A 132,203-nucleotide genomic window follows, 5' to 3' on the forward strand; every position below is an offset into this window, starting at 1 on the left:
ATTCCCATATAGATGACAATAACCAGAAATTTTGGGAAGTTTTCTGCCTATTGCTTCTATCAAAACTGCTACTCTGTAGTGCTCAGCTATTGCTTTTGATCACAGAAGTTCTCTCTGAAGGCTACTTAAGTTTGCCCCAGTTCACACATTCAGTGTTAGGGACAAGCAATAAGGGATTAGACTATGTCTATCAAAGAGCACAGAGATATTTTCAAGGAGTAAGAAATAGCCCCTGGGGTTAAGATCAGGCATCCACAAGGTACTAAGCTTGCTAGATTGTGTTTATCTACCCAGCAGTACTGGAGGTGGGTGGCTAGATGTTGAGAGATCTCAGTTCTGCAAGATAGCAGCCCCAGATCACAGGAGAATGACATTCAGCCTCTTCTGAAGTCTGGTGTGCCTGTGACTGAGCCAAGCCTGCTCTGGCCCTCAGCCCTGACTCAGGGGACTCAGACCCCTTAAGGAGGCTCACTCCCTGTGAGAGACCATCATCACCCAGGGCCTTTCCCTGGGCTGCTCAGCTCTGCCTGGGATAACAGAGATGGGTTAACTCCTGTGCTGCTACCCCAAGCACTGAAGTTTTTCTGGGATAACAGAGATGGGTTAACTCCTGTGCTGCTACCCCAAGCACTGAAGTTTTGGAGCATCACACTGTAAAATGAGGTCAGTGAAAATCTCTGGGTAACAGAAAGCCTAGGAGGCTATGGGGTGTCTTCAGGTGATGATTTGGCTGGTATCTTCAGCCTTGGGAGAAATGATGCTCATACTGGTTAGTCCCTTGAGTCAAGTGATGCAGCCCAGCCTTGATGCCCTTTTTTATATGTATTAATATCTGACACACACAATACCCAAATATCCCCAGCATCCTCCTCTCACACCTGAGTCCTCCCAGGGAGCAAGGGCAGCTTCTGGAAGACTCCTCATTAGGTCACCGGCCTCGGGAGCTGAAATCTCCCCTCCCCCCACCTCTGCACACAACTGTTCCTCATTTACATAAATTATCTCTATGCAATTATCTGTCCAGATGTCCGAATTGTGCCACCAATGGTTTGTGAATGAATTAAAAATGGAATATAATTTAATAATAACCGATTAGAAGGAGATTAGTTGTTACATAAAAAGGAAAAACCAAGAGATAGCTAGTTGCCCTTAATCCGAGCCAATCCACAGTAATTATAGAAATACAGTCTCGCTTGCTTGCCCTCCCCATTTCTCTTCTTGCTGCCCTCCCCCCTCCTTTTCTCTCTTTCTCCATTTCCCTTTTCTCTATGTCCTTTCTTTCCTCTCTCTCTCTCTTCCCTCCCTTCTTGCTTTTTCGTTTCTTGGTCTCTATCCCTCCTGTGCCTTCTCTCCACTTTCTCCTCCTGATTACACCTACCTACGTCAGCAGCGTGGAAGTGCCTCTGGCTGCTGCTGTGCACCCATGTTGCTGGGGATGTCCTTGCAGGTCCGACTAGCAAGAGCATTCGTCTGCATTAACGTCCTGTCTTTCAAGCCATCTTACTGATGGTGTCTTCATACTCTCACTTTTTGGTTAAACGTTTCTGGAATCACTGCCTCTTCCCTGGGTCCATAAGCCATACTCTTGTCAGGTTTTCCTCTCCGTGTCTTTTGGAGTCACACAGAGGAATTTCTGCTTTCTGCTGGATGTAATAGAATCATAGGCAGCACAGGGGCTCTGGCTTCTCCTCTTGCACCAGGAAGAACCAGCAGCAAGTCCCTGAGCCCCCACAGTGTCTCTCCCTGGAGAACTGTGCCTAGACTCCTCCAGGAAATTGACCATAGATTTATTTTTTCAGTGGTATTTTCCTCTCTCCCAAGCATACTTGAACTTAAGGAGAAATTCCTTTACTTTGAGGGTGATGGAGCACTGGGGCAGGCTGCCCAGAGAGGCTGTGGAGTCTTCTCTGGAGGCTTTCAAAACCTGCCTGGACACATTCCTGTGCAGCCTTCCCTAGGAATACCTGCATTAGGGTCTTCAGAGATGTCTTCCAATCCTTAACACTCTATGATGCAGACGCAATGTACCAGAGGCAGGCTGAAAGAGAAAGTGCATCATTTGTCTAGGTATTGAAGGCAAAAAAAAAACTAGAGAGGAAAACACAGCACCCTGCTACCTGAGCTGTCTGTAGGAGACCCTCACCTTGTCTAGCAGAGCTCTCTCCTTCTGCCCCAGCCATAACCCTCTTGTATCAGCTAGAACCCCTGGTACAAACCTCCACCACTCACCATGCTTTGCAGTGGCATGAAGGTGAATAACTAAAACCCATTACTAGTTTATTTTTACTCCTCTAATAAATTAGAACGAGGGAAAACACCATCATTTGCTGAGCTGCAGTGGGCTGTTTATTTCAGGTAATCTCATAACGTGATTTGGAAGCTATCAGTTAACAACCTAAGTCAGATTTACCCCTTAGTTAAACATAGAGCTTGTCAGATGTGGGCAATGAATCATCTGCAGCCCATATCCCTCCCTCCAAAATTAGTCCATAGGTGGCTGCTCCATCTCTCAGGAACAACTTCAATGTTTGGAAAGTCAACTGAATCAGCCCCTGTATTCCTCCAGCATCAATTTAAACCCAGGCCCCCAAAGATGCACTTGTGCTGAGATCTGTCCTGCTATTGACATTGTTGAGGTCAGATCAGGCTCAGCACTTGCACAGGAATTTGTGGCTGAAATCTTGGCTTTCCTGCAGAGATGTCTGAGTTAACAGAGAAGGGAGAAGGACCAAGCATGTCTCAGGCTCCAAAAGTTTCAGATGCAGTAGTGTTATCTATGGAAGTATTTGCATATAATGTTATTCACAATCATCTATTTGAAGTATCTAATCTAGACTTCTATGCTTTACTGATTGCTATCTGAGCATCCTATAACTGCAATTCAGTAGAAATCTTTTGATAGAAATAACTCTTTGTGTCTTGGTGCTTTTGTTATCTTCTACACTGCTTAATCAAAGAAGGAGTTTCAAAGGAGGAGTTTCTTCTAGTTCTATGGGAATCAATTCTCTGCCTTCTTAATTATTGCAGACTTCCAAGGCTCTACTGCCAGCTTTACAGGGACTGCTGGATTTTGAGGTATCCAGCCTGGCTCTGTGCAGCTGGAGAGCATAACCCTTGTTGACTATACCAAGGAGGAGCTGAAATCAGAACAACCAAAGGTCTAAAGCCCAAGCAAAAATAAACCCCCAACATTATGTAATGGGCTGCAAATAATTCTTTTGAAGTCACTGATGACACTGTGATGTCACTTGGTGATTTTTCTGCCTTTTAATGCTCCTTTTATTTCTTTGAAATAGAAAGGTATTTCTAGACATTAAAGGAGTTTTACATTAGACTTTAGATAATGCTACAGCTGCACCACCACCAAGCAAATGTTTCAGAAATCAAGTTTCAAGAATGCCAGCAACAAGAAACCTCTGTCTTTTAAAAAGGAATTAATTAATCACCATGAAATGTGTGAAGTTTTGATTACCCTGTCATTCATCCCCTTCCATTGGCACAAATGTAAATGTGGGGATTGTCATTCCAGTAACATGCAGCCTGGGTCAATTATCTTGTTTTTCCTGTGGAGATCCTGCTCTACCCTTCAGAAATATTTATGAAGGCTTCTTCTGGTGAGCTAGTCTGTGTAAGTGCTGGAAACACGAGGTCCATATTTATTCCCTGTTTAGTCAGTAACTCCAGGGTGGACTGTTAGTTCCAAAGGAAGCTGATTAAGATCCTGTTGAGGATCAGGTCACTGCAAGCAAAATAATTCACTAATTGCAATTTCTATATCGTTGCCAGCTTTTATGATGTTGCCTTGCATCTCACTCTGTGGCTTTCACAAAGACCTCCAAGAGCCAAGAGATTACAGGAAAATTTCAGCTTTTATTAAAAGGTTTCTCCAACGCCACTGCTGCAAAAGGTTTGACAACACCAACTGCAGCCATTCTAAAACTCCATTAAAAAAAAAACAAACCCTCGATACATTATTTGAAGCCTTCCTTAATTTTCAGCATATTTTTTTAATGGGCTTAATTCACAAACTTGGGACCCTTGGGCTTTTGCAGAGTACATGTTTATATTCTGCTAATGTTAGCCCTCTGTGGCTGGAAGCAGACTTTGAAGGGTGTTATTTACATGTGATTTGACTTTGATAGTCTTGCCTTTTTTTGAGTAACATTTTACTCACAGATAGTTCCTTTGGCTTCTATGAGTAGTGTTCAATATGGTAATAGGAGGAGAGGTAGCATATCTGCCCCTTAGGTTAATGCAAGACAAGCCACAGCTACTGAAGGTATATTAATGCTTTATGTTTTGAAAACAAAAGTGGTTTGTTCTCTTCTATAAAGCCATCTCTGAAGCTCACATGAAAGCAGCATCCACCTTGGTATTTCTGTTGCAGACATTCAAAGTTAAAGAGATTACTGAAATGTTTCTCTACCATTAATTCTCCCAGGTTTAGATTTACTATAGAGGATGTGTGAACTGGAAGCATAATCAAACCCTTAACACACATTACTTTTTCATTCCACTATTTTTTTTTGTTGTTGGTGTTGGTGTTGCTTCCATCAGAGTTTTGCTATCTGCATTTCTAATGGCTGTTAACCTCTGGAGGAACCTCACTTTAAGAATGTTTTTGCTGGTGGCTGTCATGGAGGTTTTGGGGAAAGGATGTTAATTTACAATAAACCTAAGAACATATTGCAGTGCCCTGAGTAACATTTCACTTTATTTTTCAGCACAGATTTTATTTGGAGTCTGAAGACAAAGGGTGGTGTCATGGCATGAGCAGAGGTATGAGGAATCACAGAATCAAACAGGCTGGAAGAGATATCCAAGATCATCCAGTCCAACCTATCACCCAGCTCTATCCAGTCAACTTGACCATGGCACTAAGTGCCTCAGACAGGCTTTTCTTGAACACCTCCAGGGACAGTGACTCCACCACCTCCCTGGGCAGCCCATTCCAATGGCAAATCACTCTCTCTGGGAAGAACTTCCTCCTAACATCCAGCCTATACTTTCCCCAGCACAACTTGAGACTGTGTCCTCTTGTTCTGTTGCTGGTTGTCTGGGAGAAGAGACCAACCCCCACCTGGCTACAACTTCCCTTCAGGAGCACTGCAGTTCAGTCTTATCCTAGCTTTGGCAGAAGACAGTAGCTTTTAGCATGCTGAAACCAAGTGACATCTCCACGCCACTCCATGTGCAGGGCCATCTCCATCTGAGACTCCTGTATACCATCCAGGAAAGACAGCAGGGCCATCTTGCACCGCTGGCTTCACTCAGCCTCAGCAGCAAGCACCACTTCCCTTCTAGGGCTTCCAAACACTCTAATTCAGTTCAATATACTTCCTTGTCTCTTTAACCCATTCCCATCTAACAAAAATGCCTACATCCTGGCTCATTTCCTTCAGCTCCACCTCTGCCTTGCAAACCAAACTTCTGGCAGGGGGTGTGAACCAGCTTTGCCCATGCTCTTCCACACCATAGCAGCAGTACTGGCAGAGGCTTCCCCCGTCTGTCAAAATGCCCTTTAAAGTTGGGTTGCAAAAGGTCTTGAAAGCCAGAGCGTGGTGTTTGCAGAAATAGGTGTTGACTTGAAGGTGGACTATCATACAGTGCTCCTGCAGTGGTGCTGCTTGGCTACTTTCAAGGATAAAGGCAGGAATGTGCTGCTAAGGAGAGGCTATTTTCCATCTGAACAGGACATGTTTTCCAGGAGAATACGATGTACATTAGAAGATACTATGCAAGGATGTAAGATGAGAAAGATATCTGGGAATGTTCATAAATCATGGACCTATCCCAAGCAACCTGGAGTTGGGATAGACATGGGATATCCCAACTGCTAATGGAAAACCTGAGAAAATATAAGGGTGCCCTGGGCTCATTTTGCCATCTCTGTCCTTTGGGCCACCAAGGGACAAACAGAGGCCTAATAGGATGCCAGTGATTCAAATCAAAGTGGTGTCAGTGCTAGATGCCTGGGCAGATGGAGCACAACCTTCTTCTCTGCTGTAGCAGCAAGGGTATCATGAGGTCACAGCAAATTTCCATGCAGCCCTGGTTTAAAACTATCACTTGTTCACAGCCTCCTGGGGTTACCCAGATAAGGGATCTTGGGGCTCCACCACTCCATCCTAACTCTCTGTATCCATGCTCTCTGTTGGCTCCTTGGCCTCAGTTACACATTTCATGGCTCTCTCTGTCCTAAAGATTATTAATTCATTAGAGGGGGCTGGGAGGCACTGTTGGTGCTGAAGACCTGGCACTTCCACTGCAGATGCTGGAGCAATTTCTTTCAATTAGCTCTTCTCTGCTGCCATGGATGGAATGCCTACTGGCAGCTGGAGGGTGCTGTGAAGGGGAGCCCATACCACATCATCCTCCCACCCTGCTTCACCTGCAAGGACACCAGGTTGCATCTCCTACGGAAATGCAAAGCTCAGCAGTGGATGTGATCGGGATCTTTGCATCCAGAGTGCATTCTGGATCCAAAATCTATGTTCAATGTAGATAGACTCATTACTTGCCAAGTCAAACCTGTGCCAAGGCTGTAAGCTTTATATATGCTGGAGCACATGTTTTAGAGGGTCTGAGTGGAAAGACTGTTCCTCAGGTAAACAGTTTTAACGCTTGAATATTAGAGGTGGTTATAAATCAGCTTTCCTCAAACTGGGGGGAATTCCAACGTTTTGAGGTATCTTCTTTCCATGGAAAATTAATGTTGTCATTTTAAAATACTGGCTTGTAACTTTATTTGTTTCAGGTTTGGGTCTTTTTTTCTGCTGGTCTTATAGGTCAGCAGGAATGACTGGCAGCGAGTCCTGCCTGCAGTATACACACACCTACTGCTGGCAACACACCATGACTGACAATGGAGAAAGTGATTCCAGCTTTCTAGTCTCAAATCATTAAGGCTGTCAGAAATTTGATGGCGCACAAAATATGTCACACTCTTGGCAGAACAAAGGTTCTCCGCTCTGTTATAATGAAATAATTTCCCATCAATTTAGTATTCATTCAGTACTGTGTGGCAAAGGTACTGAACAGTTTGAAAATTAAAATGGGAACAGATTTCAATGACTTTTCCTGCTATGATGTTGTAATAATATAAAATGAAAATGCATAAATTAGCATGAGAAAATACACTTCAGAACTATTTTCGAAACCAAACCACTTCAAAATACAGTGCTGCAGGAATTTCTGTGAGCAGTTATCTCTTTTGCTGCCAAAACATCAAATATTTCTATCAAAACAGGTTTCTTCCCAATGAGAAGCTCTTAAAAAAAAAAAGTCTTGCCTGCTCCACTAATTATCCTCGCTGCAAAAAATCCAGGCCTTATGTAATTAAATAAAAGTATTACTATTAATTAATTTAATTATGAAACAGTTATTTTGACCTTCCAGTGCTAAATCCTGTTATTCCTTTATCTAACAAATGTAAGGGCCTTCCACTCTGCAAAAGTGTCTTTCCAGGCTACTAACAGAGGGCGACCAAGCCACCTCCTAATTTTCTCCCTAACAAGCTGAATAGATTGAGCTTCTTAATTCTCGCTGTAGGGCAAGATTTCCAGCTCATGGGTTCTTCCTGAAGCTTTTGTTTGAATAGTTTGCAGTTCTTTGGTATTATTTGTGAAATTGCAGGCGCCAGAAGTGGATACAAAATGAATCTGTTATGGTCTTGTGATGTCAAGACCATTCTTACCCTGCTAGGTAATATATTCTTGCTGATACATCAAAATATCGTGTTGCTCTGAGCAGATTACACCAAAAGTCCAGTTTAGATTGCTGGGTATAACTGACCTACTCCCATCGTTATTTATCACTCCAGCAATTTTTACGTCAAGTAGAAATCATTACCAGCATTGATTTTGCCCAAGTCACCTCCAAGATATCATCCAGTATGGACTGAGAAGTGAACTCTAGGCAACCCGTCTTCAAAACTTCTCTGCCAGTGGACTATTCCCCGCTGAATATTTAAGAACCTCTAATTACTCGGCTCTTAATTAATTTAATGTGTGTAATTTCGATTTCACCTCAGGCTAATTTTTTACCAACAAGGTCACCAGGTGACTCACCAAAGTGCAAATCCATAGGCGTGTCAGCGGGCACCGCCACACGGCTTTATTTCTCCCTCTCCTGGAAAACAAGTTGCACTCCAAGTAATGCTCCCGTTTGGACACTCATCCCCCGGGATTATTGGGATTGTGAATCTGGGCACCTTCATCCGCCCCCTTGCAAAGTGGTACCGCACCAGTCTGGAGCTGGTCTGGCTCCTCCGGGGCTCGCCCCGGGGCACAGGGGGAAGCTGCGGGCGCCCAGTTCTGAGGGTGAATGCTGCTGGCAGCACCCTGCCCCGGGGAAACCGGGGGTCCCCGTGCCTGGGATCCCTTCTCGGACGACGTCGGAGCTGCCGCCGGTAATTAGCGGCATTAGCGGAAGGAAAGTTGCCTGCTCTGATCCCCCGTCCCGAGGCCACAAGGTCCCCGAGTGCCTCCGTCCCTCCCCAGCCCTGCCCTTCCCTCACTGCTCTATTGCACGCCGGGGCGACCGGCCGCCCCCTCCCCTCTCCTCTCCCGCTCCGTGGCCACCCCTCCTCAGCAGCGGGGGAGCCTCCCGCTTGTATTTACCAGCAAATGATTAATTGTAGCTCGGCGCTGGCTGCTAATGCTGCTAATCCGGGCGGCTGCGTGTTCGGCCGCTCGCCCGGTGCCAGGCCCCGCGGGCGGAGGGGCGGCAGCGGCGGGCAGGGGCAGGGGCAGGGGGCGGGCTGCGGCCCCGCCTGTAATTACTCCCCAGACAAATCTCTGCAAGCAGAGGAGCGGGGAAATCTCTGCCCATATTGCAAGGGGCTGCGGCCCCCACCCGCGGGATAATTTTGAGACTCAAATCCCAGCAAAGACCTGCTACAAATTGCTGCAAATTAAGCTGATTTTGCCCCGAATGAGGGATTTTCTGCTGCAGATCAGCCCTTCCCGGAGCTGATGAGGTGGGGATTAGAGAAGGGACTGAAATCAAAGGGACAGGATGGTGCGGGAGGGGCGAACCCGAGAGGGGAGCCCAGCAGTGAAAGTCCTGGAGCATTAACACTTATTGATTTCTACTTTGCTGACATTTTATTCTATTACCAAGTTTCCGATTAGCCTAAACTAGGATCTGTGACAGCCAAGGCAGGGTGCCGAGTCCCGAGGGGTGAAGGACTCCCGCTCTTTGGGTCTGCACCCGCCTATCCCCGCAAGCATCTGCTCTGCGCAAATGCCACCTTGCAGAGGCTACTTGGTTCCTGGCACTGGCTACGAGGGGAGCTGGGTTTGCAGACCTGGGAGGGCTGTGAACTCTGTAACCTTGTTCACGGGAGATGCTGGTGACTTTGAGGGAAGGAACTCTTCCCAAATCCTTTCTTTGTAGAACCCAAATCTTTAAAATGGAATGTGATTGGGATAGCCAGTTTACTCGTTTTCAACATCCGTCTGTCTGCCCATCTCTCCATCCCTTCCTCTCTCCTTCCTTCATTCTTCTGAATCCTCATTTCCATCTGTTTAAACGGGAACAGCAGTGTGTGTTGCAGGTATTTCAAACTGCACCATTAAAGATTTTATGTTGTGGATGTTAAAATTAAAAAGATATATGTGCAAATAGTCACTACGAATTTAATCAACTTGATTTAATACTAATAGGAAACAGCAAATGGAATTTATGACTCAAAAAGAAGTGAATTTTTAAAAATAAATACAAGTACTTTGTGCAAAACAGGGGGAAAAAAAAAATCCCAATCTGAAGAGTTTATTAGAGTCTAATCCCCCAACAACAACCGAACCCGGGGCTGCCCACCCAATAATCCTGGCTGCCATTAAAATATTAAAGATAAATCTAATCGTCTCTTTATCCAAAATAAGCGACTTTTATGTGGAGAGAAAATGTCTAACCCTTTGGGAAGAGAATTACTCCTAATGCATCAAATGGAATTCAGTCAGGATGGCAAAAACTAGGTTTAAAAGCAAATGAGATGGTAATAGAGATAAAGGCCAGTATAACAAATTAAAAACACTCATTTACACGAATTAAAATCCCTCCTAAAAGGGTTTCGAGTAAGGAGGCCACTGGATGGTCTTGGTTCTTCGTGCTACGCAGGAGCTTACGCAGCCTCTTTGGACAGAGGGGAAAGCAGCATGTGGTGGTGCTGAGTAGCTGTGGGGAAGAAGATGCCTCTAAAGGTGTGCCGAGCCTGACTCCATTTCCCTGATGTGGTTTTGAACCAAGCCCTAACATGGTCCTGTACTGGGTGCACATCTGAGGTTATAACAGCCCATGTCTTCCAAATAATTGCCTCTGGCCCTAGCATCCCTGCCCCAGCTGATGCCATGTACCCTGCCTATTCAACCAACAGTCTTCAGATGGGGTGCTGGATTCCACTGTATCCTAGGGCTTGTAACACATCATGACAGCTGTCACCCTGAGCTCATTCTGGGCATAGCAGGGTGCTTAATTTGGGACCTGGGCCATGTCTGTGTTTGGGAGCACCCTGTTGTAGAGGAGGGTCTCCAATGAGATCACCTAGCCTCATTGGGAAAAATCACCTCTGGGACCTGCTGCATGCTGGAAGGAATAGCTGCACCCATAGTGGTTATGCTGAGCACAGAAGGCCAGAGCAGAAGTCTGGGAGGTGTGAGTTTTCTCTCTTTTCCTCCTGCCTGAGCAGCTCAGAAGCACTGGGGTAATGCAGGGATGCTGCATCCCCACTGCTGGGGCATGCTGCCTTCCCAAGCCCCTGACCTGAGCAACCCAATGTCCTGGCCACTTGTCCCTGGTCATGACTTCACAGCCTGCACAGGCATGACCTGTGCTCTGGACCTGCAGGAGGAGGCAGAATGCCATAGCAAGTGTATGGGTGTGGGCAAGAGTGGCGCAGCTTCTGGTGGGTGCAATAATGTGTCTCGTCACATCTGCTCTCCACAGGCACTGAGTGCTGGGAGTCAGGTTACAGCTGATCCAATCAACTTGTTAGATCATTTTGAGATTGTCTGTGTGCCCCAGCTTTGGAAACATCAACCTCTTTGTGGGTGCACTAGAGAGGAAAAATCCCACCAGAGTACTTCTCCCCGGTGCTATAGCTACAAGTTAAATCCAGCCCACAGAATACTCCCGGGCAAGGTGACCTTTGTGGCCAAACATACTTGCCAAAGCTGAGAAGATGTTGAGTTCCCTCATAATCAATACCTTGTATCTTTTAGCTGCTCAGACCTCTTCTTCCAGTATGAAACACCAATTTGCTTCTGAAGTGAGAAAATAACACAGTGAAATTTGAACTGTCCCCACTAGCAGTATGTGACATAATGTACAGTTCTAGAGCTTCAGGCTCAGATTCCCCAGCATCCTTTCATGTTCTCTTTGTAATTTTAAGTTTATTGATGCAATTTTATACTCAAGATAATTTTTATCTAGCTAATGCTTAGAGTCTGAAAAAACAATACTGCTTCCTCTGGAAAAAAATCCTAATTGTTCTCATTAAACTTTACCCTTCTTTCTTCTGAATGGCAGTGGAAAAGTGAGTTTTTATTCATAAAAGCACAGACCTTACAGCCCACAAGAGCCTTGGAAGATCCAGCTGTAAGCAAGATCCACTCTACAAAACTAATAATTTGAGATGTTTATGCAATATAACCTTGTCTACTCCATGAAATTTCTCCAAGATAGGCATCCTTTCCTAATGCCTGTCCTGCAGAGGATGGGTGTTCACTCCTAACACTCACCTAACACTCATCTTACTGTTAGAGAGTTTCTCCTATTGTCTTGCTACAGACTAAGACATTTCCTGCAGTTGTCCATGGTATCTAGTACCCTCAGTAGTAGATAGACAGAATTTTTGGTAAATGTATTTGAAGACTTGATGGTATCTCACTTCAGTCATCTCTCCAGACCAAAGAAATCTAAGCTTTCTGGGCATCTCATTATTTTTATCTGGTCCCTCACCAATTAGTCCAGATCTGTCCTGAATCTCAGTGTCCAGAATGGATAGAGCAAGCTATGACATAGACCATGGGCTGGCTGGAAAGTTGCTTTAGATATTTACCTTTATCTCATATACTGTCTCCAGTATGGATACATCTATGGAAAGAAACTGGGTCTAGTAATATTTTCCTATGTGTTTATTTTCCATTAAAGGCTCCATGCACTGGAACAAAACTTGATCTCTCTGGATTTTCCCCCCAAACCCACACACATGCTTCTCTTCAAACAAGGCAGGCTATTTTGTCACCTGAAGAGGGAAGAGACATCAAATTATTTCTCAAATTTCCTCTTCCTCACAAACTGAGATCAGGGAACACTCAACACAGTTAAAGGACAATGCATCAGAGAGAATCATTCAGCACAGTGTGTATTTTACCTGTGGTACTGAAACGACAAGACATTGTTTAGAACTGAGCAGGATATCCTGCCCCAAAATTTAGTATTAGAATTAAGTGGCTAATGAGATGTCCAACACTCATGGTGGAGCAAATGAATATACACATCCATGGCAGGTTTGTTTTGGTTGTCCAGGTCAAGCATCCCTACTTTCCTATGCCACATTTTAGCTGTCTTTAGAATGACCTCTGCTGAATAGGTTTTACTCCACTTGCTTGTATCCTGATACAAGCCCACGTCTGGCTGCTTCGTTAATTTCTAATTAATACATCCAGAAGCACTTGAAACTGGTCAAACAAAAATAATCTTGCTTGCTCCAGAACAGTTAAAATTCTGTCTGAATTATGAGTCTAGCTTGGTATGAGTTACTTTTAGTATCTCAAAGCCACTAGGATAATTCAGGGCGGGCAGAAACAGAGAGGTCTGCTCAGGGCTGCAGTAACTCAGCCAGCAGCTGCCAGCTGAGAGCATTTAGCAATGGGCATGGCAGGTGCCATAATCTCCTTGTCATCCTGTGTTTTGTATCTCCAGTGATTATTTACAAATCAATACAATGACATGTAAAGAAAAAGATGTTTTCAACAGGATGCTAGAGCAGATATCAGAAGCTTCTTAAATCTGAAAGCTTTTTGGGTCTGTTTGTTTTTGGGACTGACCATGTCTAACACACAATGTAAGCTCCATGGAGTCCAAGACTTTAAGACCTGAAGGGAGCATTACAACTTGACCTTCAACACGCACCAAGTAATTTCTGCTTCAGGCCAATAGTTTCATTTCTTAGAACAAATTTTCAGCCTTGATTTGAAGACTTCAAATGTGACAGAGAATCTACAGTGTCTGTGGGTAAGTAGCTCTAGTCACTCCTCGTGTCTCAGCAGTTTTTATTAATACAGCAAGTATTTGTTCTTGTCATATTAGCATTATCATGTCCTGTATCCATCTACAGTGCAACATATGGTGGAAGGATAATGTGGAAATGCCTGGAGCCTGCAACTTTAGTAGATCACCAATGCTCCCCAAAGTTAGAGAATAGAACCAAAATAAAAATGTACTGGGAGAGGCTTATATTCAAAGTCATTTCTCCCACACAGGGCTTGAAAAGAGATAGGAAGGAGCTGCATGGTCACTTCCATTCAGAGGACATGCAGAGGAGACCAAGACCAGTCACAATATACTGAAAGGACCCAAAAGCCATTGTGAAGGAGATGGAAGAGCACAGTGAGATCAAGACTGTGACTTAAATCATAGAATCATAGAATGAACCAGGTTGGAAGTTTGTCTAGAGAAAGAGTGAGGTAGATTTGAAGCAGGTGCTGAAAGAAATTACTCACAACACTTAGGTGATAGAAATGGAGGAGAAGTGACACTTCTTTGCAGACTAAGGGCCTGATGATAAACATTGCTTCTAGTGGGATTCAAGATGTCCACAGACACAGAATGAGACTGTGAGGAAGTCGAGACTGGATGAAGAACTGAGTCAGCCCATTATGTGTGCCTTGGATGAAGGATAGTTTTTCAAGAAGAAAAAGGAGAAGTGGGGAAGTTTAGCATCAAGGATAATGCAGCAGAATAATGGAAGAAGGTAAAGGATGAGCTGAACCAGGAAAATGTGAGAGGATCTGAGGTTGCTGAGGCTCCTTTCTGCAGGAGATCATCTGAGCTGTTTAGCTGAGGAAAGTTCAAAAGCAACTTTTTTTTTCTGGTCAAGGCAGGTTGAAAATATTGCCAGAAATTAGTCACAGAGGTGCTGATTTATAAGTATTGAAATATAAGTTCAGTTGCCTAATCACAACAGCTTCCAGCGAGGCAAAGAGAGAAACAAGAAAAGGCATACTGAAAAGCAGACAGTCAAGCACTGGGCTTTGCAGCTCAGCAACCAGAAGCTCACAAGTAACTTGGCAGGGGGGAACAAAGCTGTCCTCAGAGCTTTGGAGGTATGATCAGGAGAACAGAGGGCCTTCTACCACTGCTGGGAGAAATGGAAGTGAGGACATGCAGGGTACCACTGGGTGACATTCCACTGCAAAGCCAGCAAGACACTCCAATGGGCAGGTGATGAAGTGTTTGGAGCAAAGCAATGGAAGCACCAAGAAACTTCAATACGTATCAGCCACAGCCTGTTTCTATACCTCTACAGCCTGGCAGTGCTCAGAGCATTGACTTCATCTTATGAACTACAGTGTTTGCTTCAAATCTCCAGTCAAGGAGGCACAAAATGGTAAAGGTGACAGATGCTCTATAGCAGACCTCTGGCTGATGAGCTCTGATGGGCTTGTCAAGTTGGGCTCTGTGGTAGTACCACTTGAGCTAGAACATGTTGTCATAGTTGAATAACCCACACCTCTGTAGCTGTCCTTAGACAGGGATGCAGCCCTAGGTCTGAAGGAAAAGGAAGGGTGGTGCACAAAGAGCATTGAGAACATGGACTCAAGTCAAGAAGCAGATCCTGTGCATCTCTACACTCTGCATGAGCCCTGGGCAGTTCTTTAGGCAGAGCTATGGCATGCACCTCCTCACACCAATGCTGATACCAGAGGTAGCTGCAACATTTCAGAGGGTTTCAGACTTGGTGATCTTGGTTCTGCAGCAAACTGCAGCCTGGGGTCTTGTAAGCCAAATAATGGAGAGATGAATGAGAGATGCTTGAGAAGGAGCTGTTTCTGGAGAAATTGAGAATTAAAGGAATATTTTTTTCTAAATAATTTCTTAGCAACCTAATAGCTTCAATTTGTACTTTAATAGACCAAATCCTGCTGAGGTAGGGCTTACATAACTCCAGGCTGAATTCCAGGAAAGGAAATTGTGTACCATATCTGGGAAGCCCCAATTGGGTGGGACAGAGGACAAATCATGCATTAGCTAACACGGGTGAGACACAGACAAGGTTTCAAGTGGTAGAATGGCTTCTTGCAACCCTGTAAGGACATGTAGGAGATCCTCTCCATCTTCTAGGAGATCAGCTCACTGGTACAGGCTTTTGGTAGGAAAGATAGAGATGGAGCCTCAGCAGCAGTTCCCCCTCCTTCACTTGGCACTTTTAGGCTGAGGCTCTATTTCCTAGCTTGAGCCACATTGCATCTACATTGGTACCTGGCTGGGGGCTTGTCTTCCTGTCTTGAACTAGGATCTCCCTCATCCCAGCAACTTGTCTGGTGATTTGAACTGATGGCTGATCCTGGCTACAGTCCCTGCCTGCCTTGCTCAGGTATGATGGAATGGGGCAGAGGGGTGACCTGCCTTGATGGCTGTGTTATCATGCTTGTCTCTCAGCTCCCTGTCCCTTTGGGAACAGCTGGCCCCTGAAGCTCCCTGGCAGTCTTCATTTGACTCTGGTGAACCATTTCCATCACTGTGGACACACAAGCTGCTTTACAATCTCTGTAGGGAGTATGTGTAAAACCAAGTTGACACATGATTCTCCCACAGCTCTGACAGGAGATGGCCTCAGTCATGCTGCCATCACAGCAGAGGTGCCCTCAGTTAGCTCAGGGAAGGTGTGATAGCCAGCATCTGTAGCAGCCCCGATCCACTGGCAAACCAAGACTCTAAATCAGAGCTCACAGAGCAGGTAGGACATGGCCTATGGGCAATCAAAAAAAAAAACACAAAAAATATGGTCATTCTGGATGGATGTCTCAAATTTTGGAGACAACCAACTTCAGGAACCATGCTGTGGACCATTAGGACAGTCAAGGTACGCGCTGTGGTGGAGCTGTTGCCCCAGTTAGAGTGAGACAGAAAATGCCCTGGGCTTTCTCTTAGTTTAATGTCTTTGGTTGGGATAAGGCTGGCAAAGATGTGTGTGGCATCTTGCCCTCGGGTAGTGAAAGATGCTTTCAGTTCCTGTAGAACTGTGTGGCTAGACTCAGGGTCAGGGTTGTCTGGAGTCCAAGCAGCTAGTCCACCATCTCTGATGGCATCAAGATGGATGTTTCTCCAAACTACAGTGCTTCCATCTCTACTCTACACTTTCATGGAAGACAGCTCATCTTTAACCTCTAGGCTTCCCCTGTGCACCCTTGTTTCCCTGCTGACCCATATGTATTTCAGGATGTGAAAGGAGCGAGAAAGCCGGGAACGCCGGTATTTGCCTGCACGGTTTCTCTGCGCATCTCTCCTCAGCGGCCTTTGCCCTAGTCGGGATGGAGCCGTGTTTATGAAAGCGCGGATGCTTCAATCCTTTCTCAGCTCCACTGCCCCAGAACGGTTGGAGGCAAAACGGGCCCGGGGCCTGCCCGCTGGGGCGGCCCTTCTAGGTGCAGGGGCAGGTGGCGGCCCCAGCCCGCCGGCGGGCACCGGCCTCTGCCCGCCGAGCAGCGGCCCCACCGCCGCCGGTGCCGGCTTTTTGGCATCCCTAATCGCAGCTGGCCCCTGTGATTGGCTGCGCGGCTCTGACCCCGCTCGGGCTCCCGGCTGGGCGGATAAAAGGGGCCTGAGCCGGGGGCTCCCAGGCATTCCCGGAGCGGGCACCAGGGACCGCCGGCCGCAGCATGACGGGCAAAGCGGGCGCGGCACTGGCCCCCAGCCTGCCCGGTAAGCCCAAGCCCGACGGCGCGGCCGCCACCCCCGCCGCCCCGCCACCGCCTCCGCCGCCCCCCGCGGCGGGGGCCAAGCCCAGCTCCGGGCCCACCCCTCCCCGCTGCACCGGCTTCGGCATCCAGGAGATACTGGGCTTAAACAAGGAGCCGCCGTCGCACCCTCGGGCCGCCTTGGACTCGCTGCCCGCCGGGCACCTGCTGGCGGCCCGCTCCGTGCTCAGCCCAGCTGGGGTGGGCGGCGTGGGCATGGGGCTGCTGGGGGCCAGCGGCATCCCTGGCTTCTACACGCAGCCCACCTTCCTGGAGGTGCTCTCCGACCCCCAGAACGTCCACCTGCAGCCCCTGGCCCGGGCTCCCGGGCAGCTGGACAGCAGCCAGACGGCCAGCTCAGGTAGGCACGTCCTCGGCCCCTGGGGACTCGCTGCTCCCTACCAGCGCCGCCATCCGCCCCCAGCACCCGCCGACACCCGGCTCACTAGCGGGAGGCCCCATGCCCGGTGGCGGGAAGGCGATTTCGTTTCGGTCCCGAGGAGGAGAAGGGCAGGCGGGCGGTACTGTATTCCCTGCTCGTCTGGGGCTGCGGCCGCGGTATGATGGCGCAGACAGAGACACCCAGCCTGGAGATGCACGGAGACCCAGAGGAGCGCTCCCCCGCGGTTCCGGCGGCCCCAACTCGTTGCCGGGAAATTAGGGGCTACTGGGCATCCCTTTCTTAGACGGCAGCAGCCGCTCGCAATTCTGCTCTCGGGGCCCGCTCCCAGGCCGCCTCTAGTTCTCCCGGAGCGGCAGGTAGCAGCGCCCTTTCCCAGCCCCCAGGACGACCCCCAGCCTCCACCCAGGAGCAGCCGGAGCCCTCCGACGCTGTGTCCGGCCCAGGCGGTGCCTGCCGCTCCCGCCCACAGAACAGCAAGCCGGACAGCCCGGGGCCGGTGCCGGGCGAGTCACGGAGCGCCAGGGCCTGAGCGCGGGGCCAGCCCTAGTGCGACACAGCGGCACGCATCGAATTGAGGGTCCCGCTTCTGCCCCCACGGCTGCTCCTTCGGGGCAAAGGCAGCATCTCGCTCCCCTTAATATCCTCCGACACAGGTGCCCCTGAGGAGCAGAGGGCCGCGGGCAGACACCAGCTCTTCCCAGGTTTATTTTTCCCCTCCTTGTGGCTCCATAAACCTCTTTCCCCACCCCCCCTCCTCCGCCTGCTCCCGGGCTTCTGCGGGCAAGTCCAGCATCCCCGGGCCGGAGCAGGTGGTCGTGAGTGCCCAGCAGCGGGAAGGGGCATACAGCTCCCCCTTTCTCCTACGATTTTGTTGTGCTTGTCGGGCTCTGCATTTTAGCAGCGCGACAACAGCAGCCCCAGCAAACGACTCCGGGGGATATGGGAGAAAGCAAGACCACGATCCCGGCTCGGAGCCTTCCCTGGCTGGGGCGAATCGCCCCAAACCTCCCGAACCGGGAGCAGCATCGGCGGCGGCACTGGGAGCAGAGCTGAGCCCGGGGCTGAGGCCGCTCTGGGCTGGAGGGAGCGGCCGGCGACGGGCCCCATCTGCCGCGCGATCACAACGAAACCTTCGGCCGGAGCCGCCGGAGGCAGCGGAGCCGCCGTGCCCTGCCCTGGCCGGGGTTCCCCGGCGGGGAGGGAGCCCCAAGCCCACGGCCGCTGCCTGTGTCTCCGCAGATTCCGAGGATGTCTCTTCTAGCGACCGGAAAATGTCCAAATCCTCCCTAAACCAGAGCAAGAAACGAAAGAAAAGGCGGCACAGGTAAGCGAGAGTCCGCCACCCCTCCGGCTCCCCATACGCCTCTCCCCAGGGTACCTGGCAGCGGCAGTGCCGAGCCCCGGCCGGCCCGACCCGCTCCCGACCCGCTCCAGCGCGGAGTGAAATACCCCTCCTGAAACCGGCTGCTTCTTCGTTTTTCTTTTCTCCCCATCGAACATAAACCGGATTCGGGGACGTGCCTTTAGGGAGCAAAGGGGATCGGCCACAGGTGTGATTTTATTTAATTCTGCTGGCTGCAGATCCCGGTATCCCCACCCGCAAACCCGTGCAGCCCATGAGCATCTGGGCAGGGTACAGATCACTGCTGTCGGGGGGGAAAATCGTCAGCTTGTCCGAAATAATCAAACTCATCCTTTGGGCTGCATGTAGCAATCTTAATAGTGGCTGTCAGCAAGAGAGAATTTTTGTGATTGATTTACTTATTTTATTGCTTAGAAATAAATGGGGGAAGTTTGCAATAGATTAAATAGTTGAAAATCAGACATAACCTACAGAGAAGGTGAAAAAGGCTGGAAAATTGGTTAACGAAAGGGTGATCCACTTTGAAAGCTCCAGAGAGAGCTTTCCCCTCGGGAGCTTTCAGGATGATAGACTTTTGCCTGATTTCTCCCACAGTTAAAATGGATTTGGGTTGCCTACGCCTTAAAAACAGAAACGAAAAATCTCGTGCTGGCATTGAAGTGGCCGCAGAGTCAGGACAAAGGAAGGCCAGACACCATCACCAATTTGGGAATAATTAAATCAATCCTGCCACGATGCAGGAAGGTTCGATTAAAAGATGCCCCAGTGAAAGCTTAGCAGGACGCGTGGTGGAAGGAGAGCAACTACCCCAGGACACGTCCTGCTAATGTATGCAACGGGAGACTTGCTCTGGATGGCTCATCCCAAACCCAGAGTCTTCTCTCCAGGCAAATGCTCCCAGTTTGGGTGCTGCGTAGTAAATACGGGTTCGTTTTCTTTGTGGTCTTGACTGGGCTGTGTGAAAACGTAGTGGGTGCTAGTGTACAGGGTATGGTCTGGACGGGACGCAGTAAACGAAATTAAGATTCGTTTTATTTTAAATTACGGACAGAAGCAGACCTGCAACCCTGAGCTGTAGTTGTGTATTCTGTACTAAGTGGTTACGAGCTCTAGTTGTACCAAGAAAGGGATGGGAGTTATCAGACCGACAGTCTGCAAATAGCTGTAGGACAGAAACACCAAAAGGAACGAGGGGTGACCCAGACATTCGAACTAAAAGGGAAGACTTCAGCTGCATGCCGGGCAAACCCCTCCTGCCAGTAAGCCTTGATGGGCTTCTATGCTCATGTCGGAGAAGGGTCGAAAGGAATGCTTGAGATCTACACTGGATGAAAGCTGGAATATTTTCTCTTGTATCTCAGAGAGAAAATACACAAGCTTATGTGCCTCTGCTGTCCCTAGAGTTCACAGACCCGAAGGAAAACTGTTTGAAATGAGAATGATAGGTTTAAGAGTGAAAGTAAAGAAGGGTCTGTTTGCAGGCAGGTCCTTTGCATTTGCATGCTGCTTTTGTTAGTAATGTTATCGATCTGGTGGAATCCTTTTGATTCTGAATAGCAGAGGATATTTCTGGGATTTTCTGTTTATGCTCTCTGGAATTGTAGGGCTTTTCTGAAATCCAGGTGTATTTTAGAAAGACTCTTCCCACTCCTTTCCTCCCCCCTTCTGGGAGCGATGAGTATCTTCGTTTGATAATCCATTTATGCATTTACTTTGAACAAAGGCTGCAGTTCGTTGTTGGTTTGCTTGCCATTGGAGTGTTGTCATTTTTTTTAATCAAAAATTAGGGTTTTTTAACCAGGAGGGTTAGAGGGTGGAAGTTTTAACTGTTGGGGAGTGGAAGTGGTCCAAAACATCTCATCTATCCCCTAGAGAAGGGCTCTCATCTGTCTCAGCTTTCCAGCTACTGATTTTTCAATCTGGTTGTCCCAAGCTGAGAACAGGCTGTGCAGAGGCAGGTTGGGCTGCTGCCTGCAGAGGGTGGACCAGAAGGATTTCCAGAGGATAATGGAGTAATGTAAATTGGCAGGGAAAAGCTAATGGGATATTGGAGTGGAAGCAACCAGGCTAAGGGCAGAGGAAGGGAGCTGGCACTATTTCTTGTGGGGTAGGACTGGTGACAAGCAGTGGGGAGCAGACTGGATAAAACCTCTGGAAGATTCAGTCAAGATCTGAGGCTTCAGTGAGGAATTATTCATGCAGACTGATGAGGCTAAGGACCAACAGCTGAGGAAGAGCTCAACACCTCTGAAGGCAAGGTTATGAAACCTCTGGATACAAGGGGAGGAGTGGGATAGTTTTAAGCCAGGCTGGGGATGAGTGTGTTTTCCTGTCAGAGGAGGGGTGAGGGATAGGGACACCTCCAGGATCCTCACAAGAAGCAGTAGGGTATGAGATGGACTGGATGAACCTGGAGATCTCTTCCAACCTTCTTGATTGTATGTAAGAGCAGCTGCCATCGCTGCTGGTTGCGGAAGCTTGATGCCGGGGAAGGACTGTCTCCAGAAGGAAGTCCCTAAAGGGAAGGTGATTTGAAACTGTTTAAAATGCTGTCTTCTGTCATTTTCTGGTTTTCCTCTCACCCTGGCACTTGACCTTTAGTGCACAGAAACACAGGAGATAGAGGAAAAGCTACATGTTAGCAGGTTACCTGGGTTTCTCTAGCTTCTGTGTCCATTTCTCTGACTTCACCGTCTTCATTTCTTCTTACATTTTTTAATCATAGAGTTTTACTCCCCTCAGGACGATCTTCACATCCTACCAACTGGAGGAGCTGGAAAAGGCCTTTAACGAGGCCCACTATCCTGATGTATATGCTAGAGAGATGTTGGCCATGAAAACGGAGTTACCAGAAGACAGAATACAGGTAATCATATCTCTCAGACCCCCTTATCCTGCTCCTCTCAGCCATGTTCAGCCCCTCCTGAAGAACAGGTAGTGGCACGGGAAAGCTGACATTGCTCTGAGCAATCCTCTGCAGCCTGTGTACTCCCCTGCTTTCAATAGGTAGGCAGCCAGATCAGCTGTTCTTTACAGATTTGTGTTTGGAGTTCATGTGTCAACATGTGCTGTATGTGGTGTGTTGTAGCAGTGTTTCGAGCGGGGTGTAACAGAGGGAGTCCAAAATCATTGGAGGGAAAATGGTGTACAAGGAAAGACTGAAGTGTTTCAAGGTCTTGGTGGTATAGGCAAAAAGAGAGTCTCTCAGAGACCAGGTCTGGGTGGGCTGTGTGGGAGGGAAAGAGCTCTCGTCTGCTCCTTTGGGCACAGGAGGAGGCATGGAGATGTCATAGGCAGCTAGCACTGCTGTGAGTAGGGAATGCAGTGTGGGAATGGTGGGTGAGTCTCACTAGGTGTGCTGCATGCACCATCTTTGCACTTTCACTGTCTTTGACTCCTCAAGTGCAGCTTCCCTGAATGTTTCTGGTGATAGTTTTTTGTTAAAGGTTTTTAATACTGTCCTGGTTCTGCTGGCACAGCATCATAGGCCAGTCATCATCTGCAGGACACTAGCAGTTTGGAGTCAGCTACAGCAGCTGAGCTGAGCTGGCTCACAGGTCATAGACAGCATGATTGGTATAAAGAGGGAAGTTTGCTGAGGATAGGAGAGTCTTCTGATTGGGTTTCTGCTGGTTCTCCTTTTCCTTCTCCTCCTGCTGCTTCTCTGTCACTAGAGAGACTTGCTTGCTGTTCTGCTCCTGAGAGCTGCCCTCCAATTTACTGTGATTAATTGGGCTAGGTATAACTTTCTATACTCTGTATTGGCACTGGTATTGGTTTGGCTCTTTCGTTAAATCTGTTTTCATTTCAATCCACGAATACTGACTCCTTTTCCCTATCTCCCTTTGAAGCTGATACAGAAACTGCTATAATTTAGCCCCAGATATAGGCTAAATACTGACAAATGTTTGGGTTTTAATTGCATGCCAGTCCTGTTGTGCCACTGTGAGGAGGTAGTATGAGACTATGAGCCTATGCGGAGTTTTGCTGCTGTGTGGTGAATCCTCTGGCAGTAAGGATCAGCTTGAGCTGCAGGGATGTGCCAGCAGCAATTCTTGGTGTACATGGCAGCCAGTGTGCAAACAATCATTACAGCTGAAGAAGACTTACAGTTGTTGTGTGCATTGTGGCAGGCACAATGTGCTCAGACAGAGCAAGTGTCATGTTCACAAGGCTAGAGTCCAGCAGCTTCTGCAGCCTGCCTCCTCCCCATGCCCAAGGCACAGCGCTGTAATGCCAAGCCTTAGTCCCGTTTCTACTGGTGCAGGTGATGATGGCTGAGGGTTAAACCAGCCTGATCCCCCTCACAGTGGCAGTGGTGCACATCAGTTTCTACAAGAAGCCCTGAGTGCTATGTAGTATTGGGAAGGTCCTGGTGTCCCTGGTTCCTCCTCCTGCTCAGTCCCTCAGGCTTGCCTAGAACTAATCAGTGTTTTCAGCCTGTATTCTTTCTTTGCTAATGAGACAGCCCAGGAGGGTCTTCCCTTGTGGGTTTTGGAGGGTGGTTCAGAGGGCACTTAGCAAGGTAACAATGATGCTGGAAGCTGCTGAGGCATGACCCTGTGCGGGGACGGGAAGAACCTTCAAATGAAAAAAAAGAGCAGCACTGTTTCCCTCTGTCTTGAGCCTCTCTCACTGCCCTCATTCTTGTGCTCAATTGAGAGCAATATTTTTATAAAAGAAAGTTATTCTTCCTATCCTGTCGTTCTGGCAGGACTCTTGGTGACCCAACAACTTGTAGATAACCTGCATGCTGACAGGATTTCCACTGGTCTGCAGAAATAATGGTCCATCATCTGGAATCCTACGTGATGCATTGGGATTTTTCTCTGAGCAATAGGGTCTGATGAAGCATAGAACACTAGGCTGAAAGGGACCTCAAGGATCACTTGGTCCAACCTTCCTGCCCCCCACTCCCCCCATATAAAAAAAAAGCCTCTAAAGAGAGTGTTCTGGATGGAGAGTCACTTCACCATCTATGACCCTGGAGGACATTAAGAGGTAAGAGATCTGACAGGAGTTTAGTGTTGCCTGGACACACTATCTGATGGAAAGAAGATCCTTTCCATTTCCTGGACAGGGATGGGTGATAGGTTGGGCTTGATGATCTTGGAGGTCTCTTCCAACCTGGTTGATTCTATGATTCTATGATTCCTTGTCAAGGCAGAGGTTAATATAGTGGCACAGTGTGTGCTAAGCTGCAGATGCACTATTTCTTTGGGTAGGCTTGAGGACCTTCACTACAGATGAGGCAGAAGTAGGTGTTGGACAGAGACCCAGACAGTGCAGAGCTGGACACTGTTTCAACACCTGGACCATCCTTCTATTGCTGAGACTCAGTGTTTTATCTGATTTGGAAGTGAAATAATGGCTAACATGTCTTAGCTGTCACCAACTTGCCATTGTGCAATTGTGCAGCTGGCTAATGAAAAACTACCTCCTCTTCCTCTGCTGCAGTTTTTAAGCCTAGGAGTGTTCCTTACTGTTGTTCCTCTGCCCTAGAGAACAAGTTAGACTTGGGCAGCTGAAGCAGCCTGCGTTGTGGCTGTTCTGAACACAGGGATTTGTGAATGGTACATGTACTCCAGGAGAAGGTGCTGGAGTGTGACATTTTTGCTCATCATGAATGAGAAAATCATAAGAAACAGCAGGATTTCTGTGGGATCTATGAAATTACAAGCACCCTGCCAGGGTGAAGTGTCAGGAGTCATGTAGGAATCCTGAGCACCACTAATCTTTCCAATGGGTCAGCACCCTGTTGCCCATTGCCACACATTCTTTTAAGCTTCCTAGTTCATACTTTTTGTGTGTGTGTCACAAGCCATGACAAAATGACTCCCAGTCTTGGTCATGCTTCTTGATAATTCACTTTGTGTTCCTTTTCAACTTTAGCCCCTTTCATATGAGCCCAGTTCTTTCTCCCTTGTTATGATGTTCACACACTTGAAGTAAACCTGAGCTATTTCTCCTCCTGGCTGTCACTTTCAGTTTTCATTATTGGTTAAGCAAGCTGTGAAGATCTTTTCTTAAATCATTCTTCATAAATCACACACTAGTCTCTTAATCATGTGGTTATTCTTTGAAGCCCATCATGCCTGTCACTCATCCTAGAGATAAGGGATCACATGCCTACATCTGCACACGGGGTGTGTTCACTCTGGGTGTCGCTGGATTTCTGAGTCCTCACAGAAATGACCTCTGATTATTACTAGCTTCTTGTTTCTGTGTCTATTTATTTCTGTTGAGCTAACACAGTCACTTCAATCTTTTTTCTTTTAGTCAAATTTATCCTCAGGATTTTCTCTTCAGTCTTCCAGATTTCATATGGCATTTTATTGATTTAGGCTAACAAGCATAGTATAAGCCCTACCAGCTCTAACACTGGCAAGAGTATATGTAAAAGAAGAGTAGGAGAGCAGGGCAGCTGTAGTGATGGTTACTGAGTACTCAGGCAACCTCCTGGGATTTTGATATCTAAATATCTTAAAATCCTGCAGCAAGACTTTCTGCAGTAGAAATGCACAAGTGAAGAAAATCTTGCTTTGAATATATTAGCATCATTTTGGAAGCATCTCTTGGAAGACACAACTGACAATTAAATATTTATTCCCTGCTTCCTAATGCTTTTAATTTGTCTTTTTTTTTTTTTTTTTTTTTTTTTTTCCTTGCATGAGTTTCTGACTTCCCAAGGGACATCTACAGTTTTGTATTTTCACTGTAGCTTGTGGTTCCTCTCATCTTTCAGTGTTGTTCTCTCCCTCTTTTAGGTCATTGCTGATAGCGTTTTCTAAGATTGTTGTAAGCATCACATGCTGTGGACTTTCACAGCATTTCATGTGGATTCCCACTGGATCCACACCTAAGAGTGATATCTACCCCTTATTTTCATTCATGGAATTATTCCTCAGGAGGTAGTAGTCAAAGGGAAAGTAAATCACCTATGAAATTCGATGTGAAAGTGAAATTCAAAGGGTACAATTGAGAGAATGATATATAGGAAGTACTTGTATCAAAACCTTCAGCAGAACACTACAAATAGCCACCAGAATCCAAGAAAGTTGTTGGTTTGATAGAACATTAAATTCAAGTAAAAATATTCAAACCCTCCATTTAAAAGAGGATGAGAATGTTTGGACTTTTTTTTTCCAAGGCAGCAGCCTTGCACATTGCGTGCATCTTCCTCCCGTATTGAGCTGCCTGCTCCTGGAAGGAATCTGAGCATCCTCCCCTTGTGCAGCAAGGGGAAAGAATTTCATCCTCCTACTGAGACACTGCCCACGAGTCAGACATAGGTACCATTTTGCAAGATACTTGGAAAGGACTGCACTAATCAGCGTGTTTGTAGCAACAGTCAGGGGAGCTGAGGCTCTGATGTTAGAATAGACCCAAACTGCTGCGTGAAACCCAGGTGAGGTAAGTAGATTCCTCCAGGGAAGTATATCCTTAATGGGCAACTTGAGGTGTTCAAAATGGCCTCAAGCTGACAAGTATCCTTGCACCTGACTTAACATCAGTGTGCTTCTCATAATAGGAATGTGCAATGTCTAGATTTTGATGTTATCCCTACTGAATTTATTAATATGTGCCAGGGGAAATTTAGGCTCGAGGTGAGGAGAAAGTTCTTCACTGAGAGAGTCATTGGATACTGGAATGGGCTGCCCAGGGAGGTGGTGGAGTCGCTGTCCCTGGAGCTGTTCAAGGCAGGATTGGATGTGGCACTTGGTGCCATGGTCTAGCCTTGAGCTCTGTGGTAAAGGGTTGGACTTGATGATCTATGAGGTCTCTTCCAACCTTGGTGATACTGTGATACTGTTCCAAACTTTAAATGCCCTTATCTACCATATCCATGTGAAGGAACAGTTTAATGACACACACACATTTCCACAATCAGAGTATGTCTCCTACTGATCAAACAAGCCAACAAATCAGTTCAGTGTTTTACAAAAATAAGTAGAAGGGAACAAAAAAAGATCCTGACTGCCATTATGGGGAGACTCTATTCACCTTTTTAGGGGAAGGAATCCATTTAAAAAGAGAATAAGAATATCAAAACTTGTCAGTTCTTGTTGTTTAAATGATTGCATGGTAATGATGTGAATAAGGAAATTTGGGACAAAGAAAATTGCTCATGTGTGTGAAAGGAGCCCCAAGGAGACAGACGCTGGTACTGTGTGTGAGGAGCAGGCATAGTGTATCCAAGATCTGCCAGGCAGCTGAGAGGTCCATTTTGGCTAAAACTAAACCAAAGCCAGCTAAAACTAACTGAAGATTTATTGAGTTAGCTGTTATCAGAGGGAAGCATTGGCACCAAGAATGTTTTTCCAGCAAAAGGTGCTTGCTTTGCTTCAGTTTTGCAAAAGCATTCTGTAAGGCAGAACATGATCTGTAAGGCAGAACATGATCTGTAAGGCAGAACATGATCTGTAAGGCAGAATATGGTTTGCAAAGACCTGAGGAACCTGCAGAAATATGATCAAGAGCGTGAAGGAAAATGTTGCTTTATGGAGCTTTAGCAGCCCTGGCTTCTGCTCCTCCCACCAGCTTTTCCTGCTTGCTGTGGACTGTTGTAGTCCTAATTCCATGGCATAAGTGTGGAATGGAGATGATTGTCCATGCAGTTACTGACCTTTCCTGTGCCTGGAATGGCTGCTGAGGGATTTCTTAGTGCTGCAGAAAATAGTGTTGGTGAGATTTTCTCTATGCTTATGCTTGTCACAGTTACTCTTACGAAGTTAGTATCTATCCTTGCTAAAACTTTGGGTGACTCTCACACTTAGAAGAGAGAGAGGCCAACACGAGGCACAGCACCAGCAGGTTCCCACCTGTATCTCTATAGAGCACACCCATGGGGATTGTGTAGCTGGAGGGAAATTACTGGAGTGATTAGCGTGGTTGGAGGCAAACTACCAAGGTGATGGAGAAGCTGAAAGTATCTCTGCTCTGTGAGCCAGCCCTTTCCATACTTTATTTTTTTGTTAAGAGCCCTGCAAACTCTGCAAGAGGTTAATCACGAAACAGTGGAGCAGCTAGTGCTGGCTACCACTGCCAACAATTCCAGAGCACTGGGGCAAGCCATGGCAGTGTGATACCAGATAAGTGTCATTAACTTCCCCTATGTTTTTAGAAATGCAGGAAGTGTACAAGTGAGAGTAATAAAACTAATCAAATTCACTGGCTTGGTGAGAATATTGTTATGAGTGTTTCTTGTGGCGTATGGCACATCTCTGCCTCCATGTCTTTAATTGGTATGTGAGGAGTTCATCCACTTTGCTGCCTCTTCAATAACAGGCTTGTTCGGTTGATTTAAATTCATATTCATTTCCATTTTTCAATTAAGAGTTGTTTAATTTGGCCCTTTCTGTAATGGATTGTTTTCATTACCCTTTATCTATGGCCCATTTTCAGTCCATGTGCTAGAATTTTGTTTACAAGTTAATTACCAGAGCTGCAAACGGGCTGGGTGATGGGCAAGAGCAGGGGCCCAGGCAAGCCTTCCCAAAGGAATTACTGTCTGAGAAGTCTTGCACCACATGTCCCTGGATGGAGGGGAAAAAATGTGGCCAGAGAGAAAGGAAAACTGTGGACAGGGAACATCTCTTCAGCTCCTGCTTGTTTGTAGACCATGTGGTTTACCAGCCCAGATTGTGCGACTTACCTTCCTACAGCTGGGGCTGTAGGTGCTGTTTAAAAGCTGTATTTTAGTGCAGAGATGGAAGTACAGAGGTGTGAATATTTTATATCCTCAGGTACTACTTCATCCCTCTATGTTCAGAGTTGTTTTAGGCACTGCCAGATTTTGTAAATGAGACAGAAAACAAACAAACAAACAAACAACAAATAAACCCAAATTTGCCTGTCCTTGCCTTCTGCTCTGGTTCTTGCAAGGTGTTTAGAACTGTCACAGCATAAGGGACAGTGTGGTTCTGGAGTGCTCCTCAGCAGTATCATGAGGGAAATGGGGCTTTGCAGTGACAGCTTCTTCCTTGTTCTCTCTATGGTTTGGAGATACCATCATTGAGGTTGAGATACGTTCAAGTGCTGGGACACTCAAGCTTCCTGCAAGAGGAAAGGCAGGCAAGCAACAAAATATGCTGTAGCCCATTGCTGCTGAGTGCCTTGGCAAGGACTTTCCCCATTGCAGCAAGGACAGTGTGGAATGGCTCTGCAGGCTTAATGCCAGGCTGTGACAACTCAGACTCTCTTTCTGGCATCTATACCCCTGATTTCTTAACAGCAGCAGTTTAAGAGTAATGCTTCTCTGAGTTAGCCTAGGCACTGAGGTTTCTTGACAAGTTAAGCTGTTCTGCAAATGCTGCCCTAAATCTGTGTGCTGGGAAGACTTGCATTCACTCCTTTTAATGATGAACTTTATTTTCTCTCCTCTGATCCTGCTGCAGTTTTCCACAACTGACTTTTAACAAAATAATTGGGCAGCTCAGCAAGTTCAATAGTTAATTCCCCTCCAGCCTTAGGATGCTTGGCAGAAGGACCAGCTAATGGTTGTGTGCTGGTGTTTTCCTTTAATGACCCTTTATCATAAAGTTTTCCTCCTTTCCTCACTTTGAATAGAGATTTTTTTTAACAGTTCAATAACACAGGCATTTTAGAGACACAGTTAATTTACTCTACCCTTTATTTCTTAATGGATCTATTTTTCTCTGTACTGTTTATCTTTTACCCTGATAACATCAGAACGAGTTCTCATTCTTCTCTGGCAGCACAGATCTCCTCTGCCTTTTCCTGGTCTGGTGTGTGTGTGTGTGTTTTGCAAGACAGGTTTTGCACAGGCTTGTGCAGAAATGTAATCATCTACTTCATGTACCAAGCTGTTGAGAAGTTAGGTTCTCAACAGACATAGAGATGACCCTCATCTTTCTGTGTGCAAGCCTGGCAGGTCCTTCTGTGGAACAGAAAAGAGAAACCGAGATTGAAAGTCAAACTGTTGCTACAGTAACTTAGTGAAAGTGGCTTCTACAGACCATCTTCACCAGAGACTGTGAGAAAGCTTTAAGTACTCTTCTATCTACTCTGAGTAGCACTGCCCTGGGAGCAGCAGGAGTTGTTTAATTTAGGACCTGCCTGGTGTGAGAAACGTAGTTTTCTTCCTACTTTCTGATTCAGTGGGGTTTTGTTAGGCACCCAACTATCTGACCAAAGGTGGAGTTGAAACTACTAGTTCAGCATTCAGCTGCAGCTTTCTCTCCAAATTCGTAGCAAGGAAGTGCAAGTGAAGCCTTGCTTATACCTGATCACCTTCCTGTGACACGTAAAGATTATGGCATGCACAATGCACCTTCGTAAATGCAGAGGTTATGTCCCTTTCGTGCTCTAGGTGTAACCTGCTGACTGACAGTCAGTGGCTCACCTGCTGCAGGGTGGATAAGTGGCAGCACTTTGGTGGGCTGGGTTTAGCCCATGCCCGTGTTGTTCAGCCAGGCCAGCTTGGCCAGGCTGACCACTCACGCCTCTGTGATGTTCTGGTTTACCTGCAGCTGCTGAGTTGTGAGTGTTGATGGGAAACAACCCCTCAGAATAGCTAACCAATCCATCCATGTAAAAGTACACAAGGAGTATCTGTGCTGGACACTGCTTTTAGCCAGATGTTGTGGCAATGTCTGTTCCAAGATAACTTGGTTTATGTTTGTCAAGTGTTTCTGATATCTCTAGGTCCTTTCATATCTTTGGTTTACATCTCAGAGTCCCCCATGACTGCCACTACAGCACCCTGCCATTTGTTAGTTGGCTGGATCAACTTGTTGAGCTTATATAATGGCCATGACCAAGATCAAGGCTTCACAGACCAAGTGACAACTGAGGGAGGTTCCCTGTCTGGGAGATCTTAGCTTGGCTGGCCAAAGCATGAAGGACACCTGGGACCATCATGGTGAACTTAGATGTGCTGCCCTGATGTGAGCAGCATCCACAAGTGGTCTCTGTGTGCCAGCTCTGCAGTCTGCATTGTTAGCTGTGCTGTGAGCTAGCCAGAGCTGGTAGTGCTGGCTGCGGGTGTCAGTAGTACAGCAGCAGCCACCATGAGTCTTCTGCAGCTGTGAAGTGTCATGTGCGAACTCCTGGAGTCGTGAATGACTTGTAGAAGGTTAAGGGTACACAGAGATGAGGAATTTGTAGAATCAGGAACAGGCACATGGTATGAGTAGAGAGCTGAAGGGACACCCCAATGCAGCTGACATAACTCCCAGTCTTGCCCTCTTGCTCTTTGGTTCTGGTGGTCCTCCTCGTTCCTCACATTCAAGAGGCCCTGGTGAAGGATTTGCTGAGGTTGAGCAGATACCTTTTTATTGCATGAAGCAACAAATTGCAAGCACCATCCTTACTATGTATCTTCCTAAGGGAAGAGGGTAAAGGACGTAACTCTCTCCTTTTGATACTTAGTCCAAGCTGCTGCATAGTTGCAGGAGATGGCTTCCTGCTGATGGTTCAGCACACCAAGAGTTCCCATGCATTGGTGAGCCTGCACTGTAGTCCTCAAGGGAGGACTTTGCAGGCTGCTCTCATGCACACAGGGAGAGGCTTGAGTCTTATCTCAGGGAAACTGTGGGCACCAGGTAGCGCTGCAGACATCACGTCATAGAGGTGTATAGACTCTGGCTCCTATGTGTTTTTCTGGAGAGGGCCAGAATGCACCTTTGTCCTTTGTCAGTGTCTACTGATAAAGGAAAGGACAACATGTAGCTGCTTCTGGCATGCAAGGGCAGCCTAGAGCACAGGCAATGCTCCACAGCATCTGAGGAAGGCTGGCATCCCAAGCTCTGATTCTGGTACCCATTGAAAAAGGTCAAGAAGGAGATATGACATATATTCTCTGCCTGCTCTGACTTGAAGATGATAATATGGCATGTCCCTGCATGTTCACACAGTGAATTCTATATGGGTGTTTACTAAGGCCCGTGTTAAGGTTTCCTCTGTGCCACAGGACCTGCAGAGCAGTGTTAGTGTGGGAAAAGGATGCAAAGCAGAGTTATACAGGCAGGACAGCAGTTTGGTTAATAGATCCAGGTGTTGTGAGCACCCAAAGGATGGATGTGGTGATGAATGTTTCCCTGGGGTTTTGTGGACAAGGATGATGGGCACACTCTTGCCAGCTTTTCTGTGACGTGCTCATGACTGATATTTTTCCTGGTGTTCAAGTCAGCATGTTAGGAAAAGAGGACTTTGGGTGTTTATCTGCCATACCCCAGTATTTGGCTGCCTACATGGATCTATAGCTCCAGTTAAGCTGTTTGGTCAGCAGGTGTCATGGTCTGGCTGCTTGAAGTCAGTGTCTTGGGGATGCATTTGTCGGGCAGATATGTTGCACAGCTCAAGTCTGAACCACTGATGTCCTTTTAAAAGCAGGATTCAGAGGCAGGCCTGGTCTTTAGGACCAGTGGCATGGCAATTGCATCTATCTTTATACTGGGTGTTGCACTGAGCCTGTATTCAGACTGTGCCCTGTGCTAGTCCATTGTGGTAGCTTAGGAGTTCCCCACCACCACAACTCACCAGACAAACTCAGTGGGCTGGAAGTTAAGGAATGAAGCTATATTTTACAGCGTAGCACACCTTTACAAGCATATATACACACAATATATGCAGGTATTTACAACTATATACAATTACATACAAGTTAAAAGTAACATGTGTGGAGAAAAACCGTTTGGTGGAGCGCTATGGGAAAATGACTCTGTTCACCAATATGGTTAGATGGTCAAATCCACTTTATTTCCATGATGCAGTGACTTATATGCACCTCTAGCAATAGGTGTGCTCCACCAAGATTGGTTACAGTCAGAGGGTCCAGAGTTACATGTAAGGCATCAATAGGTCAGCATACCATAACAATCTGAGGGTCAGCCTCTGGGGCTGGCTAAACTCTGCCCACCTGCAGCTGCACTCCACCCCCTGCAGCTGCATGTGGGGGGAAGCTACCCTGTGCCTGCTATCTAAACTCCCAAGATGGATTCAAAGACATTCCCAGCACGGGTTGCTCATGTTTATCAATTCTTGTGTGCTCTGCTAACAAGAATTTCTCCAACATACATGGAAATTCAAACCCCCTCCAGAACAGCAGAACCACTCAGGAGGGCTCCAAACTAACTCCCCTCCTTTTCCCCACCCCTCCTCCCTTATCTCAGAGGGCTTACTTGCAGGGTGAGATGCCAAATAAGGAGTTAGAAGAATAATTAGATCGGGTTACACAGGTTCAGGCAGAGATAGTTGATACAGCAAGCAGCAGCAGAGACTGACTTTGGTTATGTTTCTTGGTTTTATATCCCCAATCAAAACCAGTGGGTGATGTACACATCACTGTTATTTCCTTTTCATAGCAAATGATGTAATTTCTCTCATTAAAATATTCCAATTAGCCTCAAAGCAGTACATCCTCCTTGGATGAACCACCATGTCTTTGCTTGAGAGGGATGAATACTTGTCACAGCACATCTCAATACATCCAGTAGGACCTGTTAGCTGAGAGGGTTGGACACGACTCCAACTATTACTGGGAAAGGCTTTTGCCATTCTGTGTACAGAAAGTTCTCTTTCCAGTGTGAGCTCAGAAAGCTCTTTCACAGTGTTTAGTAAGAGGAGGGATGATGAGTCCTGTGATCATCCACGCAGCCCATGTGCATCTTTACTGCTCTCATTTAACTTCATACCCATTTTACACCAGTCATAGAAAGTGATGCCACTATAAACAGTGCCAATAATTTCGACATTACATTTGTAAAGACAGCAATAAACCATTTCCAGGCTTCCACAAGTGGTACAGTTTCCACCAGCAGCCTGGGGACAAGAAGCTTTCCTGGGGTGATTACTATGGAGGAGGGATTTGGAGAAGCCTCAGAACCCAGTCAGACCTTAAACTCTTGTGACAATTCACTGTAAAGCCTCATGGACTGTAAGTGCAGATGGAGATGTTCTCCAGGGAAGATGTGAGGCTGCTCTTTGCAGTGTTTGCATCCTCTGATAGAACCCAGCCTTGACCACCAGCCTTGTCTGATATGAGGGTAAGAACATTGCTCTTTCTTCAGAAGAGATTTTAACTTTCACTGCTCTCATTTTAGAGCCTTGGATTGGCAATCAAGAAGGTAGAAAGGGAGGTGCATAGTTGTTTGAAGGAACTGAGTGCTGAGATGGCAGCAGGCCCCAGGCATGGAGGTGAGCTGGAAGTGTTCTCTGGTCTGCATCTGGACCCACCAGAGGGCTTCAAGTGGGGAAGTGAGAGATGTGCTGCTAAACATGATTTTTAGGAGCAGCATTCTGCTGTGAAGGGGATAGTGAGCTTGACCAGGTTTTGTGTGGTCCAAGAGAAGGGAAGCCAGCACGCAGGCAGAAGTATAGAGAGATTGCACTAAGGAACAGCTTCTATGTCCAAAGCTTTGCTGTGCATACAGTGAGGTGACAGAACCAGCAGCGTGGTGGGGAAAGGGACACAAGCAGCTACAATGTGTTGGGGAAGAGGGAACTACAGGGAAGAGGGAACTACAGGGAAGAGGGAACTACGGGGAAGAGGGAACTACAAGGAAGAGATCTGGTAGTTGTGAGAAGTTCAGCCCAAGGTGGTGGATCCCTGGGAGAAGAGCATGGATGGACATGAATGTGTGAGGCCAGAAAGCCATCAGCACTATCATGCCAGGTGGGATGAAGGCAACCGGTGCAATCCAAGATAATGCCACAGGAGAAGTCCAGAAAGTCCCCAGGCTGCCTGGCTGGGTAAGACAGGATATCTCTGCTGCATTCTCACTCGAAGAGTTCAGCATCAGAAACGTCTTCTTTGCAGGGATCACACAGCGCAAAAGTTCATCTCCCTGACGCTCCAAGGCAGTTGTCAGAGCGCCAAGGACATGCCTGTAGCGCCGGTGCAGGGGCGCTGGTGTGAGTGTCGGAGGCATGTGCTGGTGTGTCTGCCCGTGCGTGTGTGCCTGTGCCTTGCTTGTGGCCACCTAGCGGACGTTCCTGCCCGCACCGCTTTGGACTGGGACCACCCTGCGCTTGGCGTTTGTAAAGACCCTTGTTGAGATGCTGCATCAAAAGCAGAGCACGGGATTTGGCGATGCATACACCTCCCACTGCCTACCCTGGAGTTTTCCTCTAAGAGATGAGAAGTGTTTTTTTTTTCATCAGAAAACAAAACAAACAGCAGGAAAAAAAAGGCTGCTACCGATTCCCCCCGTGTGACCCAGCCTGGAAAGCAGTAGGCAAGAAAATGAGTGTAACCAGTGAAAACTGTAGATTGAAACAATGCAGAAACAATAGCCAGTAATGCCCCAGATACCTTGAAAGATCCCTCTGGTAGTTCAGATCCCTGGCTCATGGCCAGCCTCAGGGAGATTTCTCTCTTTAGCAGAAATGTTCCAGGAGCTGATTAGGTAAACAAACTAATTAATATGATGAATGCAGATAATGAAGACACATAGAATCTCACATCCCTTTGCAAAATGAGAGCTTCTCCCTGCTACAATTTGCTTTTCTGCATCATCAGTAATCTGAAGAAGTGTCTGTCGTGTGATTCAGAGGGAAAAGCTGGCAAGAATAACCCTGCCTGTCTTGACTCCAAAACATTGCAACTCTGCAGCTGAGCAGAAAATGCCCCAACTTCTACTTGCAGTGGGCACTGAGGCTGAGAAATAGATGATGAAGGTTGGAAACATCCCCATATGCAAGGCTGAATTTGCAATACTGCTGAATTTGGTAACACGGCCTCAGAAGAACAGGTACACGGAACAAGGGTCCAGGAGAAGACACCGAAGGTTCTGACATTTGCTCTTGTCTTGGATCATAGGTTGTGGCACTGTGGCTGCTCTTGGAGGACACAGTGTCAGTGTGATGTGCCCAGTGGGGTTAGAGAGTGTGTGGTGCTCAGCTCTGGACTTAATGACAGGGATTGATTCGATGGGCAGGTCCTCTCTGAGTGAAGGATTACGTTAGCACCTATTTCATGTTGAGAGCAGGTTTTGTGAGGTGATGAATTTCAGTCTTGCAGTTTTTCTATGCCTAGGGAACCAAAACCCATGGATATGGAAGAGCCTCCATTTTCTGCTGAGTGTGTGGGTATAGCCAACAAACACTGTGCAGCAAGCATCATCTTATCCTGCTGCTGGTGCACGGAGGGTGTCTGCAGCCCTGTCAGAAGCATGCTTGGCTCCTGTCCCCAGCTTGGCAATAGCAGTGACCGCTCTAGATCCAGCCCTTGGTGTGCCAGGGATGACACTCGTGGAACCTCAGGAGCAGCCCAGGAGAGAGCTTTGGGCTGCTAAATAGCAACTGTGCACATACAGACTGCACTTGAATGCTAAAGTCTCTAGTTGGATAACAAGACAAACTTGTCCTCTTTACTAGCTATATTTCTGAGGATAGAGTTGCTGAAGCAATCTTTGTAGGGTGTTTGTGTGATAATAAAAAGGCTGCAAATCATCTTAAGTTGTAACTCTGCCTCAAAAGACACCTCTGTGCATTAGATAGGGATAGCTTTTTACGAACATCTGACTCACCTCAGTCTAAAATTAACCAGAGGTTTTCACCATTGCTTGTGAAGTGAGGAAGCACAATCACCATCCTTCCACTGTACCCTGGGATGTGTCATAAAGAAGCAAGTGAGAAGGAAGGTGCACGGTGCACAGCCACATCAATAAAGCCTTTCACAAAGCTGAGCTAATCCATGTGATGAGAAGGGACAAGGGGAAGCTTGGACAGCATAAACCTTGCTTGAAGCAGACTGAACTATGCAGAGCCAGAAGAAAATACAAAGTATGTATCTCCAAGCAAAGACAACAAGCAGCCAAAGAAGACACAGAATGCCAAAACTATGAATAAATGTAAGTGTAAGGGAAAAGTGAATAACAAACAGCTGCATATTTGGAAGTTGTGGCTAGTGTACCAGCACAGCTGAAAATACCTCAGAATTACTGAAACTGTTGTGCAATTCAACTCAGAATAAAGGCACAGGAAAAAAATTTGATAACATACCAAAAAAAAAAAAAAAAAAAAAAAAAAGAAAAAAAAAGAAGAAAGCAATGAGATCTTCTCCTGGAAGAAAGTCACACTGATAGAGTCATCTGAATGAGGGGAAAATTCTGAGAATGGGCCCATTCTGCTGATCTAAAATAGTATAGTACAATCTATCCCCCAGCCCTATCCAATCAACCAGACCATGGCACTAAGTGCCTCATTCAGGCTTTTCTTGAACACCTCCAGGGATGGTGACTCCACCACCTCCCTGGGCAGCCCATTCCAATGCCAATCACTCTCTCTGTGAAGAACTTCCTCCTAACATCCAGCCTATGCTTCCCTGGCACAACTTGAGACTGTGTCCCCTTGTTCTGTTGCTGGTTGTCTGGGAGAAGAGACCACCCCCCACCTGGCTACAGCCTCCCTTCAGGTAGTTGTAAACAGCAATGAGGTCACCTGAGCCTCCTCTTCTCCAGGCTAAACAACCCCAGCTCCCTCAGACTCTCCTCACAGGGTTTGTGTTCCAGGCCTTTCACCAGCTTCGTTGCCCTTCTCTGGGCATGTTCCAGTGTCTCAACATCTCCTTTGAATTGAGGAGCCCAGAACTGGACACAGCACTCAAGGTGTGGCCTGACCAGTATTGAGTACAGGGGCAGAATAACCTCCCTTGTCCTACTGGCCACACTGTTCCTGATGCAGGCCAGGATGCCATTGGCTCTCTTGGCCACCTGGGCACACTGCTGGCTCATCTTCAGCTACTGTCTACCAGTACCCCCACGTCCCTTTCTGCCTGGCTACTGTCCAGCCACTCTGTCCCCAGCCTGTAGCACTGCTTGGAGTTGTTGGGTTTGAGGAGCTCTCTGTGCTCCTCAAAATGGGCTTGTGACAGAAGTGCTGGGCTGAAGCCTGATCCCAGCAGTATTCGGTATTGAGCACCACTGCTTTCACTTGACTTTATGCATGAGATGAAAATGTGGCTCTCAGTATTAAAGCAAGACAGTCAGTCCCTTCCAATTTCTGCTCTGATAGAAAACCTGAGTTTTCAAACTTTTGTTTTTTTTTTCTAGAGGAAACCAAGAGGAAATTCTCATCAAATTACAGCACATTTCAGAATGATCTTACTGAAGTGCTGATACAATTTTGCTTTTCCCCATTTGACTTTAAAGGGTAGCTTTTGCATGTCTTAGGTGGCCAAGATTAAAATGCAATGTTCAGAAGAAAGCCATAGATAATTTTGATTACACTTCCACTGGCTGCATGCAGGTTTTTTTTCCTGTGCTATTGAATCAGCATTTTTTGATTGAAAATTTTCCACTGGTTGGCAACGCTTTTGCTAGCTCCAGCATGTGTATAGCCCTGCCATGAGAGAGGGGATGTTCCAGGACAGCAGGTTTCATGGCAGCAGGCAGCACTGAGGCAGGCTGAGACTTGGCCTGGGAGAAGGGTAGGGGAACATGAGTGATAGAGAAGAATGTCTAGGCCATCAAGGCAGGAGGGAGGGGCAGTGGAGAAGTGGTAAAAGCATTGGTGAAGAGACAACTGAATAAAAGAGGACCCAGGAGAGTTTTAAAATTACCCACTTGCTACCTGATGGAAAAACTTGGTCCTGGCTGGGGTCACAGGGAGCAGAAACATCTGGGCAGAGCCAAGCCCTACACGCCTTTCTGGGTACCTGGAAATGTGTCATTGCAGCCCCCGAACAAGGCAGATGTACAGATGCTGGATCTTAGGTTGTGCAGGGATTTGTCCCTGAAGCCACGGGAGGTAGGCAGGAGGTCCGTGGCCAGGGGTACAACGGTTTTGGTTTATCCAAGGCAGAAAGGTCAGGATCACTCTCCTGGTCACACTGGATGGAGCTGCTCCGCCGCAGCACGGAGGCGTTGAGGGTGGCTGCCGCATCGCCCCTGTCAGCTGAGTGAGAAGGAAGCGCTGGGTTTTCTGCTGAGACTGCAGAGGGCTTGAGCCAGTCCCTTCCAGCGCTGCCCTGCGGGCGCTGCGAGCAGGAGGAGCGTGCGGCACGGAGCGAGGAGGCTGCTCGCATCCCGCTGCCTGCGCACCGAGCAAAGCCCTGGGTCAAGCAGGCATAGAAGAGCAAGCGGAACGAGGCATCCGTGTGCTCCGGGGGGTCCTCCTTCCGGCCCCGGTGGATCAACAGTCCTCCACGGGCCAGGGGTCATACATCGGCAGCACGAAAGTGTAAAGCAGACTGTTTGCCATGCAGAGGAGGTAACTGTGTGGCGAAGCAGCCTGGCTGCAGAATCCCCTCTGGCGCGCACAGACTGTGTTCTGCTGGCAGAAGTTGGGATCCCAGCCGCTGGGATGACCACCTCACCCTCGCTGCAGAGCCGCCTGCGGAGTCTCGCTGGTCGGGCTCTCAGCAGCGGCCGGGACTGGCTGCTGTTAACAAGCCACCCACCTAGCCTGCAGCTGTTCTCGTAAGGCTTCTGCGCTGGGCAGTTCCCCTCCGCGCAGGAGGAAGAGGTGAGCTTGCCTTGCCAGCTGAGAGCAGGACAGTACCCAGCGGCATCATCCTCTTGGTCCCCGCGGCAGAGCTGGGGGTCTGCCCCAGTTTCCCAGGGCTCCTCACCTCAGTTTGAGCTCCCTACTGCTACGGGCAGCGGGGACAAGAGAGGGTTAAGCTGTCAGCTCTGTAATGTTAAACAGGTGTCAAAGGCACCTCCATATATCTGCAGATTGAAATCAAATTCTTTGCAGTATAAAAAGATAAATTACCCAGGCGATTCCCGCCTCATCCCACTCATCAGGCCAGCGCCAGACGGCAAGCAATTTTTTTTTTTAATGTGCTAACGACCTAATCAAGCAATCAAGTCGGAGAAGATTGCGGAGTGACCCCGAGCATCCATCTGCCAGCGAGACCCCGCCATTCATTTCCATTCTGCCGTGTACTTCCCGGGAAGGGGAGGGGAAAAAAATAGAAAGGGGAAAAAAAGAAGAAGAAAAAAAAAAAAAAGTCCTAAACAAATTAACACCCAATTTTCTGTGAGTCTAATTAGTTAAATGAGGAGATATTTGGGGTGTCCGCGGGGAGGGAGGGGCTACCTCTAGCAGAGGGGCCTGGTAACTCCATGGCATTAATTAGCGCAGGTCAATGGCGTGGTTCCCTAGGGACCAGCTGCTTTAATTTCCCGTGATATTTCAGTGCCTGAGGCCCATCGATTCAAACTGAAATTAACTTATTTTTCAATCAGGCCTGGGCTGCCCCTGGGGCTGACTCTTCCTTTGCCTCCTTCTGAATAGACCTGGAGCAATTTTTCATCTAAAGCTGATGCCTCTGCTCGGCGGGAAGGGAGGGGAGCCGGGGAGGGAGGAGGGCGAGGGAGACAAGAGGAATGGAAATCGGAGGGAGAGCGCTAATAGATTTCTGTGTGCATTCCCCCACCGCTGCCGCCCGCCTCTCTGCTCGCTGCCCCCCAGGTCACAGCTCAGAGATTATTCTGCCAATTTTCTGAGAAGATGAGGGGCTTTTCAAACTGGGAATTCAGGACGATGCACACAGATCAGCTTCCCTCTTCTCCCGTCTCTCCCGAGCACCCGCTCCCATCCCAGCCCTCCCTGCCGGCACTGCTGCCTGCAGCCCTGAGCCGCAGCTCAGACACCCAGTAAATAATGAAAGAAAATCCCAGGCACGAGAGTCAAAAGCCACTAGAAAAAGACACTGCAACGGCAAATTAATTACATCCTGCGGGGAGGGGTGGGACCTACTTTCAGACTTAGCCCTTGCTGCTCCTGCCAAGGAGGGAAGGAGAGACACTGCTGCACGGGGGAGGAGGTCGCAGTGCTTTTGGAATTAGTACCTACATGTGGGAAGGGAACTAACACAGCTTCTCCTGGAAAAAAAAAACCCAAACACGTGTCCCTTCTTGTCACCTACCCCAGGTTTGGTTCCAGAACCGCCGGGCCAAGTGGCGGAAGAGGGAGAAGTGCTGGGGCAGGAGCAGCGTGATGGCTGAGTACGGGCTCTACGGTGCCATGGTGCGTCACTCCATCCCGCTGCCCGAGTCCATCCTCAAGTCTGCCAAGGATGGCATCATGGAGTCCTGTGCCCCTTGGCTCCTGGGTAAGAGAGCAGCTGCTTTTGTCGGGGATGACCAGTGGGTTGAGATGAAGCAGGGGAATGTGAGGAAGAAAACAAAGCCATATTGAAAACATGGGAGGAGGGCGGGGGGACCTCACTGCCCTCCAACCTTCAGTCCCGCAACGACTCTCATCGGTGAAGTCTGATCACTCATCCCAAATCCCTACTGGTCCTTAGATCCTAACCTGCAGGATCTGGCTGGGTCAGATTGTCCCTCATGCCCAGGCTGATCTTAGCTTTTGAATTCTATATGGCACAAGCCTCCTTTGTGCCCAGCCCTGGAGCTAGGGCTCCAACCCTTGACCAAGGCAGAAGGTTGCCTCAGTCTTGCTCCACAGCCCTGTGGTGCTTTATGAGTGTGCTGCAACCCACAAATGCAGTCTCCTTGCCCCAAGGCCCGGAGGAAGCACACTGCTGTCTCCTCCTTTTCTCAGCACCTGGGGGAGCTCCAATATCTGTGCAGATATTGGAGGTAGCAGCTGCTCTACAACGCTCCTGCTTTTTGCTTCCTGCTTTCTGACCTCTCAAGCTGGTTCTGCCCCAAAGCTAGTGTCTGGCTCGTTGATGACAAGTTGTCCTGTCCTTCCATTTGTGTGAAATAGAGAGGCAAAGGAGTGGGTTGTGTGAGGAGTAGGTTGCTACAGGAGTATGCAATGAGGAATGTCTCTCTCTAGCTTCAGTGAAGCTCAGACAACCGTGCTGCTGCCTAAGACCCTTGTCCCCAAGGCAGGACAAATTAGCTTTAGGTTCACAGAAAGAATTGAGGGGGAGAGTAATTCTAGGCCCTTGGGGACACCTCAGGGCCATGGATGCCGGGGCTGGGTTGCCCCAGCAGGCAGCTGCCTTGTCTGGATTGCCCTCGCAGGGGGCCAGAACAAGCGACTGGCAGTGACTGCTGTGTGAAGCGAGGGTTTCTGCTTTTCCTTAATTCTGGCCTCTCTTTATCTTTGCTGTTTTCAGTTCAAGATGGCTTTCCCATGCCCAGACGCTTTTCTAAACCCGAATACCAACAATTCTTTTTAGGGATGCACAAAAAGTCTCTGGAGGCAGCGGCTGAGGCGGGGAGGAAGACGGAGGTGGAGCGCCAGGCGCTGCCCAAGCTTGACAAAGGTGACAAGGAGGAGAGGGGCCCGGATCCTAAAACCACCATTTCCCAAGAGGAACTGAGGGAAAACAGCATTGCCGCCCTCCGGGCCAAAGCTCAGGAACACAGCACCAAAGTCCTGGGGACCATCGTTGGGGACATCCCGGCCCCAGGAAGGAAGCTGGAGGCAGGGGAGGAGGCAGCGGAGGCAGAGGATGAGAGACAGACGGAGAAGTTGAACTCATCGCAGAAGGAGGAGAAGCTGAACTAGGAGGGGAGAGGCAGTGAAAGCCAGCCCTGACAGACACTGTGTCCTCGGGGGGTTGTGTTCCCCCTTAGAGTGCCAGGGTCCCCTGGCTGCCCCTGCCGGGGGAGCAGGGCCCTGGTCTCTGCATTTGAGACTGTCTGGCAGGATGCCCCCGCCCTGCTCCCCCTGAGTAAATCCCTGACCATTGCTCCTCCACCCTGCTGGGCTTTCCTCATCCCCCCATCTCTTCATTTTGGGGGGACTGCAGAGTGTCCCATCATTGTTGCCACCCAAGAGGATGCTGAGGCTCTAGGTCCCTCTGAACTTGTGACCAGCTCTGGGGCTCCCTTCTCCTGCTTCAGCCCTAGACCTCATTTGCCATCTTGGAGTGAGCCTGTTCTCTGCCACCATACCCCTCCTTGGAGCATATCTCTTCCCAGTGCTACCCAGGCTCCTTCCCCTGGTGCCCTGTTCTGCTGTGCCCCAGACAGATCTTTCCACAGCTGTTACCTCTGCCTCTGGCCCAGGTCGTAATAGGACAAGCCCATTGCAATGTTTGCATGAGATTGGGACTCCCTGTCCAGGGTGGTTTGCAGTTTCCACCCTTATCTCCATGCCCAGCACTGAGGTCTGCTAGGAAAGGGCTGCAGCATTAGAGCAGTTGAGTTCTGCTTCCATCTGTCAAGGAGAGGCAGTTGTAGCCTGCAGGACACCCTAGTCCTTCCTGGCACCTCGAGGTGATCCCAGTCCATATTGCTGGGTCCTGCAGGGCTGGCCACCACAGTTGGTTCTTTCTCTGCCCCAAAGGCCAAAGCCCTGCACTCCTGTGGAGAGCTTGAATGGTAAATGTATTTACTGAATACATTATCCCAGGTGAGCCAACAACATTGGCCCAATGTACTGGTTGAATTAAATTTGTCCAGCTCACCCACTGAGTGTTAAAGGGAATGACAGCCATGCACATCCATCTCGATACATCCCATGATGTGTACATACATCTCCCAGCCAGCCCCACAAGAGCACATGCAGACCCATGCAGCCAAACCTGCTCTGTGGTACTATCACCTTCCCACTCCAGTCAGGTATTACTCCCCCTCAAAAGCAGTAGGACAGTGACTTTCAGGTGACCCTTTCTGTCCTGCTTTCAGCTGTGAGCGCCCTTTCCCCAGAGCTGTTGTTTTCATTCCATCAAAGGTTAAGTCCCTTCATCCAGCCCGTTTGTCTTTGTCTCCCAGTCGTTTGATGTGTTAGATGATAGCCTATGGTGTGTAAATAATGTATATACAGTGAGAAAAGAATTCAGTATTGAGGTGTTTGAGATATGGAGCTGTTAACAACTTCTAGTCATCCAACATCTGTGATTTATGTGCCATTTTCTGTAAAAATATGAACAAGAATAAAACTAAACGGGAATACTGTGTATAAGTCCAGTCACTAATGTTCAAGGGCAGTCAATTCACCCAAAACAGAGGGACCTGGATGTCAGACTATGGCCAGAGAGAGGTGGGAGCTCCAAAATTTTGCAGAGATGTCTGCACCTTCCTCCCCACCCAGTCACGGAGATCACAGGATTGCAGGATCACAGGATGTCAGAGTTGGAAGGCACCCAAAGAAATCATTGAGTCCAACCCCCTTGCCAGTGCAGGACCATGCTCAGGTCACACAAGAACACATCTAGATGGGCCTTGAAAGTCTCCAGAGAAGGAGACTCCACAGCCTCTCTGGGGAGCCTGTGCCAGTGCTCTGTGACACTTACAGTAAAGAATATCCCCCTTGTGTCGAGATGGAACTTCCTGTGCTGCAGCTCACATCCATTGCTCCTTGTCCTGTATCAGGGAGCAAGAGAGCAGAGCCTGTCCCCCACCTCCTGACCCCCAGCCCTCAGATATTTATAAACATTTATTAAATCCCCTCTTGGTCTTCTCTTCTCCAGACTAAAAAGCCCCAGGTCACTCAGCCTCTCCTCATGAGGCAGTGCTCCAGTTCCCTAATCATCCTCGTAGCCCTCTGCTGGACCCTCTCCAGCAGATCCCTGTCTGTCTTCAACTGGGAAGCCCCAAACTGAATACAGTACTCAAGATGGGGTCTCACCAGGGCAGAGTATAGGGGGAGGAGAACCTCCCTTGATCTGCTGGACACAGTCTTCCTAATATACTCCAGGATCCCATTGGCCTTCTTGGCCACAAGGGCACATTGCTGTCCCAGGGACAACTTGTTAGCCACCAGCACTCCCAGGTCCCTCTCCACAGGGCTGCTCTCCAGCAGATCACCAACCTGTAGTGGTGCAGTTTATTATTCCTTCCCAGGTGCAGGACTCTGCACTTGTCCTTGTTGAACCTCATTTGATTCCTCTGTGCCCAGCTCTCCAGTCTGTTCAGGCCTTGCTGGATGGCCACACAGCCTTCAGCTCTATCAGCCAAGCCTCCCAGCTTGGTGTCATCAGCAAACTTGCTGAGCAGACTCTGTCTGTCTGTCTGTCACCTCATCAATGTCATTGATGAAGATGTTGAACAGGACTGGACCCAGCACTGATCTCTGGGGGACTCCACTGGTTACAGCTCTCCAGCTGGACCTGACACCATTGATCACCACTCTTTGAACTCTATCATGTAACCAGTTCCTAATCCACCTCACTGTCTGCTCTTCCAGCCCACACTTCCTGAGCTTGCTCACTAGAATATCATGGGAGATGGTGTCAAAGGTCTTGCTAAGGTCAAGGTAGACTACATCCACTGGTCTCCCTGAGTCTACCCATTCAGTTATGTCATCATAGAATGCTATCAGGTTAGTCAAGCATGACTTCCCCTTGGTAAATCCATGCTGACTACTCCTGATAACCTTCTTCTCTTCTAAGTGCCAAGGGGAAAGAATATGGGACATCATTGGAAAAACAGTGAGAGGAGGCAAGTTCTGCTTTCCCCAATAAAACAGAGGGTCAAAAGCCCTCAATAGTGTTCCTTGTGCATTGCAGTAGCTATGAAGGTAGCAAAAGGACAGATGCTTAGCCCTGGGAGGCACATTACTCTTACTCCTGCTCTGCTTTTCAGCAAGACTCTAGCCCAGGACCACTGCCAACAGACAAGCAACTCCTCCAAAGCAAAGCCCAGAAAGAAAAGCTGCAGCAGTCTGGTTAACAAATACCAACACTTCTCTGTAAACATTGCTGGGAAACAAGCCCCAGGTTTTAATACAAATACCTTCCTTTGACCTGTAACCCTGTGTCGTAAGGAAAGCGCAGACATGCCCCTTCTGAGCCAGCTTTCTTCTCCCCTTACATTGCCTCCCTTGGCTCCTACTCAAAGGCACAACCTCCAATAGAGCCATGGGAGCAGAATTCTGTTTTGCAGAACTCTGTATCAAACAGACAGAGGTCCCAGTGACACACAGAGGGCAGAAGGGGAGGCTGCATCCTAGCCTTGCACCACTGCATTCCGGACAAGCTGGGGTTCCTGTGGCCATTGCTTCTACAAGCCCCATGAAGCAGCACCTTCTCTCTGGGCAGCCTAACAGCTCAGCCCTTTTCCCCATGTAAAGCAGGGATGTGGGAGAAGTGGGCTGGGAGAAGAATGGCATAGATGTGTCTGCTTCTGGCAGAACCCCCCAATCATGAATCCATATTTGGCGGTGCCCATCAGCAAAATCCAGAAGTGGTCTTGTGGGTGAATTCCTTATTGACAGCTGCTGGCTTGGCAGCTCCACGTCTGCTCTCCAGAGCTCTCAGATGCATGTGCAGGTTCTGCAGCTGGCCAGACCAGGTCACGTTATTCAGCATCCTTCCCCGGCTGGGAGCCGCTTCATCTTCTCGCATCGACTGAGCTCCCATCTTCCCTCCCCATGAAGCTTCAAAATCCAGCTGTGGAACTGCAATTCAATAACACAATGACTGAGAGAAGTCTCTATGAGAGCATGTCCTCCCACAGCAAGGCTCTTGAGCCTCAGCCAATTTTTCTGTTTGCCAGGCACCCTGTCTACCTCCCCTGTCTTGCCACCACCAGGAAGGCATGGAGCAGTCTCATCATCTCACCTTTTCCAGGCTGGTCCTGTGTCCCACACTGATCAGTGTCATGCCTAGCTGAAGGCACACACGGTACAGTTCATGCTCCACCTCTTCTGTCAGGGCACTGGTGGCTTCATCTAGCACTGAGAGAAAAGTTGTAAGCCCCACAGCCATCTCCCCCTAGGCAAAAGAACAGCAACTACCTAGGACGCTCACTAATTAACCAGTGTTCACCAAGAGCAGCTGCAGAAGACAAGTGAGGAGAAGCCTAAGGACTCTGATGTTCTGCTGGCACAGCTGCTGTCAAACAAGTGGGAAAGCTGCCCTTACACACAAGACCACAAATCCACCTAAATAGTGCTGTTCACTTCATTCCTCTCCCTCAATAGCTGCCAGCCATTGCCTTGTCCTCACCATTGTGAAAGCCAAGACATAACCCTCTCAAGGCAGGCCATGAACCAGAGTGCTGAGCAGCAGTCTGTGTCCACCTCCAGCCCAGATCCCACCTGGAGTATCCAGGATGGCCTGAGGTACCTTTCTGTCAGTTAAATGTAAATACTACAGGTCTGGAGCAGATAAATTCAAAGTGGTTCACATAATTTCTACAGCTTCCACTTTGCAAGCTGCAGGTTCCTTCTGCTCAGGCAGTACTGAGCTGTGCAACAGACTTCAGGGGAAGAGAGGTACTCACTCGTGGCTACTTGCTACTCACACCATCTCTGTTCACCTACACCAGCCCTCATCACAAGGCCTCCAAGAGAGCCACCCCCCAACCTCAGCAGTCACCAGCAATCCATCATAGAATGATCTGGGTTGGAAGGTTACCTAGTCCAACCTCCTCTGCAGTCAGCATCCTCAACTAGATCAGGCTGCCCAGAGCCCTATCGAGCCTCACTTTGAATACCTCCAGGGATGGGGCCTCAACTACCTCCCTGGGTAACCTGTTCCACTACCCTCATAGTAAAGAACTTGTTCCTAACATCCAATCTAAATATGCTCTTCCCTAGTTTGAAACCACTGCTCCTTGTCCTGTCACTATAGGCCTTTGTAAACAGTCTCTCTCCATTCTTCTTGTAGCCCCCTTCAGGTACTGGAAGGCTACTATTAGGTCTCCCTGGAGCCTCCTCTTCTCCAGGCTGAACAACCCCAGCTCCTTCAGGCTGTCCTCACACAAGAGGTGTTCCAACCCCCTGATCATTTTTGTGGTTCTCCTCTGGACCCACTCCATCAGGTCCATGTCCTTCCTATATTGAGAGCTCCATCTTCATGACTTCCACCCTTTATATTCATTAGAGATCCCCTCTTAGTCTGCTCTTTTCCAGGCTGACAAGTCCCAGGTCTCTCAGCCTCCACTCCTAAGAGAAGTGCTCCTGTACACTGAGGAGCTTCTTAAGGTGCCACTGGACGTGGACCAAGAACATTAATCACCAGTTCCCTGAGGATGTCTTCTATACAACCTCCTGAGTTACCACCCTCCACACACAACAAAGTTTTCACCTCTGAATCCTCTGTGTGCTGTGCTGTTAAAACAATGGCCAAAACAAAGGACAGTGATAGCAAAGAAGAGATTTGATGAGCTGTTTCTGTACCAGCTTCTCTTTACACCAAAGGCCCTGCCTTCCCCCACCACCTGCCCTCTTTTCTTTTGCAGTCACTCTCTCACCTGCATATTTTGGCTGGAGGTAGAAGAGCCGTGCAAATGAGAGCCTCTGCATCTCCCCTGGGGACAGGATGTCATACCTGCAGCAAGGGGAAGATTCACAAACCTCCCTCAAAAGAAGAGCCCATGGCTACCGATTACCACAGATCCCAGCAAGCAACTGTCCCTGTATGTCCCATGTCTCCCTCCATGCTGGGACTGGCACTAAATCCTTCTGCAGAGTCAGCTTCCTGCAGATCAGCAGGGCTGGTGATTGCTGCCATTGATGCCTTGGATGCAAAGATTTTGCTCCTGCATACTGCCCACTTCCAACAGTGCCCAGCTGCACACAGATGTTCCTAAGTCCAGCAGCAACATGCATCTGCTTAGGAGTCTTCCCCATCCGGAAGGATCACCTGGATTCACGCAGACAGTGAACTTACCAGTTCCAATCCACCTGCTCATCCAGGCCTCCAGCCCTCGCCAGCAAATCAGTCTGTGGAGAGCACAGCAGACTTGTAAATGCAGCCCCTAGCCCTGAGCAGAACCACCCCCTCCTGCTACTCTCTCATTTCCCATTTGAGATGAAGTTTCTCCATATCCCTCCTCCTCTGTCAGTCCCACGGAAAGTCTTGTCCCAGCTACAATGTCCCCACACGTGTCACACTGTGCTGCCACAAACCCTCGTCCCTCCTTCCCCCCGGGTAGCACCAGGAAAGGTGGCAGCAGTGCTACTGGGGACTCACCAGTCCAGCCAGTTCCAGGAATCGCACAATTCTCTCATCATCTGCAGACCCTAGGGGAGAAAGCAGTCAAGCAGAGGCAATGTGTGCTGAGGCCACAGCTGCAAGGAGGAGTCAGTGGGCCAGAAGGGAACGTTAGGAGGATGTTCAGTGTAACTGACTTGACCATTATCTGTGCCAGTTCCTAAGCTTTGGCACAGACAGCTCCCAAGGACTGATCTTCCTCAAAAATGTTAAGCAAGCCTGTGAGCAGCAAGCCAGGAGGTAGGCAAGGCTCCACACATACACCTGAGACTTGGCTCAGGCCATGGGCTCAGACGCACACAGCCAGAACACAAGGATCCAAGCCTCAATTGCCACGGCTCTGCCCACCAGCTGCTCTCTTATGGCTGACTGCCCACCATATGCTGCAAGTGACAGAGTTGACAGAGTCATGGGAGCAGGGCTCTGGTAACAGCCAGCAAAAAAAATCCTACAGAGAATGGGAAAAATCTCAGGGTGATCCAGCCATGCAGCAGGACACATGCTTGAAATGGTAGCCTATAGCTACAGAAGCTGAGTTGAAGGGCTGTGGATTTGCCATAGACCTCTCTGAAGGTGCTGAAGAGCCACAACAGTAGCTGATGGCTGCAGTTACTCTGCAAAACTGTGACTCCCAAGTGTCCGAAGCTTAGACTTGGACATCTTCAAGCTCCAAGAGTCCACATGTGGTCTGGCTTGGAAAGAGGGCAGGGGAGAGGAGTTCCATGTAGCCTGACGTCAAAAGCATGCAAAGTCCCAGGCTATCATTTGAAAAAGAGGAACAGTGAAAGATGGAGGCAGATGGAAAATGAGATGAAGGTAGATATGGCTTGCCCAAAGGCAGGTTGTACCAGACAGAGCAGATGTATCCCAACAGCAAGGTGCCTCGATATATACTGTATGCCTAGCACAACATGCAAAGCATGGTCAGCCTGTCCTCATTGCACAACCACAACACATTCTTATAAAGAGAGTTAGTGCCCTCCCAAAAGGGAGGGATCACAGAGCTGACCTTAACCTGCACTAAGGTAAATGTTCCAGGGAAAAGCAGAAAGCAACAAAAGTGAAATGCAGGAGCACTCTTGATGGGGCACGGTAGGGGAGAAGCTACGCTGGATGCAGGACAGGGAGCTGACACCACAAGGTTGACTAATTGCTGTAAGAGACTTCCACGTACCTGAAGCTGGATAGATCTCCTTCAGGGGATAGATCACCTGTTTAACAGAGCAGAAGCAGCCATGTCAGAGGGAGACAGACACAGTCCATCAGAGATGCAATGATGCTGGCATAAATTCAGGCACAAGGGCAAGAGCAGCCACCGGCATTCTGCCCCTTGCAGGCCTTTCTGAGGCACACAGGTTCACAGAGCATGACTCCAGCTGGGAGCAGTGCTGAGGCCAGAGTAGAGACAGATCCTGGGCTCACCTGCTCACGCAGACTTCCATCAGTGAAGAAGGGGCGCTGTGGCAGGAAGATGACACCCCGGGGCCCAAAGCAAGTCAGCATCTTGATGCTCCCTGAAGAAACACACTCATGGCATGCCTGCAGTGCCAGCCAGCAACTCCTAACCTCCCCCTGGGCAGCCCTGCCTCATGAAGCAGCCAACAAATCCCAGAGAAGGCACATTTGTTACACAGGACAAAACAATGAGAGTCAGAGCAGAGTATGTGATAGACAGGGGGCTACAGTGCATCAGTGACACATTTGTCTTGACAAGTTGGCACTGGTCTCACAACCCCACAATGCCACCTTCCAAACTCAGGGCAGCCCTGGTTCAGAAAGAGAAGGCTGTGGCAAGCATCAGTGCTTACCCCGTGTGCTCTCCCACAGTCCCCCAAGGACCCTCAGGAGAGATGTCTTCCCTGTGCCAGTGTTTCCCACAATCATCACATTGTTTCCTTGTGAGATCCTGAGGCTCAAGTCCTTGATGAGCAGCTTGCCAGAGGATGGCACTTGGAGTGTCACTCGCTCCAGAAGGAAAGCTGTGTCCTTTGGCACTGGATCCTCCCCAGAATGGCTGCTGGGCCACCAAGACAAAAGAGAGGAGATCTGTGGGTAAGCAATCATGCTAAGACCAGGCACCTTAGACTTCCTGTGTCACTGTGACAGCAGCCCTGTCCCACGTGTCCCAGGAATGACAATGACAGTGAGCACTGCCTGCTCCAACCAGCTGCATGCAACATTCTGCAGCCTGGCCAACACCAAGGGCCACCTCCACTCACAACAGCCTTGCACTCTGGTATGTAAGCTGCAGGCCAGCCAGTTACTGAGAGGAGACTCACCCATCCAAATCCCAGCTAGCTTTAGCTTCTGAGTAATTATTGGGTTTTTTGCTGCCAAGGCTCAGCAAGGTCTCCTGCAGTTCACCAATCCTAGACAAACAAGAGGTTGCAGGAGCACAAGTGACCCAGCAGAACTCTAGCAGCCTTCTCACAGTATCTAAACTCGTCTGTGCTTGTCCTGCACTTCCCTTTCCTGCAGAGCAGCTCACCTGTGTGTGTAGCCTGCTACATCAGTCACAGTGCTGGAGAGATCTATGAGCTGGCTGAAGCAGCCGATGAGGTAGATGGAAACAAAGGCATTCTGGAGAGAAATCACATGCCAGAGCAAGGGTCAGCACTGAGCTGAGGCACTGCTCCTTCCTCTGTGACTGCAAGGAAGGCAGTCAAGGAGTCCAGACATTTGGCCACATCAGCAGCCCCAGCAAGCTGAAGGAGTGGAGAAGTGACCCAGGGAAGTGGCAGTGAAGACCATATTTGGATGATGCAGGGCTTCCCTGCTCAGCACGGCAGCTTTTGCAAGGTGGACACATCTCCTGCCACCCAGGGATGGTGTCTGCAAAGTGCCTGCAGGCCAGTGTGGAACTCAGCATGCCTGCCTCATCCAAGCCAAGTAGATCCATGCTACCAGCAGTGCCACAGCACCATACATGGCCCAGAGCAGGGTGCCTCAGCCTGCAGTGTCCACTTTGCTATTTTTGGCTTTGCACTCTTGATCACCAGCCAGTTTTGAGTATCTGGGAATGAGTCAGGTCAGAAAAGCGAATGCAAGCCAGCTCAGTTTTGCAGGTGGCCAGGCTCACTGCAGGCAGCAGCCCAGGTCACAGCCTGCACCACTGTATGGATCCATTCCCAACCCACACCACTGAAAGCCAGAGGCTTTACAGCCTTCTGGGTTTTCTTAGATGCAGAGGTCTGAGCTAGGAAACAGTTAGGTAGATGTGTCCTTGACAGCTCTCACTCCCAGGTTAATCATATACCAGCTGCCTCCAAGCTCCCATTTCCGTGCCATCATGGGCAGGGGCACTTTAACCTACAGGTCATTTGCTGCAGGTTACCCAGACCCAACACCACCAGCCCCAAATGCAATCTCTACCTTCTGTGCTCACTCACCCTCTGCAGGGAGGTCTGGGAGATCACCCTTAGCTCACCTTGCTGACAAGAGCACTGAGCTCTGTTGGACTCAGGTCACCATAGACCCCAGAGAAGATTGGAATGGCAATAACCACATAGCTCAGGATGCTGCCCAGGTAGTCAAAGGTGTTGATTCCAACTGGACAGAAGCACATTGAGAGAAGACAATGAGTTAGGGTGAGAACCTCTGTCCCAGTCAGACTCAAATGCCCAGTCAGAAGACCCACGGTCTTGCCTGAGTCCTTCACAAGCACCAGAGCAGCCAAACCCATTTCACAGACTACAAGCACTAGAGTGAAATTCATCTGCCAAGCAAAGAGCACTTAGGGCCAGGTGCCTGAACAGAGAAACATCATCTGGGCACACAAGCTCTGGAACCATCCTGGAGCAAAAGCCACTTTGCTTGCTTGCTTCTACTCTTCAGGGGCCTGCCTGACTCGCAAGAAGCAGGAGGAAGGGCAGAAATGAAACTCTGAGGGTAAAGAGTTGGCCACAAAGTTTGCCTGGGAGCACAGGACAGGCAGAAACTTAAGTCTCCAAACTCCCAGAGAAGTGCCTGCATAAAGGGCCTCTACCTCCCTTATGTTACTCAGAAGCTCACTGTGCTGCTGAGATGAAGAGCTGTCTTACTAGCAGTCATTCAACACCCAAACCTGCACTCAGTGGCAACGGGAGAAGGGAGATTTTGGGGCAACAACTATGCTCAAGAGACAGGCTCTACAGGAAAGAACAGCTTCCAACAACATACACAGAGTTTTCTCTTTCCCCTCTTGGTTGTTGAACATCTGCCCCTGAAAAAAGCATAGATTCTGCAGATTCTCCTTCTGGGGCTTGTATTCTCTGACTCAGCAGGGTCCTCCACACCTTTGCTCTCTACAAGGCTTTTTCAAAACAAGATTCCCATGTAGGGACTGCAGCACTCTGCTCACCCTCAGGACTTTCATGCATCAGCATGAGGCAAGAGAGCAAAACCCAGCACTGGCTCTCTAGGAGTAGGATTCTCAAGCCCATGAGCCATCATGATGGAGCTACCACAGCCCCCTTCCACCCCTCAAACCCCCCCACTCACTGTATAGCCACAGCTCCTTGCCTATCAGCTCCCTCTGGGTCTGCAGCAAGCTCTGCAGCCTCCGGTTTGTGCGCACATGCTCCACTCGCCCAGCCCTGGAAAATAAGATTGCAACATGCCACAGACGTCCTGGGAGCACCTCACTGAGGGCTGAGGCTTGGAAAGGGTCTGGCACCTTAGTCTCCAAGCAACAAGCTCTTTGCTGAGCAAGAACTCAACATCATCCAGAATAGCTTCACCAAGAAACTCTGGCTGAATCAAGCAGCCCTGCAAATCTCTTGGACAGTCCATGGACACTGTTGCTTCATGCAGGGGCATGTGAGGCAAGGCCAGACACTGTCAATGAGGCTCTGGCCTGTGCCAAAGCACATCCAAGGTCACACACACTTTCTAAGCACAGCCTGGCTGGAAGAGAGGAAAAGCACCACTACACAGCTGAAGCCTAAACAGACCGGGCAGAGGTGAGTTCAGAAGGTGACAGCAAGGCAGCACCACCTGTCCCAGTCTGCCTCTTCCTGTTCCTGACCCTGGAGGAATGGGACACGGACAAACTCCAAGCAGGGAAGCCCCCAGTGTGGGCAACTCCATCCCCACAACACCACCTTTCTCAGGGGTACCTCCTGCAGGCACCACGAGATCACCCACTATCCAAGCTAGCAGTGATGCTCCCACAGCCAGTCTGAACCAGCAGCAAGGAGGCACTTCTCAGCTCTAAACCACTACCTTCAGCAATCCTGGCAGCTCCTTCTGCTCCTCTGTAAGGGTTGGCCTGCCCTCAGGTGGTGAAACGCAGAGAGCTCCACATCTTACTCCAAGCTCCCACCTACAGCCATTGCCCTATTACCCAGCACACACCCATGCTCCCGCCACGGTCCACACAACAAGGGAGTCACCAGGAGCTGAGCATGGAGGGCCAAGGTGTGCACACACAAGGGAAAAAAAGGCAAATAAAGGTTTTTGTAGAGCCTCAGTTCTACAGATTCTTGGCTCTTAGGAAAATACATTTTCTTCCTCAAAAATACATCTGGTTAGAACTCAGTTTGGCATTACTGAGGTAACTACTGAGCTTTGCTGCTGAGTATTCCAAAAGGACAAAGTCTTGGACATAAGGAGTTAAAGGCAAGGAAGGGACCTGAGCTATTATTTCTTTCGCTGATGAGGAGAGACTGCTGTATTGATTTTAGCTTTTCTTCCCATTCAATTCATTTTTAAAGTAAGTTTGCTGAAGGCTTAGAAAACAATGAAGTAGAAGGGTGATAGTGCTCAAGTTTTGTTTCTTCCCTTACCAAAACAATGGCCAGGTAGGTGCAAGACCTAACAACTTCTACAAGACAAAGAAGTCCAGCAACCAAAACCAGGCACTCATCATGTGCTCCTTCTCTTGCAGGACTCCAAGAAAGCAAACTTTTTGAAAACTTCCTCTGCTTTTAATTAAGATTCCTACTACGAAAAAACCTGGGTTTGTGCAACCCAATTAAGTTCTACTTTCCCACTAAGTGAAGAACTGTGCTGAAGTAAGACACTGGCAAGAGAGGACTGGTGACCTCCTGCCATGGACCAGGCAGCTCAGCACAAGCTACAGTAAAAGCATGGCCCTTCTCCTAGATCTATCCACTCCTGTGAAACATCTGACATGCTCCAAGCAGCAGCATGAAAGACTCCATGGCATCATGAAGCGAGGAGGCACTGCCAGGCTCCCAGCTGTGTGCTCAGCTGTGGGACAAGTGACGCTGAGCAAACTCAGAGAATGGCAATGTCGTGCTGGGAGGGTCAGGGCACAGACTGACCAGACCGCAAGCAGAGACATGGGTGCCAGGCATTAGCTGGCATAACCACAGAAGACTTGTATGCCAGCAGCAGCAGGATGGGGCCTGAAGCAACCTACAAGTCCCCAGAGGGCTTAATAGCTGCCTTCCAATATGTGAACAGATCCCACAGGAAGGCTGGAGAGTGACTCTTCATAGGGTGTCCAGTGACAGCACAAGAGGGAATGGTTTTAAGCTGATGGAACTGAATCTTAGAAAGAAGTTCTTCAGTATGATGGTGAGATGCTGGAACAGGCTGTCCACAGAGGTTGTGGATGCCTCCTTCCTGGGGGTGTTTAAGGCCAGCTGGGAGGAGGCCTTAAGCAGTTGGGTCTAGTTGATAAGTGTTTCTGCCCATGGCAGGCAGGCTGGAGTAGATGATCTCTAAGGTCCCCTCCAACCTAAGCCATTCTATGATTCTATAAGCCTGACAAGATGCAATGAGACCTCAAGAAATCTTCCAGTTAAGGACACGGCAAACCATCAGCAATGGTCCCTAAGTCAGCATCAAATTTATACCAGGCCTCTGGGATGTCAGAAGGGAGGCAAAGGAAAAGCAGTTGTCTCCAGCTGCTGTGGAATATTTCAGCAGATGATACACAGAATGCAAAAGACAACAGAGCACCAGGGTGGTAGGATGCTGCAGCAGGGTGGAGGGGACAGAAAGTTTCAACTGCATCAACAGGACTTGGGACTCCTCTGGGAAATGTGAATCCAGCAAGATAGCCCTCAGCTGGGAGGAGCATTAAAAGGAAGTAAATAAATGAATGCTACTGACCTGTAGAAAGCAGCTGGTTCCGCATTGACGCGAATCTGCATGTGCTTGAACCTGGACAACCCCAAAAAACACTGTGAGGATTGTGCACAAATGCCAGTGAATTATGAACAAACTTATCTTGCATCTAGGAGGGGCAACTCTTGGCAGAAATTGGATCACAAAAGCATTAGAGACCAAGGCTTAGAACAACATGACATCATTCTGGGCCAGCTTGGTGGTTCATTTGGTATCTTGCACTCTGCACATCTCAGCCCTTAGGCTTCTCATTTGCTATCCCAGTATTTCTATTTCCACCACAACAAACTGCCCTGCTCTTGGCCTCCTGTTTCTGCAGATGTTCCTGGATGCCCTGAGCCACAGGGAAGCTGTGAAGCCCCTGCTACACAGTTAACCAACCATGCAGGGGAAGGGGAGGTGAGCTACAGAACATATGGAATGACTATGCTGGTTTGGGAACTTCATGAAGATGGTAGTGAAACAGAAACATGGTATCTGTCTGTAGATGCAGTTTGCTTCAAGTGCAGTTTTCTTCAATCGGTCCTGCTCTGGCATGGGGGTTAGACTCAGTGATCTCCACAGATCCCTTCCAACCCCTAACATCCTATGAACACATCCAACCACCTAGCAGAGGCACCAGCAAGAGTAAGGACCACGCAATTGGTCCAAAAACTGAACTGGGACAGAACTAAAAGCACTGTCTGCTATGACACAGGGCAGTGAAACGGATGGCAAAGGGCTCAATGCATGGATTTTGGGAGAGCACTGCACAAGATTTCTCTGAGTGCAGATAAAGTTGTGAACAAGAGAAGTAGCTGCATACTGAATGGGGACAACAGCAGCTTTCCCAGGAGCTGCCAAGATGTAGAGAAAACGCTGCTCTGCTGTGACTCACCTGAAATCTCCCTCCAGTTTTTCCTGCTGCACAAGTTTAGACACAATTGGGCTCATCAGCACCTTGTTTACAATCGTTCCAATGACGAAATACCCAAAGATGCTAACTGGACCTAGCCAGCCTGTGCTAGAGGAGGAGAAAGAGAGGTAATCTAATAATCCAAGCAAAAGGACAGCTCAGCACCCTTAGGCTCAAGCAGCCAGAATCCTCAACTGTCACCTCTCTTGGCTTTCAGAGGTTTGTGGGCCAGCACTGCACAATGCAGCATTCCGGAGGCTGCAGAGGCCACTCACACACAAGTACAAGCATGCATGTGTACTTTCCTGCTTCCTGGCTCCAAAAAACAGCATAGGAAAAAGGGGGGAAAGCAGGGCCAGAATGGGTCCTTACCTGTGGAAGCACTGGTATGTGTAGTAGGCCAGTGTGAAGGGAGAAATGATGAGTTTGCTGGCCATGGAGCTGAGCTGTCTGCAAAATCTCTCCACATCCTGGCTGATGCGCTGGTCCCTGCTCAACACAAAGAGTCACTGACTCTGTCAAAGCCCAGGAGCAAGAACTCTGATAGGACACAAGCCAGGTTGCTTCAAATTGCCTGAGCTTACAACAGCATGCAGGTGAACAACCCTGCACCTGTGACTCCTGTTTCTCCATAGCAGACAATTCCCAAAACCCAGAAAGACCCAGAAAAGATCCTTCCTGGCTCCCAGGAACAATAGATCCTGCTGTTACTTTCACCCTATTTCTTTTGACAACACTATCCAACTCTTCTGTGCCAAAGGTTTCTGTATCCTTGACCTTTACTCCTCTTGTGGACCCATCCTGTGCTACCAAAACCCCTTAGTACTGGTGCTGCATCTCAGGCATCAGCGTTGCCAGGACTGGCTAGGGCACAGGCCAGGCTTCCACGAGCTACTGGATATTTGCACTTCTATCAAAGCCACCCTTACACAGTAGCTTGTCCCTTTGTTCTGTTGGAGTACCTTCTGGTCCCTTTGCTGCAAGGAAGAAAGTGCTTCCACCCACCCCCATCCCACTGCTGAGCAGGAGCTGCACTTGGGGTAGCTAGAAAGGATTTCAGCATATTCACTCTCAGGACCTTGTCTGTCCAGAATATGTGGATCACAGCTTCAGTCTGACATGCTCAGCACAGATGAAAAGGCCATGACTGAGAAGGCTGGACTCTACTGCTTAGACATCAGTGCAGATACAACCACAAGGACACTGATCTTTCAACTACTTTGCAGTAGTGGCAACGCAATGGATTCAATTTTGGGGCAGCTCTCACCCTGGCTTTACAGTCATAACTGTTCCCCTTCCTCAGACTGTAATTGCTCCCATAAAGTTTTCATTTAAGTCATGCTATTGACTCATGGCAGGATATTGCCTTTTATGAGCTATTAACCAACATGATAACATATAAACATCAACTCAAGTGCCGTCCTAGGAGCTGCAAATGTTTGCATGCCACTCAGAACCCACTCTTCATTCCTTCTATGTGGGTAACACCACACATGTGACCCTCAGTTCAGCTTGCACTGCATGTTGGGAGGTCACTTCATCCCTTTAGTTCATTCTCTAAATACCCAGTGCAGGGAAAAGAATTCTCATTGAGGAACTTCAAGATAAAAAGAACAAAATTGGATGGTTGAGCAGAAGCACGGTGGTAATGGAAAATACTCCAGAGCAATCCCACCCATTCAGCCTGGTGAGGTCAGGAGAGCTGGCTCTCTCACTGCGGGGCAGGCTGACCCACGTATCTCATGCACTTCACTGTATAATGTGAACATGCTTCCTGGTTAAAAATAAACCTGAGAAGGAGAGTCATGTGGTGAGTGGCCTCTGTTCTCCATCCCCATCTTCCCCACCAAAGGGATGAGACAGGCATACAGGAGCTTCTGCCTATGGTCAATGTGCTACACTGCCTGGGAAGTGCTGTATGCCTTGGTGACAGCACTGGCTTTTGAACTTCTCCTTGCAACTCCAAACCACTGCAAAATGCATCAGAAAGGAACATCCAACACAGGTGTGAATAATCTCAATGGTGGCTGGAAAGTGTGTAAGCATCACAAAGCTGTGATTTCAGGTTTGACAGCAGGGTTGTTTGACCCAAGCTAAGGATAGCTTGGTGCTACCACTGCAGACAGCTCTTTGTTCTTACTCAGGCTGTCTCCCAGCACTGAGCCAGCAGAAGCAGACAGGGAATGAGTCTGGGCAAAAAACAATGCAAACAAAAGAACACCTGACATATACAGCACAGTTATACAGACTACCCAGATGTACAACAAAGTGACAAGGACAGGGCAGCAGAAGCACAGAGGCTGCTTCAGTTCCTTGAGATCATCCCTATCAGCAATAGTTAGGAGTTCTTGCAAGGCAGTCACTCCTCACCAGGACCAGAGACGTGGTCTTTTCTGGTGTCACCAACATGGGAGACAGCACTAGTATGGTGACCAGACCAGAGATGTTCCCTCCAGAGTAGCAGAGCTTGTGTTCTCAAAACAGCTGTATAAAGCCACACAGTTTAGAAGAAGGTTTCTAGTCCCTAGTTTCTAGTTTTTCATCAAGTATTTAATGACAACTTCCTCAAATACTGGAGGAGGAAAAAAAAGCCTCTACCTCTAACATGATGTCTAATGTAGGAGTTTTATCTCTTCAAGTGGGTAACTATAACAGCAGTGTCCTGTATGGCTGGAAGGCCAGGGTCAGCATGCAGATGTGAGGAATGGAGGTTTTGATCTCAGCTGCACAACCTAGGTAGATCAGTAGCTCTGCAGCAAGTAGGACAATGCACAAAGCAAACTGGAAGCAGATCTTGGGGCGTGCTGGCATAAGCCTTATTTCAAGTAACTCCTGACATTTCCTTCCTTTGAACAGGAAAGGGGAAATGCAGCCCTCATACAGTGCAAAACAAAGCCCTTCCTGGACATGGCTTCCACAGGCTAACAAAACTGTGTTCAGATAGAGTGTCTGGTGAAGGTCAGACAGAACAACAGGGATCATCCCAATGTGCCAGCTGTGTGAAGGCAGGAAGAAGTGCTGACTCCACACAGGCCCTTTGCAACATCAACTGAGTGTCAAGGGTTGCATTTGCAGATAGCATCTTTTATAGCAGCACTGGATCCCTGTTCTGCTGGACCTCCACCTTCCTCACAACAGAAACACCCTACTCCTAAAACCATCACGACCAGCAGTCATGGTATTCCCAGCAACAGGCACCCCCTCCCACCCAGGCTAGGAGAGAGTATTTGTGCCTAGATAGCAAAAGCTTCTAGGGTTCAAGTCTCTACCCACAGACAAACAAAAGTCAAGCAGAAGCACGGAGCCCAGGAGAAGCCAAGCAAGAGGCTGAAGGAAGCCGCAGGAACCTACGGGTTATCAATGTCCTCACGCAGCACATGCAGGTTGTAGTAGACCTGGCCTTGGAAGTAGCAGCTGTGGAGGTATTCAGTGAGAGACTTCCTCCAGGTCACATACATCATGTTGCAGATAAACTGATCGAAGCTTTTTAGCTGAAAGGAGGGCAAGTAAGACAGATGAAATAAAACCGGCTTGTACTAGTGATGCGCCTCCCCGCCCCCCCAGCTACCTCATGGGACAAGGGCAGACCTAGATCTTTCATCACCAAGATCGTGCTGGGAGCCACGGGCAGCTTTCCCTTCCCCTCCCAAACCACGGGAGCCTCTAGCCTGTCTTACCGTGGAGTTCACTACGATCAGAGTTAGGGCAATGGCAGTCAGCGTTTTGAACCCGGAGAAGTCCTTGTTGCCTAGGACCTCATAGTACTGGCTGGGGATGACACCGACCTGGTAAATAATCAGTTGCTCTGGAAGAAAGAGGCAAGTATGCGAAGTAGGTGACGAACAGCGATGCCACAGCAAAGGGCAGGGGTGGGAGCACAGGGGAACGGGCAGCAGAGCCCCCAGGCTCACCCAGCAAGGCGACGCAAAGCAGCGTCAGGAACATCAGGGCGCTCGGGGAGGGCCACTCGGGGAAAATCACGGCCTGAAGCCGCAGGAACCGCCGCAGGAACAGTCTGTCCAGCCGGGGTCCAGGCCTGCCACGGAGAAGACAGAGGGAGCAGCAGTAAACTATCGGAGAAGCTCACCTCCCCTCCCCTCCCCTCTGCCCCGTCGGAATCGGCAACCCCGAGGCCGTCCCTCATGCACTCCCGGTCCTGCGCCCCTCTCCTCACCGGCCGCTGGCCCCGGCGCTCCCCACCCTGGCGCTGCCTCCCGCCATCAGCGCGCGGCGGGACGCGGCGGGACACGGCACGACCCGCCCGGGAGAGGTCCCGCCCCCGAGGGCGCTGCGGGATGAATATTCATCACCTCTCCTCGCCCGGCATGGGCCCGGGCACCGCGGCCGCCGCCGCTCCGCCGAGCGCTTCCGGGGGCAGCGTCACCACCGAGAGCCCGACGAGGCTCCGCCTCTCCCGCGGGCACCGAGCGTGAGCGCCCCCTGGCGAGGTGCCGCGCTGCCTGCAGGACGCAGCGCCCCCTGGCGGACGTGGGCGAGGGGAGGAGCGGCCAGCTGCGCCTGGTTCCGCCACCTCCGTACGGACTCGCGGCTTGTGTCCCTCATTGCCTGCTCACCGCCCGTCTGCGCACGTAGCCGGCTCGCTGACCGAGCTGCGGTGTCCCGATCGCGGTAGAGGTCCTGAGCCCCCGTGGCTTGGCAGGGCCATGGCTGCTGGGCAGCCCCCAGGGACGAGCCGTGTCCTGGCAGCCCCAAGGCAGCAATGAGGAATTGCCGCCGCCTCTCCTGAGCAAGGAGCTGGATAAGCGTGAGCTGCTCCCTCGGGGACCCCAGAGGCTGAGCGACAGCCCCCGTGGGCAGCTCGCACTGCCCTCTTGTTTCAGAGTACATGGGAAAGGAGGAGCGGAGTTGATTCCTGCCCGTTCAGGTTAGTTTGAGGTGGGCAGTGAAGTTTCAGGTTGCTTTGAAAGGACATGCAGCATGCGAGTGCCGCCGTCTGCAGGGGGTCGCTCAAGCCGGGACCTCAGGATGAGGCAGCGATTCCCAGCGTGACGGTGAATGGTAGCGAGTGCTGCCTGCCCTCCTGCGCGAACCGGGCTGTACGAAAGCCGAGGTGGAGAGGGTAGGGAGGGACTTCACAAGAGCATCGATGGGCTGTGGCAGTGAAGTGACCCCCTCTGGCTCCTCAGTGATCTCAATTCCAGATTTGGGTAGTCATCCAAACTCTGGGTTATTAAATGTTTCAGGACAAGTAAATCTCCGGGCAAGACCCATGATAAGAGACAAGGGATCCTAAGAAATGGAGGCACTTCCTTCCTCATGCGTCTCTTAGATCTACTGTCCTGTTGATGCCATTTCTTCTGTAGAGCTTTTAGGCTTCTGCACATAAGCCATGGGGTCCTCTTCCCATACACCAAGTAGCTTCATTCTCCTGCCAGTCCCCTGCCTCACAGTTGTATTTCTCTTTCCTCATCCTCCTTGCCCTGCTTCTGCTACCTGCTTAGGTGTTCAGGCACTTCAAAACACAAAATTAGAGTAGGTGCACTGAAAGAAGATGCATCGGCCCACTTCCTGGGCACATAGTCCCGTTTCTATGCAGTGTCCCTTTCTCTTTCCCCTCATCTCCCTTTTCTCAGCTCTTTTAGTGCTGGAATTCACAATGCTATCAGTCATACCTAAAGGTTAAGCTCCAGAGGCCAGAGATCAGTCCTCTCAAAACCTGAACTCAGTGATGACTAATTTTTGTGTTAAGAGGATTGTTTTTTTCCTCAGCTGTTGCATCAGACCCGGGTGATGGTTGCTCTTGCTCCTCGGCAGCCCCATTCTCTCACGGTACACTATTGCAGCTGTGGCAATCGTGTGTGTCACCTTGTCAGTAGTTTTGCTTCCTCACCTTCCTTCTCCTGCTTCCTCGCAATGGCTTCCTAGCACTGAGAGAATCTGACACAGAGATGAGATGGCCACAACTGTCTATCCCAAGCCCATCCTCCTACCTCCTCCCTGCCCTTTGTCCTGTCCCTGCCACCCCCTGACCACCACCTGATAAAGCGCATGCCATGAACTCCCTTTAGTGAAGCAGCTCCAGGATTTTTTTCTGGGAGCACTCCTAAGGCAGCCAAGATCAAGAACAAAAGAGAAGTGCCTTCTCTCTGCCTCTCCATCCCCCCACCGAGGCTGTGCCCTAGACACTCAGAGCTGCTCTCAGCACAGAAACATTTACATCTTTTACAGCACTCCAGCTCTACTTCTCACGTTTCTTCCCCCAGCAAACACCATGGCCATTCCAGACTGTGCCTGGGGGCAGGGCTTGGGAAACGAGTGGTGAATCACAACTTCTGCAGGGTTGTATGGTTCTGTTTACACTACAGGGCCATATCTCAGCTCCCTGACTAGCTACAGACCTAAGAGTAACCCCCTTTGCATTGCTAACTAGTCACTAAAGGGTCTGCCATGGACCCCGGGAAGGGAGAGCCAGGAATGGCTTGCTAAGTCTTGGGCTCCATGTGGCACTGCAAGTTAATTCCTTGTAGTGCTTAACCCTAGCCCCATCTGCTCCTGCTTGCTAGGTGTGAAACATCCCATCCCCCGTCCTCCTCTGCCTGCTGTTGGATGCATTTTCGCACTGCCCAGGATGAGTGGGGGAAGCCCCAGTCCGGATCCTCCTACACCCCTGACCTTCCAGTCCTTGCCTCCTGGCAGTTCCCGCTGACCCCCTGTGCTGCCACTTTCCTGTGATCGCTCTCTGCCTGCTGGCCTGTAGCTGGGATGTAGACAGCAGCTTGACAACCCACCCAGTGCTTCTGTGGACTGTTCCTGGGTGCTCTTCGAATCAAGCAGCTGCTGCTGTGACCACTGAAAGAAACACGAAACTGCAGCCTTGGCTCTGCAGCCAGTTTTGTGTCAGGTTTCATGTCCCAGGTCCTCCTTGGTGCTGCCAGGTTTGTGTGTGTGGCCTAAGGAAGCAATGCAAGAAAAGTATGGCCCTCCTCTGGGCTTTCCAAATCTGACTCTCTCATTTACTGGCCATGTTTCCAGTCTCCAGCCTCTTTGTGTATGCCCGTCCTCACCGGACCTTGCAGCTTCTTCAGTTGGGGATCACCTGCAAGCTTTAGCCCTCTCTCTGATCAGTAGTATGAAGGGGTAAAGGGGTCTCCCATTCAGCTCTTTCTGTATTTGGATATGAGCTAAACCAACTGATTTTCAGCTGGACCAGCAACCTGAACTGACTGACAAGAGTTCCTCACATTCCTGTACTACCCCAAAGCAGAGAGTGGGAATGGAGATCTGAGGGGGAGCAAACAGCAGAGGCCAGGCTCAGCATGGCTTAAACCTCCATGGAACCCCACCGCTGGCTCCTGCTGTGATATCTTAACGATTCTGCTTTTTTCTCTTCCATGCTCTATGCCTTAATTAGCCTTTCCCCTCCTGTGGGCCAAACTGCTCTGCTTTCCTTTCAGTCCTCCTTCCCCTGTACTTTGCCTCTAACAGTGTTTCTCCTGTACACTTCAAAGGCGTTGCTTGCTGCATCTCACCCATGCCGGCATCAACTGATAACATCCCCAAAGCAGGCCAGGTCTGCCATGAACTTAGTCATTGAAATGGCTTTGGGCCTTTTGGATCTGGGCAAGAAGCAGGCACAGGGAGGAGGGGTGGAAGGATTTTCGCCATTCACCTCTGGGAAGAGTTATTAGTAACACAGGAAAAGCAAGGGGGAAAGCAGCCCCCTCCTCCACCAAGCCTCCCCAGAGGAGAGCCTGCTGAGGGCAGAGTGCTTTTATGTGCAAGTGGGAGGGAAAGAGAGTGTTAGGGTTTCAGAGGGAAATGCTTTGATCTTGACTTTGAATCTCTTGCAGTTCTCAGCTCTTCCCCACCCCTCCCACCTATGATCCGGACCCCAGGAAATGGCCAAAACTCCCAGTCCTCACCCAGCACTGTGGTACTGTGCTTGGTGCTTCATATTTAATTCCTTCTCAGGAGCCTTGGGGAGCCTTGGGGAGCAAGGGCACACTATTACCACCAAGTTCAAACTTTCCCTCCCAACTCATTGAGCTGGACAAAAGCCAGAAGAGAAAAGAGCCCTAAACTGAGCAGAGGGAAATTAGAAATGGGACCTACTCTGAGAGCTTTGCTACTCCGGGGCAGAGGACAGGCAGACTTGACTCTCCTGTGCTGTCCTGCTGCATTAGTCCTGAACACCACCCAGAATATGAACTGAGAGACAGCCACCATTAGTAGAGGGACAGAGTGCTCTGGGTGATTCTTAGAAGACAGAACTGAGGTACTCTGGTCCCACAGGGAGGGATCTTAAGTCAGAGAGAGAAGAACAGCAATATGGTCCCTAGGCATGGGAAGGAGGTGGAACTGAGGGATGCTGGAGGAAGCAGAACAATCCTGAGGTCTGAATCACTGCAGAATAAGAGTGCAACCACATCCGGGAGAGCCTTAGAGGACTTCCCATCTCTTGTGCAAGATAGAACCTAGTGCCCAGGCCAACTCCCCCAGCCGCCTTTGGAAGATGAAACTCCTGGATGGGCCTTGCCACCAAGCTGTCCTGAAGTTCAGGCCACATTCTTCTGCCATCTGTGTCACATACCTGAAGTCACCCATGGTAACTGCTCTTGCTCACCGAGGTTGGTGCATTCAGATGGCTCTGTCTGCCAGTTCTCACTTTAACACCACTAAACAGATTTTGCTCCTTGCATCATCTCCTATAATCCAATCACTCCAGCTTTGTTGCTTCTGGCTGAAAACTCCCTGAAGTTTCTCACTCTCCCTCTCAGTGCAATGTGAGCAGAGTTGAACAAAATTTTCTGTCTGATGGTGTTCAGCATCATCCCGGGGCATGCACAGGCAGGAAAGTGCCTCACAGAACCTCCCTATGGAGCCCAGCATCCCTTTAAGGTCTCCAGCACAGATGTGACATATGGGTTGGGAAATGGTTTGAGGGCCAGGAATGAGAAGTACCAGACGATGTGATCACCAAATCAGGAGACTCCTGTCATTCAATTTGGGCAAGTTACTACCAAAAATGGAGCAGACCCCATGTTCTTCAGGTTCTGATGGGGTCAGAACCACTTGACCTTTCTTCTCTGTAAGACTAATGGGCAGACTGCAGCTGCAGCAACCTTATTTCTGTTGCCAATTTTAGCTGCAATTCTATTGGTGGTTTTAGCAACTGGTCCACAGTTTGACCTGCCTTGAATTGCATTTGGCTGCCCGGGTGTTTCAGCCACATCTCATCCTGTCTGAATGGTCTCCTCTGTTCCATCTTTGCAGTGCTACAGTGGATAGGGTGCTCTGTTTCCCTTCATACCTGGAGGTCTCCTAGGTGGGAGTGGAGATAGGACCAGGGAGATTTCCTAGTGGAGGGGATAACTGCGTGTTTGAATGTTGTCCCCCATGCATGGCACTGTGGGGGTTGTCACATTACAGTGAAAAAGCTAGAGTAAGCCCTACCTTATAGGGTAAGTCTCTGGAACACCCTTTCTTGTGAGATTCATGAGAAATGTTCTGACTGATAATTTTATCTGATTAACAGGGAGGTTGCTCTTGACCTCAGACAAGGTTCTGTGCACAGACTTGGAGCAATAAGGCCTGATTTCCAGCATGGCCCATGAGCACTTGGGCATCTTTGCATTCTTGCTCTGGGCCTTGTCTCAGAGAGGATGGGCTGCACAAGGCAGGCTAAAGCACAATAGGCAGAAAAATCTCTTGGCAGCCAAAGCTAAATGGTTAAGGTCTCCATGGCCTACTGTCACCCTGAAGCATCTTGCACCAAATCACTGAGCATTCTGGTCCCCCAGTGAACTCCTCCAAGGAACAGAAAAATGCTAACTACTTGTTTATATGCTGGAGGGTGCTGTGTGCAGTCATCTGCATAACAGAACTGCCCAGGCTGTCTCTTTGTGTGTTTTCCAGCTCCTATGTTAATCACTGACCCTGCTGACTCTGGCATTTACCAGTGTCTCACTGCCCTGTGAGCACCGCTTTGCATTTGCAACCAAAGAAATTGAAAGGATGAAGGATGAGCAGGGGAGCTGAACAGCTGCGGGTATGAACACCAGCCTGCTGGGCAAAAGATCCAGGACTGGCCAGGTTGTTAGTGGGAGTGGGTCTGGCCCTGAAAGATATGAAAGTTGCCTCAGAGAGATAAAAAAGGCTAACCAGGGCATGGTTTAGGTCTCTTTTCCTTGCTCTGTAGATTTTCTGTATCCAGTGAGAGTGAGTCCTGTGAGTACTGAAGACCAGTGTTCAGTGTCAGCTGGGGTAGTCACTCCTAGGTGAGGTTGGGATGACTCACAATCAGTCAGTGCACAGCTTCCAGGGAGCCTGTTCCTCCTGTCAACTCCACCTTGCCCAGTCTCCCTTTGCAATCCTGGGCTCAGATATAAGGCAAGAGATGTGAGAAAAAATGGTCTAGGGTGTGTAGTCCTGGATACACTGCAGTGAAGGTGTGCCTTGATGCGTGCTGCAGTGTATGCTCCCAGACTAATGTGGAATGGAGGGCATCAGAGAGAGAGCTGGGCAGCTTTCCCCTGTTTGGAAAGTCCGTGTTTAGTTTTCTTCCTGAGTTGCTTAAGAATTCCACATACAGTGTTGCCAGGAGCCCTCCTGCCCTCTCATTGCCAAATGCTGCAGCCACGGTGAGGTTTCGCACGGGTGGTGGCATGAGGAGAAGGAAGCCTTTGCTGTTTCTGACATTGGGGAGTTACTTTGCATGCCTCACTGGGTGTGGGGATTGTGGTTAGTCTCTGACTGGTCCCCAAGGGTAGGCTGAGGAGAGGAACCGAGATGCTCCTTGCAAGTGGAGCTACAAACCACAGGGTACATGAAGCACTGGAGACCACTTGGTGAGCTAGCTCTTCGCTGCTGACTAAGCTGTGTCGCCTGTCGTTAAAATGCGCACAGCCCTCACACTCAAGAGCAGACAGGCTCCTCAGAGACCTGTGCTGGGGTGGTGTAGCTTTGGATAAGCCAGGTCCTGGAGACAGCTCTGGAGGTTCTGGACATGTGAAGAAGATACGGGGCAGAGCTGGTGTTGGCAACTTGTCGGTGCTGGAGCGAGGTGCCTGGCATGCAGGCTGTTTGCACAGCCTCACGTGATGCCCGAGGGATGGGATGATCCCATTGTGCAAGCAGGAGTAAAAGAAGGGGACTTCAAGATTAGACTGTGAAGGCACCAAAGCAGAGATAGCAGAGAGGAAGGCTTCTCCAGCCAGGGCCCAGGCATGGCTAGGCAGGAGGGCAGATGCAAGCCCCTTCCAGGGACTGCCGAAAGTTGAGGCTGCTGTCATTTGGGTGCCTCCTGCAAAAGTTTTTGACAGGCAGCACAGCAGACCTTTCTCAGCCCTACCTGGCGGGGATCACACTAGCATTTTTTTGCCGGGAGGTGCAAGTACACTGCTTCGACAGGGGAAAGGAAAGGGCAACTGTCTCCTAGCTAGCAGCGTGGTCAAAGGACCGTGGCCTCGGCAGGAGCAAACAGGGAGATGCACACGCGCTATGCCGACCCCGTGGGCTGTAGTGAGACCCATTCGGGACCTGCTTGCTCTCCGTGGGACACGAGGGGTGCCCCATGCAGGCACCCACCTTCCACCCCGCAGCCCTAGTGGGCTCTGTCGCCAGCCATGAGGCCGCAGACCCGGGAGATAGCTCGGGGCAGGAGGATGCAGGATGTAGGGTGCCGGGGAGCAGCGGGGAGCAGCGGGGCAGGGCGGCGGGAGGCGGCGGGCCCTTTAAGCGCGGCGGCGGCGGGACAATGGCCATTATCACTTTAGCTTTGGAAGTGACCCCCGGCCCGCTCCGCTTTCATCTGGGCCGGGGCCCCGAGGATGGCCCGCTTCCTGGCGGGGGAGGGGAGGAAGGGGGCAGGCGGGGAGGGGCGGCCCGGCCCGGCCCGGCCCGACCCGGCCCCGCACGCGGCTGCCCGCTCCCGAGGGTCACTGCGGGGCTGGCACCGGGGCGGCAGCGGCGGCGGGTCCGCGCCGCTTCCTGCCGCCGCCCTTAAAGGTGCGGGGCGGCCGAGGGCGTGGGTGGGGTGCGACCCGCGGAGCCAGGTGAGTGCCGAGCCGAGCGCCGTCGGGGACGCGGCTTCCCGCTGTCCTTCCCTAACCCTGACCCCGCAGGCTGGCCCGCTGCGGCGAGCACCTTCCTCCGGCGGCCAGGCGCCCCGTCCTGCCCTGCCCGCGGTCTCTGCTCGGAGACTGCACGGCACCGGCGACCTCTCCCCTGCCCCGGGGCTGTTCATCCCTTTGTTTCCCGGGCCAAAGGAACGGCGGCCCGTGCTCCCACCCGGGGCGCAAGGCTGACCTCGTCTCGGGGGCTGCGTTCCGGAGAGGCGAGAGTGGCCGTGGGGGCGGCCGCGGGTGCACGTTCACGGGTGGATAGGGCTGAAGGCGGCTGTCAGGCGCTGCTCGCAGCCGGTGCCCCTGCCCGGGAGACAGCTGAAGCCGGGCTGGGCTGCAGCCCTTCGGCCTAGGTGAAGGCGGGTCTGTGGCTTCTCTCCGTGCGAGTGTTGCCCTGTTTCTGGGCTCTGGTGGAGGTGTGGGCGCTGGCAAACAGAGCGGGCTTCTCCCACTGCCCTGAGCTGCGAGTGCTGGTCACCCTCCAGAACCTCCCCTGGGGTTTCTATTCCGGAGGTATTTCTAGCCTAGGCAGTCCTTGAGATTACAGTTTCTGCTGTGTGGTTGTGGTGGGTCAGATCTCCTCCTCTCAAATGCAGCCTTAACCGACAGAGTGGCCTGAGCTCACAGCTGGGGCTGGGAGTTGAGCCACCCAACCCAGCTGGGCTGAGGTACGTGGGTAGCCCCATTACTTATAAGGCACTTGCAGAGATTTTAAGGCCTCCTGGATTCTTTCTGGTGTAAGCAGTTTTGGGGGCTAGCTTGGGGAACTTGCACTACTGGATGCCACCAGCCGGTCAGTTTGGGTGAGGGAATGTGATTTGCAAGTGCTTGCTTATCTGTTACAATGCAAAAGCAGTCAGGGTAAGTAAAGCCTCCTTTATCCACTCTTGGTGATGAGGCAGTTTTGGAAGCACTGGTCTGTCGTGTTCAGCTGGCTTCGCTGGGGGTGTGCAAGGAAAGTGTTCCCTTTGCAGCAGGTCCTGTGCCTTCAGAGCTGCTGAGTTTTATCTGAGAATAATCCCAAGCTCCCAGCATGGTTTACTTCTGCCCCCTTCCATCTTGCCTCGGGAGCTCACCTGCGCTGTTGCATTCAAAGGGTTTGCCGTAGGATTGCTTTAGAGGCTCTGTTGCATTGGGCAGCAGAAGCTGGCAGTGACATTGAGGTTGTGGGGTTAATTCCTGTGTCTCCAGTTCTCCCTTTTACCCTTTCTCTCCCCGGCACACCGTAAGGCGGTCAAAAATGCCCACTAGGTCATAAAGACTAGGGTTGTTGGTGATGTTCCTTAGCTTATGTTGGCTGCTCGCCCCTTCTAGGGGATAAGCTTGCCTTGCCTTTCCTGGCTCTCTTGTTGCTGAGTGTTCAGCTGGGCTGTGGAGGCTGAAAGCAGCAGTGGTGGCTGCTGTGGAGGGAGGTGCCTGTCCTTGAAGGGGTTTGGCAGGGCACGGAGAAGGAGGCTGTCCCAGATCTGCAGCTCTTCCGATGAATGCCTTTGCTTCAGCTCCTCAAGCATGTGTTGGACTTAGTAAGCATTTCTATAAACTGTTACGGACTTCCAGGAGAGCAATAACACAGGCCTGACCTGAAGCAGCAACCCCATACTTGCTCAGATCAGGATTTTAGATAGTTATCTTCTCTGCTTCACAGCTGTGTGCATTCTGTGTTATGTCTGATATCTGATGTCCCACAGCTGTAAGAGAGAGTCCTGTCCTCTGATGTGCAGGAGGCTGAAGAAGCTTGAAGCAGGGGAAGGAGCTGATTTGGTGATTAGCTGTGTCCTGTTAATGACAAGGGGCAGCAGCAGCTGGAAAGCAACCATGTGATTCTGTAGCACCTTGTTTCATTTGCTGTTTGGCTGCTGCAGGTGTTAGAACATTTGCAGCAGAGCACAGAGCTGAGAACTGGGAGAAGTCAGGAGGGACATCTGCTTTACTGTAGAGCTGCTGCTTTTTCTGCCTGGCTCTGCTGTTTTCTTGCAGAGCTTTGAGTACATAGTGATGCATGTGAAGTGTTGTGGGAAGGTGGGTCTCCAGCTGGGATGTGAATCAAGTAGACTACAAATTGATGTCTTACATTTTGGGAGTGGTATGTGAATGAGCCTTAGGAGAAAATAGACTACATTAAGTTTCCTGGTTGAGTAAAGTGATATAATCACTGGGAAAACACTGATTAAAGAGGGATAGATTGAGCTGGCTGGTGGGGAAATGGTGTTGAAGAAGGATGCACTGATGGAGCTTGGATCATGGAGCGTGATCTGCAGTTGTGAAAGCTCCTGGAGTGGTGAGGGAAGAGCCACGTAGGCATCAGCATCTAAACTGACAAAGGAGGATGTGCAGCTGACATACAGAGGGAGGAAGAGCACGACTGGGTTGCTCGGGCGTGGAGAACGGACTCCGTACTCTCTGAAGTACCCGTACAATGCTCATGCACTTCTGGGTTGCCTCATGCTTGGTAGCTCAGTCTGCAAGTCTTTTTGTGGCTTCTCCCTAACTGACGGTATGTGTCTGCTGAGCAGCAAGTGACATCTAGTGTCAGCACAGGCAACAGAACCAAGGCTTGGGCTGGCTCGGACTCTTGCTGTCCCAGGTTTTGTGACAAAAACGCAGGTTTATGATTATATGCAATGAGTGCGGCTGCTGTGCCCTGCTCTGAGGGAGAGGCCAAGCTCCTTGCCCCTTCTGTTGGGCTGGATACCTTGATCCAGGTCCCTCTATGCTCCTGCACAATGTTGCTCTGTCAGTGGTCTCTTCTGTACAGATGTTTCACTTTGAGGCTCTCTTCTCAGTGTGTACTCGTAACAGGACGGTAAAGCGAAAGGTTTTGAGCTACCGATGGGAGAGATGGATGTAGGGCGTGCAGGGGTAGGAGGCAATCCGATGGATGCAGTCACTCCTTGATACCTGCTAAATCCGAGCCTCTGGAGGTTGTGCGCCGTGTGTATTGCCCACAGGAGGTCACTGGAGAGCAAGCTGAGCCCAGGTCTCTGTCCCAGGTCTGCTTGTGGGGACCCAGGCTTCCTCCTTTGTCCTTGGACGTGTGAATGGAGGGGTGAGCAGTGGCCTTTCCTTTTGTCCTTTTCCACCCTCTTGCCCTTTGGGGAAGAGGTGGACGTAAAGGCCGTGTTCAGGGTAGTCTGGAGCATGCACTACTTCAATCTCTGGTGACTTCTCTCTGTTTTGCTGTCCTTCAGGATGATTCAACGGCATCAGCTGGTGCAGTCTGTGCTGCAGGAGCTGCAGGAAGCTACCGAGTGCTTTGGTCTGGAAGGTCTCACCAGCGCTGTGCTGGAGGCAGAGAGGACCTTGTCATCTTTCTCCCTGCCTGGCTATTGTGGGAGGCAGTTCCAAGAGGAGCTGGAGGTTGACCGGGTAGCCAGGAGCCTCTATCCTGAGGATGCTCCAAGTAACATGCTGCCTCTGGTTTGCAAAGGTGAAGGAAATCGCCTCTTTGAGGCTGCCAGTGTGCTGCTCTGGGGCAACCCCAGCCTCAGCCTGGAGCTGCAGGTGCGTACGGTGGTGGAGATGCTGCTGCACAAGCAATACTACTTGAATGGCATGATTGACTCCAAGGTGATGCTGCAGGCTGCCCGCTACTCACTCTGCACTGAAGAGACCCCAGAGATGACCAGCCTCCCCATGGCTATACTAGAGGCCATCTTTGATGCTGATATCAAAGCTACCTGTTTTCCTGGCACTTTTGCCAACATGTGGCACGTCTATGCTCTTGCCTCAGTTCTGCAGTGTAACATCTACTCGATCTACCCCATGAGCAACTTGAAGATTCGGCCTTATTTCAACCGCCTCATCCGGCCCAGGAAGTGTGGCCCACGAACCTCCACGCTCCACATCATGTGGTCAGGACAGCAGCTCTCTCGGCAGGTATTCAAGGCGCAGTACTTTGTGGCTGTGGTTGGCCTGGAGGAGCTGGAACCCACAATGCCTTCCCCAGAACCTCCTGTCCAGCCAATGAAGACCCTTGAGCTGCTGAATAGTGACCCCCAGCTGACTTACTCCAACCTGCGCGAGCGGTACAGCATTACCAAGAGCACCTTCTACCGCTGGAAGCGTCAGTCCCGTGAGCACCGGCAGAAAGCGGCTGCCAGGTTTGCAGCTAAACACTTCCTCCAGTCCTGCTTTCAGGAGGGAAACGTAATCCCCCTCCAGCACTTCCGACAAATGTTTCCAGAAATCTCCCGATCCACCTACTATGCCTGGAAGCATGAGATGCAGAGCATGGTCAATGGTGATGCTTCTGCTGTGCCTGACGCTCATGGGTCCCAGGAACTTCACAGAGATGGCCCAAAAAAGGCTGACATGGAGGAGCCAGCAAATTCAGGGGGGAGCTTAAGATCTCCAAGTCCTTCCCTTGACCCCGTCCAAGCAGGAATCTTCATGCAAGGAGCCAAATCCTACCTGGAGAAATGCATTTCCATGAACACTCTGGTGCCTTACAGGTGTTTCAAACGCAGCTTCCCTGGCATCTCCAGGTCTACTTACTACAACTGGCGAAGAAAAGCAATTAAGGAGAACCCCAACTTCAAGCCCCCCCAGACTCCCTTGGATAATCAAAAACCTCTAGCAATAGGAAAGCCATTCCTGCAGTTGAAGCCAAGCAGTGTGCCTGTTAGGAAGAGGCCAAACAGAGACCAGCCAGCAGCTAGAAGTCTCCTGGAACAAAAACCCTCTCTGTGTTGGAGAAAGCAGCTGCGAGATGTGGCCAAGAGGCAGGTCCGGCAGTGGCGGCTGCCATTCTGCAAGTACCGCCTGCGCTACCCGTCTCTCTCCTCCACAGCATACTGGTTTTGGAAGGGCACTGGTCAGGCCCTCTGGCAGCATCGCCTGCCCTGGACCAGCTCCAGAAGGCCACTGAACCGGGTGGCTTCCCTGACCCCTCCGAAAGTAGAGCCGGGCCTCAAGCTCCAGTGCCCCGTGGAGGTAGCCACCAAGCAGGTCAGCAAGTCGGTGCCAGCTACACCGTACAATGCCACCATTTCAGGCTATGCTGTGTCAGAGAGAGCCAACAGCCGGATGTTTGTGATGGATGTGATTGCCACTGCCCAGTTCAAGGCACAGGCCAAGCTTTTCCTGCAGCAGCGCTTCGAGTCGAAGACCTTCCCCACCTACAAGGAGTTCAGTGCCCGCTTCCCGCTCACGGCACGTTCCACTTACTACATGTGGAAGCGCGCTCTGCATGACGGGCTGACGCTCGTGGATGCCTGAGTGCCAGCTGCCAGCTGGCGTGGTCACAGCTCCTCTGCTGATTGTGCTTTTTGGCTCGCCAGTAGAGTGCCTGGGCTAGGGCCGTGCTCTGAGTTTTGTTCTGGTTTGCTTTTGTTTTGTTCCTGGTCTCTGGTCTGCTTTTTTCATTTGGTTCCATCAGGTATGGGAGCACAGTGCCCATTCCCAGAGATGGGAGGAGTGGAAGGAGAAGGCACTAAGCTGCCCCAAAGGGGAAGGGCTAGGTGACTGTCCTCTCTGTGCTAAGAGAACGAGCAAGTGAGGGAGTACCCTGCCAGTGGCACAGGATGCTGCTGGGTCTTTTGAGACAGAGGACTTGAAGGGATCTCTGCCCTGGGCAGTTGCTTGAATGAGTAATATGGATGTGCAGGATGAGTATGGAGGTGCTCAGCATTCCCTTGGTGAGAGCAGCAGTGCTGGCTCAGTTGTAAGTGAGGAGGGGCTTAAGAAGTGCTCAGCTTTATGGGACAAGCATCTTTGATCTGGGTTCTTCTCAGCTAAGGAAAACAAAAGCTTCACTTGGGGTCAGTACCAATGCCACCATGGCTTCCTGTCTCTCAATACCTGCCTCTGGTTGCCCCAATCTTCCCTAGAAGGAGTAGAGGCTGGTAGAGGAGGGAACTTATGTTCCTACAGTAGTCTGTCCCCTAGCAGTGCAAAGCTAGGAGCCAGTGTCCTTTGCAGGCTCTGGAGAAGCTGGCCCTGACCTTTCTGGTCTTGTAGCAGTAATCATTCACACAGTCCTTTACTCTCTCACAGACAGCAGATGCCTTACTTTCTTAGAGTCTCTCTTCCCTGGTGCCTGAGAGAAGGCAGTGAGATGAATTTTGTGTGCCCTGCATCTCCTGTGCCATGCTGCAAGCTGAATGTGGGTGTCCCCTTGCAGCCACTCTAGAAGCATATGCATCTCACTTGTAAGAAATCAGAGCAATAAAAAACTCTTCCACTCCTAGTCTCGTGTGGTTTCATACTCTTGCTTGTATGATTTCTGGGCATGGCTTTCCTCTCCATGCCCACTTGTGAGACTGGCTTGTGAGGTTAGAGCCTGTGCACACCTCAGTCGCTTCTGTGAAGGTCCTCTTCTGCTTCCTAAGACCTGGCAGGGACCATCTGCTCAGCATTAGAGGCCTGGCAGGGATTGTGCTGTTCTGGCTAGAGGTCAGGACTCACCTCCCAGACTGATTGCAAGGTTGGGGATGATGTTGTGAGTACAGCTCTGTGTGATGGCAGGGACACAGTGGCAGTATCTGACATGTCAGAGGGTGATCCAGCCCTGAAGTGGTGGTGCTGCAGGAGGCTGAGACAAGCTGTGTGTCTTGGTGTGTGGGGCTGTGTGGTCCCTGCCTGTCTAGGCTCTGCTGGAGGTCTCCAAAAAGCACTGTCTCCTTGGCATGTGAGCTTCTATGTGGTGTCTGCCAGCATGGCTGTGCAGCACTGTACTGTAGTGGCTCTGCAATTGGATGCTACCACTGAGGAGAGTGATGACAGCTGCAGTACGAGCTCGAATTTTTCTCAAAGCTGCTGGCAGTTAGAGCACCCTACTGAGTGAGGTACCTCTTGAGCCTTGCACCTACCAGATCAGCCCTTGAGGCTGAGTCTAATAACAGGTCTGTGTTGTCTGTCTTACTCTCAGGCCTTTGCAGGAGTATAGGGAAGTTTAATGACCTTGTTAGGAGTCAAGATGCAGTGGTACCTCCTCAGCTTTGCTTGCAAATGAATTCTTTTTCTTCCTTCAACATGTCTGGTACCTGTCACTCTCTCATCAGCCCAGTCCTGCTCCTGGTGCAATCTTGCTTCATTGACCACTTGGAGGGGATGTGTGCTAGAGAGCCCTGCTGAGCTTTCCTGGGCATCAATCTGCTTGACAAAGCACGGTTCAGAGTCATCCTGTGGCATCCTTGGGTGTGAGCCTTAAGGTGATTTAGCCCTCTAGGAGTGGTGCTTAGCCACTGAGACATCTTTTCAGATGCTTAGCTTCAAGCTCTTGGTGTTGGTGGGTCCTTGCCACCACCCATCCACCCCAGTGTATGTTTTGTGGCCCTAGAGAAGGGAATCTGGGGCAGCAGATACCCCATGGAGGGAGGCAAGCTGGGAGCTGTGGAGCAGTGCTGTGTGCTGTTGCCGAGAGCCCCGGGCACCCCGGCTCTGTGTCAGGAAGTAATTGGAGTAATTAGCTACTAGAGAACTCCTCAAAGGCTGTTCTGGTAATTACTCCAGAATAATTACCTGTGTTTCCAAACTGCTGGAGGCTGGAGATAGCTACTTTAGGCTGGAGCAGTGACTGTGAATGTGGACGTGAGACTCCCCCGAAGCGTGCCCAGAGGAAGGAGAGGTGAGGTTTCTGACCATGCATGATAGTACACGAGGCCATTTGGATAACTCTGAGGCTGGGACAGACTGTGTACAGCACCAGAGCAATGACTGGGGCATCCCTCAGCATGGCACAGTGTGGTGGATGGCTGTTGCTGGTGACAGGTGCCATTAGGAGAGAGCCTGGGGGAGCCTTTCTGGTGAAGCTTCTCTGGTGGTAGCTACACAGTTCTCTGCGGGGTGGGGGTATGGTTTCTCCTGCTTTCCACCACCCAACTCTCCCTGAAATAGGGTCATTGGATGCCTCATGCTGGGATATAGGATGAGTCTCTCCTACGTGCTGAATTTGGACTCCCTTCATCCTCCACCACCCCTCATTCTGAGAAGCCCTGGTGGAGAGCTCTAGGTGTGATGTTTTTTCTGCCCTTAGCTGAATGCCTGGGAAGGGCATGGCAGGGAAAATACTCATCCCTCAGAGGTGTTTTTCAAGTACCCTTATGTTTTTCCCTCTCAGGGCACAGATGGCAGCAGTGTCATGGTGGATCTCTGCCACTTGGCACCACCTAAATGGTGGGTGCTTGTTATTTACTGATGAAGTTTGTGCCTGAGTAGAGTTTAATTGAGGGGGAATTTGTAGCACTTAATTTGTACTTATTGCGCTGCTTTCACGTCGAGCTGGTGGTGGGAGATGAATTTGAGGCAGGTTCAGCTGCTGCAGGCTGTCTGATAAATCTCTGCCTTTGCATGTGGAGTGAGACTTAGCTTAGGTGCCACCCAAACTCCCTCACAGGTGGGTGCTTGAGGAAGTCATTGCTTTCAAAGATGGAAATTGAAAGGCAAGTGAAGCTCAGAGGCTGGGGGGCAGCAAATTTCACAGGCAGCAGCCCCCTAGCCACCTGCAATTTATTTGTGTCCCTGGCTTTTTCCTTTGCCCCTCTCCCCACCCCTCCTCTGTCACTTCAGGTAGGAGAAGTGCTGTGGGATGGACATCTCTCACCAAACTCAAATACTTGAGAATGAAGCTTTATCTTCCTAGTACTTCTGCAGATTGAGTGTAGACAGGGGGCAGGCAGCCAGCTGCTTATGCAGCAGGAAGGAGGGTGCTGCCTCTGGATCCTTTGCCCACGGGGCTCTGCCTCAGGTCTCTGTGCCGGGACCAGTCAGCCACCCCTTTGTGGGGCACTTCTAGGACTGAGTGTCCCCAAAGGTGAGGTGGTCATCTTCCTTTCTGTGCTGATATAACTTGTGAGGGGCTAACCTCTAAAAAACAGCTTGCATATGCCTGTTGCACACAGGAATTGCAGAGGGCACAGATTACTTTAGGCACCATGCAGGTGGCACAGTTAAAATCCCAGATTTTTGCCACTTGCTGGCTTGTGAAGCTTTGTAACACCTTGCCCATCTATGAAGGAACAGAGATGTTGCAGAGAACCTTTTCCCAGTGTGCAGGCAGATCTGTCTTGCTGTGGCTTGTGGCAGCATACATGAGGGTGTAGGGCAGGCCACAGCATACCCTGTCTGTGAAAGACAAAGCCAACAGCGGGACTTTGTGGGTGAGGTTGAGAGTGTGGTCAGCAGGAGTGCTGCTGTAGCATACATGAACTTCTGGGAGATACTAGGTTTGGTCCTGCCTGACATTTTAATTAAGCAGCAAGACTGGTTTAAAAATGAAGTTAGAAACCACTGAATGGATAAAAATACAGTTAAATACCGTGTCTTCAAAGGTGGGTAGGGAGACCGTGTGGGTGTTTGTGCTGGGAAGCCTCCAAGAGGCTCCCAATGATGGGAATGAACTGAGCACAGCCCTGCAGCTGGAAGAGCTCTTGTGCAGAAATGGGGGCAGGAGGGAAGTTATGCCATGCAGTGAGAGAGTCCAGCAGCTCGGCTTCTTCAAGGCAGCAGAGATGGCAGCATGGGAAAGGAGAGCTGGACAGACCCTGGTGGGACTGAAGTAGTGTTTTCAGCATCAGCAGAAATCATTCACGTGAACTGTTTCCCTAAGGTCCAGGTGGCTGCTTTTGCTTGCTGAGAAAAGAAGGTGGATAAATTCTGGCCATGCAGTGTGTGGCAGGGTGGAGGGAGAATAGAGGCTCTTGGACCCATCCCACCTTCTGGCTGAAGAGGCAGCACCAGCTCCTCTGACGGAGGGAGTTTGGCCCAGGGGGAGCTCAGCCCCACCAGTACGTTCCTGCATACATGGCTACTGGAGGCTGTGGAAGAGGGAGCTGGTGTCTGTATCTGCAGGGAGAGGAGAGGTAATGAGCCTCTTGATTTTGCAGCAGCTGATGCCTGAGTGATGGCTCCTAATTGGCTTCTCTCTGCAAAAATCCTCTCCTGCCAGCCCCAGGAGAGATGGCATTGCCACAGGCTGTGCCCCTCCTCAATCCCTCTGCTGCAGGCTGGTCTTGGGGAGCAAAGGGGAAAGGATAAGCTAGGTAAAGAGATGCACTGCTAAATGCTTTTAGATTTTTTTTTGGCTAGGAGTAGGAAATTCTGCCTATCTCAGATAATTAGCTATTTCCTTACTGGATTGCTGCAAAGGCAAAACACTCACTGTGCCATTAAGCGAGGCAAACAACTTACTCTGCTTTTATTTCCATGTGCCTCCAGAGAACGCTACTGGAGTGATGAATACTGGAACATGCTGCCCAGAGAAGCTGTGGATGCCCCCTCTCTGGAAATGCTCAAGCAGCCTGGTCTAGTGGAAGGTGTTCCTGCCCATGGAAGAGGGTTTGGAATTAATGATCTTTAAGATTCCTTCCAAACCGTTCTGTGGCTCTCTGAGTCATTGACAGATGGAGAGGAGAACCGAGGCATTTCTGCCCCACCAGCTCATGGTGGTGTCCACGCTGCACCTGTGGACACTGCTTGGAGAGCAGACTGTGCTGTCCCAGGTAGATGGAGCATAGCACAAAGGACAACCCACACCACTGGTTTACATGTCACCTAGCCCAGGGATGACCCTGAGGGGAGGCAGGTTGGCTGTGAGGATGCAGCAGGACCAGTGCCTCAGTGGATCCCTTCAGCTGGGGACAGGGTCCTACAAGGGTCTTGTGCCCCTCACAAACTGCACCAGCTTCTTTTCCCTTCTGTGCCCTCTTACCTCATTTCTGTGGGGAGAGGAGCAATATCCAGCATAGCTCCATCCCTTGTCACTGCTCCTGCTCCCTAGCCCCAGTCTGTAGCCAGAGGCTCCATTTTGGCATGCTGCAGCACACACCAAGGGGCGAGTGGCATGAGCAGAGCAGGGGGAAGCAGGTGGTGGCTCGGATGCGTGGTCACTCAGATTGTGGCTGAGGTGCCAGTGCTTTGTTCCTTGCCTTTCTTCCTGGTTGTGTCTTAGAAGGAGGCACTATTCAAGGACAGCCCCACTGTTGTCACAGGCTCTGTCTGCCCCATTCTTATCTGCTTCTGAAGAGTAATGCCTGCGGAGAAGTGCTCACCTTGGCATTGCAGAGGTTATGAAAGGAGCCCAAGCTGGAAGGTGATGTTTCCTGCTGCTATGAAAAGAAGCCAAAGCCCAGCACAGCCTCCAGTGCTTGGCTGAGCAAGGACCATCTGCAGGTGAGGGAAGTGATGTAGGGGATGTTCAGCCAGCTGCATGGCTTCATCCCCAGGATCTGCTCACAATGGCAGGGCATCTGGTTCTCTTGGTGATGGCACATCTTGCAACCCCAAAGTGGCCTGGCATGTAAAATGAGAGGAGGGTACCTGGGCATGAGTGTGGGGAGAGGGGGCAGAGAACAGGCTTTCTGATGACTTTTCCTGTCTGTGTCTTGATGTCAGGGCTGAGGGTGTTGGTGGGGCCACAGGCCCAGGGCAGGGGCATTTGGGGAGGAGTAGGCAGAAGACAATTGGAGGGGGTTGCTGGGACCAGGGATTTGCAAGACTCTGCTTGTGCTGAGGGTGCCAGGCAGCAGCTGTACTCACAGGGACAGGCACCTGCAGCCCACTGGCAGATAGCTCAGTGGCAGATAGATGTCCTGATTTATGGATAATTCATTACTCATGCTCAAGAAATGGGGGCTGCTTCTGCTACATCATGAGGCCCTTAAGCACCTCTTACATTTTTAGAGAACCTTTGGGTGTGTGGAAATGCTGCAGGTTGCTGAGCACACCCTTGCAGGATGTTGCTATTTAACCATCCCTACTCTACATCCTCCCATGGCCAGCTCAGAGAACCCCAAATACTCCCTTTTCAGTGATCAGGAATCCTACTCCACCACTGTCCCTCTGCAGGAGCAGACCACCTCTGCACTCCCTGCCTGTTGCATCACCTCCCACAACTGTGATCTTCTGGGTCCCCTGCAATCTCTTCTCATTTCTGGGCCAGAGGCTGCCATACCACACTTCAAGCCTCCTTCGTCCCAGATTTCTCAGTATCCCTGGTGGGATCAGGACCATTATGGAGGTCTACCATGGGACTGAGGGCTCTACATGGGAGAGGGATCCCTCTCCTGGGAGAAGAAGGGGGAGGGAGCAAAGGATCATTCTTCCACAATCACTGATAGGGTTTAGTTTGTGCTTGAAAAACAGAAATCAAATTTCTGGGGCTTGTGTCTTCCCTTGCTGCTGTGCCTTATTGCTTTGTTCGCTTCCCTTCTGCTGGGGCAGCTGCAGCAGATGCTGAGAGTCTTTAATAAGTTATTCAGCAGCAGTCTTCATGTTAGTCCTCAGATTTCAATTTCCACATGTTTCCCTTCAGGCTGTTTCCAACTAATTTCTCCATTTGCATAATGCCCCCCTTAGGGATGCTCTGGCACAGCCCCTTCCCCTCCTTTGACAAGATCATAAGAGGTTCAAGCTATTGGCAGAAGACACTTTAATTCTGTTGGCTTTTCACCCTGTTCTTTCCATGTGCATCTCCTGCTGCCAAAAAAAAATCAGAGGTGAGCTGGGATGCAGGGGACTGGGCTGCCCATGGGAAGAGGGCTAGAGGTTAATGGGCCCCACCTGGTGCAGCCTCTGGAGGGAACCAGACAGCAGTCTCGTTGCTGATTCTGATCCGTCAGTCCTGATGCTTTCATGTGAACCCGAATCAGCAGGGGCTGCTCACGCTGTCCAGCAGCCACCTGTGCCCACTGGCTGGGGATGCTTGAGGGGAAGAAGCAGGATGGTGCTGAGCTTGGCGGGAGAGTGTGATGGGTCTGGCTCTCCCTGTCGCATGAGCACCGACAGATCAAAACGATGCTCCTGTTCTGCTATTTGGAGTGGCAAATACCCAGGATGACAGGGGGATGATAAGGGAATGAAAACCAGCCCATAGCTGCTAGGTGAGGGTGACCCTCATCTCTTCTGGACACCCCAGGCATTCCTTGAAAATCCTGTCTCCACTGTTAGAAGACCTCCTTATTCCCTCTTGATGTTTGTATTCTTTTGCCTCTCTTTGAGCACATTTTACTTACGCTTCTATTACACAGAGAGCAGCCTGAACACACACACACAGAGCTCCAATACTTCTCTCCCCCTAACTCTTGTCCATCCACACATGGCAAAAAGGCCACATCACCATCCTGCTCCCAGCACTAGCTGCTCACTGTGATCTCCATTGCAGTGCATTTCCCTCTCAGTTGCCCAGACACCAGCTGGATTATAGCTTCCTTTTGGGAACTGCATAAACATTTCTAGGTTTAAGTGAGCTCAGCACTCCTGCAAAGCTCACCTCTTCACTAAGCAATTCCATGTCCTGAGAAACACAGTCTCTTTTTGTTTCCCTGCTTCTTTTATTAGCTTTTCCATGTTATAAAATGTAATGGGAACTTTCAGAGCAGCTTCTGAACGAGTCTCTGATGTGCTTCTCTTTTTCATGGCTCAAGTACAACAGCAATTGCAGACATTAACATGCTTCTCTATGATGAAATGTACATTTGAATGGCAGCCAGCTTGAGGAACATGCTGTGCCTCTTGCAGAGCGGGCTGCAGACCACCCAGAAACCCTGATGAGGGGATTATGGGCACAAAGAATTTACCTGCAGTGTTCTGCACACAGGGAAAAGAGGTGTCAGGGGAGCCATGGCCAGGGTAAGGGTGGGTCAAGGTGGATGCTGGAGAGGTAGGTGAGACAGGGCCTTTTAACACCATCCCTTTGGGACAGTCATTGCCTTCCCACCCACCTTTGAAGGACTTGTTGTGTCACTGACAACATGTGAATTAGCAATAGTAGGATGTAGGCAAGGATGTGTGGCATTCCTTAGTCAGCAGAGCCTTAGGATAGATGGAAATACCCCTCTCTGAGGCAAAGGAAGAAGTGTCACACAGGGTCATCTCTGTGTCTTGGGCTCCTTCCAAGTCTTCTCCCTCTCTGAGTTTCACCCCCTTGTGAACAGCACTCCCATCCTGGGCTTTGCATGTCATGGTGGCCTTAACTTTCATCCCTCTGTGTGTGTGAGGTCCTGACCTAGTGCTGAAGTCCTTCAGACCCCAGCCCTCCCAGGTAGTTTATTGGGTGGAAATTGCCATTACAAGTTCTTTTCCGGGACCCAGCACTGTGGGATGCCAACCTCATGGGGACTCTGACTTGCAATTATTGTGCAGTTGTTATTACCATGGAGGAAACCTTGCTGTCTTTGCCAGCTTGCTCCAATTATGAGAGCAACAGGTGTGCAACCACCAGCCTGCCTTCATCCTTGTTTCTTGCCTGGGATAGGCTGATGACTGGGATGTGCCTTGGATCAGGATCTGTCTGCAGAGGGACAGGGAGAGCATGCCCTTCAGTCATGTGCATGCTTTGTCTTCCTACTTTGCTGCAGCTGAGGGCCAAGTGCCGCACAGTGGCACTGAAATAAGAATCTTATCCCCACCACCAGAGTCTGAAGCCCAGCCTCCCAGGGTCATTCCCTGGTGCCATATCCCTTCTCCTCCCTGTGTGCTCTCTGCATGGGCCAAGCTTGGGCACCAGCAGTGGATCTCCCAGGTGTGGGACTGGGAAGGGAAGCCGTGGCCCTGGAGCAGGTGTGATGGCACCAGTCTAGCAGCAGGATGCAGCATCTCTCCTGCATGTCTTCCAGCAGCCAAACATGTTCCTCCTGGTCACAGCAGCCAGGCCAGTGCCAAATACCCTGCTGTCAGATGGTGGCACCCCACAGCCTTCTGGGGGTCAGGGGTCTACTGTTTGTTTGAAAGGGGAAAGAGCTTGTGCAGTGTGTCCAAGCCAGAGTCTGGCCATGCAAGCAGCTCTTGCAGGCACTGGTGCCCCCTGCTCCACAGGAAAGCTCGATCCCAGGAGGGCTGGCAGCTGTGGACGACAGTGATGTGTAGGTGGCAGCTATACATGGCTCCCTTTGGAGAGATAAGCAATCAGAGCTACCACCACCCCGACGTACACTCCTGTGCCGATGGTTATGGAGAGCGCAGCGAGGAAAAGAGCTCGGCGGGAAGCTGAACTGGCCAGGTGGAAATCTCCTTTGGAGACAGCCTTGCTGGTCTGGAAGGAGAAGAAAGGCTCATTGCTCACAATAGTGCCAACCTGGCCTTTTAGCAGTTGTGTCACTACTGAGTCAGGCCCCCTTCCCCGGCCACTGCATCCCATGAAGGCTGGCAACAGCCAGCAAGGCATCTGTCAGCCTGGAAGGGCTCAGCATGGCAGTGCCACCCACACACACTTCCCTGTGGATTTTGCCTCTAAGGGAAGCATAGGCTTTGGCCATTTGTCTGAAAGCCTCAGCTACCTAGGCACTCAGCCAAGGCAATGAGTGGGTGGCTGGACCTTTGCAAGAACAGGCAAATGGTTGGTGCCTGGAGTAATGGCTGTGTGGCACCAGCCAGACACCCTATACAGACACATAACCAAGCTGCCTAGTCTCAGGAAGCTGACTCCAGACAGCATGGCCTGTCGGCCTGAATCTGCTCCTGACTGCCTTTGCCTGCATAGGGTTTTCAGTTGAAGTCCATTTGCCATAGAAGGGTTGGAGACAGCAATGGAGACAGATGTTGATGCCAGGTCTCTGGGCTGGCAACTTCCATCTGCACTGAGTACTTGGGGCATTTTCAGAGCTACTCTTGATATTACCCACAGTTTGTGTTTGATGTGGAGATCAAGACACTCACTGTGCACAGAGGCTCATAGAAATCCTTGTCTCGGTGGGTGAAGGGAAGTGGTAGTTACAGCAAATGGAGCTAAACAGAAATTGCACCAAGTCCATAACCATGTGGGGACTGCACTGTACTGCCCTGCACCATGTGGGAAAACCTGAAATCATCCACTCCTCTGAGTCCTAATCGGTTAAAGCTTCCTCTGCCTCTCACCACCACTGCACCAGGGACTCAGGTTACACACATTTCCACTTCTGTTTCTGTCCTCTTGATTTAACTTCTTAATGCCTGCCCCCATCTATTCTTGCTCCATCAGCATCTATGCAAACACAGACTAAATCCCTTGGCTCTGCATGAATTATTCTGGGTCAACAGCAATGTAAATGAGCCCAGGCTCTGGGCTTAGCCTTCAAAAAGGCAGCAGCTCCTCACATCTGATGCTGCATTAGGGCTACCACCCTCTCCAGCCTCTGCCAGTGTGGCATTGGCTCGCACACCTTAGCCAACACATCAGAAGCAAGTGCAACAGAGGAGCTGCAGAGTGCAATATGGAGACCACATGTGTGTGATATGGAGACCAGGCTCTCTTTAGCATCCAGTTTCTAGAGCAGCCTGACTCCTGGGGCATGAGCTGCCTCAGGCTGTGTCATGGCATACAGCCTCTGCTTTACTGGAGAATGGGAGGGTAGGTGGGAACATGCTATCTTCCTGAGCCTGGCTGGAGGGTGAGAACCTGGACAAAGGGCCAAAGGGGAGTTCCAGGGTCCTAGATGACATATGAAAGACCCAAAGGACAAGCTGGACCTCCACTAATCCACAAAAGAGCTGAAAGGCTTGCAACCCCACAGCAGATTGTGGAGATCTCTAGGAGACAGCAGCACACTTTGCCTCAGCCCTTAGGGGTCTGGGTGTGGCACAGAGACAAACTTTAGATCCAAAAAGGTGCCTAGTCCCCTCCAGGGCTACTGTGGCTTGCAGGGCCCTTGCTCCAGTGCTCAGTGCCCACAGCCATGCAAAGAGATCTCTTACCCCCTGGGAGAAGTAGAAGGCAGCAATGCCCAGGGGCCAGAAGCAGCACAGCATGGAGAAAAGGGCCAAGCCCAGGTGGTCCCGAGGGGGAAGCATCAGGAAATGATCCTCACTTTCGCTGTCGCTGGAGGAGTCGCTCTGCAAAACCAGACAGATTCAGCACACAGCCACCTCCTTGTGTCATTTGGCATCTCAGCCCCTCTCCTCCCAGCTCCTGCCTTTCCTGGCCCCATCATGTATTCTCATATGCTTCCCACCTGCAAGTTCAAAGAGTGAGTTTCAACAATGTTTTATTCTCCTCAGCCCAGTTTGATGAGAAAAAATGTAGCTCAGCAAATTCAGGAGCAGAGTGTCTTCTTGGCTCCCAGCCAGAGCAAATGCTGAGCTCGCTGGCTGGGGGTCTGGGATTTCCCTGGAAGACAGATAGTCTTACACTGAAATATCTTCATCTTTGGCAGAACTGGCTGTTTGTCAGCTTAAACAAACTTAAACTGAGTGCCTTATCCCCATTAGGGACTAGGAGATCGATAGCCTGCTAAACTGATTTGGCAAGTGAGGGAAAGTGGTTGAACTGGAGTCTCTATCACAGGGGTGGTTTCTTCTGTCCCCTTAGCAAGTGCATTGCTCAGAGTGACTGTGGGTAGCCCTCCTGCCTTTGGGCGCTGCTAAACCAGCCCCAAACTGACCTGGAAGTGGTGTGTCCCAGGCATTGAGTGATGCAGAGGTAGGGACACCCTTGCTGCCATCTGAGGAGGTCACACTACTGACGTTGAAAGCAGAAGAGCTGTAATAGGTCATCAGACATCAGCTCCAGTGAGTCTGTGGACCTGCTCCTACCTCTGAATGATGTTCTCAGCCTCTGTAACTGCACCTGAGCCATGGTGGGGAACAGAGCACAGGATGAGGCTGTTTTGCCAGGTTTTATTCTTCTTTGGCAGGATTCACCTTGTCTTTACATATCTAAAGCTTTCTCACATCTACTGTCATCAGGCATGTGAATTTTTGCTGTTATGTAAGGATTGCTGTTTCCTCTTAGTTTGAGTGCCACAGCAGCAGCAAGCTGCCCTTGTAAAGGGTCCCCATATCCTAGGGGTCCTGCAGAGATGGCCCCAACTTCCCTTTGCTCTCAGTGGGCACAAAGCCACACTGCCCTCAGGGAAGCTGATTTCCTCCTTAGGTCTACAGTGAGGAAAAGGGAGGAGAAATTATAATAAGGAAGAAAAAATATTAGGCACTGGTGAGGCAGGAGATGCTAGGGTCTAGGAGGGAAGTTCTGGGAAAAGAAAGGAGAACAACCAACCAAGAATTTGGGCTAGTGGACAGAGTTACCAGAGAGGAGTCTGATGCCATCCCACTTGGCAAAGCTCACCTCATACTCCTGGAGCTCCTCCTCTTCCACCTCGTAGGACACAGTTTGGATGCGGATGTCGCTCTCTACCAGGCAAGACCCTTGCACTTCATGCCCATCAGGACTTTCAGGTGGAGCCTCTTTGCTTTCTGTAAAAGTGGTCTCGCAGCTTTCCATCTTGCTGTCCTTGGCCTTGAGAGCAGTCTCATCCTTCACAAGAATGAAATTTGGGCCATACAAGGCTTCAACGGCCAGCTGCAGGGAGCTGGCATCCAGCAGCTGGTGAGTCCTGGCACCACCAGTGTTTTGGAAGATGTAGGAATACAGTTTCCCTTGGCAGTGATGGCTGGAATAGTCCTGGCTGTGATGCTGGTGGTAAGAATAGCTGCTGCGAAGGTGCCCGTTGGCCTTGGCCAAGAGTGGGTTTTGGAGCTCACGCACACTCTCCATGCTGCTGGTGATGGGGGGGAAGTGATCCTGTGGGAGCAGAGAGAGTTGGAGGAAGAAGGCTGTTACTTCAGCAAAGCAAGGGAGCAGAAAAGCCTCTCACCCACTTTGAGCCAATGTCAAGATGAAGCTAGTGGAGACAGAAAGATCTGTCAATGCCAGAGAAAACAGGAGCCTTCCCCACTTCTCCAGGGCTTCAATGCTATCTTGGCAAACTGAGCATTTCTTTATCGCTCCCTGGCTGGTAGCAAGATAAGGAAGTAGCCCTGCAAAAAGATGATCTGATTCAAGCTGGATTAAGGTGAGGATTTGCTGTATCTCTAATGGCCACGTGCAGCCTGACGGGAAAGGACCTACTGCATCTTTTCTGCTGGTTCATAGTGTGTGCTGTGACAAAGTCTAACAGACAGCACAGAAGTAGATAAGAGGCTGACATTCACTTGAGTAGCCTCCATGGCTTCTCAAAGCAGAGGGTCACACAACGAATTACAGACTTGCAGGCATTACACAGGCAGGCGATGCCAGCGCAGAGAGCTATCGAGGGAAGCTCAGAGGCTGTTGTGGGCACATAAAGGTGGTGTTCATCCTGGGAGGGGGAGTGTTGGATGCTCAGCCAGCCGTGGAGGAACAGAGAGATGCAGAGGTAAAAGGGGAGAGCCCATGGGGTTTGATCTGCATTGAAATTAGGTCAATTTAAGTAAACGATCCATCTCATCCGAGGTCTGTTTAAACCAGCTCCACCCCTGGGCACACCGGCAGCCATGCAGTGCTGGCTCTGAGCTACTGGCTTCAGAAAACACTGCGTCTAAATGGGATTCTCAGCTACAAAGGTTAGAACAGGCTTATTCCGCAGGTAAATTCACTTGCTTCTCCCTTCCTCCATTTCAGAGTGCTGAAGTCTTGTGCTACTCTTTTCTTCTTATTTCCTGTTTTTTTTCCCCACAAAAAAATCTGAGATGAAATAGTTCAGCCCTCTTTCTTCAGAGCAGCATTTGCTATTTCAGCTTCTCAGCCCACCCTGGCATAAAGAAAATGTGTAGTGAAATATCAGCATTCCCCAGGAGAGAGGAACAACTACTTCGTGCCCTTTAGTACCTGAGCCTTGTGTTTTACAGCTGCTCCCTGGCACATTCCCAGTTCCTAGACTGTGCCACCTTATTGCCTTGCAACCCCAAATGTTTCTATCCTCTTTAGAGACCTCTATCACTGTCTCTGCTGCAGGGTACTGTGTAGAAGAGACACACTTTCACCTGCTATAGGGTTCCTTGTGGTACACTCAGCTTCCTGAAAGCACATCACCTCGGCTTTAAATCTGTCCTCAAGAAGAAAATATCAGTAAGTAAGTTGGAGTTGAAGACTCCAGAGAGTGAAAAGTCCAGGTGGTTCTGTTCTCTTGGCCAAACTATGGTACAAGTGCTGTATCTGGCTTTAAATGGCCCTGTTGAAGGGCTTTGTTCTGGCAGCAGTTGTCACGTTTTGGAAAGCTTCTCAAGAAAACGAAGCTGTTGAAGAACACTGCCACACTGCCAAAACTCTGCACAGTTTGGTAAATGCCCTCTACTTCTCCCCCCTCTCCCCCCAGAACCATTCTCTGCTTTCTGCAGTCTTCCACCTTGCATACAAAGCCTGTAACGGCTCCTGCAGCAGATGGCTCTCAAGTATTTCCAAAATATTTAAGGGAGAAGCAATATTTGTACCACAGATGGGTTTATTTCCTGCACAGACCTAGAGGAGCTCAAAGCTTCAGCCTGATTTGCAAGGAAGGAAAGCATGAGCCTCTTCTTTGCTCACCATGACATGCAAATTAAATTGCCAGTAAAATACCTCGCTTCTTAACAAATTGGTAAGGAGAGATCGAGCTCTGAGTGGTACTTGAGAGAAGCTGTCCAAGCAGGAACAAAAGGTGAGCTCTAGCATGAAAACGTTGACAGAAGGACCTGGAGAATAAATCCGATGAAGAGCGACTGAAGGAGCTCAGGCTGCTTAGCTGGAAGAAGAGGGGGCTAAGAGGAGACCTCATTGGTCTCTACAATTACCTGAAAGGACATCCCTGAAAGTTTTTAAGGCCAGTCTGGATGGGGCTCTGAGCAACCTGATCTAGTGTGAGGTGTCCCTGCCCATGGCAAGGGGGTTGGAGCTAGATGATCCTTGAGGTCTCTTCCAACTCTGACAATTCTATGACATTGTAGAGTGGTTGGTCGTGGTCTCTTCCAACAGGTAATCAGAGATAGAGAAAAGGGAATGGCCTCAAACTGCAATGGTGCAGGTTTTGTTGACAGAAAGAGTAGTCAGACATTGGAATGGGCTGCCCAGGGAGGTGGCTGAGTCACCAACCCTGGATGCGTTTAAAGGTCGTTTAGATGTGGTGCTTGGGGATATGGTTTAGAGGTGAACTTCATAAAGTAGGGTTATTGGTTGGACTTGGTGATCCCAAGGGTCTTTTCCAGCCTGAATGATTCTGTGCTTCAAAGCCTCTGTTTGGGTGGGGCATTCACACCTCACCTCAAGAAAGGCTTCTGACCACAAGCTAGGGTAGGGAGGGAATATCTGGCTCCAAATGTGCTGAGAAGCACCAGCAGATGGGCTGCAGGCAGCCTACCACTGGGCAGCAGGTGCTTCCTGCAGCGAGGTTGCTGCTCTGCTGACTTCAGGCCTTGAGCAGTGAGTTGGAGGAGGCAGGGAGATGTGCAGCAAAGCTATGTTTGTTCACAGCAGTCAACACTGGGAAACAGTGAAGGGACAAAAAGGGGAATGGAGACAGAATAAATTGGAGCCCTAAAAGGCAGCCTGGCAGCTGGTGGATATTATGTACCAGGATGGGAAGAGTGCATCTATGAAGCTGGATTGCTGCTGGACACAGGCTCTACTAACCTTGGGCATCCTGAAAGATGTTAAAGTGGCTGTCTGTGGGACATGGCTGGCTGACCCTGGCTGGTGGGTGGAGGCAAATATCCCAGGTGGACACACCTTGGAAGAGTAACACTGCAGGCAACACAAGAAACAGCAGGGAAAAAATGCTGAAGCATCGGGAGGTCTCTGCAAATGTGAGCTGGGAAGGGCTTTGCTCTAGGGGAGCAGAGAGAGCACAAACTTCTCTGCTCCTTCAAACTGCCCTGGAATTGTCTCTAAAGCAAGGTCAGGACTTCAGAGGCTGCTGCACTGCACAAAGCATGGAGAAGGTAAGGCTCTGGCTAGAAGACTTTAGTCTACCCTAGTCTTGCATCCTTTGGGATTATAAAAGATTTTTCTGCAGTAAACTCTTTTCCCTGCTGCCTTCCACTCTTGGGACCTGGCAATGATGCTTTCCCTGGGAGCAGGATGGGGCAATAACAGTGCTGCAGGGACAAAGGGAAAAGTGCAAGAAGGAGATCTCTTTGTATATCCATACATAGGCAAAGGGACCACCAGGTGCATCCTCTAGCACCCAATTTTGGCAAGGAGGGGCCACCGAGCACCAGTGTCACAGTGTGCCTATGCCAGCATGCTCAGCCCTGCTGGAAAGCAGCCAGGCTACCTCTCTCTCTGATAGCTGATGTGACCAATCCCAGTGCCAGAAGGGTCAGAGATACTTCCCACTCCTGAGTCACTAAGATCACTGCATCACATAGAGACTGTGCCTGTGTGCACTATCACTCATGCTTGCATGCTCTGAAGGGTCTGGGTTTGCAGGTGGACATGAGTGCCATCAAATCTCTAAGGATGATATTAAAGAAGGAACGACAGGGCAAAGACCAGCCCCATGTGTATGTGCACATGCACAGGGAAGGACAGAGCCAAACCAGCCCTGCCGTTGTCCCTAAGCCTTATTTTGATTACCTAGATTCTACAGTGAATTTAGCCACACAGGGACTTAATAAAATAAGCCCAGTAATAGAGTAAGCCCAGTAATAAAGTAAGCTTGGTAATAACTAGGCTTGGGGGAAGAGCAATGAAGCCAGCAGATGAAAGTGAGTAAGCTGTAACAGAACAAACTGGCAAAGCATGGCCATTCTCTGCCCTCATTACCAGTGTGAGTGGATAATGTGCACATGCTCAGCACCACGGGGCTAGTCTGGGCTCTGCTGGCAGCAGGTATCAGTAGGGAGATGCTGTGACGTGTGCAAGGAGGATGTGCACAGACAGACCTACACACATAGCCTGAGTCTGGAGGGAGGGCACACCTGGGAGAGGCAGACACCAGTGCCCTAACTGATCTGCAGCCCCACTGCCAAGATGAACAACAAACTACCCATACCAATCCTGTGGAGCAGGGCCCCTCATGCTCCCCGGGCTGGTTGCAGTAGTCTCCAATGGAGTAGGAAATGCACAACTGTGTGGTGTATGCTTGGCTTCTCCAGGTGAGAAGGATCCAAAATAAGGCACGAAAATAAAGAGGTAGCAAGCTTAACTTTGCGCTTCACGGGTCTCACCTCTATATCACGCTCCTTGGGGCAGTCCAGATCCCCCAGAACCATCCTGAGTGATTTTCCCCAGCACAAGAGGTGCTCGGGTCACTGGCCAACACAGCTGCAGAGTGCAGCCCTCAGAGGGATTCTCAGCACAGATGCCAGCTATGATAAGCCCAGCTAATGATGAATTAAGTAGCTGTTCCAAGAATCAATCACCATTTAATTACCTTGTCAAGCAAACATTCTGCCTTGCTTCCTGAGCTCATTAGCAGGTTGAAGCTGTGTTGTGTGTCCACAGACTCCTGAGTGAGAAGGTTAGTCTATCCTGGCCAAAGGCTTTCCCCTTCAGGACAGCACCCATGAAGACCAGTGCACTCAGGGAGCAGTGCCCAGCTGTGCCAATCTGAGGGCAGGGAGCAGTGCAAATGCCTGTTCCTGACCCAGATGATGGGAAGCAGCATCACATCCAAGGGATGACTGTCTCAGAACAGAGATGGACTCACTCCTGATGGAATAGAAAAGTCCAGGAGATGTGGCTAGCACCCTTCTCAGAGGTCAGACCCTTCTGGAAGGTCTCAGGAAGTCTTCTGGGGCTTCTGAGCAGAAGCCAGAGTCCTATCATATCCTCTGGGCATCCATGCTTGCAATTCTATCCAAGAGAAAACTAGCTTGGAAAAGCTGCTGAGAAGCAGAGACAAAGCATTGCAGGTAAGGAAGCTGCAATTTGGAGATGGAATATGGGGCTGAAAGAAGGCCTGTGAGGGCTCATGGACAGTATGATGTGCAGGGATGGATCAAGGTCTCTTTCAGCCCTAGGAGTCTGCATGGATACCTACCAGTCTCACCAGGTGAAGCAGAGCTCAACAGGAGATGCGGCTGTGCAAAGTGGTTATGCTCTAGCCAACACACAAGCCCTCCCACACATGCTTGTCTCCACACCACTGCTTCTTCCCCAGGTACAGCACCAGTGTGCAGAGTGAGGGCCTGTTTATACTTGGGGTGTGACAAAGCCTTCACTGATCCTGAGGAAGATTGCTGTGGCAGGAACATCAGGTGAGGAGGTCACCAGGGGCTGAAAGGTGCAGGGAGATGGTGTGGAGATGGCATCTCTCAGCACGGGGCAGGAGAGGAAGGCAGTCAGGCGTGACAGGGATTGAAAGAAGTGGCACCCAAAAGAAGCAAAGTGTCATGGTAGGGACAGCATCAGGAATGGAAATAGTGGGCAAGAAGTAGGGTAAACAAAGTAACATCTGAGCTAGGCAAAGAGCTGAGCCCTGTCCACTGGGATGGCAAAGAAACAGGTGGTGAAGCTGCTGGAGGGGAGAGAGTTGGTGAGGGAAGGAGAAGGTGGACACAGAAACCATAGACATGGAATAGAGGAAGGTCAGCTGAGGTGTTCATGATGTAGAGCACCTAATTCACAACTTTGCTGCAGCCAGTTTGATAGAGCTGGAATGCAGTGAATAAAGCAAGCAGAGAGCCAGTGCCTCGGCAATGGGCTCCTGGCTCCAACAGAGACTAAATTGCTCAGAGAATTGGGATGCAGTGGGCTGCCTTTCAAGGTTCACAAGTCAAATTGGGCAATTTCCAGGTGGAAATCGAGTCTTTATTCTCGCTGATAAAAACGTTTCTCTGCAGCAGTGTTCCAGACTAGCTGTGCTCAGAGCCAAGACTTTGCTCCTAATGGTAAAAAACAGCAAATCCATCCCCGGGGATGGCAGCAAAGAGCCGAGGCAGGGGCTCGGCAAGTCTATGGGCTCCCCCTCTGCCCTGCTGCCGGCCTCGGTGGCAGCAAGTCGGCCACGCTGCCCGTGAGCATCAGCAGGGGACCAGTGTGAGTTCCATCGCTTCCAAACATCGGGCAGACGTACTCGTAACGCTCAGCCTCCACCCAGCAGTGTCCGCGAACAGGCTGTGCCCTGCCGCTGGGGCACCGGCACGATAGGGCGTTTGCGATCTCCTGCCACCGAGGTCCTCATCCCCGGCCGGGACCCCCGGCCCGGCGCTCATCCCCGGCAGGGCTCGCTAGTGAAGAGGTGGCCGCTAGATGTCCCAGGCACTCCACGCCGCACCAGCGGCCACTCGGGCCGCCGCACCGCGCTGAGGCCGCCGAGCGCGGAGGCCCCGCAGCTACTCCGATCCCTGCCCGCCTCTCCCGGCCGGCACCCCGCGGCGCCGCGGCACGTCGGAAACGCCAGGCACGGTTACGCCACCGAGTCACCCCGTGTCTGGCGCTGGCCTTTGCTGCTGTGAGCCCAGCGCCTGCCCGGCGTTAGCGGCAGGGATGCCGCCACGGGACGCACCCCGTGTGCCTGCCCCCTTCCGTGCCCCTTCTCGGAGGTGCGGGAACGGGCTCCCGGAGCTCGCAGCGGGGGAAGGAGGAAGCACAGAGTGACGGTAATAACACAGGGTTGAGTGGGCGGCGAGGTGCTTAAGTAGCAGCTTTGGACTCTCGGTGCCCTTTTCTTAGCTGGAGATGCGAAGCAGTAAATAAGGCAGCGGTCAGGCGTTCCCACTGGCTGCCCTGGCTGCGGGTCTCCCGGGTGTGTGAGATCGGGGAGCAAAGGGGACGACGGGGCGGGGGTGTTGCTCCAGGGGGCTACCTCGGTTCTGGGGGGCAGTGGGATGGCCATGGGGAGGCCAGAAGAAGTGGAGCAGAGTGGGTGACCTGGCCGGCAGCGTCGTGCTGGGGAAGTGGGCCAGGAGGGGGTCAGGGATGGGAAGCTCTAGAGGAGCCAGGGGCCACGCTGGGACCGTCTTGTCAGCCCTGCAGCACTTGCGCTCAGCCTTCAGCCCTGTAGCACCCTCAACAACAACCCCTAGTGATGGGCTCTTAAAGGGCACAGGATGCCAAGAAAACCTGACTGATAGCTCTCACTGGAGGCTGTCAGAGTGATGACTCCCACACAAGGGGGCTACTGGGCCTCTCCCTCAGCATGTCCAACCCTTTGAGGCATCAGCCGGAAAGGACAGCATTGGAAGCTGTCTGGCTATGCACATCTCAGCCACAACATGCCAACCCAAAGGAAGGAAAGAGTGAACTCCCCTGTTCGATGCAACATCCAAATAATTGGCCTGGTAAAACATGAGCTCAGGCTGGGAAGCTCAGCCTCCTCTTTCTCAGCTCAGAACCACCCCAAGGAAATACACTAAGGCTGGTGCACACAAAGCTGCATGGGTGTTTGCACTCTACCCTCAGTGCAAAAGCCTGCTTAGAAACATCCATGGCTGTAGAGCTACTGGGAGCAAAAATTCACTAACCCTAGGGCTCCAGGAAGCACAACGCTTCCAGCACAGAGGCAGCCTCATCTTTTGCTGATTTCAAGTTCTGTGCCAGAGATGCTAAAAGGGACACCAAATATCCCACAGGAGAGGTCACAGAGGTCCCCCAGATGCATTTATTAGCAGGACTTTCTCACAGCTGCTGGAAGATGCACAAAAGCTCATGCCTGCAGATTGTAATTTCGCTCATGGCTGATTTTCCTGTGCTAATGGTTACAGTCTTCAATTTCACGTCAGGTTTTCTCTGTCACTATATCCATTATTGAACTGAACATGGAAGGTATCCTAGACAGCTCCATGCTCTTCTCCCAACTTGCCCTTTTTCACCCCTATCTTTTGCTGCAGTCTCATAATCTCCATTTCCAAGGCTCTTCTTCTGCCTTTTGAAGTCCCACAGGCCATCGCTCCTTCATGGCTGCTGCCCCAGGACCTTGCATGCCATCTTCACCACTGCTCCCCCTTTAACAACCACTCTGGGCTGCTGGGGCCTGTAGCACATGGTAGGCATCTCCCTCGGGAAGCAGTGATACACTGTGCTGGGACAGACCTGTGCTTAATGCTCCTATCCAGAACTAGCCCCTGAACCCTCTAGCACAGCCTGTTCCAGTGCCATGCTTGGGGTCCACATCCCAGAGATGCTATCCCCACCATGGTCTGTCACCCAGCGTGGAAGTGATCTGCCAAACAGGACCTGAGTTTCTTGCAGGCAAGAGACCTGCACCAGCTGAGACTGTCATGGGGATGGGGATGTAGCATATAGTTGTCAGCTGGCATCAGGGGGACAGAGATGTTGTCCTCTTTGCAGCTGTGGCTTGCTGATAGAGCAGCTGAGCTGCAGCACCTAGCTCCATCCTTACATCTCTCTGCAAATCCTCCTCCTATCTGTCGAGGCTGGCAATGTAAAGCGTCTGTTAAGGACTGCTCATTTATCTCTGTTTAAAACATATCCATACTCAAATGATTCATAACCACCCTAGGGCTAGTACATGCCAGCACCCTCCTTTCTCCACTGTCCTGTTTATTTTATCCACCATCTGACTGTCTTCAGCTCAGGGCTATTTCCACTTTGCTTACTGTGGCCTGATTCTCCTGGGGATTCACACAGCTCCTCCACAGTTCAGATGTTTAATTCATTTGCCAATGACTTGCTTCTCTCTTTAAAAATGAACTTCCTCTGTGGAGGTGACACCTTTTCAGCTTACTTTTCCAACCCCTAAATTTCCAAACACAACCTGTATTTACCAGCAGTAAGCTGATCTCCTTTTCCAGCAAGTAAGTAGATTACTCTCTTCCCACCCTGGCCAAGAACTGCACTTCAAGGTGTGTAAATATATGCAATCCATCCCAAATGTGGAGGCTGTCTTTATTGCCATTGCTAGAGAAACTGAATCTGGGTGGAGATGTACCTTCCATGTTTAAGGGGAAGCAGTTCATGCTGTCAGGAGCTATAGGAGGGCTTTATTCTATCTTCTGAAACATGGGGAGAAGAAAGACAGCAGCTGCCCCCAGCTTTCCTATAGGTCTTGTCCATTCAACAGTCCCAGGGGACAGGAGCATGCAGAGGATAATGCCAAGTTAGCTTCCATATGGTATGGAAAAAGATGCTACAAAACAATGTCAATTTTCTTCTCCATGGCCCTGTCAAGTCCTGACCATGCCTGGCTGAGGGGCATTCTGGGCTGCTCCTGCCTCTGCCATATGGATTCTTTCCCTCTTTGCCTGGCCTATTTCTCTCCTCTGCTTTCATCGCAGCTGGATTCAGACCAATCCTTCCTGGGACAGAACTCAGGCTGCTGCCTGCATCCATCCAAAGCTGTAGTTTGTCACAGGAGGTGGCTCTGCGCTGGGTGAGCAGCACCAGTGGTCCTGTGTGAACTGAATAAGGACATCCTCTTTGTGATGCTTCCAAACCAGAGTTTCCCTGCTGTACCTTAGCATCCTCTGTCTCACCCTGCCTTTCCACTTCATAGGTCCTGGGGAGCCAAGAGGGTGTGTCTGGCTCAGGAACAGTGGCAGCATGGCCACTGCACATGGTGTTGCATCTCTGAGCAGGCACAGACATGTCTTTGGCCAGTTTTTCATGCCAGCAGTTAACTCTTCAGGCATAGAACCTGGAGACTAGTCCTGTGATTTGCTTTCCTTTTGAAAAGGTACCTGAAGCATTTCAGTCTAGAAGGAAGCTGGTTTAAGTGACGCACCTGAAAAATGCTGGAGATCAGTGTAGCCTCTCCTTCCAGGCTGAACAGAGCATTTGGGCTGGTTTGCTGCCTTTTGCACTTGACAGAGAAGCAGCAACAAAAATTGAACTTGGATTCCCCCCCCAATATTGTGTCTTGGACCTTCAGCTGGAAAACTCAATCATGTGCCCATCACAAATTCTACAGAGAGAGCAATACTGGTTGAAGGCCTGAAATTACTCACTGGAAGCAGCAGTAAGGCCATGTCCTGGCAGTCCCAGGCTGAGGTACAGGCTTCAGAAAATAGGCAGAAGAGATGAAATCTGCTTGATTCAGAGTCCATGCTTGCAAGGGAGATGGAAAGCAATTCCAAGCATGGATACTGAATAGGAGGGAGGATGATAATGTAATAAGACTTGGGGAAGGGTATCAGATTCTGGAGTCTACTGCCAAAGGGGATGGGGTGGAACCAGGGACACCCAGTGGGGAGGGCAGAGGGCATGAAGGGCAAAGTTTCAGGCTGCATATTAAAGCTGAGGATGCTCCTAGGAAGCTGCAAGCAGATCCTATCCCACGCAGAGGGAGTATGAAGGGGACAAGGGCCTCAAGTGCCCACATCCATGCCTTGTGGCCGTTTCCTACAGCTCTTTTGCTGCTCTGCTTCAGACTGCCCCTCTAGGGCTTGATCCATCAAGCTTGCAGGTGGCAGAGGGAGATTTTAATGGGCAAGCTTTTGCAGAGTGCTTGGGCACCTCTCTTCAAGTGATGGTGACATCTGCAGGCTGAGCTGAGGGCAGGGAGGCGTTAGGTACCACGCAAAAGCAGAGATCTGCTATACAAATTCATCATGCTGGAGCTGCAGCAAATTACTCATTCTTTAATAATGGTGTTTATTACCTGTCTCTAATGATAGTACAGGGACCCAAAGTGAAGGGGATTCAGCTCTCAAAGCTTTAGCTCTGCCAGCCATTTTCATGGCACAAGAAACTTTTTGCTGGAGAAATGCAGTCACTACATTTTGGGTTGGTTAATTCCTTCTCTTGACAGCCTACAAAGTAGCCAGCTATTATCCTCAGAGACCAAGGTGCTTTTTTTCAGCTTGCACGTTGCAGGCAGGCTCAGCTCTCACTCCTCCAGTTATCCCTGATATTTATATTTACATAGCTCTACCTGCCTTCTGGGAAGAAGGTTTCTACTGTCTACATCTGCTCGGGTGGCAGACCCCGAGCTCATGAAAAGGGAATTAACTTATTTCGGAAGCAAAGTAGGCAGCCCAGTAATGTGGGTCTGGGAAGAACAGCACGGCTATTATGAAACCCGCAGCAGCTTTGGAGAAGGAATTCTAGGGAAGCGCTGGCCAGAGACGGAAAGCGCATCCCTTCGAAACTCCTGAACGTGCGGCTCTTCCTCCGGTCACACGCGGGAGGGCATCCGCAGGGCTATGGGGAGATGGTGCTATTCAGGGATGGTACATAATTCATAGCACTGGGAATAGCTCTCCCCGCCGGGATCCCCGGACCGTTCGCCTGCCCGGGAGCATCCCAGGAACGCGCACCCGGGGCGGCGGGCGGCGGGGGGTGGCTCCTGCCGGCTGCAGAAGCTCCTCAGCGGAAGGAAAACAATCCCCCAAACTTGAGCGGGCGGCTAAGCAGCCTGCCGAGGAGGGAACCCCAATGGCTGTCTGGGTCCAAGGTGCCATTGTCGTTGCTCAGACATGTCTGGCCTCGAAAACTTTTGCTGAAATTCTTACATTTTGCTCACCCCGGAGGCTCCGATCAGGTAATTTTGTCCTGGTTTCTCCAGCTCGCAGCCTTTCATCTTCGCGGTCCCCGACACATTTCCTGACCCCCTGGGACGAATTCGAGCTTGACACCGGTCTGGCTTTCCCCGGGGACCCGCTGCCACCCCATGGGAACAGCTTGGGATCGAGCTCTCGGACCCCCCAGCAAAGCTGCCCGGCCGCCCGCCGCCGAGCGGGCGCTTGCCCCCACCCGAGAGCGGTGCGCGGCTCCTCACCTGCTGTCGAGGAAGGGCTCAGCCGCCAAGTTGGAGCGGCGGCGGCAGAAGTGGAGTGGCGGCAGAGGACATGACCGCGGCTCGGCTGCTGGTACCCCGCGGCCTGTCGCTCGGGTGGGCGTCCGGCGGCCCTGCGGCGGGCCCGGCGGCGGGCTGGCGGCGCGGCAGAGAGCGGCGGGGAGCGGCGCGGCGGAGCCCCGGCCGGCGGTGCGGCAGCAGCGCGGCAACAGCGCGGCCCTCTAGCTGCGGCACCGCCGCACCGCCCCGCAACGCCTCGCAACGCCCCGCCGCGCCCGGGCACCCCGCGCTCGCCCGCCGGCTCCCGGGGCTCGGCAACGAGAGCTGCGCGCCGCCGCTTCTCCTCTTCTCCCGACGTGATTCTGCTTCTGCTGCTGCTTTAGGCAGCGCGGGAAGAACTCTCTGCGCTCTCTCGTGCTCCCTGCATTTCCCAGGGCACAGCCCTTCCCACCCCAGCACGGCAGAGACCCGCTGCGTGCAGGCAGAGACCCGCTGTGTGCAGGCAGGGACCCGCTGTGTGCAGGCAGAGACCCGCCGTGTGCAGGCAGAGACCCGCCGTGTGCAGGCAGGGACCCGCCGTGTGCAGGCAGGGACCCGCCGTGTGCAGGCAGAGACCCGCCGTGTGCAGGCAGAGACCCGCCGTGTGCAGGCAGGGACCCGCCGTGTGCAGGCAGAGACCCGCCGTGTGCAGGCAGGGACCCGCCGTGTGCAGGCAGAGACCCGCTGTGTGCAGGCAGAGACCCGCCGTGTGCAGGCAGAGACCCGCTGTGTGCAGGCAGAGTTTAAAGGAAAAGGACAGACGGGATTTCTCGCTGCCGGAGCCGGGGCTGAGGAGTCAGGCAGCACGGCCTGGGGGCTGCACCCCAGAGGCTGGCAGCTCGTTTAACTGGCTTAGACAGGTATTTTCCTGCTGTGCTCCATAAGGGCTCAGGCGGGATGTTGATGTGCCTCACAGATACCTGGGCATCACTGTGGTTAGTGGAATTACTCTGGATTTACACCAGCACAACGGGAGTTGGCACCACAGCCCTGCAACCCATTCTTCCTGCAACTCCATCCAGCCCATGCTGCTCCCCCACTGCCTGGCAGCTGCCCGAGCCCCGCGCTGTCTCCACACTTGCTCCTAACCTCCCCAGGTGCCCCCTCCCAATGGCTCCCCTCATCTGTAGAGCACCCAGCACCAGGATGACTGCTAGCAGATACACACCTAGCTGAAGTCTGGTCCAGCTGAGGGAGATCTGCTTGCGTGTGGGCAAAGAGCTTCCTTTCCCTGGCCACCTCAGTGTTGCTCTACCCCAGACGGAAGACTATCTTCCAGAATGTCATCTGGAACACAGAGCTGCTGTTGTGAGCAGAATGATGCCCAGGGAAAAGCTGGAAAAGCTGTCCCTGTTGGCCAGAGTCAGTCGGCATAGTTTGAGGAGGGCGTGGGAAGGGAATTATCCATACCCATGTCTCTAGGGAAAGGGACAGAGAGGCAAAAGCTTGGAATGAAACAGAGGTTTGGCACCCTCATCATCTGAGATCTGCCAGTCCAGGCTAGAGGCGTCCTGTGGAAATGACCTCAGCACGGGACACTGCCTTGGGGCAGAGGGATGGAGCAGATGATTTGCAGTAGCCCTTCTGACTTTGGCGACTCCCACTCAGCCAGGCTCTTAGGAGGTGTGAAGCAAAGGCTTGGCCTTGCATACCCTAGGATATTAGAGTATTTGCAACCAGAGCCCAGGTACCCAGTCCTGCATAGGTGTGGGGTGAGCTGCAGCTCTGTGAGGAAGCAGGGGAGAAAGTGAGATTTGCCACTGCATGGTTAAGAACAAGGAAGTTCGTTGGCCACCATCTTCCCCAGGTGAAAGTTCCTACAAAGGTCTTACATCCCTGAGAGCCCACAGGGGTGTGGTGAGCTGGAGCACAGCTCACTGCCCACTTTCCCGGTCCTGTTGTTTGCCTCAGTCTGTGCAGCCCTGTCCAGCCAGCACACACCAACTAAAGGCAAAGAGGGCGTCGATGTGCACAGTTTTTTAGCAAGGCTGAGGGGCTGTGTCTGTGAAGGGAAGCAAGATATAGGCTCAACCCTCCCTCTCTCCATGCTTTGAGGGAGATGAAAGAAAAAACTTGTCTCCGGATGAAGCATCTTCATCTGTGGCTTGCCAAGGGCCAGAGAGCTGCCTCAGTTTAATGCCATGCCAAGGTGCCCAGTAGAAGACAAACGGGCAGACAGCGAGGCTGATGCAGGCAGCGCTGTCACCACAGCATGTATGGTCACCTCCACCACAGCTGCCTCTTCACAGTCCCTGCCAGCCGCTTTTGTCAGCCCATGGTGACCACTCCATCCTTCACCCCAGCTACGCACATTGCTGGATTAACACACAGGCACTGCAGCTGCCCAGCGAGGCAGGGGATTTGCCCTCATCAACTTTTACAGGCACACTGCTTAGCAGTAGAGCTGCAGCTCTGTTTCTTCTGCTTTAACGACGATAAGGCAGCATTAGCATCCCAAATCAAAGCCTCTCTGACTTCAGGCAGCTCTGAGAGCAATGTGTTTGTGCACAGATATTTTATGTACGTGCCACTGCTTATGGAGGTACGGTGAAAGCCAGCCTCAGTGAGGTGGTATGAGGGTTTTGCTTTTTAACCATTCGGTCTAGATTAGGGAAGGGCAGTGTCCCTGGGAAGTGATCAAGGGCAGAGAGGATAAGCTGCCAGTGGGAAACTTTCCTGCCCAGAGAGGGAAAAGGGACAGGCTGCAAAGGCAGTGCAGCTAAATGCACGGGGCCCTCCTTTTTCATGAAACTTCTTGGCGCATTTATGCACCCACTGGGATGAATGAAAGGAAAATGGATATGGAAATGGCCCTTTGCTCTCAGCTGCGAGGGAGACCTCTGGCAAGAGCCCATCTAGCAGAAGGAAATGAGATCTCATTACATTAAATATTAGCTGATGTACATTGGACTTGTTATACCAGCTAAATGATGCCCCTCTTAAAAAAATAATTAGAAAAGATGTTGCTGTAGACATAAAAGGCACAAGGAAAAGGCTGTGCTTGTGTTTCAGGGCTGCCTCACATGGGAAAGTGGGGGCTTGATTATGTTATCTCAAACATTAAAACCTTCCTGACAGCATGTCCTGAGCTTCACATGCTTCATCTGACTACAGACTTAGCAACAGATAAATATGCCATGACAAATTTGGTAACATTACTTTATTGATGGCCCAAAAAAACCCAGATCACTTGAGACCGAAAGCCTGAACTCCTGCCAAACAGTTGCAAGTGGAGAGCTCAGATGAAAGATTTTGTTCCAGAAAGGGACAGAAACTACCAAAACCCCCCTGATAACTGAATGGCCTCTGTGAAGGTGAGGAGTCAGCTGCAGAGAATCCTCAATGAAACAGAAGAAGAGAACAGAAACATGATGAAAGAGAAGCAAATCACACTTTAGACAACTGGACATTGCCACTCAGGTGGCTGCATCAGCAGAATCGGAGGACATCAGGCAAGACTTGCTTGTCAGGGGCAAAATAAGTGGTTGGATTTGAAGTACCTATTTATGATGTCTGGAAGGGAATACTGAACAGATTAAAATTGTATTTGCAGCTATTAAAAATGATCAGATTAGTGAAATCCAGAGAGGAGAGAGAAGCATGAAAGGGATCAGCCAGAGCTAATTAATTGGGCAATATGATGGGAGAAGAAACTAAGCGTGGACAAGGAAAAAGTAAAGCATATTGGAAGGAACAACTTCAACACTTCATAATCACTAGTGATTTCTAAATTAACTGGGAGCATGAAGGGAAAAAAGGATGTGGGTGTATCTGTGGACAATAGAGTGAAAACCATCTGGTTAATGTACAGTGGTGAGGGATGCTGTCAGATTGCTTTCTTAGAGGGATACAGAAAATAATAAAACATATTACACTGCTGTGCTGGTACTGCACTGAGTTGTACTCAGCTGTTATGGATAAACTGAGGTTTTTCAGTTAGAGGACAGATTCAGATCCCTTGTTGTGAAAAATAAAGATAGTAGATAGTAGGCTGAAGATGAGCCAGCAGTATGCCCAGGTGGCCAGGAGAGCCAATGGCATCCTGGCCTACATCAGGAACAGTGTGGCCAGTAGGACAAGGGAGGTTATTCTTCCCCTGTACTCAGCACTGGTCAGGCCACACCTTGAGTATGATGTCCAGTTCTGGGCCCCTCAATTCAAGAGAGATGTTGAGGTGCTGGAACGTGTCCAGAGAAGGGCGATGAAGCTGGTGGGGGGTCTGGAGCACAAATCCTATGAGGAGAGGCTGAGGGAGCTGGGGGTGTGCAGCCTGGAGAAGAGGAGGCTCAGTGGTGACCTCATTGCTGTCTACAACTACCTGAAGGGAGGTTGTAGCCAGGTGGGGATTGGTCTCTTCTCCCAGGCAACCAGCAATAGAACAAGGGGACACAGTCTCAAGTTGTGCCGGGGGAAGTCTAGGCTGGATGTTAGGAGGAAGTTGTTGTCAGAGAGAGTGATTGGCATTGGAATGGGCTGCCCAGGGAGGTGGTGGAGGCACCGTCCCTGGAGGTGTTCAAGAAAAGCCTGGATGAGGCACTTAGTGCCATGGTCTAGTTGATTGGATAGGGCTGGGTGCTAGGTTGGACTGGATGATCTTGGAGGTCTCTTCCAACCTGGTTGATTCTATGATTCTATGATTAAAGCGTTATGTCTTCAGTAAAAGCAAAGCACCAAGCGCTGGAGTGCAGAATGGGGTTTTGAAGTGTTGAGAAGGAAATGTGGCTGTTCAGAAGGCAGCAGTGAGCAAGGTGGTCCTGGGTGAAATCCAGCACCCAGCATCAGGCTTTGTGGCTAGCACCTGATAGCACAGATGTCTCTGGCTTCCTGCGTAGGTAGAGCTCCCAAGAAGCCCACGTCTGTGATATATTTGAATAGCATCCTCCTGGGGCTTGTGTAATTTTCTGGCCTCTCAGATAAAGTTGGCTTCTGAGGAGGCTGAAGACTAAAACTCTACAGCGTGGGAAAATCCATAGAGAAGTTCCTTCTTACCCACCTTTTGCCCCTGGTCAGCCATGGCCCTGACAGTGTCTCGTGCAGCCATGTCAGAGCAGACATTTCTTCTTCCTACACCTTACCAGCTGTGCTGGAGCAGTATTTAGGCTGCCCAGTGCTGGGCACATTTCTTGAGCAGCTGATGCATGGGGAAGGCAGGTGCCTTTGGAAACAGGACCTGAATTCTGTGGTAATTAAGCTCTTCATTGACATCCTGTGAAGAGCCATTCAATGTGACCTTTTCCTCAGTTCAGCTACTGAGGCTTGTTGGATGTCTAAAGTACATGGCAGCATCTACACCTCCTCACAGCATAGCAAACGCCCATCTTCCTCAACTGCCACCTGGATGCCCATCTCACGTGTGTTGACAGGACATGAAGGTCATTATGGAAAAGGGCAAGTCTTCATGAGAGTAAGACAGCTCCATGAATTCCAAATGTCCCCCCGCAGAGCTGGAGCTCCTGGACCAGAGCCAGCCAAGATGTAGGCTGAAAGAGTGAGGGAGGTTGCGGTGTACAAGGATGTGAAGTGGGGCAAGGAGGGAGAGGGAGGTGGTGTGCATGGGTGCATGCATGTCACTTAGAGGATGTGTTCAGAAAAATAGCAGACATCTGGAGGATGAGCAGGATAGGGAAGGGAACCCTGTGTGTGCTGTCTAGCTGCTTTGCATCCCTCTGGCAAAGCAAAGCAGCTTTAAACCCAGAATAGCTTGTCCATATGCTTTGGCTGCTTCTGCCTGCAGCCAGAGCCTTGTGGTAAATTTGGCCATGAAATAATAATAGTCTCTTAAAAAAAAGAAGCTGAGCTGGTGGAACTACCTGTCTGCTACAGATGACATCAGAACTGTCCTTACAGACTGATGCACTGTGATTCTGCAACCACGTAAGTGTTTGGATGGTGTCACTGAACGGCAGAGCTGAGATCGCTGTTCAGGGTGAAACTCTGAGTTATGGAGATGTCATGGTAGGCTTAAATAGGCCAAAATAGGCTTATACATGCCCTGGCTTGCCTAGGTATGGTTTTCTGACCTCCCTCCTTCTGCTATGGGGAGAAGCAACCACGGAAAAGATGACAAAGAACCCAGAGACACTGAGTCTAAGGACCATGGCTTGCCCAGACTTGTTTTGCCCCTGTTTGCATCCTGTGGTAAACAAGATATACACACACACACTTGGCTTGTGCCTGCCTTGTGCAAGACCCATGTTTTTCCCAAATTTGCATAAAGCAAGCCTATGGCTTCACCTGATATGGTCAAGCTCAGCTAACTGCCATTCTGACTGGCTAATTTGTGTCCAAAGACCCATTGGTCTTGGGCTGTACTGATGAAAACAGATGAGCAGGTAACACAAAGTGCTCTGCCATTGTATTCATGCCTGCTGCCACCATGGCTGTCTGCCTCTGGCAGTGATTCTGCCATTGCCTTCTGCAGCATTATGCTAAGCTAGAAGCTAGCTCTGCTGAACTGCCTGGAAACTGCCTGCTTCGAGTTTATCAGGATCAGGCTTTAAACTCCTCCATGCGATAGGCCTGCATAGCCAGCGTGACACTGTGCTAAGACTGCACATGGCAGGACATCCTGCCTGCCCCTGAAAGCCTCCTGCCAAGACAGGAAGTCCTGGAGATACACAGATCATCCAGAGGAGCCAGGATACGGTCAGAGATAGTTCGCTCCTTTCCCCAGCACCCTGTGATGCCTGGGAAGAATTGGAAGCCTTAGGGGCTCACAAGACAGTGAGAGAACCCTCTCCTCTGCAAGCGTTTGGGTGCTGTTTGAAGCTGTAGCTAGCCCCACGAGTCGGGTGATAATGTTGTGAGTAAAAAAGCCTCTTGTAGTTCACTGACTGCCTTCTGCCATAAGCAGAAAGGAGCTTCCTGAGTCCATCTAGTGGATAAACAGTGTAATTACCTGCAAGCAGCGTACTGACCTCAAGAACCTCTCCTTCCAGCATAAAGTTTGCATTTGCTAGTTATTTCTTAAAGTGTTCTAGTTTTACCTGCTCCCCATGTGTAAAAGTGGCCAATCTATGCTTTTGAATCTTGTAAATAAGTTTTCTGGTGAGATTTAATGTTAATAAACAGTTTTCATACTTATTAACAATCTTTGCTTGGAGATCAAAATTAATATTGATTATTAATTTTGCATGATCTATAACAGAAGAAAAACAAAGGAAGAAAGCCACAGAATCACAGACTGGTCAGGGCTGGAAGAGATCTCAAGGATCATTTAGTTCCAAACCCCCTGCCATGGGCAGGGACACTTTCCACTAGATCAGATTGCCCAGAGCCACATCCAGCCTGGCCTTAAAAACCTCCAGGGATGAGGCTTCCACCACCTCCCTCGGCAACATGTTCCAGTGTCTCACCATCCTCATGGTGAAGAACTGATTGCTAATGCCTAATCTAAATCCACCCTCCTCTAGCTTGGATCCCTCCTAATCCTATCACTACCCAACACTCTAAGAAATCATTCACCTGCTTTCTTGTAGGCACCTTCAGATACTGAAAGGCCACAATAAGATCTCCTTGGAGCCTTCTCCAAACTGAACCCCAACTCTCTCAGCCTGTCCTCACAGGAGAGGTGCTCCAGCCCTCTGAATCACCCAAACACACACTCCTATGTAGCAGGTACCATAAAAGCACAGTGAGCTCCATCTGTAAACCCCATAAATGTGTATGAGCCAGGGCAGAGTGTTTGAGACCTCTCTGTGCACTTCTGCATCCTATTACATTGAATGCAGGGCATAAACTGAAGCCTTCACTCTGACATGAACCTTCCCAAGAACAGAACTCCGTAACACGTGCTTGCCTGGCAAACTTTGCCAGCTCCTGTCAGAATGGAAGTGAGGTCAGTGGCTGACGGACATGATTCAGCCTTCCTGCTACCAGAGCTGGTTCTGCTGCTGGTACAGATTATAACCACTAGTCCCTGGGGCATTGGAGGCCAAGAGGAAAATAGCACAATTGAGTTGTGTTTTGAGAGATGACAGAGAGTGAATTCCCTGTGTCCTTCAGCTGGCTTTGGGCCAACAGTGTTCAATCCTGTAATCCCACAGGAGTCTAATCTGTGATGCTTTACTTCCTCAAAGGTTTAACTACCTCTTTTTTTTTTGCCTCCTTCCTTCTCGTTTTTTTGGCTGTCCTGCTTTGCCCCAAAAAGGCTGTGTTGAGTGAGTGGCTGGGGGCTCTCAGGCTGCCTCCATGCTGCAGTGTAGCTGCAGAGAGTTTAAGTCCAACCTCAGCAAAGATAGCAACTACCTGCAGTGGCAGTGGCAGTCACCTGCTTGAAAACAGGCCCCCCACTGACTGATTTCTGAATAAAGTGTCTTCAGAGGCTGGCAGACTGAACTCTGGGGACCTCCTCGCTCAGCTATTGGCAGGAGGCATTGTCTCTCAAAACAAAGCTTTACAAGGCTGCTGAAGCCTGAGATGAAAGGCAGGCAGCAGGGCTAAGAAGAAGATACCAAGGTGCAGCTGTGTGAGCACCACAGGAAACTTCTCCATTTGTTCTCTGCTCCTGCTGGCTCAAAAGAGGGTCAGCAGAGGGCTGCATCCCTGTCTGCAGGATCCTGAAGCTTCCCACAGACGCTTCAGCATTTTTCTGCCCTCTTCTGAGAACCTGCTCTCAGCTCACTGGAGCTGCATGCAAGGTTCAACCTCCAGTTCATGGCTGGGGTGGAGAGTTGATATTGCACTGGGATAGCTTTGCATTGCAAAGCCCTGTCCACACTGACCTGCAGATCTCAGGGCTTCTCCTTTCCTCCTCCTTCCTGCTATCAAAAGCATCTGGGAAACTGCCTGTGAACACTTTAAGGAAATTCAGCTCAGCAAACAGAAACAGAAGGACTTTGCCCCCTAACCACTTGAAAAACATCGAAATTCACTTGAATAAGCAAAAAAAAAAAAAAGGCTGAACTGTCACACATGAAGCACATGAATCATCTTCAGGGAGGAAAGCAATGCTGGCAATGTCTGGGCTTGAAGTAACAGTAGTTAACATTATAGTGACTCATACCACGTATGCGTCACATCGTCTTTCATTAGGAGCAGCATTCGGGTGTCCTGTGACTAAGTGGATGCTGCAGCCGTGGTCCTAAAGCTTTTGCCCGGGGATTTGTCTTGCCCATATGCTCTGGCTAAGTGCAAAAGGCATTATCAGCCATAAAATATAATAACAATCATCATCATCATCATCATCATCATCATCATCATCATCTCAAATACTTCATTCAAATGGCAAAATAAGATGAGGCTCAAAGCTGCTGTCCCCAGGGAGTGCTGTGGTTTTGATAGGGAGAAAATGTATAAATTGAGGGCAGGCACCTCTGGAGAGGCCCTTCTTCTGCTCTCAGCTCATTAATGTCAAACAGCTCTGCAGCCCATTTCTAATCTTCAAAGAAGGTCAGAAATCCCATTTTTGTCTCTCCATAGAAAGACCTTGGGTTTCTTTCCAACAACCTTATGGTGCCCTCAGCATTCTCCCAACAAATACTGTGATCTGCACAAACCCTCGCTAGCAAGCCACAGACATCAGCTCCTGCAGCCTGAGCTGCACCATGAGTGTCACCCAAACCAGCTCATGTTCCACCAGTCCTCCTGGTTTGCCCAGGAACTGAAGCTGGCATTGACCCTTCGCCCTGCAAAACAAAGCTGTGGAGAAGTTTGGGATGTAAAAGGTAGAGGGGTAATGTCAGGCAAGAGATGCAAGATGGATGAATCAGGGAGGGAGAAATGCAGGAGGAGTCAGGGAATGAATTAATGTCAACTAACTGAGGACAGCTTCAGTTATTGAGGGCAGCTTTTTCAGGCTCAGATGACTGCACCTGGCTAGGGGAGGTAGCAAGGCTCTGGGATGATGCTCTGGCCAGGCCAGTCTTTTCCAGCATCTTGCTGCAGCCCCACAAGCTCCATTGGGCTACTTGGGGTTTGCTTGCAATCTGCTGGCATGGGACTGGAGTGCAGCAAGCCCACCCAAGGCAGTGCTCATGGACCATTGCCTCTGCTCCCATGACAAAATGCTCAGATTATGTTGAACACTGATGAGCAGCAGGAGAAAATTGCCAGGAAATGGAAGGTGAAGGTGAGGACACCCCCCAGGGAAAATGGGACAGATGCAGCTCTGGGATAAGAGCCAAGAATGAGCTGATCTGCCAGGTGGATGGTTTGGGGCTCTTTTGCCAAAATTCTGTTTCAGTGGTAGCATTAGTCTGCTTCTCAAAGGACTACTATGGGCTTTAAGGCACAACTCATGTCACTTTTTGGCCATGGTTGCCTTGTTTTGGTGCTGGCAAAGCTACCACAACTGTTCAGGGCTGGAGCCCTCCGTGGACCAGTCCCTAAAGTGACTGCTGGAGCCTGCAGATCACAGCCTGAGTACCACAAGAAGTTGTGCAAACACCTCTGTGTGTCTGGGAAACACATCTCCTGCTGAGACCTGATCTGTGCTAAAGCTCTGGAGAGCTTGGTCCATCAGATGGGTGGGAAGCTCTAGCGCAGAGCAGCAGCAGATGTATTCTGCAGCAAGATCTCCTTCCTATGGACATCCATGGAGGCTCATGTTCTCAGGGCAATGGCTTCTCCAGGGTCAGGGCCCTGCTAAAGCTTGTGCCATCAGTTTAAAATTACTCTTTGCAAACAAATTGTCCTCCAGCATAATGATGGCGTTGGACCTAAGCGTGTGCAGAGCAGCTGAGGGATGTGCTGGAGGGAGTGTATCAAACTGTGGCAAGAGAAAAAAACCACAATCTGGAAGATACCTGTGGTGAGGAAAATCACTTTACTCCCCTCCTACCTGAGTAACACAGACCATCCAAACAGATTTCTATCCAACTTTACGAAATATACCACCTATGGGCTGAAAGAAGCAAGAGAAAATGCATCTTGAAGGGTAGCACTTGTACAGAAAATTATGAACTACTGAAAATAAGTGCTCATAATTGAAGCTCCCTCTCAACCTTTGCAGCAGGACAAGGAGAGTGCTCTTTCTGCTGAAGAGAAAGCACTTTCATGGGTGACACCGAGGCACCATCTGAAATCCATAGCAGGCCAATAATCTTTCACACCAGCTGCTGAAATACCTTGTAGGGGATAGATGAACAGCAGGGAGAGTCTTACAGAACTTGGGTAGCCTGGAGACAGAGGCAAAAATACAATAACAGTGGGGTTCAGAGGGAAACAGCAGTTGTAGAAATTGCCCATTCAGCTTTGTCTCTCTAAGCCCAGGACAACCCCTGAGCTGGACTTGTGACAAGGACAACATCTGCAACCATTTTGGTACCACACTGACTCAGTCTCGCTTCAAGGTACTTTCATAAGCAGGCAGGCTGTGGTGAGGAGCTTTAATCTAAGGAGAAGTAGCCAATATATTTGTTTTCTTGTGGATGCTCAGCTGTAACAGCCAACTGTGCATGAAGTCTGTGCAGCTGCTTGGGTTTTATTTGGGTCCTTCTCAGGGTTAAAGATTTAGTTCTACCAGTAACTGCCTCAGCCTTAGACTAAAGACCCTTTATAAACAGGAAACTATTTCAAGTGCTAAGTGTGGCAGGCTATGACATAAATGGCAATAGTGTGGAGGGACTGTGCCATAATCAAGTGGCTGAAGATGCTATTTTCTGTGAGATAAAGATGCAGACTGAAAAGCACATTTCTAAAAGGTGAGAATGCAAAATAAAAATCTCTTACAAGTCCCTCTGGCTTTCCAAAAGCCATCAACACATTTCTAACACAGCATGTCAGATGTATCAGCACAAACAGCATCATGGCTATCCTGAAGGGACCTGCCTACCTGCACCTTTACCTCTACCTCCCTGCATCAGCTGGAAGGGACCCACATGTGCAGCTCTGTGGGCGTAGAGCTTCTGGACTGAGGTGTCCCAGCCAGAGTCACAGTATCACAGTATCATCAGGGCTGGAAGAGACCTCATAGATCATCAAGTCCAACCCTTTACCACAGAGCTCAAGGCTAGACCATGGCACCAAGTGCCACGTCCAATCCTGCCTTGAACAGCTCCAGGGACGGCGACTCCACCACCTCCCCGGGCAGCCCATTCCAGTGTCCAATGACTCTCTCAGTGAAGAACTTTCTCCTCACCTCCAGCCTAAATTTCCCCTGGCACAGCCTGAGGCTGTGTCCTCTCGTTCTGGTGCTGGCCACCTGAGAGAAGAGAGCAACCTCCCCCTGGCCACAACCACCCCTCAGGCAGTTGTAGACAGCAATAAGGTCTCCCCTGAGCCTCCTCTTCTCCAGGCTAAACAATCCCAGCTCCCTCAGCCTCTCCTTGTAGGGCTTGTGCTCAAGGCCTCTCACCAGTCAACTCACAGCAGGTCATCCAGTACATGTGGATGAACATTGTTCCCAACAGCAGCATCTCTCAGCTTTCTGAAAGTCCCTTGTTTTTTTTACCTTCTGCCCCAGACTAACATGTCAGTTTTGCAAAGTTGCTCTGACTGTGCTCTTCACAATCAGGTGTCCCTCCCCTGCACTGCACACCACATCACAGAATCACAGAATGGGCTGTCTACAACTACCTGAGGGGTGGTTGTGGCCAGGAGGAGGTTGCTCTCTTCTCTCAGGTGGCCAGCACCAGAACGAGAGGACACAGCCTCAGGCTGTGCCAGGGGAGATTTAGGCTCGAGGTGAGGAGAAAGTTCTTCACTGAGAGAGTCATTGGACACTGGAATGGGCTGCCCGGGGAGGTGGTGGAGTCGTCGTCCCTGGGGCTGTTCAAGGCAGGATTGGACGTGGCACTTGGTGCCATGGTCTAGCCTTGAGCTCTGTGGTAAAGGGTTGGACTTGATGATCTGTGAGGTCTCTTCCAACCTTGGTGATACTGTGATACTGTGACCTCCAAAGATCATCTAGTCCAACCTCCTCTGCAGTCAGCAGGGGCATCCTCAACTAGATCTGTTTGCCCAGAGCCCTGTCAAGCCTTGCCTTGAATATGTCTGATTTAGTTGGGGCAACTGACGAGGCAGGGATTATAAAATAAGTAGTTAATTTTATTTCCAGAAAGCTCCACCCACAACTGTATACAAATTAGTTAACTTTGGGCTCTATGGCCAGGAAAATATTCACAAGGATGCTCATGGGCTACTCATTAATTTAGGAGAAACAGGAAAAATAGAATAGTTCAGGCACAAAATGGCTTTGCCCCACTTGCAAATAGGCAGCCTGGGGCCCTAGGGAGAGTCTGCTCTACTCACTGTGGTGGAGTAGAAATTTCAAGATGGTCCTTGGCTCCTTTGTGGCAGTGTTGGAACTGCTCAGCCATTGAGAGGCTTCTAGATCTTCCCAAGGTGCTGGGAAAGAGGCAGATGATCTCTGACCTAATTCTGGTTCATCTCGGCACGGAGGTTTGCAGAGGTGCAGGCAGCATCTCTCACAGATGTGCAGAGAGCACAATGTCAGTGGCACATCTCACCACATCGTGAGGCACTTAATGCCTTCTCTTGGTAAACTTGAGGCACTTAAGTTTCCAGGTAGTTCACACCCAAAATATCAGGGCTAAGCTGGTCTGAAGCAGGAGGCAGAGCAGAACACATTGTCCAAGAGCAGCGAGGCAGAGGCAGCTCCGTGAGGCAGAGGCAGCAAGGCAGAAGCAGCACAGCTGCTTGTAACTGAGCTCCGTTTATATTCCTTGCCCGAGTGTAGTGGCTCCTGTGGCCACAGAGATTCACCAATCCAAATGCATTTGCAAAGCTGACCACATTAGGTGAGACCAGGGCTTGCTCTCCCTTATTTGGGCAAGACACCAACATGTACCTAAACACCTGTGGGTACCTGTGTAGCACTTTGGGAGGGGACATCATGGCCCAAGCCTTTGTTTTCCTCCTGCCCTTACCTCCCCCATCAGCAGAAGGGTGGGGCAAGCCAGGACATCTAATAGGCCTATTGGCCTTCCAGGACTATGTCCAGGTATGGGGCCTCAACTACCTCCATGGATAACCTGCTCCAGTGTTCCACTACCCTCATGGTAAGGAACTTGTGCCTAACATCCAATCTAAATCTACTTTTTCCTACTTTGAAGCCATTGTTTCTTATCCTATCACAACAGGACTTTGCAAACAGCTCTCTCCATCCTTCTTGTAGGCTCCCTTCAGGTACTGGAAGGTCATTATTAGGTCTCCCTGAAGCCTCCTCTGCAGGCTGAACAACCCCAGCTCCATCAGCACACTTTTGAAGTGTAGGGATCTTGCAGCAGCTCTGCTGGCCTGGGAAGCCCATGAGGTGGAGTACCAAAGAGCAGTCTGTGGTTTTCCCCTAGTTGTGCAATCTGTACAGGCTTTATTCTGATTTACTGCACCCCCTGATGACCTTGTGAGAGCAGCAGATACCCAACTGGCCATTTGGTTCAATTACTGTAATTGCCTCTCCACAGGCCTTCTCCATCATGCCTTGCAGGTTGTTCTGGAAGCAGCAACATGCTGGCTTGCTGGCTGGAGTTGCATTGATCATCTCATCTTCACTTCTGCTGCCTTTAAGCCACTCATTTGACTGACTTGGCCTCTTCAGTCTTTAAAGCCTTCACCAATGGTTATTGTGACTGTCACAAAGCCCTGCCCTCAATCTGCAAAGGAACTGCCTACTAAATCTTGTCACACCTCTGTCCTCACCTTAGCTTACTCTGTTCTTTCAGCAGTGCTACTATGGGGCAAGAAGGTCGGGGCCTGGAAAATGCTGCACCATTGGTATGATCCTCATGACCTGGCTGCAACATGGCCTTAGCAAATACCATTTTCTCACACATGGAAATGCTTGTGAGAGGCAATATGCTGGCAGCAGGTATCGCACGGACACAACAGAGGGAACTGTACCTTTAAGGGAGCTTGGAGCTAAAGCAGTCAGGAGAGATCAGGAGCCTCAATCAGAAGATAAACAGAAGAAAAAAAAAGAGAGGAAGTGAGGGAGGTGAGGATGAGAAGTTTAAACCTGATTCAAGAAGAAGCCAGCAGTGAGAAATCCACTGATGCTACATCATGGTGCCAGAAGCAGGGCCCACTGAGCATGAGCTGAAGGAGGCAGAGGTAAAGGAGAATGGTTGGGGGCTGCAGAGCAGGGGCTGTCAAGACATGACTTTGATCAGTACCTGGGTTAGAGCCAGGGCTGTCTGTACAGTGGAGCAAGCCAGACCCCAGGGAAGGCAGACAAAACATGTCTCGGACATGGGCTGGGTGTGCAGGACAAAGGATGGAAGATGGATAATGGTGCCCACACTGGCTTCAAACTTGGGTTGCAGGGAGAACATCATAGGAAGAATGTCACTCTGTGTGCTAGTTTGAGGCCAGCTGGAATTAAGATGATGGGCTGTGAAAAGGAAATAATGATGATGTCTGCTTCACTCATAGGCTTGCTAAGGTGTACAAACCCAGGAATATAAACACAGATAACACAGTGGCTCTCTGTCACAGCTGGTGCCTGTACTTTTCTCCCTGGCTCACTTTCTGTCTAACTAATCCTTCTGCTTTCTAACTCCCTTGGCCGACTCTCCAAGCTTCTGAAGGAGTTTGCTGTGATGGAAGTGCTTTGTGGAGATCACGGTACACATGAGCCTGATGACATCTTGGCTAGCAGGTCTCTATCAAGGAGTGATAATGGATGGCCTCTCACTGTTGGTGAATTCACTGACCAGCTGAGACAGAGAGAGGACATCTTGTCACATTCTGGCCTAGTCTCTGCCATAAAAACTCTGGGTACAGAGACAAAAGATACCATGAAAGAATGGAAAGAGGAACTTGAACCCTCCATATCCAACCTGGCAAAGGATACCATCCCTGTGTCATCTGAATGGGTGCATGTTTCTGCCATCAGGAATAGATGCCCACCTCCTGCAAGGCAATTCCAGCTCAGGAGACAACTTTTACCTAGACATCAGCAATCATGTGGGTCACTGTGGATAATCCTGCATGACTAATTTGATGAGCACATGAACAGGTGGGATGGTCAAACCTACTTCAGCTCTTTCAAAGAGAGCCAGGGAACAAGGGGACACAGTCTCAAGTTGTGCCAGGGAAAGTCTAGGCTGGATGTTAGGAGGAAGTTCTTCACAGAGAGAGTGATTGGCATTGGAATGGGCTGCCCAGGGAGGTGGTGGAGTCACCATCCATGGAGGTCTTCAAGAAAAGACTGGATGAGGCACTTGGTGCCATGGTCTAGTTGACTGGATAGGGCTGGGGATAGGTTGGACTGGATGATCTTGGAGGTCTCTTCCAACCTGGCTGATTCTATGATTCTATGATTCTGTGAACTGCAGAGTGGCAGAAACAGAGGCAGCAATGCCAGAAAAGTAGCTGTCACTTCTTCAGCTCCCCAGAGCAACTGCAACTACTCCAACAACTGCAATTTCTCTCACAACACCACCAATCACTGTGCACACCCCACATGCCCTGTTCAGCATTAGGGGTGCCCTGCCTCCAGCCAGGAGGAGGAAAGGGATTTTGGAGAGAACCAAATCTACTGGAATGTATTTGTTAGGTGGCCTGGCAGTTCAGAAGTCGGGAAACACAGGGCTTTAGTGTACTCTATTGACATCGAATTGCCAGGGAGGAGAGTCAATCACTGTCTCTGGAATCACAGGCGGATCTCAAGAGGTAATTAAGTTGCAGTGGTTCTCTGTTGCAGCTGGTGCCTGTACTCTTCTCCCTGGCTTGCTTTCTGTGTAACTAATCCTTTTGCTTTCTAACTCCCCTGGCAGGCCCTCCAAACTCACCTTGCATGTAAGGCAAAGTCTGGGATAATGTAGAGGTGTGGAAAGAAGGTGGAAGGGTGGTTGGGAGCCCCTCCTGGGGACTTTGGTTTCTGGGAGAGGTGTTGTGTTTCTGTATTACTCCTTAACTTGTGTATTGCTGTATATATCTGCTTGTATATCATGCTAAGATGTGAATATAAAGCTTCATTCCTTAATTTCCAGCCATCTGAGACTAATCTGAGTGATTTCATAAGGGGGGAGGGGGGGGGTGGGTAACACCCAAACCATCACACCCTGCTAGTAGGTTTTTAGCATTGTCCTCAACATCCCATTCTTCCCTCCTGCTCTGCACCGACTCCCTCTAATTTGCTCATTAAAGGGATCTGGGTTTTTACAACAAATTGTGACATTTTCTGTTTAAACCTGTGAAAAAGCCAGAGTCCTGAAACTGCCTTGAATGCTAATGGGTACAGTCCTGGCTCAAGCCAGTTACTGGCAAGCTTCTCATTGACTCCTGTGGAGCAAAGATTGAGACGAAGGCTATCTTTCAATTAAAGGTATTACTCTTAATAGCCATTAAAATTCTGTTTAATCCAGGCTCTACAAGAAGTAAATCCTGAAATTCATTAAGAGTTGTATAAAAAGCCAACACGAAGAACCACTGTTAGGAAAAGTGCCTCACTGCAGAGGCTGAGGAAGGCCAACAACTTAAGATCAGGTTCAAGGACTGGGACAACCTGCTGCTGCAGGGATGTGGAGCTGGTTAGGCCTCCTCCAGCTCCCCATGGCTTCAGTCTCATAGTTCTTTGCCTTTTTCAAGGGTCCCAGTGCCTATGCAGAGGAGGGCAAGTGAAGGAGGCAAGATAATATCCTTGTGTGATCCTCTTTCCTTCCTCCAGCTTCCCTCAGGTGTTCCCCTAGGTACAAGCTCATTCCTGTCTGAAGATGCTTCCCTTGCCTGATCAACTCAGCCCACAGCCATGCTGTGGTCAGTCTGGTCCCCATGACACTGCAAGGCTTATCCTTGCCATCCCAGCCTATTAGGTGCCCATCTGCCATCTCCAGAAGCCTTTATCCAGAAAAGCCTTGGAGAAGCACAGCCATTAGTGGGGAGCAGCTGCTGCCCGTCCTGCACAGGGAGAGAAGCCAAGAGCTCCACTCTGCCAGGGGTCTGGTGGCAAACATCCACCCTTCCCTTCTTTGGGAGGCTGGAGGTGCAAAGCAGAAAACACTGCACATGTGAGAGGGCTGCCCCTGCTTCTTACCAGCTGTGGAGGCTGTCACAGTTGTCACTCTCAAGGACCTCAGCTGCACCCCTGAAACTGGGATACCACAGCATCTGCCTGGGGAGCTGGTAACTGGCTTCCAAAGACCTTTCCTGCCTGGAAGCACCCCAGAGACTGGATGCAGCTCACAGGCTGATGGTAGACCTCACTGTCTGCACGAAAGGAGGATGAGTACAACAGGCAAACATGGGAGCCATCCTGGGTGGCCGGTGCCCACCCTCTTCCAGCGTGCTGCCTGGCTTTGGATGGCATGCTGAGCAAACATGCCACTCCTTCCTTTTGCAGAACTTAGGCCTCTGCTTGCACGTCAAAAGGGCACTCAAGACGCTCCAAGATGCTCACCCAGAGGCCATCATTTTCCTGAAGAAAAGTAGCCCCAGTTCTGCACTACACCCAGTGAGCCACCTCATCCTTGCCACAGTCTGCGCTTTGCTGCTCACCTGTGCAAAGCTTTCTGGGTTCTTCGTGACTTACCACTGGCATCTGATGGTGCTTTGGGCTTCAAAACCCACACTCACTGAGCCACTGAGAGAACAGACTAAGAAGTTGCCCGAGGGTTTGCAGTTATCTGCCTGAAGACTCAGCCTTTCTGGCAGTGAGCAGGCAGCTGGCCTGGAGAGCCAGTGCCCATAGACCTGGCATTAGTGGCTGGGATAAAACTCCTGCAAGTTGCTGGAGGGAGAAAATGGCTCACAGGATGGAAGAAAGAGAAATTAAATGGAGGCAGCTTGCCAGGTGAACTCAGTGAGAACCGTGCCATTGCCACAGCAGGTGAGCTGGGTGCTTCTGCAAGCCAAGGGCTGTGTTTGACTCATGGGATTACAGACACTTGGCCAAAAAACTGATGAATTGCCTCAGGTGTGGAGCTGAATCCCAGATACCACAGTACATTCTGCCCCTCACTGCCTTGGCTCTGTCCTTTGGGTCACTTCAGTTTCAGCACAGGCATTTTAGATCCTGTACTTGTGGGTGAGTTTGGTTTTGTATGCATTTTTCAAGAGGCTTATACAAATACAAATTATTTCTTCATCTAATAAGTATTGGTGCATTTTTCACAGGCTGCAGCTTTAGGTGGTTGTTCAACCCCTGTGAGAAGTCCTGCTCTGCCATGTGTTAGACAAATCATTTTCCTCTGTCCCTTGTGTTCCTCTGCATCTGTTAATTCCTTTATTTTTGTTTGTAGAAGCTGTCCCATCAGGCTGGATGACTCCTAAATCCCTGTAGCCTCTCTGCATTCTGCAACCCAGATTTAACTCTATGAGCCTTCCTGCTGTCTGAAGCCAGAAGGTAAGCAGCCAACAGCTCCTGCTCCCTCTTCTCCCAAACATCAGCTGCCTTTCCCAGCTGTGAAATGTTGCTGGATGAAATATGTTTGGTTCTCTCGATCAATAATCCATCAGTACTTCTGAGCACCAGGGAAGCAGACAGCTTCCACCTCTTCCAGCTATTTCCTAGAGAACCATTCTCCTGTCTCCCCTGCTGCCCTGCCAGATCCTGATTCTCTCCATCCCTTCATGTCCTTCTGTTGTTTCCTAAGTCTGGTACTGGGCTTCCTTCTGCTTGTGGTTTTTTTTTGTTTGCTTGTTTGTTTGGTTGTTTTTTCCTAGACTGTGCTCACATTTCTCTTCCTTTTTGCCCCCTATCTCTTCTCACTTTCTTCTTCCAGCCTCTCACCTCTGCTTCCTCCTTACTTCCATCTCTCAGTAAATTGTATACTGTCATTTACAACCATAATGATGATGAAAGACTCAAGATGTGGAAATAGCCCCTTCCCTCCTCCCCTCACACTCCAGGCATATGTCATTATTCTAGCTCTCCTGCAGCCAGAGCAGTGGAGCTCCAGCCTGCCTGGGGAGCATCTGTGTCATGCCAGCAGATGCAAAAGTGATGAAGGATGGCAGAAAGGGCCAGCTCCCAGGGCTAAACTCCATCAGGGAGCCACGATGTTACAGCTAGAGTAAGGTGAGGGCTGGCCCTTGGTGTGCTTTCCTCTCAGCTATCACCAAGTGCTCTGCAGTGATAGGCAAATCACTTTGTCTCTGTGACACAGATGGAGAAGCTGAAACAAATCACTCGGCTCTGTAAGGAGAGGGGCACAAACTGAGTGCCCTCCCTTTAAGCTTTGAAGGAAAGTATCATTGAAGGAACCTGTCCCCAAGGACCAGCCATAGCTGAGTTCAACTCTCCTGGTGGGAGCAGTAACAAATGTTTTCGTTGCAGATCTGTAGTCTACACTGTAAACTTTAGCCCAAAATTTGACACTCCTTTGCATCCAGCCTGCTGTCGAGGTGTCAGGAGTCTGACCTGCAGGGAGCACAGAGGGAGGCTGGACCTTGCCTGCAGCACACACACGCCAGGAAGACTCAGGGGAGCAGCCTTTTAGCATGGAAGCTGACAGCAGCCAAACATGGTGATGGATATGACAATGACATGACAAAGGCTGTGAGAGACAGACAAAGCCCACACAGCCCCGTGCAGAAACTCTCACCTTCACCACACCCAGACCCCAGGGAGTTAGGCACATTTACTGCAAGGTGATCCAAACAGCTGCTGGACAAATCCAGCCCAGCATCTCACCCTGACCATGGCTACAAGTCAGGCCTTACAGGGCAGCCAGTCCTGCTCCTGCTCATTCTGTTTGTCTTTGCTTTAAAGGAGTGTTTTTTACCTGTCTCTCCTCTTGAAATACCTGTGCCTGTTCCTACATTGCATGTGTCAGTCTTGATGATCTCAGTAAATCAAAGCAGGTACCCAACTGTTGGCTGAACATTAGCTGTGCTGGAGATGCTTTTCCAGTGGTTTAAGCTGTTTCAATAAGATAATGAGAAATTAGTCAAGCGTTCATGAACAGATGCTCTTCCTTCTGAAAAACACAGGGCACACTTCATTGTTTGAACAAATCTTCCTGCTAAGCCACTGCTAGCTGCTAAGGTGCTGATTTGATGTGACATGTACCATTCATCTTCATAACAGTTTCCAAGTTGAGTGCTACAGAGGCCTGCCGTCACCCATGGGCTGTTTTGGCTGAGTCAGATGCACCTCCCAATGAGTGCCTTCAGTGGTTGGAAAGGAAACTTCTGGAGCTGGCTCAGGGGGCCACCACACACTCCTCGTTTCGGTATCTCCCTATCAAGAATGGACACCTAGAACCAGTACCCAGCCATCTCCAGTAATTCAGTGAGCAATTCGGTGTCTTCTCAGGGCAGACCAGCCCAACAAAAAAAAAGGCAGATCAGTGCTGGTTGTCACTTAGTATAGTTCTGATCAGCTTTATCCTGATCTTCATAGGGAAGAATGAAACAGTAGGAAGCTTCCAGTGCTTTTTGTTTGTTTGTTATTTTAGAATCCCTGTGAGAAAAAAAGACTCTGTTCCAAAACAACTTGTGTTTCTGGAATGAGAGCAAACACTGGACTCCAGAGGCTCAATGGCCTCATCCATATGGATCCAATTCTCTATAAAAGGTTGATAAAACTGCTTCTTGTATTTGTGAATCTGAAGGCTACAGCTCTTCACATGGAATCTGAGAAGATTCCATGTGAAGCACCTAAGCCCTCAGGGTGCTAGAGGTTTATTAAAGCATTATTATTATCTAGAGGTTTATTAATGCATTTACACCTACCCAGCCTCTCCTTCAGTCTCACCTTTCTTCCTGGGATGCTGCATTTCTTCCCGGTTCTCTTCTGAGCATCAACCCAAATTTGGATGTGAACTCAGTGACAGATATCACAGGGCACAGGAAACAATTATAAGGAGCAGAACTATCCAATATACACAGCAGGAACAGCTCTGTGATTCAGAGTCCTTATTATGGATCAGAGCTCGTAAGATTCAAAGCCTGTATAGACCATCAGAGATGGTGTGGGCTCTGTGTTTCTTCTGAAACACACCCTGATAAGTAGAAAAATACACATCTGGCATAGAAAACAATGTCTTTAGCCCTTGCTAGCCTGGGATGGATCACTGTAGTAGAAAGAACGGTGTCTGGGTTAAAGTGCAGCACGCTAGCCCAGAGAGTTTAACATCTGGCAACAGATGACTTGATTAAGACTAGTGGTGGTGGAGCTCCAGGGCTGGCTGAACTAATTGCCTCTCAGCCCTGAAAATGCACTCCAGCCATTTTTGGAAAATTAACTTCTGTGCCCATGGGAATGCTCTCACTCCCTTGTACACTGGTGAAACAGCCTTCATAGGCAAAAGGGTTCATCAGGGAGGCTGCAGCGAATTATGAAAGCTGTTTATGACCAAAGCCATTGCCTTCCCAAAAGCAGAATTGCCCTGAATCCTCGGGAAGTCCCCAGTGCTGTGGAAATGTATCTGGCCAGGCTGCTCTCTACTGCACTGATTCCCTGCCAGCTCTGCAGTGCAAGAGCCGGGGGCTGCATTTTTCACCTACTTTACTGATTCTGCTACTGCTCCCAGTGCAGGAACTAGCCTCTCCTGTGACCACTTCCTTGAGACATGCAGAATCATTACTCAAATCTGCTTGCTGATGCATGGTTTGCACCAAAACCAGTGCTTCTTGACCAGAAAAATAGTCAAGAAGACTGATAACTGGAGCAGCAGTCCCTCCTCTGTGCAAACATTGCTGTTTGTTGTTTTCCCTGCTTTTTGCCATCAGAGGTTCGCATATCTCACTGCCCAGCCCAGCAACTCATCACTACCATGATAAGTTTGTGAGGCCCATCAAAGCTGTGGGATTAGGGCTGTCACAAGCCACCAGCTTCCCACTGCATGCTCCCCCAACTTCAGTGACAAATCTGCAGCAGCAACGACCCAATTTTGTCTCTCTCCACCACTCAACCTTAGACAAGAGTGTGGGATTTATTATGCTGGGACTTGTGCTCCTAAGCGTGAGGATGTTGCTGTTATCAGCAGTTGACATGCCATCAAGAAAACATTGCTGTCAAAGTGAGAAGCCAGTGGTTAGCATTTCCCCAAACCCCTGTTTGTTTGTAAGCAGCAGAAAGAGTGCACGTCCTGCACAGGAGAACACAAGCCCTCTGGGACCTGGGGGGAAATCATCCCCACACCCCCTGCCCAGGGCAGGATGTTAGTCCCAACCTTGTAACATCACTGCTGCAGGATGAGCAGCTTCTGAGATATCTGCTGCATGCTGCTGCAGGTGGGACGAAGCCCTGGCTGCCTCACTGAAGGCTTCTTTGGTGGGTGAGGGGTAAGACTTTGGTTGCTGTGGCCATCCACTTCATCTGCACTGTGTGTTTTTGAAGAACACACTTGAAGCTTGAGCACAACAGGAGAGGACCTAGCACGGAGCACCAGGCCTGTGGGCTCCTTAATCTGGGCATTGCCTGGCAGTGGCTACTAGTCAGAGGTCATATAGCTGGCCTGGTGGCTTTTTATTTCACATCCTCTTTTAAAAGTTAGGACCACAGTCCTCAACAGGGCATAGAGGCTCTGGCCAGCCTGATCTAGGGTAGGGTCCCTGCCCATGGCAAGGGGGTTGGAACTATCACAGTATCACAAAGGTTGGAAGAGACCTCACAGATCATCAAGTCCAACCCTTTACCACAGAGCTCAAGGCTAGACCATGGCACCAAGTGCCACGTCCAGTCCTGCCTTGAACAGCCCCAGGGACGGCGACTCCACCACCTCCCCGGGCAGCCCATTCCAGTGCCCAATGACTCTCTCAGTGAAGAACTTTCTCCTCCCCTCCAGCCTAAATTTCCCCTGGCGCAGCTTGAGGCTGTGTCCTCTCGTTCTGGCGCTGGCCACCTGAGAGAAGAGAGCAACCTCCTCCTGGCTACAACCTCCCCTCAGGTAGTTGTAGACAGCAATAAAGTCTCCCCTGAGCCTCCTCTTCTCCAGGCTAAACAATCCCAGCTCCCTCAGCCTCTCCTCGTAGGGCTGTGCTCAAGGCCTCTCCCCAGCCTCGTCGCCCTTCTCTGGACACGCTCAAGCATCTCAATGTCCCTCCTAAACTGGGGGGCCCAGAACTGAACACAGTACTCAAGGTGTGGTCTAACCAGTGCAGAGTACAGGGGCAGAATGACCTCCCTAGATGACTAGATGATCTTTGTGGTCCCTTCCAACCCTGACTGATTCTATGATTCTATGTTCCCCAACAACATGGACAGTTTTACATTGTGGCCTCAGTTCCTTCAGCTGAGGATGCCCCTGCCAGCAGCAGCTGAAGGGCTGTCAAACATGCAGTCTCCAGGCTGACAAACAGCAGGTCACATGAAGTTATTTTACAAAACAACTCACATGCATTATTTAAAATGAAGCCCAGAGTGATGTCTCCCTTGCGTGTTTCTTGAGCCAGGCTGATCTAAAATGCAATTGTTTGAAATGTCATGTCAGGCAGACCTCTACCAGCAAGTGCCACGTGTAAAGAAGAGGTGTTTTGGAAGCATGCATGTGTTTTAGGTCTTTTTAGGGGCTAGTCTCTCAGGGCAGTGGGCTGCCTGTGGTTTAGTGTCTGTTTTCCATGAGCCAAGATGGCTCACACAGACATGCACACCAGAATGTTAGGGGCTGGAAGAGACCTCCACATTTCACTCAAAATCAGGAATTTGGAAGATTAAAGGAAAAACACAAACCAGTCAATCGTTATTTCTATCAATTAGATAGAGATCAACTTTTCTGCCCTAAGTGAGCAGGCTTTGCTTTTCTTCCTCTGCTAATGCAGAAGCCTGCAAATTCCTGCCAGAAAAAGAGCTTCCTAATTAACTGGTGACTGTATGCATATTAACTGCTGCAATGCGTTCAGTTGTATCACACTTTTTATTGTCATTATTAAAAGGTTGGGGGAAAATGTAGCTGTCATCTCATCAAGCTGAGGCCCCCATCCCCATAGAGCTTCCAGATGCCCACACACCAATGCTGTCTGTGACCAGGACAGCTTTTCTGATGCTCCCTCAGACTTAAACCACACCATTTCTGACTTGCAAGGGGAAAGTAAAAGTGGATGGCTGCCTTACCGGGAATGGGAGCTGGGTGATTCAGGTATCAAATGCTGTTGGATGGATCTCAGTTCTGACTCAGGATGAGAAAGTCTTCATTGCCATTGCCTTTTGCTGTCTCTGTTGTGTTGGCTCCCGTGATCTCGGCTGAGTGCCCCCTAGAGGTGGTCCCCAGGCTCTAGAGCTAAGCACAGGATCTCCCACCAGAGGTGGATGGGTCTCCTCTGGACAGGTGTTCAATGGAGTTTGATAGAGAACTTGTTATTTCCACTTTGTGAGTGCAAAGCAGAGCACCCACAGCCTGCCGTGCCCCCCACGCTGGGCCAGAACTGGGGGACCACTCTACAGTCGTGCTGGAGATTCCTGGACATGACCTTGGTAAGCAGCAAATTGCAGAGGTCCTGCCCGACAGTCTGACCCCCACAGCACCCTGTCCCAGGCTGCAGGCAGTGAGAACATGGGCTTTGGCATGGTTTTGTCTGTTTCTGTGCAAGATGCTGGGCTGAGGTGCCTGCCAGGGCAGGGGTGCCCCTACGACCAGCACACTGCTGACTGTAGGAATCCTGTCCCACCAGCCCCCTCACTTACTGGGGAAAACACTGTACAGATTGAAGTGCAGCACCATTTTACTTAACAGATAAGAAATTTCATATCTGCCCTCATTTCAGGGCCAAGAGATATGATCTCACTCCAGAGCCAGCAGCAGAGGCAATTTCATTTCACTTCTGCTGATGGGGGAAGAAGTCTGAGGGGATGAGCACTGCTGCGATTCACTGCATTAATATCACCACAGCAAGGACCTGCCTGCTCCAGGGCAAAGCCATCCTGAGTCCTCACTGCTTGTGCTGGTGGTACCTGGCACCTGGTCACCTCTGTTCCTTCATCACAAGTACATAACACCCAGACTAGCAGAGGAAATCAGAGTCAAGCTGAACTCATCATGGCACTTGGGTCTGTTTAAGATGACGACTGCTTGGCTGTCACCCTGTGTTGGGTGTAGTGCTGCTGTGATATCTCAGTGTGACAACAGGTTGTCACTAAAGGTATTGCCTAAATCCCTTGTGACTGAGGTCCCCAATGGTCCTCATTCTTTCTAGTTGTCTTGCTGCCACAAGGCCATGCAAAAGGGGCTGTATCACAGCACAGCCAGCTCTTGCAGATGGGATGGGACACAAGCCCATGTTACAGCAGGCACATGAGCCTCTCTGTCCTCAGCACCGGTCAGAGGTACCCAGTAAGTCCATGTACTCACCAAGGTAGGATGGATGTTCCTCATCTGCCAAAGAGGCTGTCTGGTGAAGAAAGAAGAGGTACCAGCAGTCTCAGCAGCTGACAGGGCAAAGCTCAATCAGGGAAAATCTGGGCAGCTCTCCAGCTCAGCAACTGAACTGGAGCAGGTGAGCGTGCAGGTATGAAGAAGAAGCATGAAAAGGAGGACTCTTGCCTGTATTACTAATTGCCATCAGCATAATGAGCCAGAGCAGGATGCTATGCTATGCTGAGGCAAATGGCATCTGAGGCTGAGGCAAAGTGAAAATAAAACTGATAGTGGGCATCAAGTTGCTCTTTGAACACAAGGTCCTCAGTGTGCAAGAAGCCAGGGGGCAGGGGATGAAGAGACGTGTGGGGCACTGAGGGCTGGTGCATTGAGGACTGGGGCTCTGGTTTCCTGCTGGCACAAACACTTGGCACACAGACAGCACTCACAACCCCATTTCTAAGCTCATGGCATTTGACAGCCCTCCTTGGGGCCCAATGTCCACAGGTGTGTTTCCTTGAGCTGCGCATAAAAATGTTTTTCTGTGTATCTTCATCTTCTCCAAACAAGAGAAATTTCCAGCCTCTCGAAGAGTAAACTGGGACTGTGCCACTAGAGGACATGGGCAGTGCTGCATCCTGCACATAGGCAATCCTCCTGAAGCAAAGGGCAGCACTTTGGTTGAAGTGGCACATTCTGGGATTCCAGGAACATCCGCAGTGTGGCCAGCAACAGGCAGCAAAGAGCAGCTAGTTCACATGGTGCTCTTTTTAGCACATGAAATGTCTAAAAACATCACCCATCCCAAATGGATCCACAAAATGGAAGAGGCTGAGCACTCTCTGGACACTTAGAAGCTTGCACGTCCCCCTCACACAACTCTGTGCAAGGCATAGGGCAGAGATGAACCAGAGACAGAGGGCAATGTACTGGCAAACGTCCTCCTGCCATCAGCCAGGACCAGGTGCCAGGCTTCACAGGAGGAAGCTGGGGAGATTTCACCTCTCTTACAAAACTGATGTTAAGTTCTAAAATCAATAGTTTCACCTTCTGAAACATTCCAGAAGAGCCTGTAACGATTTTTAATCTATTCTAAATGTCAGAACAAACAGCATTTTCTTCTGAAAGGCTTTGCAGCATTCGGAGCCAGACGGGCAGTGAGTGCAGCTGCTCTGCCTCTCCATCCCTCTGCTCCAGCTTACACAGCTGCCATGGCACCTCATACCCATCCATAGTCCTTGGCTGCTGCAAGAAGGCTTAGTCCAAGCTGCAGGCAGAAGCCAGCTTTATTTATTGGGCTATTTTCTATTGAAGCAGGAGTCACTACAAAAAGAAGACCTGTGCCCTGGGGTGAAGCTTTATCCCTATCTCTTGCCGCTATGTATGGCTTAGGCTGGAGCAGCCAGGCCTTGTAGGATGTTTTGACCCCCCAGAAGAGAAGGACATTAACCCTTAAGTCTGCTTTGACTTAGAGAAAAGTCCCTGGCTGGCAGCTGTCAGGACTGAGAGCTCCTCAAGGCACACATCATGCCCCCACAGCCATCGGTTTTGGGAACGGCGGTGTCAAGCCTGTTGGAGTGAGCTGAGGCATTCCCTGGAGCAAGCTGCTTCAGAGGAGATGTTTTCAGCACTCTTCCATTTCCTCTGGGGATTTGCAGACAGCTTGAGCCACATCTGCTGCTTGCTTTTTTCTCCCTTACCTTTGCAGATGCATTTTCCTCACTTCCTCCACCAAGCTACTCCTTCCCTCCTCCAGGCTGCAGGAGCAGAAGTGATGAAGATAGGAAAATGCTGAATTCATGGAAATAAGTCAGAGGCGTTAGGTCTCCCAGCGTGCCAGAACGGGTTGTTGAGAAGGGCAAATGTTAAGTTAGTTCAGCCATGAAATGATGCAAAGGGTCCTGACCAGCACTGCCTTTGGTCACCCTCTCACCTCAAGGACATACCTTGGAAGAGTCTGTTTTATCACACGCAAAAAAAGCCCAGACAACCCAGCACTGCCTGGCAGGGGCAATGGTGAAATTCCCCTCAGCACATGCCATTAGCCTCTCTAAACTGCCAGGGGCTTGGGGTGGGAATCTGGGAGAGGAGTGTAGGCAGACAAAGCCCTGCTGCAGCTGGTGCCCAGCAGAGAGGTGCTGCATGAGACCAGAGGCTGCACTGTAAGCGGCAATTTCCTCTTGACATCTAATCTCTGAATTGGAGATGAAAAGCATGCATGCTTCTCAGCAGGCCAGGCAGCGAGGCAGGATTCTGTGACTGCATCTGCTCCTCTCTCTGAGCAGAAAATCATGCATTCAGGCTCTCCAAGAATCCCCTTTCAGGAACATGATTATGCTGGAAACATCCACGTTTTTCTTCCCTGTGCTGCACAAGCCATTGAAGGGTGACCTTGTCTTGTTCATAGAATCAACCAGGTGGGAAGAGACCTCCAAGATCATCCAGTCCAACCTATCCCCCAGCCCTAGCCAGTCAACTAGACCATGGCACTAAGTGCCTCATCCAGGCTTTTCTTGAACACCTCCAGGGACGGTGCCTCCACCACCTCCCTGGGCAGCCCATTCCAATGTCAATCTCTCTCTCTGGGAAGAACTTCCTCCTAACATCCAGCCTAGACTTCCCCCGGCACAACTTGAGACTGTGTCCCCTTGTTCTGTTGCTGGTTGTCTGGGAGAAGAGACCAACTCCCACTGGCTACAGCCTCCCTTCAGGTAGCTGTAGACAGCAATGAGGTCATTCATAGTTCCTTCCCTCACCATAGTAAAACAGAAATGGTCAGGGCCCCAGTTTTCATCCCTGCAGCAGAGTCAAAGGCAGGAGCCAATGCATCTATCCACTGGATGGGTATTGCTCTTCTCACCATGCACAGAGCTGCTAGCAGGAGCCTGGTCAGGGTGAAATCCTAAAGCAATCATGTGGAGCTGCCCTGGGTGTGGCCAGGGCCTTTCCAGCCTGCACAGAGCACCCCTGGGCAGCTTCACTCTCCAGGCAGCTTTCTGGGCTCTGCCCAGCACTGCCACACTTCAGATACCTGGGTTGTGCCCAGGAGCATAAGAAACACGTTTGGCATGTGCCAAGTTTGCCTCCAAATGCAGTTTTCAGGATGCCAAATTTTTCAGTCACATTTGTTAGCAAGTTTTGTCTGAAAATGTATGGGATAATTTTTTCCTCAAAATGTCAAAACATTTTGTTTAGACATTTTCTAAATGAAGGAGCTTGGCTTGCTTTCAGTGTGGCAGCTCCAGCTCAAAGCTGACCTCACTTTTAAAAGGTTTCTGGGATTTGTTTTTTAAAGCTAGATAAACATGAAACTTAGGCTTTGAAATGGCATTTTTGCTTTCTGAAAGTGACCCCCAAGTTTTCCCATTGGTTACAATGGGTAGGTCTCCTTCCCCTTCCTCCTGCCAGCGTGAGGAGAGATGGGATGAGGATGACTAGCAGATGGTGAAATCCACTCTCTCCATGATGCTGAGGGTACAGGGAGCACTCCTGGAGCTCCCCTTCTCTTCTTGCTTGGGACTGCCCTGGATACTCATACTCCCTCATCTGGCCCCCTCTTCCTCCCTAGGGTTCTACTCCACTGCCCTATTCTCCCATCCTGAGAACAAAAATGCTGCTTTCAAGGCAGCCTATGCCTCTCCAGCCTCTACAACATGCTTTCCATTAAAGCCAAAGATTAATTTCTGACTTAATTGACTGACAACGTGCCAAGAGGGAAAATGGAGCAGGCTGTGCAGGAAAGAGATGGAGGCACAGAAGATACAGAGCCAGGGTAGCAATGAGTCAGTATCCGTAGCCTTCCCAGCAGGGCAGGGGGCATGGGGAGCTGGCTCTAGGGTGCACACAACTCCCAAAACCTGCCCTGCAGAGGCCCTGGGGGCTACACATTCCCATCACCTGCTTGTGCTCTGGCCTGGCTGGGGGTGAATGGGGTCAGGCTGAGTGCTGCTACCTTCCTGAGGAGCATAAGAAGCAGGAGGATGCTCCTTTTCTCCTCCCACTCCACCACTGGCCTAGGATGGGGAGAAACCTTAATTTTCCTCTATCGGCTTCCCATGCAGCTGACACCACTTATTGCTATGGAAACCTGGGTGTGAGGAGCAGGGGGATGCTGCCTGCTTGGGAGGCCTCCACAGCTGGAAGGGGTCCTACAGGAGGAAGTGTGATATGGCAAGGCTGGACACCTGTGCCTAGGTAAGCCCGGGGCCAAGCCCCTGCATGGAGGCAGAGTGCTGGCTTGCTCTCCCCATCCCACCAACACTCCAGGGTGTCAGGGTTTGAAGCAATAGCTATTGCCTAGAGAGGATCCTGTGCTTTTCTCCTCTCTCTCTGCATCATTCATGACAGGAGCCTGCAACAGAAAAGCAGCTCCCTTGCCAGCTGGGAACTGTTGCCAGATCTCAGCTCTGCCAGACTTTCTTCCCCCAGCAATGTACAGAGGTTTTTCTTATATGTGCTGCTCAAAGGCTCTTCTGTTTCACTTTCTTGTGAGGACTATCAAAGTGCCTGTAGAGTCTTTTCTTTTTCTTTTTCTTTTTTTAATAATATTTAGCAGCCTTCAAGAAGGGCCCCAGCACAAGGGAGAGGCACTCATCAGGCACGGGCTCTGTCTCCAGCTATGAGCTGCAAAAAGGCAGCACAGAGACAAGTCTCTCAATTAGTGAGCTGGTGCACCCCTTCCTTTTCTCTCCCTGCCCAAGCCCCAGCAAAAGGCCATGAGCATCCACCTGAGATATCAAAATGAGCTTCTGATGGCAGTACCTCCCTTGGCTAGGCACACACATCTCCTGGCAGCCCCATGAAACTTTGAGGAAATGTAACATCTTTATTCTGCAAAGAGACCAAATCAGCTTTATCTACCCTAGGTATATTTTCAGCCCTCTTTCCTCTATCTCTTAGCTGCTAATGCAGGCAGACTCCTGCTGCTGATAGTGCTCTTATCTTGATATTACAGATCATGAGCTGACATGAGCAAAGGTTGTGAGCAAGCCAGTGATGCTAAGGAGAGGTTATCTGTGCAGGCAGTCTCTGAAGTAGGGCAATAGAACAGCCTGTACTGGCATTCTCATCCAGAAACATATCAGAGAAGCACATGCACAGGGAGTATCAGGCTTTTAAGTATGTCCAGGTTATGTTTCCTCCCTCTCTTCCCCCCTTCCCTTTTCCCTGGGGTAAGTTCATAAAGAGAAAACCTTCTACAGCACTGCTGGCTCTGCCTGCGATGCACATGCGAAGCTGCCTGGACCGAAATACCCAGCTCTGCTATAAAATGGACCCCTCGAGAGCCTGCCATCCCAAGGTACCAGTTCAGCTGCACAGACCTAAGCTGGGCAGAGGAGGCTGGTGCTCAGATCAGACCTAAGAGGCTCTAGTAAGGCAGCAGCTGACTCATCAGGCTGCCTGAGGCAGGGAAGAAGCAGAAGTAAACCCAAGGGACTGACAAGCGCTGCCTGAAACCCTCACCAGGGAGAGGTGCAGTGCCCTTCACCACACCAGTTGGGGAGAGGAGGGAACCAGAAGAGGAGCTGCTCTTGCACTTGGCATCACATTTTTATTCAGAAAGGTGGGTGTAGTTTTGACTTGTCCCCACATCCTGGCTTTCATGTGACAACCTGTACAGGGAGATACAAAAGAAAGGAGGGAGATCTAGAAAATGCTTCTTGCCTGAGCTGGGATTTAGTTGAACTATAATTAACGACTGCAGCTCTCCTAAGAAAGATTCCAGCTGCTTTGCTCTGCAGCCTGCTCTATCAATTTTGCTCTCAGCAGCCAGCATGCATCAAAACTCATTCCTGTGAGGAAGGGGATGAGCATATATAAATCACATGCATCTAGAAAACATGAGCAGGAGGGGAGGGGGCAACAGTAGCACGGATTTTAAAGGAGGTGACACAAATCACATCCCTGGGAGGCTGTAATTGGGTTCCCGAGGGCCAGAAGCTTGCAGTACCATGTGTAGGGAGCATTAGGTGAGGAGCTGAGGCAGTGAGTGAGACCTCTCTGTGTACAGCATAGCATATGCTGTACAAGGTACACTCTCATCTTGTCTCCAGATGAACAACTCTACTACTTTATATTTGGACCAACCACCCTTTTCCACCCTGAACTCATCTTCAGGAGGCCCTCCAACCTAACCTCATCTGTCTTATAAAACTCTCTTCTAGCACAGACTGAGAGGACAGCAAGTTTCAATGCCAAGCATATTGTAGAAAAGATCACCCTTCAAGCAGTAGAATTCTGTTCCTCTGCTTCTTACATGAGCCATTACTCATTTGTAGAAGTACTTCAAGCTCTAAGCATGGAACACATTGATGGAGGCTCTGTGTGAACTCTTGCTTTTCAGATCTGCTAACTTCTCCAGGACAGCAGGGCCCAGTCCTTGAAAAGCAGGCGATTTTCCAGTCCTTTTGCAGGTCCCGTTTTCATCTCTGAAACTCTGGCACTATCTGCTAAGGGAAGCCCTCCACAAGCTGTTACCATCCAAAGCACAGCCAGCACAAGGCAGAGTGGGTCAGTGGCTTTGTGGGTCTGGCAGCCCTCATGGCCATCTCAGGAGGTATAGCCACTCATCAGGCACGGACACATACTCTGCTCAGCCCAGGCATGCCCTTGGCCTAGCTGACCCCTCTTTGTTCCTCCATCCTGTTCACTTTTTTTCTACATGAACTACACCTCATCCCTTCACCAATTCTTATCTTCTCAGAGGCTTCCAGGTCTCACCAGGTTGTCTCTTAGGACACATGGACAGCTGTGGGTGCCCTTCCACCTCCTGACAGTCACATCTGTACACAAAATTCTGCTTCTGTGGGGAATTTGGGGGAGATTCAGCAGATATCTCCTGTTGCCTTCACCTCTAGGCATCTCTCTGGACTAATTCTCCTTTCTCCCAAACCAGCCTGCTCTTCACTCTCTCACAGTGTCAGAGCTCCATTTGCTTTGCAGACACAATTTTCTCTCATGTAATTCAGCTCTAGTCTACGAATTGGCTCTTCACTGATACATTTTTGCTTAGCTCCAAGAGGATTAAGTAACTTCTTTCACCATGGCAGTCCTATTTCTGTCCTGTGTCTGTTATCTGGGAACATAGGGCAGTGGCAACAGGAGGAAGCATTTTAAGAGGCTGAGGGATCTGTGATGCAGTGCCACTGCTTCTCTGCCTACCACTCAGCTTTTGCAGG

At 50.2% G+C, this 132,203-nt stretch overlaps 4 protein-coding genes and 2 long non-coding RNA genes across 11 annotated transcripts; 3 read left to right on the forward strand and 3 right to left on the reverse strand.

Moving 5' to 3' along the window:
* Positions 1-16,886: 16,886 nt before the first annotated feature.
* VSX2 (visual system homeobox 2) lies at positions 16,887-42,362 on the forward strand. The gene is made up of 5 exons (XM_064149557.1): positions 16,887-17,325; positions 18,607-18,691; positions 21,473-21,596; positions 40,577-40,757; positions 41,799-42,362. The coding sequence occupies exons 1-5, from the start codon at positions 16,887-16,889 to the stop codon at positions 42,128-42,130; spliced, it is 1,161 nt and encodes a 386-aa protein (XP_064005627.1). The 3' UTR covers positions 42,131-42,362.
* Positions 17,841-18,885, reverse strand: LOC135178596 (uncharacterized). Its single transcript, XR_010303628.1, has 2 exons — positions 18,746-18,885; positions 17,841-18,653 (listed from the first exon to the last, which is right to left on the reverse strand). It is a non-coding gene; the product is annotated as an uncharacterized LOC135178596 (long non-coding RNA).
* A 2,891-nt stretch (positions 42,363-45,253) lies between the features above and the next one.
* On the reverse strand, positions 45,254-60,871 carry ABCD4 (ATP binding cassette subfamily D member 4). Of its 5 annotated transcripts, none has more exons than XM_064149531.1 (19): positions 60,792-60,871; positions 60,393-60,517; positions 60,159-60,286; positions 59,833-59,972; positions 56,854-56,970; positions 56,464-56,589; positions 55,572-55,622; positions 52,989-53,083; positions 51,937-52,058; positions 50,998-51,089; positions 50,789-50,878; positions 50,318-50,526; positions 49,932-50,023; positions 49,684-49,720; positions 48,489-48,538; positions 48,186-48,238; positions 47,767-47,843; positions 46,131-46,246; positions 45,254-45,967 (listed from the first exon to the last, which is right to left on the reverse strand). In XM_064149531.1, the coding sequence occupies exons 1-19, from the start codon at positions 60,806-60,808 to the stop codon at positions 45,872-45,874; spliced, it is 1,833 nt and encodes a 610-aa protein (XP_064005601.1). In that variant the 5' UTR covers positions 60,809-60,871; the 3' UTR covers positions 45,254-45,871. The 5 variants fall into 5 exon arrangements, with proteins under 5 accessions (XP_064005601.1, XP_064005591.1, XP_064005587.1 ...); XM_064149521.1 differs by having other exon boundaries at positions 50,318-50,523; positions 60,656-60,848; XM_064149517.1 differs by having other exon boundaries at positions 60,656-60,848.
* A 7,607-nt stretch (positions 60,872-68,478) lies between these two features.
* Positions 68,479-74,751, forward strand: VRTN (vertebrae development associated). Its single transcript, XM_064149580.1, has 2 exons — positions 68,479-68,495; positions 71,753-74,751. Exon 2 carries the CDS (start codon positions 71,754-71,756, stop codon positions 73,779-73,781), a length of 2,028 nt encoding a protein of 675 aa, XP_064005650.1. The 5' UTR covers positions 68,479-68,495; position 71,753; the 3' UTR covers positions 73,782-74,751.
* Positions 74,752-81,812: 7,061 nt separating this feature from the next.
* SYNDIG1L (synapse differentiation inducing 1 like) lies at positions 81,813-99,006 on the reverse strand. The gene is made up of 4 exons (XM_064149594.1): positions 98,828-99,006; positions 86,539-86,994; positions 85,170-85,307; positions 81,813-83,532 (listed from the first exon to the last, which is right to left on the reverse strand). The coding sequence occupies exons 2-4, from the start codon at positions 86,965-86,967 to the stop codon at positions 83,374-83,376; spliced, it is 726 nt and encodes a 241-aa protein (XP_064005664.1). The 5' UTR covers positions 86,968-86,994; positions 98,828-99,006; the 3' UTR covers positions 81,813-83,373.
* Positions 98,393-121,818, forward strand: LOC135178606 (uncharacterized). 2 transcript variants are annotated; one of them, XR_010303631.1, is made up of 3 exons: positions 98,393-98,590; positions 118,027-118,130; positions 119,817-121,818. It is a non-coding gene; the product is annotated as an uncharacterized LOC135178606 (long non-coding RNA). The 2 variants fall into 2 exon arrangements; XR_010303630.1 differs by lacking the exon at positions 98,393-98,590 and adding an exon at positions 117,529-117,812.
* The last annotated feature ends 10,385 nt before the right edge of the window (positions 121,819-132,203 follow it).

The sequence above is a fragment of the Pogoniulus pusillus genome, chromosome 1 (assembly GCF_015220805.1).
Source record: "Pogoniulus pusillus isolate bPogPus1 chromosome 1, bPogPus1.pri, whole genome shotgun sequence".
Lineage (NCBI taxonomy): Eukaryota > Metazoa > Chordata > Aves > Piciformes > Lybiidae > Pogoniulus > Pogoniulus pusillus.

Coding starts and splice junctions, on each gene's coding strand:
- ABCD4 (XM_064149517.1), bottom strand. CDS start 60,702: ATGGCGGGAGGCAGCGCCAGGGTGGGGAGCGCCGGGGCCAGCGGCCG. Junction 56,971..59,832: donor CGTGAGGACATTGATAACCC/GTAGGTTCCTGC, acceptor TGTGTTGAGCAG/GGACCAGCGCATCAGCCAGG. Junction 50,024..50,317: donor ACTGTGGGAGAGCACACGGG/GTAAGCACTGAT, acceptor GTGTTTCTTCAG/GGAGCATCAAGATGCTGACT.
- VRTN (XM_064149580.1), top strand. CDS start 71,754: ATGATTCAACGGCATCAGCTGGTGCAGTCTGTGCTGCAGGAGCTGCAG.
- SYNDIG1L (XM_064149594.1), bottom strand. CDS start 86,967: ATGGAGAGTGTGCGTGAGCTCCAAAACCCACTCTTGGCCAAGGCCAAC. Junction 85,308..86,538: donor AGGAGCTCCAGGAGTATGAG/GTGAGCTTTGCC, acceptor CTGGTTTTGCAG/AGCGACTCCTCCAGCGACAG. Junction 83,533..85,169: donor CCTTCTACTTCTCCCAGGGG/GTAAGAGATCTC, acceptor TTCTCCTTCCAG/ACCAGCAAGGCTGTCTCCAA.
- VSX2 (XM_064149557.1), top strand. CDS start 16,887: ATGACGGGCAAAGCGGGCGCGGCACTGGCCCCCAGCCTGCCCGGTAAG. Junction 17,326..18,606: donor CAGCCAGACGGCCAGCTCAG/GTAGGCACGTCC, acceptor GTGTCTCCGCAG/ATTCCGAGGATGTCTCTTCT. Junction 40,758..41,798: donor CTGTGCCCCTTGGCTCCTGG/GTAAGAGAGCAG, acceptor AATTCTTTTTAG/GGATGCACAAAAAGTCTCTG.